The 121,450-nt window shown below is 60.6% G+C and overlaps 8 protein-coding genes across 10 annotated transcripts; 5 read left to right on the forward strand and 3 right to left on the reverse strand.

Annotated features, from left to right (window-relative positions):
* Positions 1-453: 453 nt before the first annotated feature.
* MUL1 (mitochondrial E3 ubiquitin protein ligase 1) lies at positions 454-3,341 on the reverse strand. The gene is made up of 4 exons (XM_087755318.1): positions 3,182-3,341; positions 2,996-3,083; positions 2,600-2,720; positions 454-1,798 (listed from the first exon to the last, which is right to left on the reverse strand). The coding sequence occupies exons 1-4, from the start codon at positions 3,299-3,301 to the stop codon at positions 1,069-1,071; spliced, it is 1,059 nt and encodes a 352-aa protein (XP_087611444.1). The 5' UTR covers positions 3,302-3,341; the 3' UTR covers positions 454-1,068.
* Positions 3,342-4,165: 824 nt separating this feature from the next.
* Positions 4,166-5,741, reverse strand: FAM43B (family with sequence similarity 43 member B). Its single transcript, XM_009463430.2, has one exon. It carries the CDS (start codon positions 5,279-5,281, stop codon positions 4,391-4,393), a length of 891 nt encoding a protein of 296 aa, XP_009461705.1. The 5' UTR covers positions 5,282-5,741; the 3' UTR covers positions 4,166-4,390.
* A 2,209-nt stretch (positions 5,742-7,950) lies between these two features.
* CDA (cytidine deaminase) lies at positions 7,951-10,545 on the forward strand. Its single transcript, XM_009463429.2, has 4 exons — positions 7,951-8,311; positions 8,633-8,744; positions 8,994-9,051; positions 9,702-10,545. Exons 1-4 carry the CDS (start codon positions 8,137-8,139, stop codon positions 9,813-9,815), a joined length of 459 nt encoding a protein of 152 aa, XP_009461704.2. The 5' UTR covers positions 7,951-8,136; the 3' UTR covers positions 9,816-10,545.
* A 996-nt stretch (positions 10,546-11,541) lies between these two features.
* PINK1 (PTEN induced kinase 1) lies at positions 11,542-22,786 on the forward strand. Its single transcript, XM_087755048.1, has 8 exons — positions 11,542-11,857; positions 13,820-14,131; positions 15,123-15,226; positions 17,217-17,399; positions 18,306-18,469; positions 19,668-19,795; positions 20,920-21,156; positions 21,542-22,786. The coding sequence occupies exons 1-8, from the start codon at positions 11,561-11,563 to the stop codon at positions 21,800-21,802; spliced, it is 1,686 nt and encodes a 561-aa protein (XP_087611174.1). The 5' UTR covers positions 11,542-11,560; the 3' UTR covers positions 21,803-22,786.
* A 121-nt stretch (positions 22,787-22,907) lies between these two features.
* On the forward strand, positions 22,908-27,481 carry AGMAT (agmatinase (putative)). The gene is made up of 7 exons (XM_009463380.2): positions 22,908-24,769; positions 24,915-25,117; positions 25,885-25,933; positions 26,045-26,240; positions 26,587-26,766; positions 27,030-27,114; positions 27,236-27,481. Exons 1-7 carry the CDS (start codon positions 24,411-24,413, stop codon positions 27,307-27,309), a joined length of 1,146 nt encoding a protein of 381 aa, XP_009461655.1. The 5' UTR covers positions 22,908-24,410; the 3' UTR covers positions 27,310-27,481.
* Positions 27,482-27,914: 433 nt separating this feature from the next.
* On the reverse strand, positions 27,915-41,437 carry DNAJC16 (DnaJ heat shock protein family (Hsp40) member C16). Of its 2 annotated transcripts, none has more exons than XM_087755047.1 (14): positions 41,136-41,437; positions 40,167-40,233; positions 38,876-39,206; positions 37,844-38,028; positions 36,393-36,497; positions 35,633-35,791; positions 35,125-35,255; positions 34,698-34,881; positions 34,333-34,515; positions 34,000-34,076; positions 32,736-32,816; positions 32,534-32,632; positions 31,914-32,081; positions 27,915-31,516 (listed from the first exon to the last, which is right to left on the reverse strand). In XM_087755047.1, exons 1-14 carry the CDS (start codon positions 41,435-41,437, stop codon positions 31,120-31,122), a joined length of 2,469 nt encoding a protein of 822 aa, XP_087611173.1. In that variant the 3' UTR covers positions 27,915-31,119. The 2 variants fall into 2 exon arrangements, with proteins under 2 accessions (XP_087611173.1, XP_009461702.2); XM_009463427.2 differs by having other exon boundaries at positions 31,914-32,084; positions 41,136-41,304.
* CASP9 (caspase 9) lies at positions 41,346-49,074 on the forward strand. Of its 2 annotated transcripts, XM_087755049.1 has the most exons (10): positions 41,346-41,624; positions 42,525-42,744; positions 43,273-43,353; positions 43,552-43,583; positions 44,529-44,705; positions 45,454-45,543; positions 46,194-46,341; positions 46,886-47,065; positions 47,259-47,368; positions 48,516-49,074. In XM_087755049.1, the coding sequence occupies exons 1-10, from the start codon at positions 41,493-41,495 to the stop codon at positions 48,606-48,608; spliced, it is 1,263 nt and encodes a 420-aa protein (XP_087611175.1). In that variant the 5' UTR covers positions 41,346-41,492; the 3' UTR covers positions 48,609-49,074. The 2 variants fall into 2 exon arrangements, with proteins under 2 accessions (XP_087611175.1, XP_087611177.1); XM_087755051.1 differs by lacking the exons at positions 43,552-43,583; positions 46,194-46,341.
* Positions 49,075-95,521: 46,447 nt separating this feature from the next.
* On the forward strand, positions 95,522-98,144 carry LOC148056013 (uncharacterized). Its single transcript, XM_087755347.1, has 2 exons — positions 95,522-95,603; positions 96,227-98,144. The coding sequence occupies exon 2, from the start codon at positions 96,431-96,433 to the stop codon at positions 97,346-97,348; it is 918 nt and encodes a 305-aa protein (XP_087611473.1). The 5' UTR covers positions 95,522-95,603; positions 96,227-96,430; the 3' UTR covers positions 97,349-98,144.
* Positions 98,145-121,450: the final 23,306 nt, after the last annotated feature.

A 121,450-nucleotide genomic window follows, 5' to 3' on the forward strand; every position in this document is an offset into this window, starting at 1 on the left:
CGGGGGCTGCTTCAGTCCCGGGGTTTTCGCCCGTTCCTGCTCCGGGCTGCCAAACCAGGGGCTCCCCCGCCCCGCCCCGCCCCGCCATTTCTCTAATTGAAACTCGGTGCCCTCCACAGCAAATGTTAATTGAAGCCTGGCTTTGGGGTCGTTAACCCTCTCGGGTGCAGTTACCCCACGTGATTTATGGCAAAACGGGGGAGTCGGGGAAGGGAATTTTCCTTTTCTGTGTGAAAGTTCGGGGTTTTGGTTCCGCCTGCGTGACAGACATGGGGACAGCGGCGTCCGCCGCGGCCGGCGTCAGATTCAGCGCAGAGGGATGGGATCCCACCCCCGTCACCCCAGCCCCGGTCACCGCGCGGGGGGATTTACGTTCCTCCGGTGTTCATCAGCGCAGAGGGGCAGGGGATTCCCTCACCCCCCTCAGGCTCACGTGACGATCCAAGAAAAACACGCTTTTCATCCTATTTTATTACTTTACATCCCGTCTTTCTATCCCAGCTCAAGCCAAGCGCAGAAATCAGCCGCAGCATTTTCACCTCCCTGTTTTCGCGTCCCGGCGCGTTACGGTCACAAACTGGTTTTGTGGATGATCACAAAATGATTTCTGAGCTCTCTGAAAGCCCACCCTGCTCCGTCGCTCCCTGAGCTAGGTGGCAGCATCGCCTGAATTCTGCAGCCTCTAAGAAGCCATAATCCATCTTTCCCCCCCCACCCCCGCGACGTTTTTACATGCCGGGTAAGGGACCGCAGGCTCGCTGAACCCTGACGCAAACCCCGAGAGTCCGACTCTCAACAGAAGAGCTTGAAACTGCGTCTCCCAGCTGAGCGTCGCGCCCTTTGCAAGGACTCCTCGTCTCCCGCCCCCAAAACCTCCAGAGCGTGATGTGAGCCCTGATCAGCTGGACCCTCGCCTTTTAAGACCCGGCTCTGCACCCCAGTTGAAGCACCCCGCTCACTCAAGCTCCCTCCCCTTCCCCCAAATCAACCGCCCGAGCAGCGAGGCGAGAAAACCCCTTTGCGAGAGGCGGCTTTAATGCCAAAAGCTCCTGCCCCGGCCACAGAAATTTAACTGTTGTACAAGGGAACCACCCTGGAGATGGCCTGCCTGCAGATCGGGCACCTTTTGGGCTCGGGGAGAGCCCGGTAGCACTCGCTGCAAGAGCAAACGTGCCCGCACTCCAGGAAGACGCAGGATTTGGTGTTGCTCAAGCAGATGACGCAGGCGTTTTTGAGCGTCTCTCCACTCTCCATGTTCATTTCGCGCATCAGGCGGCCCTGGGCCTGCCGGAATTCATCCTGCATTTGCTTGAGGTGCTGCCTCTCTCGGTGATGCCGGTATTGCTTCCGTAGGATGAAGAAGAGGACGGCGCAGGTGGCAAAACCGAAAACGACGGTGAGGATTTTCCAGAACCGGACGTTCAATTCTTGTTTCTGCAGCAAGGAGTCGAAATCCACGGCGCTCAGGTAGTAGGGCATGCCCTGCTTCGGGGGCTGCAGCTTGATCGTGGTGTTATCCAGCACCAGCTCTCCCACTCCCGTCAGTGCCGTGCCCACCTTCAGCATCTGCTCCGTCTCCTGAATGCCCTTCGGGCGCTCGCCGCTGATGTAGTGGCCGATGACGTCAGTAAAAGACTGGACGGAGGGATGAAACTTCTCGTACACCGTCTCCAGGCTGAGCTCGGCGGCCTCCAGCGGCTTCATCACCCTGACGGTGACGCCGGCGCCTTCCTCCTGAGGGACCAGCTCGAAGGGGGTGGTGTTGGTTCTCTGGTGGATGATCTTCTCGTAGTCGTTCCTGGGGAAGGAGAAGGGGAGAAAGCAAACGCAAGCATTAGCGCTTCCCCCGAGGCTGGCAGGGAAACACCGCGTGGGGCCGACCTGCCGTTTTTGGGTACGGCCAGCTGTCACCTGCCCTGCGCAAAGTTTATCTGGCTGGGATTCACCAGGGAGCGGCGTTTCGCCCCTCGTGGCACCGTCCGGGCGTGCACGAGGCCCTCTGCCTCGACTCTTCCCCAGTCCCCGCAGAAGTAGCGTGGGCTTCCACCCTCACCGGGAGAGCGCTTCGGCCCACCTAATTCCCCCCTCGTCTCCCCGTGGTGTTCCCGGCTGCCAGGAGTAGCGCTGCCTGGCACACAGGCAAGTTTGATAAGCGCTATCCGATTAGCCGAGGCTCAAAGAGCGTCACTGTGCTCTCGTTTCAGCAGCTCTCGTGGGCCAGGCCACTCTCGGGACCATCCTCTGGTCCCCTGGCTGCGGGAATTGCCCGAATCCAAAAGAATTTTTGTTTTGAAGGCGTCGTTTTGCTCAGGAAATACTGTCCTGTGGCCACCTCCGTAACAACAATGTGGGGCTGCCGATAAACGCCCTGTCCATGCTGGGTGACTCTACGTCCTCATCATCTATAGCCCCTGTACGAACTCTGAAAGGCTACAGCCCTGCAAACAGCCCAACGTGCCCCGTTTCAGCAGCTGTGGGGTCCGGGTCTGGGGCACCCTGGTCACTTTGGCCATGCCTGAAGTCACTTTGGCACATCAGGCCCGCCGAGGGCACCTCACCCGGTCTGACAGCCGGCCGTTTGTGGGCACCGGGCACGTACCAGAGGTGGGTTGTTCGGTTCCACACCATCTTATGCTCCTGCAGCGTCAGCCTCTGAACGACGCCCTTGCAGTTCTCCACAAACTGGCTGCTCAGGGTCTCCTTAACGGACCGCACCACGCCTGAAAGACAAATCCAAAGTGTGCACAAGGGGCTCGTGAATTTTCTGCTCCATTTCTTATCGCGTGCAGCGAGTATGAGTGGGATCTGAACGAGACAGGGGGGCTGAAGAGCTGAGAGCTCGTGTTTGGGGCCGCCAGGATAGGCAGTGGCCGCCTGCCAGCGGGGAGATGTGATGGGAGCAGCACCGCGGGGCTGGGGCTGGAGCCCGCCCGGCGAGGGGGCAGCTGGGGTGGGGATGCGGCCCCATCGCCCCCGCTTCGGGCCCCGCCACTACCTTCGATGACCGCGTAGGGGACGCAGCGCCCCGGCGCCTCCAGCAGCACCGCCCGCAGCTCCCCGTCCAGCCGGACCCTCCTGGCGCCCTGCGGGGAAGAAACGGAGGCCGCGGCTCAGCCGGCGGGACCAGGCCGCGGGCCATACCCGGGCCCGTCCGCGTCTCCCCGCTGCCCTTCGCACCCACCTCGAGGCCGCGGGCGACGCGGGCCTTCTGCCGGTAGACGGAGTAGAGCAGCGCGGTGAGGGCAGCGCTGGCGGCCAGCAGCACGGCCTGCGCGGCCGAGGGCCGCCCGCCGCCCTCCATCGCCGCCGCCGCCGCTGACGCGCCGTTACCGCGGCAACCATCCGCCGGCGCCGGGTGATGACGTACGCCGCGACGCTCTAGCGCGGGCGCCACCGCCACCATAGAGATTCGGTCCTCCAGGGCCGCCGTTGCGGGAGGGGCCCAACGCGGGACGAAGGGCCCTGAGCCCCCCGCCAAGGCCTTGCTGGGGGGGCCCGAATCCCGGCCCCACAGGGCCTGGGAGGGGGGTAAAGCCCAGCCCCGGGGTCTGGGGGGGCAGGACAGGGTCGCGCCCCCTCAGCAGGGTGCGGGGCAGCGGCACCCCGGCACCCCCCCCCCCCCCCCGGCGAGGAAAGGGCCCGGCCCTGCACGCAGCCCCCAGACCCATTTTGTGGGGTCCTTCTCCCCGCGCAGGGCCGCGGCCAGGCTGGCAGCTCCTGTGCTGGGGAGGGGGGGACAAGACCCGGCTCCCCCCGCTATTCCCTTATTCTGGGAAAGCAGCAAAAGAGGGGGGGGAGAGTAATTTTGGGGAAATTATTGATGTTCAGGGCCTTGGCGCTGCTTTTGGGGTGGGCAGTGGGGGATGCAGGCAAGCCCCGCTCTCTGCTGGGGGGTCTGAGGGGCCAAACCCCCATCGCAGCCTCCCCGCTGCCCCCCCCCAGCTCTATATTTAAAAAATCGAGTTGCCATGGCTACGCGGAGCCGCGCTTGGTGCCGTAGGGAGGGCGCAGAAAGCAACGGGGACCCCACGGCCCCCCTGCCCCAGGCCTGGCTTCCCTTTCCAGGGGTAAATCCGGTATAAACCCCCCCAAACTGCCTCGGTGCTGAGCTTAACTCTTCCTCTCCCATTTGCCAGGGCTCGGTCCAGGCGAGACACAGGCGCCGTTACGCTGCAGAAAACACACATTAACTTTATTATGGCTGCCGCAGAGGAGGCACGAGAGCGGGTTCGTGTGCAGGGGCTGGGGGTGCAAACCCACCCCCCCAGGGGTCTTCCTTGGAAACGAAGCCGCCGTCTCATCCAGGTTCGTCCCCGAGGAGGGTCCGACTTCAGCTTGGGGCACAGGGAGGGCACCTCGTCCCCGAAACGGGGTGACCCGCCATTGCTGCTCAGCACGCCGGGGGCCGGGGGCCACGCAGGCTGCAGCCCCGCATCTCCCTGGCCAGCCGCAGCACGGCAGTGGGACCGCTGTCCCCCCGGGGTGCCCCGGTACTGAAGGCCTCCTCCTCCTCCTCCTCCAGGATGGAGCTGAGGCGGGGAGCGCAGCGGGCCCTCTCAGCGGGCGGGCGGTAGGGACACTTGGCGTTGAGCAGCCGGCGGAGGGGCACCAAGGGGACGATGGCGTCGCCCAGGAGCTGCTGCTGGACGTGGCGGAAATCGTTCTGCCTTTTGAGGCGCTTGAACTCGTTGAAGGCGGAGGCAGAGGTCTGGTAGAGGAGCAGGGCCATGGCGCGCGCCTTGTCAGCTTTGGAGACCAGGACGGCGTGGCAGCGCAGCACCACCGCCTTGTTCTTCACCTGGTGCCGGTAAACCCAGGCGAAAACCTTGGGGTGCCGGCGGTCGGCGGCACAGTAGGTGATGCGGTGCAGGAGGTACGCGTGGCCCGGCCGGCGGGCTCCCTTCTCGCAGGGGGTCATACGGATGCCTTGGGGTCCCAACGTCAGCTTCATCTTGGCCCCGCCGGCCCCCGCGTCGCTCTTAGCCCAGATCTTGCCCACCGCCTCCTCCGTGCAGCCCTCGCCCTTGGCGTGCAGGGTGACGGCGTTGCCCAGGTACCGCACCGTGTACGTCGGGTCCTCCTTGTTCAGCTCCACTTTCTGGCGTTTGCCACGGAAGACGCTGCCCAGCCGCTCGAGCGGGCAGTCGGGCAGGAGGTCGGGGCAGGAGCGCAGGAAGCCGGCCAGCAACGCCGCGTAGCTCAGCCCCGGCCCCAGGCTCTTGCTTTTGCACTTACGTTCGTTTTCTACCAGCACGAACTTGCTCCGGCGCCAGGGCAGCATCTCTGCTCCGCCGAGGGGCCCCCCCGGCCGCCCCGCACGCCTCCGCTAATCCCGGCCCTGCCGCGACGGCCCCCGCCGACCCCCTTGCGAGCAGAAGGACCCCCGCCCCGGACCCCAAAGCTGGCTGGGGGGTGTCCCCACACCCCCCCGCCCAGGGGGGGATGCCCCTACCCCGGCGTGGCGGGATGCAGCTGCTGTATCCGATACCGTCTGCCCACGGAGGATGCGGAGATGCTTGGCCGAGGAACCGCTGCGCTCCGGCTGCCGCCTGCGCCTGCTGCGGGGAGCGGTGGCGGCGGCTGCGGGGATGCAGCTCTCCGTGGGCTGCTCCACCTCCCCGCAACGCCGCGTCGCCCCGGCCCTGAGCACGCGGGGAGCCGCCGGCGGACGCCCCCCGCCGCCGTGCACGCCGCCGGACGCGCGCTCACTTCGTGCTCGGGCAGGGAAATAAAGATGCTGATAAAATAAAGACACACCATGTAGCGGCCAGACCCCCAGCACCAAAGCCCACCCGCGTAGGGAGAAATTAGGGCAGGATCCAGGGGGATGATTTTTGGGAGGGTTGGGCATCAGCTCCTGACCCTGGCACGAGAAAAGAGGATTTTTTCCCCCAAACCTGAGCGTTGCGTGAGGGGGTGTGCCTGGGTTTGCAGATCCTGCAGGTCTGCTGGCATTTTTTGCTTCAGAACCCCCATTTTTCCCCATTATTTCCAGCCAGGTCCTCCCTCTTGGGCTGAGCTTTTGGCTTTTAACCTGTTGCTTTTAACTCTGGCCGAGGCCCTGGGATGGCTTCTCTCCGGGGAAAACGAAATGCCATTTCTGAGCAGCACAGCCTGGGGGGGATTTTGGGGGAGCGCTGTGGGATGCCTGCAAGATTTTAGCCCTGCAGTGGAGCCTGAGGCTGTTCAGGATTTAGCTCCTTCGGCTCAAACCCTAATTTCCACATTTTTTTACCACCTGGGGCTTCTCGTTGGCGCAGCAGGGAGAGCCCCGGGCTCGGGGACCCACAAAGATGCTCTGGCTGCCTTGGGATTAAAAAATGGGGAGGAGAAAGGGGTCAAATAACAGTGTGTACCCTCAGTTTTAGTCCTTTCGGGGAGCAAAACCCGAGCGGGGTGCTGCAGGGAGTGGGAAGCCATTTCCCGGCAGCTTCCCAGCTTTTCTATGGTTCGAGCGAAGCAACTGCAACCTTAAAATAGCTGCTTCGCAGGCAGGCAGCACCGCTGCTGCGGCCTCGGCAGCCTCCTAAGCTTTTGCAGCCAAAATAATAAAAAAATGCATGCGTTTGTGAGGTTTTTGGCTTTTCTGCTGCAGCTCGGGGTGTGTGGTTTGCTCCCGGCATGAGGATGGTTTCGGGGAGGTGGCTGGCCTCTCTCTCTCGTTATTTCTGTTCTCGCCCTCATCGACAGAGGTGAGGACTCTTTATTTAATTGCTCAGGGTTCATATCGACAGGGCAGGTTTAAACCCTCCCCGAAAGCTCATTTATTTATAGAACCCACATTATTTAGGAGGGGGGGTCCCCCAGCTCCAGTCTGCTCCCCCGATGCCTCCCACCAGCTGCTCTGGGGCTGGTTTTCCTTTTCTCTCCCAGGTTTTGGGGGGATCATGCCATGTAATGGGGTGGGGGGCACAGGAGCATCTGCGGCTCCTTTTAGATGGAAAAACAACCAGGATTTGCACTTTGAAAGCTGAAAAAAGGGCTGTGAGCTGATTCAGGGCTGCCAATCCCTCCTCTAGCTGCCTATTGCCTTCACTGACTGCCCTTGCAAGTTACTAACTGTCATCATTAGGTTCCAGGGTGAACAAGCGCCTGCACAGTGCAAGGAAGGTGGGTCGCCCCGTTATCCCCTGGGACAATACTGATCTCAGCGTCCTGGCTTTGATTTCTTGGGGTGCCTATGGTCCTCTCGCTGCCCCACGCTCCATTTTCAGCTCCCGGTGTTTATACTATGCCAGAGCCTGCTGCCAATTCGGGTGCCGTGTCCCAGCCTGTCGTGGCTCGTCAGCAGCGACGCAGCACCAAGGTTTGCTGACAAAACCGGCGGGTAAGGTCAAAATCCTCCCAAAATCCAGCAAACTGGACAAAAATCCCAGAGAGGAATCAATGGGCGCTGTGACACCCGTCCTTGCAGCCAGAAAATGGGGCATTAAGCTCCTCCAGCACGGGGAAAAAAAAGAGAGGTCTTTAATTAAAGAGCAATTTGCCGATCAGCCCGGCATCCTGGGAGCGCTTTACCTCGTGTGGGCTGATTCCCACGGAAGCACTAGCCAAACCGAATTTGGGCTCGAGCAGCACAAGGGCATCCCAAAACGGGCTTTTATCGCTTCTGTCTTCAGCCAGCTTTCCCTGCTGCCTGGCAGTTAAAAGACCTGGGAAAATGTGAGATAGATAGATAGATAGATAGATAGATAGATAGATAGATAGATAGATAGATATTATTTTTTATGTTTTCAATCAAATTAATTTATTTCTTTTGATCTCACTGATCAGGAGCTGTTGTTCCTCCCCTCCAGGAATGATTTAATGACATTTTCCCGTGGAGCCGCATAACCAGTTTTCAACTGGGGAGGAAAAAAACTACCCAGGCGGCGGTGGAAAAAAATGCTCTGCCGGGACAGAGAAAGGAGGAGGGGAAAAAAAAAATGGAGAAATTGGAAAAAATGAGACAGCGGGCAGGGAGGGGACGCGGGACCCCTCGAGCCTGATGCTTTGGGGGTCAGGGCTGCCCGCAGGGATGCTTCCCGGGGTTCGGCTGCGCGCCGGGGCGTTATCCCGGTGGGGCCGGCCGGCCTATTTTCCAGGCAAGGAAATATTTAACCGTGGCGTCAGCAGGCAGGGCAGGCGGGTGCAGGCATGGAGGGTGGCAAGCAGCGCCCGGCCCCCGCTGCCCCCCCGGGCCGGCCCCAGGGCGAGCGCCTGCAGCTCCTGCTGCGTCGCAGCCAGGAGGCCAAAAACTGCGCCTATTGCCCCTACAGCCGCTTCCCGGTGGGTGCCGCACTGCTCACCGCTGGCGGGGAGATCTTCTCCGGTAAGCCGGGGCCATGCGACCCCCCCCTTGGGTTTTGGGGTCCCCCCCTGCAACCCTTTAGCCACGCATGGGGGTGCAGCGGGGTCGGCACAGGGTGCTGGTCCCCCCCTGCCCCGGCTGCTTCTTGGCAGCCGCCACCCCAGAGCGAGCCAAAGATCGTGGCAGATGGGAAAATACGGGAAATAAATAGGGGAAGCGGGGAATGCGTTGGCGAGAGTGCACGGAAAATGGCTTTTCTTTGCAAATTCCCCCCCAAAATCACCCGGAGGGAAGCTGGCAGTGTTTGGGGTGGCTGAGTGGGTGCTGGGGGCTTCCCCGCAGGGTGCAACGTGGAGAACGCCTGCTACAGCCTGGGGGTGTGTGCCGAGCGCACCGCCATCCAGAAAGCCATCTCCGAGGGGCACACCAGCTTCAGGGCCATGGCCATCGCCAGGTAAGGGCGCGCCGAAGCTGGCACGGCAAGGGACGGGATGAGGGGCCAGCGGGAAAACCCCCGGTGTGCCTGAGGGGCAGCTTCTGCTGCAGCAGCCGGAGTGTTTTGGGGAGGAGGCAGGTTTTTGCATGTTTTTTTGGAGGAATTGGGGGGAAAATCTGCTGTGGCTCGGTATTTATTGGTGCATGAAGGTCTTCTGCAGGTGTTCCCCCGTGCAAGACTGAGCTCTGTGCCCTTCTCCTTTGGCAGTGACATGGGGGACCACTTCATCACGCCCTGCGGCGCCTGCAGACAAGTGATGAGAGAGGTGACAGCTCGTGTGGGGGTCCTGCGTCTCCTGACCCCCGGCATCACCCCCTGGCCCCCAGCATCTCCCCCCAAATCACCCAGAGGTGCAAATGGGGGGGTTGTAACCCCCAGCTCCCAGCCCCAGGCTCCTCAAATTGCACTATCCGCTGGGAAAGGGGTATTCCTCCCTGTGCCCGGTGGTAACTCATTAACTCGCCCTCCCCAGGGGGTTTTATTCCTCCAGGAGCTGCCGGGTGCAGAGTTCGGCCCCGGAGCTGTCACTCTGGCTCTGCCAAGCTTGAAACCAGGGGTTTTCCTGCAAAAGCCGAGCTCCCCACGGAGCCTGTCCCGCTCTCGCCTCCCTCCTCCCCGCGGGCACCCCGGCACCCACAGCCTGTTTTTGGGTGGTTAATGGGTCGCGGGGCTTGGCTCGAAGGCAGGATTTGACAGGTTCAGAGGCACCCGGGCTCACCCTGGGAGTGGCAAAAACGCAGGATCTGAGCCCAAAATACACCCCGGGGCAGGTGATGCTGAAAAGCTGCCCCAAAATACATGCAATAGAGGGGGATGCTCCCTGTAAACCTGGCAAAAAAAAAAGGATTATTTGAGTAATTTGAGGAAGAAGTGCGGGCTTTGCATCAGGCACTTCTCTCCCCTCTTCTCCTCCAGTTCGGCACGGACTGGGACATCTACCTGACCAAAGCAGATGGCAGTTATATCGTCAAGAAGCTGGAGGAGCTGCTGCCGCTCTCCTTCGGCCCCGAGGACCTGAAGAAGGTGTGAGCAGCGCAGCCGCCACCGGCCTTTGCCCTTTGGCAGCAGGGGAGGATGGTCTTCCTCAGTTTCCCCAGTGTGTAAGCGGCTTTTGGGGGACGATGCAATGGGAAATGCATTTATAGTGTTAAGTTACCCATTCCTCTCACTCATCTTCTGATTCAGTGCTGATTCACAGATGCTGGCCCCACCTTGCCCTGGGGAAATGGCGAAATCAAATCATAGAAATTCCCTGTTATTAGAAAAAAAAGTGTCCAGATATTGCTGTAGTCTAGGGGGAAGTTCACAGGCGGAGAAAGGTTTGATGCACGGCTCAAGCTTGGGCTTGTTGGTACAGAAACCTCTCACGAATAATTCAGAATGATTGCTTGAGAAAATGCTGAATTCTTCAGCTCTAAATGAGAAGCAAAAAGGAAAGGCTCTATCAACCACAGCAGTTACTAATAAGCCAATTCAGATTAGGCGATTTGCTGGAACTGGACGGTTCCAGCACGCTGAGCGTGTCCTTTGCTCGTTTCTCTCTGGCTTGTTTTCTTTGCTTTTATTCCATGTGTGGGGATGAAGAGGGAGAGGATTTTTGAGAGCTTATGGAGAGTTTTCTGTCTCCAGAGTAATGCTGTTTGCTGATTGTAATATTAATTTAATTATGCACAATGGTTATGTTTCCTAACCAGCGCTGGGCCGGGCATTCCTGCCTATGCCCAGGAGAAATAAAAGCAGTCCTGGTTTCTCTCCTGCAGTTGCAGCAAATGATGAATCAGAGGGAAGTGGGGCTGCCCCACTGCCAGTCAGGGCAGCAGGGTGCTGGCGGCATGGGCAGGACACGACCAGGGCAGTGCTGCCCACGCCACCAGCACCCTCCTGCCCTCCCTGGCCTGCCCAGCTGCGTCCCGGGCTCTGCCCCACGCCCTGCCGTGCATCGGGCCGTGCACAAGCCGTGCCCAGGGCAGGGCTCTGCTGGTGCCAGGCTCTGTGCCCTGCTCCGTGCCCTGCCATGCCCGTGGCACACCCAGCTCTGTGCCCTGCATTGCACAGGGCTGTACCTTCGCTGCACTCTGCACCGTGCCCTGCTGCGCATCGGACTGTGCCTTGGCCGTGCACAAGCCATGCCCAGGGCATTGCCTTGCTGCTGCCCTGCTCCACGCCCTGTCGTGCACCAGGCTGTGCACTGGGCCATGCCCTGGCCATGCTCTGCCGTGCACCAGGCCGTGCCCAGCAGTGTCCCGGGCTCTGCCCTGCACTGCACCGGGCTGCGCCCTGCTCCGTGCCCTGCTGCGCACTGGGCTCTGCACAAGCCGTGCCCAGGGCACTGCCGTGCCGCTGCCCTGCTCCACGCCCTGCTGTGCACCGGGCTGTGCACCAGGCCGTGCCCTGGCCATGCTCTGCTGTGCACCGGGCTGCACACCGGGCCGTGCCCTGGCCATGCCCTGCTGTGCCCCAGGCTGCACACCGGGCCGTGCCCTGGCCATGCCCTGCTGTGCCCCAGGCTGCACACAGGGCCGTGCCCTGGCCATGCCCAGGGCAGTGCCCTGCTGCTGCTGCTGCCCTGCTCCGTGCCCTGCCGTGCACCGGGCCGTGCCCTGGCCATGCCGAGGGCAGGGCGCTGCCGCCCCTGCCCCGCTCCGCGCCCCGCCGTGCCCGGGCCGTTCCCGCCCCGTCGTTACGCGGCGGGGGGGGGGGAAAACGTGACGTTACGCCGCGCGCGGGTGACGCCCGGCCGCGGCCCCGCCCCCGGCGCGCGGGCAGGGGCGGCCATGTCGCTGCTGCGGCTGCTGCTGGTCCGGGCCCTGCGCCTGCCGCCGCGCTGCCGCCCGCCCCGCGGCCCCCGGCCCGACCCCCGGCCCGCCCCGCCGCCCCCGCCGTGGCGGCCCTGGCTCTCCTGGCTGCCCGCCGCCCGCCGGCTCCTCCTGCGCGGCCCGGCCGGCGGGTTGGCGGCGGTGGCGCGGCGGGGAGGCGGCGGGGCCTGCCTGGCGCTGGCGCTGGCGCTGGGGCTGGTGGAGCCGCGCCTGGAGGAGCAGCGACGGGCCGAGGCGGCGTGCCGGCACATCCAGGTGCGGCGTCCCCTGGGGGGGCTGCTGCGGGACCCCCGGGCCCGGGCCGCCCTCCGGGGGGCCCCTCGGACACCCTCCGTGGCGGGGACGGGGCGGGGCTGGCTGTGGGGAGCCCCTCAGACACCCCCAGAAGGGCGTAGGGGGTCCTTGCCGTTGGGAGCCCCTCAGACACCCTCTGTGAAGGGGACAAGGGGGGTCCTTGCTGTGGGGACCCCCCCAGACACAGCTCATGAAGGGGACGGGGGGGTCCTTCCTGTGGGGAGCCCCTCAGACGCCCCTCATGAAGGGGACGGGGGATCCTTGCTGTATGGAACCACTCAAGACACCCCCCGTGAAGGGGACGGGGAGGGGGCCTGGCTGTGGGGAGCCCCTCAGGCACGCCCCCCATGAAGGGCACAGGGGGGTCCTTGCTGTGGGGAGCCCCTCGGATGCCCCTCATGAAGGGGAGGGTGGGGTCCTTTTTCTGGGGAGCCCCTTAGACACTCCCCAGAAGGGCACGGGGGGTCCTTGCTGATGGGAGCCCCTCAGACACCCCCCCCGAAGGGGACAGGGAGGGGGCCTGGCTGTGGGGAGCCCTTCAGACACTCCCCAGAAGGGCACATGGCAGTCCTTGCTGTGGGAAGCCCCTCAGACACCCTCCGTGAAGGGGTCAGGGGGAATCCTTGCTGTGGGGAGCCCCCCAGACACTCCCCAGAATGGCATGGGGGGTCCTTGCTGTGGGGAGCCCCTCGGATACACCTCCCCATCTCCCCCCAAGGAAAATGGGGGGCACTGCTACAAGCAGCCCTCAGGCACATCCCCAAAGGGGGGGACTGCTGTGGGCAGCCCCACAGGCACCTCTTCCTCCCCAAAAATAGGGTTCTGGGGAAGCCTCTCAGGTCAGCAGCCCCTCACCAGCCTAAAGCAGGGCCCCAGGGGGGTCCTCACTGTGGGGAGCCCTTCAGTCCTTGTTCCCCCCACAAAGGGAGGGGGCTGGGGCCCTGGTGATGGGGGTCTCGTGTCCCAGGAGGCCGGTGTCAAGGCCCCGGGTCTGTCCCCTCTCCCTGAGACAGACGGGGACCCCGTGAGGCTGAGCCAGGCCATGCTGGCAGGGCACTGGGGACGGACAGTGATGAACATATTTCATGGGTAAAAATAGACCTTTGGTGCTCAGAGCCAGCTGTCACCTGCCCCGCTAACCGGCAGACAAACACATTGCCTTTCCCTGAAGTTTCTCAGGATGCTTTCTCTCCCCTGACAATGCTGGGTAGTTAAATTTGCTGCCTTCCCCCTTCTGCCGTCCCTGACTCTGTGTCCCTTTGCCACTGGGGCAGCCACCGGCACGTCCGGGTGACAGCTGTGGTCCCACTAGACCTGTAGGGTCACGAATGCTGTGGTTAAACTCCAGAACAGCCCTCCTGTGCTTGGTTTTCTCACGTCTCTTTCGATTTCCTCCCCCAGCTTTCTCCCATCACGGATTCACTCTTCCTCGAGCTAACCAACCCTCGTACTCAGCTGCCACAAAAGCTCAGGGCATTGTTTTTCCATCTGTTGTTGCTCTTAATTGGATTTTCTTTTAAATGCTATTTGCCTGGTTTATTTATGGAGGGGGAGAAAAGTGTAACAGTGCATCTCTTTCTAGAAGTATTGAGTTAGACTTGTCTTCACAAAACATATTTATGTTCTGGATTAGCAAGTGACTCCCCCTCCCCATTCCTCTACAGCACCCTCGGAAAGGGCACCTGTGGTAAAGACTGTTTTCAGGGTAATCTCTTTCAGACAAAAATATACAGCCTGCAAATTATTTTCCCTATGGTTACAGTGATTTGAGCGGTAATAGTTAGAGCCTGATTGTGGCTTTCAGGTTGGACTAACCCAATGGGACACGTAATACCGCTTAAACAGTAAGGGAGTTCTCCTTCACTGGGAAGTCTTGAATAACTGAGCGGGTTTTATATCGTTGTCTTTTCTTATTCCTTTCAGACAGTGTTTGTCGGAAAGAACAAGCCGCAGAAAGATCCCCTGAGCTCCTTCCGCTGGCAGGGCTTCAAGCTGGAAGAATATCTCATTGGCCAACCCATCGGGAAGGGCTGCAGCGCTGCCGTGTACGAAGCAGCTATTCCTTTCTCTCGCGATCGTCAGGGCCGTGCAGAGAGCAGCCGTCTCGCAGGGCAGGGGCCAGCCGTGCAGCGGGATCGTGGCTCAGCTTCGCAGGCGGCTGAAGAGGAGCCCGTAGAGAAACATCAACCGAAAGAGGCTTTTCCATTAGCTATCAAAATGATGTGGAACATTTCGGTAAGGAGTCGGTTCTCAACCTCCTTGTCTGTCACTGGGAAAGTCTGGCTGAAATGTTTAATGCTTAAGTGCTGAAAGCGCTAATTATGTAGCGCATGATGAGCGTGTCAAAACAAAGCTGTCAATATGTGACACTGGAGACGTCGATTGTTAGTGAGCAGTCCCAGAGCAAGGTAATTAGCATTCATCATTCCTCTGGAATCGGCATTGAGAGTTGGTGGTGGAGTTGGTGGTTATGGAGGTGATATTTCTGGGAAAAAAGCTTTTCTGAAGCGGGCTGTAATGGCAAGGCGGAAGAAATGGCGAGCCACTGCTGCCAGTGCTTTAGGAATCGGTGTCCTTGGGGGTGTCGGGATAGAAACAGATTTTCTTCTGCAAAGTGCGGCCGAGGTGCGAGTCAGTGGTCGCAGGGGTGGGGCAGTAACCTGCCTGCTGGCTCCCCACGCCGGGAAGTGAATCGGCGCGCTCTGCACTAGTGTTTCCCAGCCCGGGTGACTCTGTGATGATCCACCCCTTCAATGTGGCTATTCCACATTTAAAAAAATCCACGTGGCTTTTCCCATTGAAGAGGTTTTGTGGCACTTGATGTGACAAGTGGATATTGTAAGAGAGTATTCCGAAATGCTGACATCTGAAACCCCTCGGGCTCCAGAAATACCTTGGCATTTAGCTGTGGGCTTTTCCAGTCAGGTTTTGAAGTTGAAAGCGAGTGTTAATGTATAGCTCAGAGCGCTAACAGTCAAGGATGCATTTGAAGAAACAAATGGATTTCTTTCTGCAAGTAAAGGCCTTGCCATGTCCCTTGGTAAATTCTTTAAGTAGTTAATTGCCTTCCCCGATTTTCAAAGTGGAGAAGGGAGTCCCTTTGATCTTGTCGCAGTAGTTCTAACTGTAGATACAGTGCCAGCATCAGGATTATCTGCTTTCGGTCTGTATTGAGGCTGGATGATTTTTGAGCTTAAATCAATGTGGTGTGTAATTGCTGTTGCAGGCTGGTTCGTCGAGTGAAGCCATCCTCGACGCTATGGGCCGAGAGCTCGTTCCAGCCACGGGGATTGCCTTAGCCGGAGAATATGGAGCCGTCTCCGGCCGCAGGTACGGTCACGATGGAAATGGCGGTGGTTCTCAAATGGTGACACGCTAATTTTATCCATCAATTACTTTTGCAGCGGATCTGTACTGTTAAGAAGATGGCCGGAGGTTTCTGTAATAATTCCTGAAAGTTGATAAAACAAAGCTTTGGGATTATTAATGGCTCAGGAGGCGCGTGCGTATGTTTTGTCTAAACGAGGGTGCCTTCGGAAGTGCCGCACACCTCAAACATCACGCAGGGATGGGCTGCTGGCTGCCTTGGGGGTTTTTCTCTGGTGTGTTTTTTTCTAGCACGGTTGGGAAACCGCATAGCAATACCGCTGTTCAAAGAGTGATTTAACAAAGCCCCGTTTACTCTGAGGAGCTGATTGTGGCACGGCTTGTTGGCATGCAGGGCACACCGACAGCTAAACTGTGCCGGCTTGGATGGCGTAGTCCAGAAGGGTGTCGGAAGGGTACGCCAATAATTGGGGACCAGGCGGGGTCCTGCCAGTGGTCCGATGGCTGACTGTGGCCAGGCACGTCTGTGCCCCGTGTCTTAGTTTCCCCATGTGTAAAATGCTTTGATATCTGCAGATACTGGTAGAGGCTAGGAGGAGCTAATGAAAAACCATTTAAATGTGTGTCATGGTGCTTTTTAGTCACAGAAATAACACGCGTACAATCGGTAACAATTTGACTGTATTGAACGTCAAACAAATTAACTGTAATACAGTTTGACTATTATTTTAGAACTGGTTTGGTTGTAAAACGGGTGCTGGGCAGGGAGGTGGAAACTGTTCTAGTGCAGGGAAACTGGCGAGAAAGAAAATGGAAAATGACTCGCTTCCCGCGCTTTCACTCGAGTGAGCAGTGAGCAAACAGCATGAGGGTGGAAAATTGCATGGAAACTTTTAAATTGTCTCGAGTTAGCTATCTTGTTGTTAAAAAATGTGTCTTTTTGTTCGATTCGAAACAATGGAGTCCGCGGTCCAGATTGTCTGATTTAAATTTCAAATACATCTCAGCTGGCCATACAAATGAATAATGAATGCTGTGTGGTATGTCGCTAGCTGAGACTGCAACAGAGCAGCCAAAGGGATGTTTGACATTCAGGGGATGAGAGGGGAGAGGGATCTGTTTTGCAGATACAGATAGATAGCCTGCTTTTCATTGTAGTGAGTGCTTCCTGCCTGTGCCATAAAATAGAGGGTCTAAATTGATATGCCTGGTGTGAAGCTGACCTTTATTTTATGTCTAACAAAGTAATTGTGTTTGGGTTTTTTCTCTCTGAAGCTGCTGTCGTAGTTCTTTTTGAACCGAGAAGCAGCCTGTGAGTAGCTCTGCCTTTGTTAGCAGCATGGAAGGGCTAGTAGGGTTTGAATAAAATTACAGGCTGCATGTTAAACGTAAGGGTTTCCAGCAAAGCTTTGTTTGCAGCGCAGGTAAAGCACCAGTATTTCCTGTTCGGCCATTGTATACAGGGAAATCCAGTTACAACGCAGTCCTTCGAGCAGCCACAGGTGAAGTCTTGGTCTGTGTACCCTCCGCTGGTGTATCAGCAGACGGCACTGCCTTGGTGATGCTTCAGAAAGCGCCAGGGTAGATTTTAAACTCCGGCGAAAGTGCTGGGACCTGCCTGCTGCTGCGGTGGATCTGCTCAGGCTGCGGGTGCTCTGCATCAACGTGGGAAGCGCTGGGCTGAGGCGCCGGTTAGGAAGCTGGCCGTGACGGCAGGGAGGTTGCTGTCACTCTTCTTTCTGACCAAATGGTTTCCAGGATGTGAACGTTTCAATATTTGCTTAACGCGCAGTCCTGTAATCTGCAGCGGGCAGCCTTAATGCTCTCTCTAATAAGGGTTTTGCTGCAGAATAAACGTGTTTGCACACTGCTTTGGAACCCTTTGGTGGGGAGGATGGGCTGTATCAATGAAAAGTAATTCCAGGTGTGTCTGTGATAAACCAGAACTGACCAGGAGAGCGATGTAATCTGTGGTATCTATACATTTGCACAGAAAACCCATCCTCGGGAGGAAGAAGTTGCAGCCTCATCCGAATATAATCCAGGTGATCCGAGCATTCACATCCTCTGTCCCTTTGCTGCCCGGAGCCTTTGCAGACTATCCCGACGTTCTTCCGTTAAGCCTGAATCCCAGAGGGATCGGTCACAGCCGCACGCTCTTCTTGGTGATGAAGAAGTAGGTAGAGAGAAGCTTGTTAACACGACTCAGGCTTTTCATGAGACTGCCCGGCGGGGCTGTGTATTCTGCTGCTACACAGGTCCTTGCAAAGATTTGGCCTGGGCTGCTGCCAAAAAGCAGAGTACGCTCTTGGAAACGCCTCCTAAGACCTGTTCCAAGTCCTTGAGATTTTAAGTCTAGTTTGACAATGAAGACAAGCCATTCTTTTTAATAATTACCCCAAATTAAAGTAAGAACTGTGGAGCTTGTCCCCATTTGTCTGCCCTTCTATGTCTGATCTTCACCCTTAGTCTGAACACGCCGCCAGAGACGGAGTAGAATCGGTAATGAGATTTATTAGTGCTCAGCGTCTCTGGCTTTCTCGGTTGGGTTTTGGTTTTGAATGGGTATTGCGGTGGCACTGACATGAAAGCACCTTCTGTTTCCCACTCTTCTGTTCTGCCTGCGTCTGGAGAAGTGCTCTGTCCTCTCTGTATTTCATGAATATGTTCTTTCTCCTGATGAGTACATCTCCTCATTTTGCTCATATGATCTGCATTATTAATCTGCCTCCTCTTTCATGCGAAATACAGCACCGCTACATAAAAACCTGTAAGAATGACCACTGTGTACCTGGAGCCTCTCACTGTGCTGTTTAAGAGGCTTCTTTTATTCACAGTTGTTGAACTCGGGCGAGAGCGCTGAAAACTCAGTGGTGGGTGGTGTTGCAAAACAGAGGATTTGAGAACAGCAAAGAGGGGCGCGGTGTCAGGTTGAGGCTGGGAGGTGGGAAGGTGTCGCGGAGGTCAGGAGGAATTTGGCACATACGAGTGCGTGGTATGCCCAGCCAGCCAGCACTGAGGTTGAACCGCAACCAATAAGCTTCCAGGATGCTAATTTAGAGGTTTTCCTTGTTCTGACTAGTTATCCGTGCACCCTGCGGCAGTATCTGAGGGAGAGCAGTCCAGATGTTTGTCTCTCCACGATGATGATTTTACAGCTTTTGGAAGGCGTGGACCATCTTGTCCGACACGGAATAGCACACAGAGACCTGAAGTCTGACAACATCCTGGTTGAATTTGATTCCGGTATGTAGATCGCTGAGTATAAATGCCAATTAAATCACGCGCAGAAGTGATGCAGTCGTGTAGGTTATCTGGGGAAGTCCTACCCAGGCAAGCGTTTGGGGGAAAAATGAGCATCAAACCCTGTGAAGAATCTCAGGTTTAGTTTTTAGCTTACTGCTTGCTGTCACTGCAGCACTGGGGAAGTCATTTATCCTGTCTGCGCCTCGGGTTTTGGATCATTAAAATGGACTTGAAAGGAGCGTCGTGCTGTAATCAGACGGAGAGACGCGGAGTATTGCTAAGGTGATGCGTTGCACGAGCACAGCGAGTGTTGGCCGGAGCAGATGGGCCTATAATAATGCCACAGTGATGATGCTGGGGGTGCCTTTGCTTCAGGCTCTCGCCTCTGTCATTTCTCAGTAGCCAGATAGCACAGGGGGGTTCTTAAAATCCCACCTCACGGTCAGGTTAACAGTGCTGCACCCTGGGATGATGAAACATCGGTTGGAAGGCAAGGGAACCGACGGTGTTAAAGCAAAAAGCAGCGTTTTCATCATCTTATTCTCCTGTCAGCCTCTCTAACTGAGATTTTAATTACCTGAGCTCTTTTTCAGCGTGACTGAGATTCGAATGGGCAGGAAACAATAGCAGGCAGCCAGAGCTGTGTAATTAAATGTCTTGGTACAGCAGCCACGGAAGGTTTTCAGCAATACTAATGCCATCCTTCTTTTCTTGAAGGAAAAGCTGCTCTGGAGCTATGCTGAATGCAGTTACGAGTGATGTAAAGCATCGATTTTTCCGTATTGGAGTCTGGGGAAGTAATGCAAAGTTTCTCCAGCCTTTTGCTGTAGCTAAGTGTATATCTATATGTTGATAGCTTTTCTATAGATAAAAACAAAGGAAAAAAAGGAATGTATTCCTCCATCACAGATGAGTCTCTCACCTTATGTGTCTTCAGTTTTATGGTATCTGTGACATTTTGAGACACGCGTTCCACGGGGAGCAGTAGTATCCTCTAAAGAGGAAAGTCTTAATAAAACTGATATTTCACCCAATAATCCAGAGGAGCAGCAGGAAAACAGCGTGTGGTTGTGCTGATTCCTGGGGGTTTTGAGATTGTTCCTGAAGACTGTCCCTGGTGTCCACGTGATGTGGTGTCTAATACAGCCACGTACTCCCTAACTCAATGCTAACTCTGCTAACCCCGTGTCGTTTGCAGCTGGCTGCCCCTGGCTGGTGATCACGGACTTCGGCTGCTGTTTGGCAGATGAAAACGTCGGCTTGAGGCTGCCTTTCACCAGCTCTTACGTGGATCGGGGTGGCAACGGCTGTCTTATGGCACCCGAGGTAAATCCCCCTGTAGTAATGGTTTGGATTGCTGGTTGTCTGCTTGTCCTGCTGTCGGGACTAAGAGTTTCTGCCCCAGCCGTGGTGCAGGCTGTGATAGGAACTTGAAAAAGGGGGGGATTAGGTCTAGAAGCAGTGGGGGGCATGCGTGCACATCACCTTGCTGTCATTTGTCCCTGAGCCTTCCCCCACGCGCACACACCGATACTTGCTTATGCGACCTCCGCTGGCGTGTGTTCGCAGCAATACCTGCTGAAAGCCTCTGCGATCTGATGGCTCGTTTTTATACCCGTTCCTGCTTACTGACATAACTCGGTCATGCAAGACAGTACCCGTAGCTGGTTACTGCGTAACTAACCTCACCCTATGCTCTGTCATGGAGAGCTGTGTCCCGTAAAGCAGCGTAGGTGGTCTGTGTCCTAACTTGAGTTATGCTTGCTAAACATCTCTGTATTAATTAAAAAGTCCTCTTTGGACCTGGGCTCAGCAGTTGTTGAACAGACACCTTGAGTGCTAAAAGGTGAAACGTAATCAGTCGGTGTTATGAGACAGAATTGACCTTCCCCACAAAAGGTGTGCTCTTCAGTCTCTTCTCAGGCCCCTTTCTGTGTAGCTATTAAAGAAGTTCATGCAGCAGCCCTTGTGTTGCGACAGTAGTTTTTGGATGAAGTTCAAGGTGATTGTGAAACGATTTACAGTTCCTTTGTATTTCTCTGATGATAACCGTAATAAAAGCGAAGACACCCTCGACTGTCTGCTTGACCTGGGGCGCCTTGCCTTGCATTGCTGAAGTGGCGGTGCAGTATCGGATGGTCATCTGCATGTCCCCTGTCTACCTAAAATCCCAGAGTGCAGTAGCCCTCAGGACTCTGAATGCTGGTCAGGGGCAACAACTAAAGCCTAGGCGCAACGACCAAACTCCTCCCGGTGTCCTGGTGGGCTGAGCAGTGTCTAGAGCATGCCAATAGGGAATATTTACACTAGAGATTTAGATGAAACCTAGCTTTGGTTTCAGTCTCTCTCAGTTTATTACAGCAGAAATGCTGACTCGACCCTTGAAAATTAGTTTTAGCACTGAGCCCACACTAGAGCTGTTTATTTGAACGTCCCCATCTCTGCGGCAGGTGATCACAGCGTCACCAGGTCCGGGCACGGTGATCAACTACAGTAAAGCCGACGCTTGGGCTGTTGGAGCAATCGCCTATGAAATCCTTGGCTTGGCCAATCCTTTCTACGGCCATGGGGACTCGACTCTGGAAAGCCGAAGTTACCGTGAAGACCAGCTGCCAAGCCTGCCCCATCATGTGCCCCTGGAGGTGAAGCAAGTGATAAAGATGCTACTCCAGAGGGATCCCAACAAGGTAAGAAACGGTTGCCTTGAAGAAGTCATCTAACCGGCCTTTGGGAGCGGTGGTTGTAGATCGTTTCTCCTTGCAGGGCTCCGGGTGCAGGGCCGTAATCCAGGTATCATCGCAGTCTAGATAACGATCAAAGACAAACAAAAGGTCTTTGCTGAAGTACAGTGCGGCCTCTCCCACACGGCGCTGAATAGTTTCAGGGATTTCAGTGGACGTTTGCATCAGGGACTGGACCTTGAATTGGGGGGTTACGTGCGGTTGCCTGATAATAAAGAGTCACAAAGAGGTTTTTAATTCACAGGGACTGTATGGTGCTATAGAGGAGGCCTGGGGGATGTGACAGGATTGCAGCAGCATCAGCTAATCTTCCCTCTCCCTCCTTTTGCAGAGATTGTCTGCTAGAGTTGCTGCTAACGTGCTTCACCTAAGCCTCTGGGGTGAAAGCGTTCTAGCGTCCAAGACCCTGAAACCCGACCAGATGATCGCCTGGCTTCTCTGCCAGTCTGCGGCTGCTTTGCTCACGGACAGACTGGTGGATAAAAGCCGGGTAGAAACCAAAATGAAGATGTGCTTTTTGGCAAACCTCGAGTATGAAGACCTCTGGGCCGCAATATTCCTGGTGCTGGCCTGGAGAAGCCGGTCTGGGTGAGGAGTACCATCTGGGACACGACCGTGCGATAGATAAATGGCACTTTCTAAAGGCACATAGGAATCTGTCTTTTCTGTCTGCCTGGAATCCTGTAGCGCTTTAGGGAACAAAACTGCAGGCCTGTGTTTAAGAGGTTGAGTTTCTCTCTAGCAAGTGTTAGTACACACTGCTTTTCTCTCCCTGCTAGAGGAAATGCCCTTGCTTCGTTACTCTCTTGGTGAGGGTTCGCGGACCTTGCAGGTGTCCTGAGGTACGTGGCTGGTTTTGCTCACGTTTGGGAATGCACAATTGACTTCTAAGTTGTGTGTTGAATGAAGCAAGTTCCCTTTCAGAAGGGGGGGTGTGTGGGAGGAGGCACTGTCTAGCTGCTCTTTACACGGAAGCATCACGGATTTAAACAGTACACCGAGAAAGCTGAGCTGACAAAGGGATGTGCAGTCTTTCTTTTCTTAGGGAAACCGGTGGTGGTCTCAAGATGATATTCCTCTGCAGCCACAGACATATCTTGCTATAGCAAATGACAGCCTAAAAGCCTCCCTCGTGAGGTGCTGACTGGTAAGGTGAGCGTCAGGAGCTGCTCGCTTCTTACGATAATGCACCATTACATATCTAGCTAGTTGTGCGCAAGTGCAACGAACCCAAAACCCGCTTATATTTGGTTCTTGACTTGTATTTGTGCAGTTGAGCAGCAGGCCAAGTCAAACTGTGTCCGGTTCGGGATAATACCGCAAACGAAATAGTGCTGAGCAGCAGCGCCCGCTTAAGGAGTTTAGTGGGATGCTCTTCTGTTTTACCTACCTGTTTGTTCTGTTTAACAATGAAGTAATATCCTTTGGTCGGGGAGGATAGGAGAGGTCGATGTTTGAACAACAACAGTCGTGTTTATGAAAACATCATTCGATTTCATGTCTGTAACTGTGTTTAGAGGAACTTGGGGAGAAAGTTATTTACACTTGTTGCACAATAAATTGAAGATTAAGCTCTGCTGCTGAGTGGGTTTTCTAAATCTGGTTCATCTCCGTTCGTGGGATCCGGCCATTAGGCTGTGGAGGCCGAGGGGACAACGTAGCCCTGGTTCAGTGGTGTCTTAAAAGATCATTGGGCTCTTTCCAGCGCCGTCTCTGGAACACGTTATTTGATTCCACCAAGTGGAGTTTCCCGAAGAGGAACGGACCTTGGCTCCTGAACGTCCCCGTTTCGTACTCGCCTGACCGGTAAATCACTGGCTGCTCCTGCAACTTCCAGGCCGATGACATCGTGTGTCAAGTGGCTGACATCCCTGAGCAAATCATCACGCAGTATCGTGCCATCAAGGTCTCGCACGCTGAAACGGCGTCTAGTTCGGCAGCAGTGCAGAGCTACCTGCCGGGGAGCAGCCCTGCTCGTTTTGCCTGTGAGCACAGCACGCTGCTGGGGCTGTAAGGAAGGCTCGGCACAGAGCCTGGGGAATCACAGAAAATGAGCTCTTGGGGCAAAAAGTTGCAGAAAAAGGACTTTTTAATCTTGGTCTCGCCCTAACGGAAGCTGCTGCTGCTTTTTCTTAGATACTGAGTTCTTGCAGCGCATTTTTAGCTGAGATGGCTGCCTTGAATTTGTGTGCGCGCTCTCCCGTGAGCTCTGTGCCCCTGTATCTAGCAGCGAGGCCGGTTCCCCGGACGCTGTCTCTGGAGCTTTTTGAAGAGTAAATACTGTTGCTTTTTTGGTAGATCTCCGCTCTGACCTCTCTTTCTGTTGCTCTGCTGTTTCTCTGAGCCAGCGAGAGCTGGTTAGCTCAGCAAGGCGCAGCTCTGCGTGTTGACATGCCGAGTCTTTCCTTGTCCCTGCAGTACCGGGCATGGAATACACACGTATTCCATATCCAAACCAACTGTGTGGAGAGCAGGCTTTCTGCTGTGGACATACTCTGGTTTTTTTCCCTTGATTTTCCTCCCGGGTCCAATCGCTACGTGAGTGGGGAGCAGAATTGGGAGCCGGAGCCATCTGATTTCAAGCGTGTCGTTATTAGGCCAGCCAGGGTTTGATCTGTGTTGGTTAACCCCAGACACTGGAAACTTGCTTCCCCTGGAAGTCATCTCATTTCATCTCTCTGTCCTCAAAAATGGCTGAAAAAGCTTGTCCTGCAGCACCGCCTCTGGGTCTTAAATCCTTATTATTGCTTCTCCTTTGTTTGCATTTTGTCTGTCTCTGGTTTTGCTGAGGTTAGACCTTTTTTTGTGTTCTTTCACTGCCTGCCTTTCGTTAATGAGACGTTTTTATGGTTCTTCAGCATTCCGGGTGCTTTTGTAAAGTGCAGTTTAAAAGTATACGCTGTTAATGCAACAAATGCTGCCTTTCTGCAAATGTCTGAGGGGACCAAAACTGGAACGTTTCCCAGTTTTTGTTTATTCCCGGTGTTTGCCAGGAAGCAAACTGTGCCGTGGGGAAAGGGGGCAGGCGGGAGAGAGCAGCAGGGTGTCTGGCCGCACTTTGAACCCCGGGGAGGGCAGAGGGATGGCGGAGGCAGCTGGCGCTCTGCCCGGCTGCGTCACTCCAGCCGAGGCGGGACAGCCTCCGCGGCACCCTTCCCTCCTCTCGATGTGGGGCAGAGGGTCGGAGCCCGTGGGGCAGAATGAGGCGCCTGCTCTGGGCTGGCTGCAGCCAGCTGCTGCCCCGGGAAGCCGGGCTCCGCGCTCGCAAGCTGTCTGCGGCTGCTGCGGCGGCCACCCCGTGGCCCCCGGCTCTTCTGGCCCCCTCTGGCTCCTCGCCCAGTGCGTCCGGGGGGCTCCTCCAGCACCCGGCCCCAGGGCGCGGGGCCCCTCGCCGCTGGGGCTCGCAGTTCAACGTGCCCCCCAGCGCCCAGTTCGTGGCCCGGCCCGTGGGGGTCTGCTCCATGATGAAACTGCCTGTTCAGGCGTCGGCAGAAGGACTGGACGCAGCTTTCGTCGGCGTCCCTCTAGACACAGGCACGTCCAACCGGCCGGGAGCCAGGTAAGGGCTAGCCATAGTGCCAGGGAGGCCGGTGCTTTGCTCTGGCCAGCCGGCATGGCTCTCCTCCCACGGGAGGAGCGCTGGATGAGCGGTGCTGGCATCGGGAACCGCCCAGCAGCTTTCCCTGGCCACGCTCTCTCCCCAGGTTTGGTCCGCGCCAGATCCGGGCCGAGTCGGTGATGGTGAGGAGGTACAACGCCAGCACCGGGGCAGCGCCTTTCGACTCCCTGCAGGTAGCTGACATCGGGGACGTGAACGTGAACCTCTACAACCTGCCCGACAGCTGCCGCCTCATCCGCGAGTCCTACCAGAAGATAGTGGCCTCCGGCTGCGTGCCCCTCACCTTGGGTAAGGACCTGCGTCTCCCTGCCCTGCCGCCGCGTCCCTGCTCATCCAAACTCCCTCTCCTCCTCCCTGAACACGGTAGAAGGTGAGCGATGCATCTGTCCCCTGCACGAGGTGTTGCACTATATCACGGGTAAATTTACAGGCTGAAATTGCTGCCATCAATGATGCCTCTTGCGTTGTGTCAAAAATGAGGATGGGTCAGCCGAGAGACTGTTCCAGTGCTCCCTAGCAAGCGCAGCCTGAAGCTTGACTGTAAATACAATCAGGGATGTACTTTTTGTGTCCTGCTGAGCAGGACCCAGAGCAAAAGCACAGTTTGTGTCCCTCTGGAAAGCTTCAAGCTTGAGCGAGCGCCCGACAGCGTGCTGCTTTGCACGAGGCGCGATATGGAGGCGCGTTCAAGTTTCCAGCCGTCGCAGCTTGGCATCGCTAAATGAAGCGAGTGTATAGAGTAATGAGGGGCAAGTTACCAGTTACGGCGTCCTCAGAAGTGACTCAAGCGCCTATTTATAAGCTCGGTCAAGGGTCCTGCTCCACAGGCTGCCCCTGCCAGCAGTCGTGCGTCGCCGGTCCTCCCAAGGAGGGAAGAGGAGCGAGGAAACAACCTGCACCTGGGAGCCTCAGGTTTTCCTTTGGGAATGAAGCCCTGGGGTGTCTAAACAAGTGCAGGATAAATGCAAGGGGGGCAAAAATCACCCGGGAACAAACGTAACGAGCGCTGAGCACCTCTGGCAGTGTGTTACACCCTCTTCCCTGTCCTGTTGCAGGTGGAGATCACACCATAACGTACCCCATCCTGCAGGCCATGGCAGAAAAGTAAGTTTCTGACCTGGAGATGTAGAATAAGGACCTGGGAAGGAGCCTTGGGAAGGCTGGACAAGGCTGTGCACGGGATGGGGACTAACGTGGCCACCCTGTCTCGCCTAGGCATGGTCCCGTGGGACTGGTGCACGTGGACGCTCACACCGACACCGGCGACAGGGCCCTGGGGGAGAAGATCTACCACGGGACCCCATTCCGGCGCTGTGTGGAGGAAAGGCTGCTGGACTGCAGCCGTGTGGTCCAGATCGGCATCCGCGGCTCCTCCTATGACCCCGATCCTTACAAGTACTGCCGGGACCAGGTAAGCTCAGCTGCAGGTGTGCACCGAGCGCTGCTTCCTTTCCCTGCCATTAATATTCCTTTGTGGTTAATATTCCCTTAGCTTCAGCAGGAAAAGCAGTCTCTCTCCTGCATCTTGTCCCACGTCTGCGGCTTAGCCCACAGCACAAGCGCTCCCGGCGCACGGAGCCGTTAGCTGAGCGGAGAATAAGAAAGTGGGGGTGAGCGGAGGGTGCTTCGAGGCGCACCTCTGCAGCTTGGCCCTAGGATGAGGATTTATCCCGGCAGAAATCCCCGGTGGGGCAGGGAACGGCTCCGCTTTGCCTGCCTTGCCCTGAGCGGGCGCCTGCGTGTCCGTGTGCCCGCAGGGTTTCCGAGTGTTCCCGGCTGAAGAGTGCTGGAGCAAATCCCTGGTGCCGCTGATGGGAGAGGTGAGGAAGCAGATGGGGGACAAGCCGGTGTACATCAGTTTCGATATCGATGGACTAGATCCCGCGTACGCTCCGGGCACCGGGACGCCGGAGATAGCCGGGCTCACGCCTGCGCAGGTAAGGGGGACGTGGCTTCATTTCCCAGTGGGAAGGGGATGCTTTTGCTCCCATTAAAGGAGGTCGTGCCACCAGCGCAGCAAAGCAAAGGGTTAGGGAGACCAGGGAGGGTTTCCTAGAGATAATGGGGAAAGGAAAGGTTAAACTGATGTGATTTGGTCTGTACAGGCTGGGTTTCCTTAGCTGCATGAGGGGAAAGCAGAGCCCTGACCAGTCTGCTAGGTCAGATGTGTTTCTCGATCCCAAATCTGTTTTCTTCCTAGGCTTTGGAGATCATTCGTGGCTGCAAAGGACTGAACGTAGTGGGATGTGACCTTGTCGAAGTCGCACCGATGTACGACATCTCCGGTGAGTCTAAAGACGAGCGAGAGTAAGCCGTGTGCCTGGCAGAGGCGGCTGACCGCCGTGGGTGAAGGAGGTTGGGCGTTCATGGCGTGGTTTTTTTCCCCCCCTTTTTGTTTTTTCTTAGGTAACACAGCCCTCCTGGGGGCAAACCTGCTGTTTGAGATGCTGTGCGTTCTCCCCGGAGTGAAGACAATGTGAGGGCAGCTCCTGCCTGCCCCAGGGGCGACGCAGCTCCAGCCTCGGCCGAGGCTTTCCGTCTCCTGTTCCCCTCGACCGCCTGCAGCAACCGCAGGCCTTGCAGTAAGGAATAAATGCCATTTACCACTAGAAGAGGTAATTTCAAGCTGATAAAGTGGAGGCAGCAAATGGGTTTGAACAGCCTGTTTACTGGTGTCCGTAGCTTTTGAGCTTGCCTGGGAAAAGATGAGGCTAATGGTGCTGCGCCTCTGCTCTCCCAGCTGGAATTACTCACCTGGCTCAGAGGGGCTCGTGGCAAAGCTGGCGCTGGTAAAAGGTTTCTCCCATTAAGTCACAGCAGCAGGACAAGGAATGGAGAGGAAGGGAGGGGGCCAAAGGCGGCCTGGGGCTCGCTCTGAGAGCTCGGGGGTATTTGAAATTCCTGCTGGGGATAAGCAGGCATCTCCTGGGGCAGGAGGGGATTTATTGCCCCTGGGATTTCTGAGCTGACGCGGAGGTGTGGTCGGTTTGTACACGGAAACACAGAGCCACCTCGTCACACGTTAAAATAGTTTATTTTGGTTGCGAATCTGTAATTGTCTTAAAACAAAATGACATCAGTGCCTGTTCACAAATACAAAAAAAAAAAAAAAAACAAAAACAAACCAAAAATAAAAAAAGACAAGTTTGCCAAATAAGTTAATTCCCCGCCCCCCCAGTATCAAAAGTGCAAAATATGGACCTAGTTTTCAGTCCTACTTCTCAGGCTGCGTTAGTGTCCGAGTTCCTGGCAGGCTTTCGGTGAAGGGCAGAGCGGAAGCCGGTGGCCGCGGACAGCTGCTGCCCACCGCGCTCGGTACGGGGAGGAGTTTCGGTACAACCTTTAGACTGGGGGCCTGCGTCCCTTTGCTTCGGCTTCTGAGCGGCGCGCGATCGCTCGGATTTCACTAGAACAGTGCGCTAAGCCTGGGTTGCCTCAGTCTTTGGATTACCAACCACCACGTGTGTAAGTGAATCGTTTTGCTGATGATACGGTACGGTACGGGTCGAGCGCCGCTGGAGGCGGCAGGTTAGAAAATTATCGGGGGGTGACGGCTAGTGACTGCGAGAGGGCGGACAGACCGCAGGCGTAAGCAGCCTCCGACCACGCTCTTCTACAAGAAAGCAAGCAGCCAGTGCTCCCCGATGGACACTAAAGCTAACTGAATGAGGGGTTTAGAACAGTTTGGCGTTTGCTTCAGCCTGTGAAAGAAGTTTTTCTGTAAAACAGCAACACAAGCCGAGCTAAAACCTGGTTTAAAAGCAGCGAAGGGCAGAGTTACAGCTCAACAGGAGCTGTGCTCCCGTCCAGCCACAGCCGGCAAGGGTGGACTGCTGCAAGCACTCTTTAAACAAAGCTCAGTCTAACAGGGGAAGTTACCTGTGCTAAAAAGAACATTTAAAAAAGGATTCTAGCGGGTGTGCAGCACACGAGCTGTACTTTGAAGGCCATAAGGCCTTCTCTTACTTGGGGCAGGGCTGAATTCCCTCGCTGTAGCACAACTAGGCACTTTTTTAATGCGTCAAGGATTTTCTTCTGGTTTCTGACTAGCTGAAGAGACAGCAGAGACCCAGAGAGTATTCTTTTCTGCTTTTGCAAACATTTAAGAAGTTACGCGGAGCTTTCCTCCGGGCTACAACCTTATTCTAGCCACGTCCTGCACGGCAAGCCGCGGAAAAAGCACGCGAGTGCTACGGCGATGGCTCCAGCCAAATGAAAATGAAGTCTAGCAGCGTCGGGCCAGCGTTGCCTTCCCCCTCCCGCTCTATTTCAGCGGTATGTACGCGCCTCGGAGCTCTTTGGCAGGGAGAAGACCTTGCCTTCCTTCCTTCCCTCTACTCTAGTGCCTCACTCATGCAGCAGCACAAGCTCAGAGTCCGCTGAGCTACAATTGAGTAACCTCACATAGGGTCAGTTGGTAGCATCGTAGCCTTTATTTGGAAGTACATTATACACGGTGTGCGAGATACCTGTGGGGGTCGAAGCACGCCAGTCTGCTCCCAGGGCAGGGAGGAAGGCAGCAAGCCAAGGGTTTGCAAGCAAACTAGGTCGTGTAGGCAGTAAAAGGACTCAAGCATTCCCAGATTTTGTATGGGGTCAGCAGCTAGCCCAGAGATTGGCATAGTTATTCCTACTAACTGGCTGCTCTGCTAAGATGGTAACTAAGGCGGCAAGGGCTGAGCGAGCTTTTAATTAGTGCCACGTGCTCGACCAAGTGCTCTACCGTCAGGTTCAGAGCTCTACGGCAAAGCCGCCCCGCTCAGCGCCCTGTGCTTCGGCTTGGGTCCCGCGCAGAGCGGCGGGAGGAGGCCCGGCAAGTACCAGCCCGGGCAACGGCGTCTGCCCCGGAGCAGTGAAAAGGAAGCGCGGGCGCTGCAGGATTTCAGTCCCGGCCGCGAAGAGAAACGCTGCTGCTTTGCTTTATCGCTTGAGGAGTGGAAAGCGGCCGCGTGTCTGCCGCTCGCCTTCCCTCCGCCTTACCAAGGGCCACCCATTCCCCCCACAGCGCTGAAAGCGGCTGTTGGAGCACTGCTAGAGCAAAGCATAAACCAAACTCTGTGCTTTAGGACTGTTCTAGCTTCACGCAGACCTATGAGTTCAAACAGACAAAAAAAACCCAATGCAAACAAACGAAAAACCAAGGCAGCAGCCTGCATGTTGAGAAACAAAGGTTTGTGGCAAGAAGGAAACGGGCGAGAGGCTGAAACCAAGCATCTTGAACCCACGCCTAAACCAAAAGGAGTTTCACATGTAAGCGATGGTCTGATGATACAGCACTTCTGGGGCAACATTTCAAGAATACAATCATCGAAGAATTAGGTTCCTTGATACAAAGAAAGGTTGGTTTGTACTACAGATGTAAGGGTGTTGGAAAGGAGCCTGGACCGACTCCCTAGCAGCTAGGTAGAGTTTCTTGTACACATCTACTGGCTCATAGCAGCTCACGCCTACAATCTGAGGACACAGTTAAAGTTATGGCTCTAGGATACATCGTCTAAAATCGACAGAAGCAGAAAGGCATCTGGAAAATCAATGTGACATTTAAATGGCTCAACACACCTTTACAGCGTTTACGGCCGTGCAAAACCCCTTCCCTCCCCGGTTACGGTTTAGCCGGTGAAGCTGCACGTGGAACTATGACACGAGGAGCACGAAACATGCAGATCGCCTACTAGCCCGCACCACAGGTGAGTCCCAGCTACAGGTTTGCTACGAGGGAGACGCTCCCGCCCATACTCTAGATCACTTACCCCGGGGAAAGCCGATAAGTACGACCGCCTGGTGGGAGGAGGCCTTTCGGAAGGGCAGGGCCTGGGAGGGTCTGCAGGGTCTTGCCAGTGTTACACCATGCACCACGGGCTAAGCACACGGGGAAGGGGAGAGAGAACCACGACCCGACCTGCGTCACCGGCCGCGTTCGGTCCGGACCCGGTCACCGCGGCAGAGAAGTCACGGGTTTTTCTTCAATCGAGGTAAAACGAGAGATGGAACGGGGGCGACTCGGGAAGCAGATGCGGCAGGACAAGAAGAGAAAAAAAAAAAAAACAGACTTCTTGGCTCTTCGGTAGTACAGCATCCGAACGCACGAAGGAGTCGGTGGAGGGAATTTCAGTGCGCTTGGCTGCGCTCCCGGGCTCCGGACACGGGGAGATATTTTCTAGTCGCCGGCCCTAGGAGAGTTCATCTAAAACCTAAGGTCCATTTGTCACGCTTGTTGGTGTATTCCTGGAAAGAGCTGTCCCTTGTCGTCTTCATAAAAAGTTTGTCCGTTAGAATCTCTTTAAAATCCCTCAGTCTAGTGCGGGCCACGAGGGGATATAGAACCTCTGTAAGGAACCCTCTAGGAGGCGTTCCATCCAAAAGGACAATTTGTGTAATTTGTTTTTAATGGATCTAGAGCCCGGGCTGCAGGAGGATTTCCCTCTGGCTTCCGTGTGTAGCGAGGAATCGTAATCCTCACACAATCCCGGGGTTCCCCCCTCATCCCCTGATCTGTGAGGCTTAAAGAGGCAGAAGTATTTCTTGTGGCCGTTCAGAGCCAGGACATAGCCCGTGTAGTCACGCTCGAGGAAATGCTTGTCGTACTGGTTCGGGATGGGGGCCGCATCCTGCGCAAACTCTAACAGGTACTCCAGCCACTCTCGGTGCTTGTCCAGGCTGAGGAAGGAGAAATGAAGAGAGCTGCTCCTGGGGGAAGAGCAGAGGAGAAGCAGGATTAGCACGTCTCCCGAGTCAGGCCGGATTCCTGCCGGACAGGTAAGCACTGGTAATCAAGGGCAGGCGCAGAGCTGTGTGGCCACAGCTCCCTTTTTAACCCAGTTCAGTGCAGGTGACAATTCCCTAGCGTGCAGCACTGTCGTGCTCTCTGTTTGTTGAACTGCGGGTACAGCCACAGCAGCAGCAGCGCCACTGAGTATGGCCGGGAAAGGCCGCTTGGCTTTCGGCGGCTCGTTGCAGCTGCTTTGCTTGCCAGAAGCGTTCCCTCCTGGCAATCGAGCCAACACCACTCCTACCTTGTCATCACAGCGGCATTACACAAGTTGTTAAAAGAGGAAGAGAAACCCGGGAGAGGGCCCCAGCCTACCCTGTGAAGGTGTAGACTTCCAGGGCAAACTTCTGGAGGAGGAGAGTTTTGGTTGAGTTGGACAGGATCAAGACCACGTTCATGTGTCCCGGCCTCAGGCGTACCAAGTTGCTGTTATAGTTGATGTCCGTTAGCTCAGTCACCTCGACGAAGCCCTTTTTGGGAATCCTGCTGCAACGAAACGGGAAACGAGTGAAAGGGGAGCATGGGACCGGGAGCGACTGAGGATGGAGAAACCTTGAATTTGTTCCCCGCCTCCTTACGCTGTGCCCTGTAGCTGGAGCCAGTTTAATCAGTGCAACGGCCAGACTTGGATCTTTCTCAACAAGTCAGTCAGGCCTTTACCTTTCCCCCGAGGATGTTGTCTGGGCAAAACTCGGTGGGAATCACCTAATAATTAAGTTTGCGCGCCCCTGTCCCTGCTGGCCCGGGTCCTGGCTAGGCACTGCTCCTACATGCCTCGCTGTGCCCGCCCCGCCCCGCGCAATGACTGCGCTACGTCTGCGCCATCCTGGCACTTCTCTGCCGTCCACCTGATGCTCTCTGCGCGCTCTCTCTGCGCAACGCTCCCCAAGCAATGCTTCGTCAGAAACCATTTCTGGAGAAATTAGAGAGGGAACCTGTTACTCTCTTTGCTGAAGCTCGCGTCGTTCTTCTCGGTCTTTGCGGTGGTTTCTTCTTTCTCAGAGGGAGGAGAGTCCCTTGTATCGCTCGAATCGCTGCAAAGGAAGATTATCTCTTGTGTGTTTAAGGCACCAGATTGGATTGAGGTGCTACTGGCTGGACCATAAGATCCCCTAAGACGTTTTGGCGTGCACTCACCTGAAAGCCTGAACAATAACGGTGCCAAAGAGAATGAAGAGCGCAGAGAAGAGCAGGGACAGCAGCGGCATCATTTCTCGCCTGAGGGGAAGATTTGCAAACAGCAATCAGTCTGCAAGTTGCACAGTTTCTGTTCGAATTTCGGTTCCTGTCTGCCTCAAGTAAGACCGTGCAGTTTCCCCAGAAACTCGGCTCGTTTCCTTGGGTCCTAAAGATGATCAAGATTTTGAGCACTGTCCTGCTCCCACCCAAAAGGAAGAGAACAAAAATGGATCCATTTTAGAGTCATAGAATCGTTAAGGTTGGAAAAGACCCTTAAGATCATCGAGTCCAACCGTTAACCCAGCACTGCCAAGCCCACTGCTAAACCATGTCCTCAAGCACCACATCTGCCTGTCTTTTCAATACCTCCAGGGATGGGGACTCAGCCCCTGCCCTGGGCAGCCTGGGCCAGGGCCTGACAGCCCTTTCGGTGAAGAAGTTTTTCCCAATATGCAACCCAAACCTGCCCTGGCGCAGCTTGAGGCCGTTTCCCCTTGTCCTATCCCTTGTTACTGGGGAGAAGAGACCGACCCCCCCCCGGCTCCAGCCTCCTTTCAGGCAGTTGCAGAGAGCGATGAGGGCTCCCCTCAGCCTCCTCTTCTCCAGGCTGAGCCCCCCCAGCTCCCCCAGCCGCTCCTCCCCAGCCTTGGGCTCCAGCCCCTGCCCCAGCCTCGCTGCCCTGCTCTGGCCACGCTCCAGTCCCTCCATGGCCGCCTTGGGGTGAGGGGCCCAGCGCTGAGCACAGCATTCGAGGGGCGGCCTCCCCAGTGCCCAGTACAGGGGCACCATCACCTCCCTGCTCCTACTGGCCACACTGTTCCTGATACAAGCCGGGTTGCCACTGGCCTTCTTGGCCACCTGAGCACACTGCTGGCTCATGTTCAGCCAGCTGTCAACCAACCCCCCCAGGTCCTTTTCAGCCTTCCTTTTTTTTATTTTAAAATAAGGTGACAGGGAAGTGGTGAAAACCAACAATGGATGTGTGTTTTCAGAACTGTAATGTCCCCACTGAGCCTCAAGGCCGAAGTACCCGGTACTTGAGGCAGAAGCTAACGTCGCTGCGGTGTCAGCGCTCTTCACCTAAATCTCCAGCGAATACAGGCACCTATGTGTTTTGGTACGTTCTCCATTCCTGTTAGTAAGAACCCGGTTCTACTACGTATCTGAGCAAGATAACAGCAATCCTGCTCCCTGTCGAGACTTGTTAACACCCCATCCGTACCAGTTACTATGAAACAAACTGTCCCAGCAGTCCGAGATATAGTCCAGCATGGAGTAGAGCCATCGGATAAGGAACATCTGTTTAAAGAGAAAAAAGAAAAAAGCCAATGACAAACCCACTATCCAGGACCCTGATAGGACTCCCTCCTCTTAACCAGACCCCTGGGCCGAATCAGCTTTGGAGCATGCCACGAGCTCCCTTCCGTGAGCGAGTAAACCTTTAAGAGTCTTGCCTTGGTATTTTAAAATATAACTAATGTCTGCAAATGACCGCAACGGGACTGGCCTAACAGGTAACACGGTGGTTAGGCAGCTGGATAGGCCATGCACTTACGGGAGCAAGTTCGTCATTCAAGTCTGCCAGGACGGTCTCTGAAGAGAGAAGGCCAGGGTCTGTCCTCAGCTGCTCCAGGAGATCCAGGAGGATGAAGTTGTCTTCTTTGCTGCCTTGCCAGGCCTCCTCCAAGGTTTTATAGGCGATCTTCCCTGCGTTATTGCGTCTCTCCAAAATGACCACCTGGATGAGCCAATAACATGGCAGATGTCAGAGAAGAAGGTACTTTTTACTAGACAGAGGTTATGCTTCAAATCACTGCCCAGAATTAGGTGTCAGATCAAGGTATAGCATCCTACGTGAAGTGATGTGAATTAGAATGACAGATGAAAAGATGAAGGGGGGGGGAAAAAGGAAACCCTCACAGCTGATTTTCCCCGATACTTCTCCTCATCCATCAGCAAGGCGTCCGCGAATTCTGGCTGCCGATCGTTATAGATGTGCACAAACTTCAGCGTGTCTTTTGTGTTGGCCACAGCAAAAGTCAAAAAAGCCTCGTAAGCCTCGGCAAACTTATCGCCTTCTCCAGTAAGTAAGACCACGCAGTGCCTAGGCAACACAACGAGATGGAGGATTAAGAGCCATTCTGGATGCGAGAGGAAACGACCACCCCCTTTCCCCTAGCCAGAATGATCCTGGAGAGCCAGAAACCTATCAGACAATGCAGATGCCCAGCATGATCTGATGCAGTCATTTCCCTTCTCCCTCAGAATCAAACACACGGTGGCTTTAGGAGCAGCCCCAGAGCCTCGGGGAACAAAACGTGGGGACGTGTCACCCGCGGAGCCTTACTTTCGCTGACGGTGAGACTTCTTCACGGGACACAGCTCCTGGAACAGCCTCTGGTTGGTGAGTCTGGCCACCATGAGGAACTTATTCTGGGAAAGGAAGTCGTCGATGAGCTGCTTCTTCATATCTCGTGCCTGGTGAGGACAAAGAAAGCGGAGGTCAGAACTGAGCAGGATGAGGAGAGTAAAGCTGTTGCAACAGACTTCTCCTCTGCAGCCTGGGGAAGGCTGCCAGCCATCACAGTCCTCGCTGAAATCACCCGAGAGGTTTTGAGGCCCCGAGATGGAGAAGCTACCTGCAGCCACCCTCCTCAAAAGGTCCGATGCCGTAGCTGAAGCCTCCCGAGCCTCTTCCCTCCTAATGCTCGCCCTCTGCTGAAGCCTGAGTTTCTGCTGAGAACGAATGCTCTTTACTCTGAAACGCGCCACCAACCGACCCCTTGTCGCAAGCTTGGTCAGAAAAACCCAGTGTCTGTTTCACATAAGCCCTCGGAGAGGGCTTTGAGCAATACCTGCACAACATCAGCGGGCCTGTCGATGTGCTCCTTGAAGATCATCATGGTGGGAGTGTAGACGTTGATGTTGTACTGACTGGACAACTCTTCAGCGCCTCGGAGTCCGACGTACACATAACCAAAGGACAAGTAATCTCGGTACGCAAAGGCAGTCAGCTGGAGGGGAAGAAAGCACCAGCACGTGTTTACATTAGAGAGCAAACAACATTTTCTCCCCCGAGTGCCTGTGGTGACCTTGCCTCGAGAACACCTCCTGCTGTTTAAAAGTCATTGGGCGTGCGCTGCCAGAGGTAAAAGCCCTTCCTCTCCCTTGCCGAACTGCAGTTTGCATTCTCTTAGTCATCATACAGGGAGCCCCCGTGGATCCACAGCTTCATTTTCCAACCTGACATTCTGCACGGTAGCAGGGGTTTCTTAGGAAATGGGCTTTTGGGTAACCCAAATTAGACGTGCCGCAAAATTCTCTCGTTACCAATAAAGATTAGTATGTGCCTCTGTTGCTGCTCCCTCGGAAACCCACCCGCACCTTTGCGTTCACTAAGGGTACATCCGTGGCAGGCCAGAGAACCAATCCCCTAATGAAGTCGGTCATCTGGCCGTGCCGTTTTCAACCAAGACAAATCGACTTGTTCTCTCAGAACCGGTCAGTAGTATTTAGAGGTGTCGACCCACCTCTGCTCACAGCAATATCGCCTTTTCTGTTGGAACAACTGGATTTATTAGCAAGTCAACAATGCAGCGACAGAAATCCCATTACCTTGTATAATAATGGCACAATTGGCATGTGATCAAATAGAAGGACGTGGGGCTTGTTTTCTTTCTTCCAGTTGGAGAGAAAGCGGATGTAGTTTTTATCTGTAATCTGTAAATAGAATCAGCACATTAGTTTAACCTCAGAGCCGTTAGACACATGCAGTGCTGTATGACCAGGTGCCTGAATGAGAACCGACTCTGGAAAAGCTGCCCAGGTGTTACAGAGAGCAGACTGTGGGTTGGTCTTTCCAATGGGTATGCCTGATCTGTGCTTTCTTGACGCAGGAAATTAATCAAAACCATCAGTCTCGATCCCCACCAGCCCTCTTAGTTATTGCATCCTCTGTCGATGCTGTTTCCAGTCAATGCTGGTGCCACTTTCAGTCTCGCAACTGTTCATTGGGGTTGTATGCTTTTTATCTAGTGGGAAGCCAAGGGTTAACAGGCACCTGTGAGCTCCATCAAACCTGCTCTGTTTCAGCTGAGGCACCTCTTTGACCTAGAGGAAGGAGATAAAAGGGAGATCACAGCTCATTTAGGGGCCTGGAGGGAGAGGAGAGCTGACTGTTAGCTCTGTTTTTGAGAAAAGCCTGGCTGCAGGAGGTGAAACAGCTGCTTTAGCTGTGGAAGGGGACAGCGGACCCTGCTTTTGGGGCATGAACTCAAACTCCCGGAAGACAGCAGGTCAAGAGTCCATTGGGAATGGTGGCCCTCACTGAAGACCTGGAGGGAAAACAAGGTGAGCTGAACAAGGCTCCGGGCGGAGGACAGGCAGGTGAGAGCGCTGCGGGGGCTGACTTGGCTACATGGCACTGAAAGGGGAGGTGGGTGCTTTAGGACTCTACCAAAAATAACCGAGCAAGGCCAAAATGCAGGAATTTTTTATCTAGTAGGAGGTTTTACCTATAACTTTGAAAGGGCTCATGCTGCTGGCTCCAGTTTCAAAGGTCTGAATCAAAACTGGACGGAACGAATAACGGGTCTCTCTGTGGGTGAGTTTTAGCAGACAATGCCTACATGAAGTTAGCGAGTGGTTCTTAATTTGCTGGATGAATCCCTGAGAAAGGAGAAGGGAAGTGAAATCCTGCAGGCACAGATTCCTAACCTAGGGGTAGCTTTCGCACAGCTCTGGCAGCTGTGGGGTATTAGAGCTGGGAGAGCAGCAGGCAGGCAAAGCTGCTGGTGTAACTGCGTCGTAGCGGGATTAGCCCTTTCACAAGGAGAAGCGTTATGGAGCCGCCTCGCGCGATGGCTTCCGACAGCTCCGGGGTTTGCAGCTGTAATTACAGCTCTCAAACCGCTTCGCTTCACCAGCCTCGGTCGGATCTTCTCGCGTTCGTGACACAGATCAGCTGGGGGGCTGAATTAAACAGATTAGCCACCGAAACGGCTAAGGAGAGATGAATATCCAGGCAGACATGAGAAGCAGCACATGACACTCTTACTAGAGCGTACCTTTTCAACGAGATTCCCCGGCAGAAGGTTCTCCACAAATTGCCGCAGGTTTTCTCGAATGACGGCATTGTGGAAGAAGGTGATTTTCCCGTTAATGAGCCCTAGTAGGGACGGCGTGCTGTGCGCACCTAGGTGATGGGCGAGGCGCCTTTCGTACCCCGCGTGAACGACTCCGATTCCCACTCCTGAAAAAGGAGAGCGGGTTCACGTGAAAGATCACAGATGATCCAAAACGCATAGTAGAAAATCAAGGTTGAAGACCTGTTCCCTTCCCCAGCATCCTGCTCGGGGCTTAATCACACAATACTCCCTCCTAACTCTGTACTTTCCTCCTCTTCCAGTCTCCTGAAAATTGTATTTAAAACTCATAGCTTTATCTAGGGGGAGAGAGAGAACACACTGTCTTCTTTTGTCCTGTCCACCGGTATTTCCTGTGCAACATTAAAACCTCAAGGAGAAAAATCTTAGTTAGCCTTTGCCTCCTGCCGTCTGTCAAGTTTGTGTTTTTCTGGAAGCGCACGCAGACAACATCTGCAGGGCAAACGAGGAAGCTGGGGCTTCATGGAGGGGCGAGTACAAAATACCTCCTTGGCTTCCAAATGTGTTCAGTGAGTCTCAAAACTTCACTGTATGGTAGCGGCCCTCAAGTCGAGGGTGTGTTCTGCAGGGATGTTTGCTTATCAAAGCCATCCAAGTGCAGGATGAAGAGGAACGTGGCACTTACGCTGGTGGCCTAAACTCGTGGTGGTGCCATTGGCCACGCCATTGTTTATCATCATCGGCGTTGCACTAAGCCACTAGCTGTATGGTCAGGAGAAAAGGCAGCTTGCCCTTGTGATCTACGGGACTAGTTTTTTCCTCATTTCTAACACGTAGCCTCATCGATTATGGGGTTAGTAATATTTGGGAAAGCATTAGGATAAATCCCTGAGGAAATCTACAGGTTAAACTCAGTCCTCCAAAGCCAAAGGCGATCGCCGCAGCCTCGCAGAGCGAGGGACGCGCGTGTAGCCTGAACGGCCTCATCCTTACCCAGCGCCTCCAATTCCTGAGCGACTTCCTTCCACACGGGCTCGATGTGGATGCAGCTGAAACACCAGTCCGAGGTTATTTTAATGAGGTAAGGTTTCTTGAAACTCTCTGGCACGATTTCGTTGATGTAGTGGGAAAAATGGAGCAAATACTTCTCGTCGGAGGTGTCGCGCCTCTCCGAATTAAAGGGGAAATGGAAGAAGGACTCATCAAAATAGAAGCCTTCATGGAAGTGGTGGAACTGGCGGTGCTGGTGCTGAGAGTAGCCCTGGCTTTCCCCGGCATCTCCGTAGCGATCAAAGTTTGCTCTCTTTTCCTCGTTGGAGAGAATCTGGGAAGGAGATGATAGAAGAACGGTTGCCTGAAACTGTGAGGGCAAACTGCCCTGACGATAATCCCTTAGCAAGTAACTGCAACCGCGTAAGGACGGGCTACGAGGGAACATGCGGCCTTTGCTGTGCGTTGGAGGGATAAATATTCTGGAAAAGGGAACTATCGCATCGCCTCCAGGCTCGCTGTGGTAAATAAGGGTAAAAAAAGCCAAAGCCCAAAGAAAAGGAGCCTGTAAATCAAGACTGCTGTACCCATTTCTGATGCCAATTGCTCCTTGAGCCTGAACGTCGTGCCCACTGAGCATTAATGCTCTTTTTCTGGAGCGGCTTTTGCTGGCATCTGCTTGAACATTGAGGGTTTTCTCAGTGCATCGGAAAGCACCAAAAGTTTTACTGAGCAGCCAGAAGCCCCACAGAGAAACTGCGTTTTTCAGCTGGGAGATGAGGATTCACTTTATTTCCATGAGCTCAGCTTGCTTGCCATGGAAGGACTGGGTCAGCCGCCGCAAACTGGGGCAGCCGATTTCGCGAGCCGTGCCAGAGCAATGTGCGAATAACTACTTATGCAAAGAATAATCTGAAGTGACTCAAGGCGTGCAGTGATTAACGTGGCTTACATCGCCTCCAAAATCCTTATTATGTACGTGTGACACGGACAAGACAGCCGCCCGGCTGTGTGGGGCTCGGCGAATACCCGCTCCTTCCTCGTTTGAGCCTTTTTAGCGAGAACAAGGGCAGACCCATAGCAAAATATTTGCAACAGAAGCCACGCTGGTATCATCCAGCAGCTCTCTGTTGAGAAAGCAGAGGAAACTTTTCTGGTCGGTAGCATCCACCTCCACAGGGTTGAGCACCTTTCCCGTGTAGACGTGCGCAAAAAAAGCACAAAGCTGCATATGGAAAAATAAGGTCGCTTAACTTTTAACGACAGCAGAAGTTTAGCAAGAAGAGCGTGTTACCTCATAGGCCTTGCTAATCTGGATGAATTTGTCTTCTGCTCCCGGGTCCTTGTTTTTGTCCGGGTGCCTGTGGGGCAGAACCAGAGGAAAAGGGGGTCAGCAGTTCCCTGGGGGGGCACGGCAAGTGGTCGGCCTCCGTTCAGAGGCGAGCGGGACATGGACGGTTAGGGTGCACGGCAGCATTCCTTGAGGCTGAGATCAGATTTTACGCCCGGCGTGTGCTCTCCCACCCCAAACCCCATCCCAGAATGCGGCATCGGGACGCGGGCCGTGTGCCTGTAGACCTGTCCCTCCAGCCGATCTGACGGCCCGAGCCCAGGACGAGGGAGCGTGTATCTTTCCTACCCACTACAGCGATCCGTCCCTCAGCTGCTGCCCTACATATCTACCGGGTTCCTCCCATCAAATACCTCCCGTCACAGCCCTCGGGGACATCTCAGGCAAAACTATGCAGGCTCTAAAAGCTCCGGGTGAGGCTATTCTCTGAGGCAACACTCCTCAGCACACACCGCTGAAGCGAGGGGCACGGCGTTTGCGGATCCAACGCGTTTCCCCTCGGCACAGGGCTTGAGTTGCCCTTGGACATGGATGTACCAAACCGAGACCTGGATGCCGGCATATTAAACGTTCCTAGTTGAGTCGGGGAGAACTTTTCCCCACCGTAGCCAGACTCCGGGAGGGTTTTACAGCATGGATTGCTGGCATGAAGGTGCCTGCGAGGTTTCAGGATGGCCCTTGGCCTGTGAGGGAGACCCGGAGCTCGTTTCTGAGCACCTGCTGGGCCTCGCCTGGCGCGGACAGCCAGGCACGGGGGTTAATGCCACCGCCCAGCAGCGTTACCCTGCCTCGCAGCACAGCGGCCTAGCTCGGCCAACCGAGAGGACGCGAAACGAGACCGTCTGCCCGTGTGTCCGTCCCAGAGAGATCAGAGCCCGGGGGAAGGCCGGGGCGGAGGGGGCTGGCACGTACCATTCGCGGGCGAGCCGCTTGTAGGCCTTCTTGATGTCGGCCTGGCTGGAGCTCCGGCCGACCCCCAGGACGCGGTACGGGTCGAAATCCCCCGCCGCGGCCTGCGCTCCCAGGGCCGCCAGCAGCAGGGCGGCGGTCCAGGCCAGGCCCGCCCGCCCCAGCTCCATGGCTCCGGCGGAGGCTCGGCGCGGGACGGGACGGGACGGACCCCGGCGCTGAGGGGAGGCGGCGGGGGCCGCGGACGGGCCGCCCTCACCCACCCTGCGCCGCCGCTTCCGGCGCGCCCGCCCCGCCGTCACCATAGAGACGGCGCCGCTTCCGGTCAGCGAGGCGGGCGGCTAGAGCGGCGGCGGCGCCATGGAGGAGGCGCAGCGGCGGGCCCTGAGGCGCGGGCGGGCGCGGCTGGTGGCGGCGCTGAGGGTGTCCCCGCTCTGGGACCCGCTGGAGGAGCGAGGCCTCTTCACCCGGCCCATGGTGGAGGAGCTGCAGGTGGGATGGGGTGTCCCCCCCCTCAGGACTGGGGACAGCCCCGGGGGGCGGCCCCTCTGTCCCCGCCTCAGTCCCGGGGACGGGCCCGAGGAAGGGCCCTGTGTCCCCTCAGCCACGGTGACAGGGCTGGGGGGTGGCCCCCGTGTTCACTCAGGCCCGACGGAAGCTCCCGTGTCCCCTCAGGCCAGTGGCAGCCCCAAGGGAGGCCCCTGTGTCCCCTGAGCCCAGTGACAGCCCCACGGGAGGCCCCTGTGTCCTCCCCTGAGCCCAGTGACAGCCCCAAGGGAGGCCCCTGTGTCCCCTGAGCCCAGTGAGAGGCCCAAGGGAGGACCCCGTGTCCCCTCATTCTGGTGACAGGCCTGGAGGGTTGCCCTTGTCCCTTCCCACCCCAAGCTCCACCCCCATCTCCTTGTCCCTTCTTGTCCCCTGCCCCAGCTGGTGCCAGGTACAGGGGTTTCTCCTTGCGGCCCCATCCCAACCTGGTGAGAGGCTTAAGCAGCCCCCGTTTCCGCTCTCTGTTACTGGTGACAGCCCTGGGGGTGTTTTACCTTGTCCCACGCACCGGTGACAAGTTGGGGAATGCCTGTTTGTCCCCTGGGGCCAGGCTGGGGGTGCTCCCTCCTCCCTCTCTCTCCAAGCCCTGCGGTGGGCTGCAGCTGCCTGTCTCAGCGGCAGCAGCAGGGCTTTGTGGCTGGAGGGGGGTCTGGGCTGGGTTTTGGGTGGCTGCTGGGGATCTCTGTGACTGTGTCCGCTGGGTCTTGGTCTCATTCACCCTGCGTAAAGGTGCTCGGTGCAGATCCCCGCGTTTCCCCTCTCTGGGTGCCGGTTGGAAGGGCTGGCTGGGCAGAGTGCCTCGGCTCGAAGTGAACATGCATTGTCCTGGGCTTTCCTCCTCTGCAGAGTGCCGGCAGCCGAGGAGAGCAAGCCCGGCAACTGGTCATCGACCTGGAGACACGAGGAAGACAGGCTTTTCCTATATTCCTCTCGATCCTGCGGGACACCGGGCAGGGCGACCTTGCGGACATGCTGATCGAGGAGTGCGAAAGCCTGCCGGCGCCGCTGCAGCTGGTAGACCTGAGGCCCGTTGAGCTGGACTTACGTGGAGAAAAGCACAATAAAAGCAAGTGTTAATGGCATGATTATTTTCTGGGCAAACAGCAGTGTGGGGAGTGGCAGCTGGGATCCCTCTTGGTGTGGGTCATAGTCTGTGAAGTTCTGGTTTTTATTATCCTGGAGCATGGCTTGTAGAGGTGACTCCGCAGAGCTGTTGGAAGAATGTCAGGCTTTCCAGTAGCAGACGCTTTTAAGCTCCAGCTGTGTGCCCATGGTGTTAGGAGCTTTGTTCTCTGTGTTTTTGCATGCAGCCTCCGTGGTACATCGGTGAAAAGTGATTTTGTCGTGTCCTTGCCACCTTGCGCTCTGCTGAATCTGCATGCAGATACAGCTCGTGCAGTCGTAAGGAGAAACTTTAGTCTGTCAAGCCCTGAAAAGGGGAAAAAGGTCGCGATGTTGTATCTCAGCCTCACAGCAGGGTCGCTGCGACAGGTGGCTGTGGGTTCAGGTCCCTCTGGGGACCCTGGGTTGGTTACTTGTAGCATGAAATCAGAAAGGGGAGAAGGTAAGACGTGACTGTCCCTTGTCGTTACAGACGTGAACTTTCCTGAACGTTTGTCCATCCCAGTCCAAGCGGAGAGTGAAAGACTTCGAACGCCTCCCGTGCCAGCCCAGGGTAAGCCACGTCCCAGAGAGATGGGGTGCCGAATGTTCGTTCGCAGCGTGCGGCGGGGTGGGAAGAGGGAATTCGTACGTGTGGCTGATGTGCCGCAGGCAACAGGGCGGGATTGACCTTAATTCCAGAAGGAACGGATATAACATCTCATCGTGGAGCGCAGAGAGCTAAATACCGTGTCTCTGTTGTGTGTCGTAGGTTCAGCTGTTGACAAGAGGACCCATGATCTGGTTAGTATTTGGTTAGGCCAAACGTGTTCCCTGTGAAGCAAAGGCTTGTGGGTGGCTACTGGGAAATAGCCCTGGGACAGCCAGGCTTTGCTTCTTGTTATTGGAGCAATCGCTCCGTGGCTGACGCCGGTCTAATGGGGCTGATAAGCTCGGAGGAGGTCAGTCGTTAGCCAGCTCCCCCTTAGGACTGCCCTGGCTGTAGCACAAATAACATCGTGTAGAGCTACAGGCTGTGCTTAAACAGTTTCCAGCAAGGCAATTGGTAATTTCCTAAGGCACCAGCTTGTGTGTTGCCTGCGAAGCAGTGTTTAGACTTCGTAATTGTAGCGTTGAGGAACAGAAGCCAGGAAAACAATTAGGAACGCGTGTGGCGCGCTTTGGCGCGTCGGGAGACGCGCAGGGAAGCGAGCGTTGTGAATACGGCAGCGGGTGTGCCTGGAGTTGCCTTCCGACAGCCTGCGGGTATCTGACGCGGAGCGTGTAGTTTGGCTGCCTGCGCGCGAGGCTTGTATCGATGCAGGTGTTTGGGTAGCTCTCGTAAAATTCCTGCAGTGCCGTCATCGACGGTAAAGCTGAGTCTCCAGGAGATTTATCTACCTGTTCTCTTGGCTCCTTGTGCGGGCTCTCGTGGTGAGGTTTGACAGCAATGCCTAAAAAAACTCGTGGAAACTTCAACTTGCCATTGGAGACACTGCAGGTAAAGAAGCAGCCGGTTCTCCGCAAAGGCAGTCCCCGATTTGGCAGGTTGCATTGTGTTCCCTGACTGCTGATAACAACGTGCGTGTGGAGAACAGAGGCTTCTGCGTCCCTAGGCCTGGAGAAATGAAAAAGCTGTGAAATGAGCTACTTTAAGGACTTTGGTTCCTCATTGGTGTTGCATCCCGCTGGATTAGCCAGCGAGCGCTCCAAATAAGAGGGTGTTTAATTGCGACCTGTGCCTGCCAGGTTTACGAGCTGAAAGCGGATCCGTGTGGACACTGCCTGATCCTCAACAACGTCAACTTCAGTACAGACTCAAATCTGTCGCATCGAGTCGGCTCCGACGTGGACTGCGAGAAGCTGGAGAAGCGCTTCAAGGCCTTGGGCTTCAACGTCCTGACTTGGCGGGATCTCAAAGCTCAGGTGAGGCCGGCCACGTCCAGCTAACGCGAGGGATGAGAGGCGAGCCCCCGGAAGCGATGGGAGCGCGTTACGGGACGTAACCCCGTGTTGGCAGCACGCCGAAAGCCCCAGCCTGCGCTGCACAAAGAAATAATCAACCCGACATCCTCTTGTTTTGTTGTCATGCTGCAATTGCAGAAGGAGAAAGGACTTGGCACGCTTTCACCCTTCTGCCTGCACTTTGATTCCTGGTTGTGATTTGTAGGGAAATTGGCGAGGCTGTGTTTCTGTGCTCGCTCTGACAGCCTCTGCGTTGCGTGCAGCCAGCGGCGTGATTTGCCTGTCTGTACAGGCCTCAGCTGTTACTCGAAGCGGCGAGGGGAGCTCAGTCATCCCGAGCGGCCGCTGAAAAGTAAACCGAGGTTCTCTGCTCACCCACTGGCCCCTAATCAGCAGCAGCGCATTTCAGTGGATAAACCTCCTGGAAGGTTTATGGTTTACGTTGCTGCGTTGTAAAGAACGCAGCGAGGAGAGAAATCTCTGTAATTAAAGTGGCCGATGTTAAATAAGGGCAGAACTGCAGAAATACTCACTGTCTGCTGATGGGTTTTGCCACCTGTACGTGGGGCGCGTGTTATCCTGCAGCAGAAAGATTGACTGGATCCTTCTGAGCGGTGCAGCTGTGATAGACTGATGAGAGCAGGGCCCGGCAGTAATCTGTGGCTGAGGTACCATTTGGAAAACTCTTACCGTGACGTTTTCTATGTAGGACATGATTTCAGAGCTGCAGAAGCTGGCGCAGCAGGACCACGGGGCCTTGGACTGCTGCGTCGTGGTGATCCTTTCCCATGGTTGTCAGGTGGGTTGGTGGCACCTCTCCCTTTCCTCGTTAGACAGGTTGCCCGCAGGGGAAGGGGTTAATTCCCTGCGCTACGGGCTCACGCAGAGTGGGAGGGAAACGGTCTGGTACTTTGCAGTTACGCTCTCTCCAGTGTAGCCTGGGCCGGTGTGGCCTCTGGGCCAGTGTTCTCCATGTCGGAAGTTGGGGTGTATAATTCAGAACCGAATAGTGGGCAGAGAGCGGAGGGAGGCAGCGCTAACGCTCACACTGTGCTCGTTTAGTCCTTCCTGTTTCTCCAGCTCTGACCGGGGAGATGCTATTAGTCGTAAAGCCTGTTTATCGCAAGGCCTCGAAGGAGGAGGAGAGGAGAGCAGTTGTTAGGAAAACAGTGTGTATTGTGTGCCTGCTGTCCCAGAGGATGAACCCTGTCGCTGGAGGAGGCGGGACAGGAGTTGGATAATACGGGGAGTCGGAGTGCTGGGTTTTAGTGTGTTTCAAACGACTCCCGGGCGTTCCCTCGCCCTGGCGCGGCGCACACATTTGCACAAATGTGAGGAAGCGAGATTTGTTCTGGTAACTTTAGGCTGCAAAGCATCCGATCGGGAACGGGCTCCCTCGGAACCAGCCTCACCTTCCGCATTACTAGCTCCCGGATTTTCCTCTTGCAGACGAGCCATATTCAGTTTCCCGGAGGCATTTACGGAACGGATGGAAAAGCCATTCCAATAGAAAAGATTGTGAACTATTTCAATGGGTCCAATTGCCCGAGTTTGAGAGGAAAACCCAAACTGTTCTTCATCCAGGCCTGTGGTGGAGGTGAATCTTTGTTTTAGCTCCCGAAGCGAATCAGCTGTTGGGTGTAAGCAGGCTTCGGAGATGCGGTTAGGCTTCAGCTTCTCGTTCCCTTTTTGTTTGTCGCCTGCTTCTCCAGCTGTCTTCTTTTACTCTCGGCCACACGTTCTTACTGCTAGCATGGGTCGAGTCTGAGGGCTCGGACAGGAGCCTCTCGTAGGAGGGCAGTGCCGATTTGCCTGGGCTGGCACGGTTTTACTGCACGGTAGGGAGATACGGGACAGAAGGAGGGGAGGAATTGGCAGCGCACGGCCAGGCAGCGCACGCCGGCCAGCTGCTCCAGGTCTTCAGCCACGAGGTTGGTGGGGAAGCATGGACTGAGGGCATTCACGTGAATCGCCTGATGGCTCCAACTCAACCAGCGCAGCTGAAGAGCCAAAAAGCTTTGTTTCCTTGGAGGGCCTTTAATTTTTTTTTTTCCCCCATCTTTTCTTCATGAAGGGTGTACAACTGTTGAATGCTTGGGTACGATAATTTTTGAGGATTGTCTTCTTGCCGCTTGTTGCAGAACAAAAAGATCGAGGCTTTGTAGTGGACTGCGATTCACCCAGCGACGAAGCTCCTGGAGGTTCTTTAGAATCGGATGCGACTCCTTTCCAGACTCCGACAGGTAACGTGGACGAGCCGGACGCTGTAGCCAGTTTGCCCACGCCCAGCGACATCTTGGTCTGCTACTCAACTTTCCCAGGTGAGGCAGCCCGTGCGAATCCTTCGCCGGGTACAGGGGAAGTAGCAAAAAAGTCGGAGCTTCGTGGCCAAAGCCGGGGGCAGTTAGGGGCAACCGGCTCTGTCAGAGACGGCACCCCGGGAGCGGCAGTAACTTGGGGAGAGGAGAACGTAAGACTGGCTTTAGCAGTGATGTTCTCATTCTTTCTTTGAAGGTTTTGTCTCCTGGAGGGAGGTGTCGAGGGGCTCGTGGTACGTGGAGATGCTGGACAGCGTGCTGGAGCAATATGCCCATTCGGAAGACCTGCTGAACATGTTACTGCGGGTAAATGTCTTTTTTTTTCCTGCTTTTTGTAGTCACGATGAAGGAAATAGAGCTGCAAGCAGTCAGGGCATGGAGGCCTACACTTAAAAAAGGAATGACGATATTGAGCATTCAGTTTATGGATTGGCTCGTTGGCGGTACTGTGGAGAGGTCTAATTAGGAAGCGTCTGGCCTCCATCTGCCAAAAATCACCTCGAGGTCTCTCTAGCGAGAAGTAATCCTGAAACTACAGGCTTTAATCTTTGCCAAGGAAGCTGCTAAATATTGCCTAGCTTGTCCCATCCTGGGAAGTCCCTGGCGGGACTCGGGGCACCATCGTGAGCGTGCCGCCATGTGTCTGGGCAGATTGCACTCTTGAGGAAGACCCGCTGGGTCTCTCGTGCCTGGAGATCTCCACAGGCGCTCGCTCTCTTTGGGTTTTGTGTCTTCTGGAGCTCCTGTGACACCGTGGTAAGTCTTGAGGAGCATCTCGCCCTCGGGGAGGTGACGCCAGATGTTTGCGTTCACGTGTCCTGGTGAGCGAGGAGCGCAACGTGCTGGGAATGCGGAACCGGTGTGGCTAATAAATGGTTTCCCTTGTGTGCCGTGTTGACTAGAGAAGATTGCCGAAGCGTGGGAGAAGCGTAGGTGCTTCCAGACACTTTTACTGTTCTCCGTGAGGAGGAGAAAAGTCTCCTGTGGAGGCGGCGGGAGAGAGGAGACATACTTTTTTGGTTTTTTTTTTGTCGTTTTCCTGACGTCCTGGCGCTTCTTCAGCACACGGCGGCGCGGCAGCTATTGATTTCAAGAGAGTAGCGCGAGACCCTGTCTCCGCTGGCTGGCCTTCAGTGCAAGGAGAGTGACCTTGGGGAAACAACGGGCATGTCTGGAAGAAAACGGGTGGAAAGGGAATTTGCTTTTAAGTGAACACCTGGTGGGAAAGAGGGAGTTGTGGCTCATGCCGAGAAGCACCCGCCGCAGGCAGTGGTGGCTGGTACGGCCGGGGTTTCTTGTTCCCTCAAGTCACCTTTGTTTTTGCTGGTGCCTGCTCTCCCATCCCACGGTCCCGTTCCCCGTCCTTATTGCCGTGCTTCCTGCGTGAGATCACACCCCGACGCGCCAGTTGGAAAAGCGTCCCGCTCCTCAACCCCTCTCCTTCTGTTCTCAGGTGGGAAACGCCGTCTCCACCAAGGGGAGGTACAAGCAGATGCCGGGCTGTTTCAACTTTCTCCGTAAAAAATTCTTTTTCAAGTGCAAATGACGTGTGGGCTCTGAGGTCCCCGCCAAGTGTGAGTCGCCTCCCCGCAACCGGATGAAATCTGCGCCCGCTGTGACTCGGCGTCGATGCTCCCGGTGGCTTACGTCTGTCTTGTCGAGATGTTTGTCTTGAGAAATGTAATCTGTGGATGCTGTCCTTGCTGTGAAATAGAGATAAGATGGAGACTGGGGCTGTGCTGAGGAGAAACGTTAGGGACAGAGCAGGGATGGGTGAAGCAAGCCCCGTTGCCGGGGTACGTGCCGGCCCGGAGCCTCTGTGCTCGCGGAGGAGAGCACCTCGCTTGCCGCGACGGGGCCACGCTCGGCCTCAAAGAATCGTCTTTTGGTGATCACGACGTGTGTGTCCTTTGCTGCCTGGATAACTAACTGAATCGAGGTCTGGTGCTTAAGTGGAATGGAATGATTTTTGCAATTGATATTTCTTGTTTTCAATAAAATGCAACGAAAAAGGAAAAATCTTTTGCGTTGTATTCCCTCATCTGTTCCGTCTCGTGAATGCCATTTCAGCATCTCCCAAAGGCTTCTCTGAAATGGGAAGAGCAAGAAAAACCTTGCTCGAGGAATTTTTTAGCCTCCCGCTGTCACTGGTAGCGTTTGCGATGCGGCTGTGCCAGCGTACGGAGAAGGCAGCTCGCGTCCTTTTGAGGAGTCGGTCGGACGCCAAACAGGCGTTACAGTGGCAAACCGACGAGGATTCCTTCGAATATCAGAGCTGAGTTAAAGCACTCGCTCTGATGAGCTGCTGGGGTAGCTGCGGTGACAGTTTTGGGTCAGAAACCCTGGATGCATGTGGGATTTTGGGGGGAAAGCATCCTTGGAGACCGAGGAGCTGCCCTCAGGAGGCACAGCTCGCAGTGCAGAGCCTGGACAGGGTGGAGAGCCGCGTGTGCCCCTCTTCATGGCAGGGGTGCGTTTTATGCTCTCGGGGGGAAACCAGGCAAGGGTTTTGGCACTGCAAAGGCAGATCGTGCTGTGCCCCTTTGCCTCTGCGCTGCTGCGGGGGTGAGGAATGCTCGTGGGTGGGATGCTTGGGGATTCGCAGGGAGCCCGGGGATCTCTGCTCTGCCTTTGCAGTCGCTAGGTATTTCCACGCTCCTTTTGTTGGGAGCATTTCAGGTGCTTTGAGGCAGTTCAGCACTGCCAGCAGAGCAATTCTCGGCCCGGGGTTTGGATGTAACTATTTTTTAAAGGGTGCTGGGGCTTGAGCAATGGCAAAAGGAGCTGAAAACTTGCAAGAAGTGAAAATGCTCCCAAATTGCACTCCCTGCTTTGTGAAAGGACCCACCGGGGCTGCTGTGAGGGGCAGGGGCTCGGCGGAGTGAAGCCAGACGGGAGGGACATCGCTGGGAGACCCTAAAGCCGTGCAGCCCTGAGGCAGGTTGTGCTTCGCCCAAGAAATCGGGAACAGGAGATGAGCAGGACCTTCCCCAGCCGGCGCAGGGGTGAGGGATGTGTGGCTTCCGCAACAGGGGAGGTCGGGACCGGGGGGTGAAGGGGTGGCTGGGGGTGAGGAGCAGCCAGCGGGGAGTGGGACAGCTCTGGGGAGGAGGGCAGGGAGGGAACTGCCTGGCCCCAGGTGGGGGGAATTGGGAAGGGGGCTCAGGTTGAGCCAATTAGGGTGGTGCTGGGGGCTGAAAGGCCAGGGCCAGGGCCAGGGTGAGAAGGGCATGAGCCAGAGAGGATCTGGTCCTTGCTCAGAGCCTGCAGCTGCCAGAGTTGCCGAGAGTGCCGGAGCTGGAGCGCCACATCCTTCGTGGTAAAGCTGGGTGGCTCAGATGGGAGCTGCCGCTGCCATCGCCTGCGCTGCTGGGGTAAGTGGAGCTCTGTTTCTAAGTACTGCTTGATTGCAGCATCCTGTCAGAGATCTGCCCTGCTACAAGATCCTGCTATGAAAGGAGAAGGAAACTGGGAAGAAAAGATGACAATCATGGATTTTATTAAAAAGGAAATAAGCAAGGTATATGGAAACTGATTTTTAAGATGGAAAAGTAGAAATGCAGCAAAGAGGAACAGAAGAAAGTGGCAACAATACAGATCTTGGGTACTGTGGGTCTCCATGCTCACCTTGTCCCCACAGCCAGTGCTTGGACAGCAGAGGAGCAATCCCGAGGTCCTGTAGCCCCATTCGTTCCAGGTGAGAGTGGGATTTGATGTATCTTTCATCCCCGTCCCGCCGTGGCCCTGAGCTCTGTGTCCCCCGGCAGGAGGGCTGGCGGTGGTGGCCACGGCCGCGGCGGGCTGCCGGGAGCAGCCCGGGGTCGGGGCTGGCGTGGGACCGGCGCCGCCTTTCCCGGGGGGCTCGGCCCGGGGCGGCCGCGGGTCCCTGCCGGCGGGGGCCCGCCTCGGGTGCCCGTCCTCGGTGCCGTGGGGTGCGGGCTCCCGGCCACCGCCCCGGTCGCGGCATCGTCTTGGGTGCTGCTGGCGCCCGCTGTTCCCGGGAAAGCCTTGGCGTGTGCGTGGGGCTGCGTGGCTGTGGGGCTGTGGTGCCGTGAGGTGCGAGCGTGAGTGTTTGTGGGGGGCTTTTTGTTTGCCTTCTGTTGTTGTTTTAGCTTGTTGTGTTTATGGTTTGGAGCTGCAGCCGTTCCTTTTGGTTTTTTTCCCTTTTGAGTTTGGCTTTCCCGGGGGCGGCGGGTGCCGCAGGGCGGCGTCGGGGGCCCCGTGCCCCTGCGGGGCCGGGGGCGAGCGCCCAGGGGGGTGCGGCCGCTTCTGCCGGAGGGAGCCGGGGCCGCCCCGAGCCCCCCGGGGCCGGGGGGTGCTGGCCCTGTGCCGGAGCCGGCCCCGGGCTGGGCACCGCGACCCCGCGGCCAGGGGTGGAGGGTGGGGGGTCCAGCCGGAGCCGGGATGCGGCTGCCCTGGCTCTGGCCTTGCCGTGGGGCTTTGTGAAGAGCTCAGTGCCACGACGGTGCCTGGGCCCCTTTTTCCCCGGGCCCCTTCTTCCGCGGGCCCCTTCCGTGTCCCCTCAGGGCGTTGGGCTGCTGGTGCTCCCTGTCGCAGCCCCGTCCCCGGTGCCGGGGGCACTGGGCTGCCTGGGTGCGGTGGGGTCAGGGTGCCGCGGTGCTTTGCGGGGGCCCCCGTGTTGGGGCTGCTCCCGTCTCCCCAGCTCCCGTTCTCCTTTGCGCCCCTGCGCTCTCCTCCCTTGCGTTTTCCTCCCCCCCCCATCGCCGTGCTCCCGCCCTGGGGGTGGCGGGAGTGGGGTGAGGCAGGGTCTGCCCAGCTGGGGTGGGGGCCCTGGGGGCTGTTGTTGGGGCTGGGCTCTGGCACGAGGTGCCTCTCAGCTTCTCTTCCTCTTCCCTTCCCTTTCCCGAGGCCTCTGGAACCCCCCGTGGAGCGGTGGCCTGTGCCCGACGGCGGACGGGAGCCCGGGGGCAGGTGCCCGTGAGCGGGCTGGGCAGAGGTAAGGGGGCCGGGGGTGGCGGGCCGGGGCCGGGGCGGGAGGTGCCCGGGGGGCGTTGGGTCCCGGCCGCGTTCACCGACGTCCTTGCCTGCCCCTCTGCTTTGGGGCGGCCTTCCCGTTGCAGGGCCGGCTGCCTCCATCCTTTGCTTCACCTGGAGCCGGCGCTTGGCCAGCGGTGGAGCATTTCCCAGGTCCTGCGGCCACGTCCGTTGTAGGTGAGAGTGGGATTTGGCGTGTCTTTCGTCCCCGTCCCAGTCCCCGTCCCCGTCCCGCCGTGGCCCTGAGCTCTGTGTCCCCCGGCAGGAGGGCTGGCGGTGGTGGCCACGGCCGCGGCGGGCTGCCGGGAGCAGCCCGGGGTCGGGGCTGGCGTGGGACCGGCGCCGCCTTTCCCGGGGGCTCGGCCCGGGGCGGCCGCGGGTCCCTGCCGGCGGGGGCCCGCCTCGGGTGCCCGTCCTCGGTGCCGTGGGGTGCGGGCTCCCGGCCACCGCCCCGGTCGCGGCATCGTCTTGGGTGCTGCTGGCGCCCGCTGTTCCCGGGAAAGCCTTGGCGTGTGCGTGGGGCTGCGTGGCTGTGGGGCTGTGGTGCCGTGAGGTGCGAGCGTGAGTGTTTGTGGGGGGCTTTTTGTTTGCCTTCTGTTGTTGTTTTAGCTTGTTGTGTTTATGGTTTGGAGCTGCAGCCGTTCCTTTTGGTTTTTTTCCCTTTTGAGTTTGGCTTTCCCGGGGGCGGCGGGTGCCGCAGGGCGGCGTCGGGGGCCCCGTGCCCCTGCGGGGCCGGGGGCGAGCGCCCAGGGGGGTGCGGCCGCTTCTGCCGGAGGGAGCCGGGGCCGCCCCGAGCCCCCCGGGGCCGGGGGGTGCTGGCCCTGTGCCGGAGCCGGCCCCGGGCTGGGCACCGCGACCCCGCGGCCGGGGGTGGAGGGTGGGGGGTCCAGCCGGAGCCGGGATGCGGCTGCCCTGGCTCTGGCCTTGCCGTGGGGCTTTGTGAAGAGCTCCGTGCCACGACGGTGCCTGGGCCCCTTCTTCCCCGGGCCCCTTCTTCCCCGGGCCCCTTCCGTGTCCCCTCAGGGCGTTGGGCTGCTGGTGCTCCCTGTCGCAGCCCTGTCCCCGGTGCCGGGGGCACTGGGCTGCCTGGGTGTGGTGGGGTCAGGGTGCCGCGGTGCTTTGCGGGGGCCCCCGTGTTGGGGCTGCTCCCGTCTCCCCAGCTCCCGTTCTCCTTTGCGCCCCTGCGCTCTCCTCCCTTGCGTTTTCCTCCCCCCCCCATCGCCGTGCTCCCGCCCTGGGGGTGGCGGGAGTGGGGTGAGGCAGGGTCTGCCCAGCTGGGGTGGGGGCCCTGGGGGCTGTTGTTGGGGCTGGGCTCTGGCACGAGGTGCCTCTCAGCTTCTCTTCCTCTTCCCTTCCCTTTCCCGAGGCCTCTGGAGCCCCCCGTGGAGCGGTGGCCTGTGCCCGACGGCGGACGGGAGCCCGGGGGCAGGTGCCCGTGAGCGGGCTGGGCAGAGGTAAGGGGGCCGGGGGTGGCGGGCCGGGGCCGGGGCGGGAGGTGCCCGGGGGGCGTTGGGTCCCGGCCGCGTTCACCGACGTCCTTGCCTGCCCCTCTGCTTTGGGGCGGCCTTCCCGTTGCAGGGCCGGCTGCCTCCATCCTTTGCTTCACCTGGAGCCGGCGCTTGGCCAGCGGTGGAGCATTTCCCAGGTCCTGCGGCCACGTCCGTTGTAGGTGAGAGTGGGATTTGGCGTGTCTTTCGTCCCCGTCCCCGTCCCCGTCCCCGTCCCGCCGTGGCCCTGAGCTCTGTGTCCCCCGGCAGGAGGGCTGGCGGTGGTGGCCACGGCCGCGGCGGGCTGCCGGGAGCAGCCCGGGGTCGGGGCTGGCGTGGGACCGGCGCCGCCTTTCCCGGGGGGCTCGGCCCGGGGCGGCCGCGGGTCCCTGCCGGCGGGGGCCCGCCTCGGGTGCCCGTCCTCGGTGCCGTGGGGTGCGGGCTCCCGGCCACCGCCCCGGTCGCGGCATCGTCTTGGGTGCTGCTGGCGCCCGCTGTTCCCGGGAAAGCCTTGGCGTGTGCGTGGGGCTGCGTGGCTGTGGGGCTGTGGTGCCGTGAGGTGCGAGCGTGAGTGTTTGTGGGGGGCTTTTTGTTTGCCTTCTGTTGTTGTTTTAGCTTGTTGTGTTTATGGTTTGGAGCTGCAGCCGTTCCTTTTGGTTTTTTTCCCTTTTGAGTTTGGCTTTCCCGGGGGCGGCGGGTGCCGCAGGGCGGCGTCGGGGGCCCCGTGCCCCTGCGGGGCCGGGGGCGAGCGCCCAGGGGGGTGCGGCCGCTTCTGCCGGAGGGAGCCGGGGCCGCCCCGAGCCCCCCGGGGCCGGGGGGTGCTGGCCCTGTGCCGGAGCCGGCCCCGGGCTGGGCACCGCGACCCCGCGGCCGGGGGTGGAGGGTGGGGGGTCCAGCCGGAGCCGGGATGCGGCTGCCCTGGCTCTGGCCTTGCCGTGGGGCTTTGTGAAGAGCTCCGTGCCACGACGGTGCCTGGGCCCCTTCTTCCCCGGGCCCCTTCTTCCCCGGGCCCCTTCCGTGTCCCCTCAGGGCGTTGGGCTGCTGGTGCTCCCTGTCGCAGCCCTGTCCCCGGTGCCGGGGGCACTGGGCTGCCTGGGTGTGGTGGGGTCAGGGTGCCGCGGTGCTTTGCGGGGGCCCCCGTGTTGGGGCTGCTCCCGTCTCCCCAGCTCCCGTTCTCCTTTGCGCCCCTGCGCTCTCCTCCCTTGCGTTTTCCTCCCCCCCCATCGCCGTGCTCCCGCCCTGGGGGTGGCGGGAGTGGGGTGAGGCAGGGTCTGCCCAGCTGGGGTGGGGGCCCTGGGGGCTGTTGTTGGGGCTGGGCTCTGGCACGAGGTGCCTCTCAGCTTCTCTTCCTCTTCCCTTCCCTTTCCCGAGGCCTCTGGAACCCCCCGTGGAGCGGTGGCCTGTGCCCGACGGCGGACGGGAGCCCGGGGGCAGGTGCCCGTGAGCGGGCTGGGCAGAGGTAAGGGGGCCGGGGGTGGCGGGCCGGGGCCGGGGCGGGAGGTGCCCGGGGGGCGTTGGGTCCCGGCCGCGTTCACCGACGTCCTTGCCTGCCCCTCTGCTTTGGGGCGGCCTTCCCGTTGCAGGGCCGGCTGCCTCCATCCTTTGCTTCACCTGGAGCCGGCGCTTGGCCAGCGGTGGAGCATTTCCCAGGTCCTGCGGCCACGTCCGTTGTAGGTGAGAGTGGGATTTGGCGTGTCTTTCGTCCCCGTCCCAGTCCCCGTCCCCGTCCCGCCGTGGCCCTGAGCTCTGTGTCCCCCGGCAGGAGGGCTGGCGGTGGTGGCCACGGCCGCGGCGGGCTGCCGGGAGCAGCCCGGGGTCGGGGCTGGCGTGGGACTGGCGCCGCCTTTCCCGGGGGGCTCGGCCCGGGGCGGCCGCGGGTCCCTGCCGGCGGGGGCCCGCCTCGGGTGCCCGTCCTCGGTGCCGTGGGGTGCGGGCTCCCGGCCACCGCCCCGGTCGCGGCATCGTCTTGGGTGCTGCTGGCGCCCGCTGTTCCCGGGAAAGCCTTGGCGTGTGCGTGGGGCTGCGTGGCTGTGGGGCTGTGGTGCCGTGAGGTGCGAGCGTGAGTGTTTGTGGGGGGCTTTTTGTTTGCCTTCTGTTGTTGTTTTAGCTTGTTGTGTTTATGGTTTGGAGCTGCAGCCGTTCCTTTTGGTTTTTTTCCCTTTTGAGTTTGGCTTTCCCGGGGGCGGCGGGTGCCGCAGGGCGGCGTCGGGGGCCCCGTGCCCCTGCGGGGCCGGGGGCGAGCGCCCACGGGGGGGCGGCCGCGTCTGCCGGAGGGAGCCGGGGCCGCCCCGGGCCCCCCGGGGCCGGGGGGTGCTGGCCCTGTGCCGGAGCCGGCCCCGGGCTGGGCACCGCGACCCCGCGGCCGGGGGTGGAGGGTGGGGGGTCCAGCCGGAGCCGGGATGCGGCTGCCCTGGCTCTGGCCTTGCCGTGGGACTTTGTGAAGAGCTCAGTGCCACGACGGTGCCTGGGCCCCTTCTTCCCCGGGCCCCTTCTTCCCCGGGCCCCTTCCGTGTCCCCTCAGGGCGTTGGGCTGCTGGTGCTCCCTGTTGCAGCCCTGTCCCCGGTGCCGGGGGCACTGGGCTGCCTGGGTGCGGTGGGGTCAGGGTGCCGCGGTGCTTTGCGGGGGCCCCCAAGTTGGGGCTGCTCCCGTCTCCCCAGCTCCCGTTCTCCTTTGCGCCCCTGCGCTCTCCTCCCTTGCGTTTTCCTCCCCCCCCCATCGCCGTGCTCCCGCCCTGGGGGTGGCGGGAGTGGGGTGAGGCAGGGTCTGCCCAGCTGCGGTGGGGGCCCTGGGGGCTGTTGTTGGGGCTGGGCTCTGGCACGAGGTGCCTCTCAGCTTCTCTTCCTCTTCCCTTCCCTTTCCCGAGGCCTCTGGAGCTCCCCGTGGAGCGGTGGCCTGTGCCCGACGGCGGAGGGGAGCCCGGGGGCAGGTGCCCGTGAGCGGGCTGGGCAGAGGTAAGGGGGCCGGGGGTGGCGGGCCGGGGCCGGGGCGGGAGGTGCCCGGGGGGCGTTGGGTCCCGGCCGCGTTCACCGACGTCCTTGCCTGCCCCTCTGCTTTGGGGCGGCCTTCCCGTTGCAGGGCCGGCTGCCTCCATCCTTTGCTTCACCTGGAGCCGGCGCTTGGCCAGCGGTGGAGCATTTCCCAGGTCCTGCGGCCACGTCCGTTGTAGGTGAGAGTGGGATTTGGCGTGTCTTTCGTCCCCGTCCCAGTCCCCGTCCCCGTCCCGCCGTGGCCCTGAGCTCTGTGTCCCCCGGCAGGAGGGCTGGCGGTGGTGGCCACGGCCGCGGCGGGCTGCCGGGAGCAGCCCGGGGTCGGGGCTGGCGTGGGACCGGCGCCGCCTTTCCCAGGGGGTTCGGCCCGGGGCGGCCGCGGGTCCCTGCCGGCGGGGGCCCGCCTCGGGTGCCCGTCCTCGGTGCCGTGGGGTGCGGGCTCCCGGCCACCGCCCCGGTCGCGGCATCGTCTTGGGTGCTGCTGGCGCCCGCTGTTCCCGGGAAAGCCTTGGCGTGTGCGTGGGGCTGCGTGGCTGTGGGGCTGTGGTGCCGTGAGGTGCGAGCGTGAGTGTTTGTGGGGGGCTTTTTGTTTGCCTTCTGTTGTTGTTTTAGCTTGTTGTGTTTATGGTTTGGAGCTGCAGCCGTTCCTTTTGGTTTTTTCCCTTTTGAGTTTGGCTTTCCCGGGGCCGCGGGTGCCGCAGGGCGGCGTCGGGGGCCCCGTGCCCCTGCGGGGCCGGGGGCGAGCGCCCAGGGGGGTGCGGCCGCTTCTGCCGGAGGGAGCCGGGGCCGCCCCGAGCCCCCCGGGGCCGGGGGGTGCTGGCCCTGTGCCGGAGCCGGCCCCGGGCTGGGCACCGCGACCCCGCGGCCGGGGGTGGAGGGTGGGGGGTCCAGCCGGAGCCGGGATGCGGCTGCCCTGGCTCTGGCCTTGCCGTGGGACTTTGTGAAGAGCTCCGTGCCACGACGGTGCCTGGGCCCCTTCTTCCCCGGGCCCCTTCTTCCCCGGGCCCCTTCCGTGTCCCCTCAGGGCGTTGGGCTGCTGGTGCTCCCTGTCGCAGCCCTGTCCCCGGTGCCGGGGGCACTGGGCTGCCTGGGTGTGGTGGGGTCAGGGTGCCGCGGTGCTTTGCGGGGGCCCCCGTGTTGGGGCTGCTCCCGTCTCCCCAGCTCCCGTTCTCCTTTGCGCCCCTGCGCTCTCCTCCCTTGCGTTTTCCTCCCCCCCCCATCGCCGTGCTCCCGCCCTGGGGGTGGCGGGAGTGGGGTGAGGCAGGGTCTGCCCAGCTGCGGTGGGGGCCCTGGGGGCTGTTGTTGGGGCTGGGCTCTGGCACGAGGTGCCTCTCAGCTTCTCTTCCTCTTCCCTTCCCTTTCCCGAGGCCTCTGGAGCTCCCCGTGGAGCGGTGGCCTGTGCCCGACGGCGGAGGGGAGCCCGGGGGCAGGTGCCCGTGAGCGGGCTGGGCAGAGGTAAGGGGGCCGGGGGTGGCGGGCCGGGGCCGGGGCGGGAGGTGCCCGGGGGGCGTTGGGTCCCGGCCGCGTTCACCGACGTCCTTGCCTGCCCCTCTGCTTTGGGGCGGCCTTCCCGTTGCAGGGCCGGCTGCCTCCATCCTTTGCTTCACCTGGAGCCGGCGCTTGGCCAGCGGTGGAGCATTTCCCAGGTCCTGCGGCCACGTCCGTTGTAGGTGAGAGTGGGATTTGGCGTGTCTTTCGTCCCCGTCCCAGTCCCCGTCCCCGTCCCGCCGTGGCCCTGAGCTCTGTGTCCCCCGGCAGGAGGGCTGGCGGTGGTGGCCACGGCCGCGGCGGGCTGCCGGGAGCAGCCCGGGGTCGGGGCTGGCGTGGGACCGGCGCCGCCTTTCCCAGGGGGTTCGGCCCGGGGCGGCCGCGGGTCCCTGCCGGCGGGGGCCCGCCTCGGGTGCCCGTCCTCGGTGCCGTGGGGTGCGGGCTCCCGGCCACCGCCCCGGTCGCGGCATCGTCTTGGGTGCTGCTGGCGCCCGCTGTTCCCGGGAAAGCCTTGGCGTGTGCGTGGGGCTGCGTGGCTGTGGGGCTGTGGTGCCGTGAGGTGCGAGCGTGAGTGTTTGTGGGGGGCTTTTTGTTTGCCTTCTGTTGTTGTTTTAGCTTGTTGTGTTTATGGTTTGGAGCTGCAGCCGTTCCTTTTGGTTTTTTTCCCTTTTGAGTTTGGCTTTCCCGGGGGCGGCGGGTGCCGCAGGGCGGCGTCGGGGGCCCCGTGCCCCTGCGGGGCCGGGGGCGAGCGCCCAGGGGGTGCGGCCGCTTCTGCCGGGGGGAGCCGGGGCCGCCCCGGGCCCCCGGGGCCGGGGGGTGCTGGCCCTGTGCCGGAGCCGGCCCCGGGCTGGGCACCGCGACCCCGCGGCCGGGGGTGGAGGGTGGGGGGTCCAGCCGGAGCCGGGATGCGGCTGCCCTGGCTCTGGCCTTGCCGTGGGACTTTGTGAAGAGCTCCGTGCCACGACGGTGCCTGGGCCCCTTCTTCCCCGGGCCCCTTCTTCCCCGGGCCCCTTCCGTGTCCCCTCAGGGCGTTGGGCTGCTGGTGCTCCCTGTCGCAGCCCTGTCCCCGGTGCCGGGGGCACTGGGCTGCCTGGGTGTGGTGGGGTCAGGGTGCCGCGGTGCTTTGCGGGGGCCCCCGTGTTGGGGCTGCTCCCGTCTCCCCAGCTCCCGTTCTCCTTTGCGCCCCTGCGCTCTCCTCCCTTGCGTTTTCCTCCCCCCCCATCGCCGTGCTCCCGCCCTGGGGGTGGCGGGAGTGGGGTGAGGCAGGGTCTGCCCAGCTGGGGTGGGGGCCCTGGGGGCTGTTGTTGGGGCTGGGCTCTGGCACGAGGTGCCTCTCAGCTTCTCTTCCTCTTCCCTTCCCTTTCCCGAGGCCTCTGGAGCCCCCCGTGGAGCGGTGGCCTGTGCCCGACGGCGGAGGGGAGCCCGGGGGCAGGTGCCCGTGAGCGGGCTGGGCAGAGGTAAGGGGGCCGGGGGTGGCGGGCCGGGGCCGGGGCGGGAGGTGCCCGGGGGCGTTGGGTCCCGGCCGCGTTCACCGACGTCCTTGCCTGCCCCTCTGCTTTGGGGCGGCCTTCCCGTTGCAGGGCCGGCTGCCTCCATCCTTTGCTTCACCTGGAGCCGGCGCTTGGCCAGCGGTGGAGCATTTCCCAGGTCCTGCGGCCGCGTCCGTTGTAGGTGAGAGTGGGATTTGGCGTGTCTTTCGTCCCCGTCCCCGTCCCCGTCCCGCCGTGGCCCTGAGCTCTGTGTCCCCCGGCAGGAGGGCTGGCGGTGGTGGCCACGGCCGCGGCGGGCTGCCGGGAGCAGCCCGGGGTCGGGGCTGGCGTGGGACCGGCGCCGCCTTTCCCGGGGGGCTCGGCCCGGGGCGGCCGCGGGTCCCTGCCGGCGGGGGCCCGCCTCGGGTGCCCGTCCTCGGTGCCGTGGGGTGCGGGCTCCCGGCCACCGCCCCGGTCGCGGCATCGTCTTGGGTGCTGCTGGCGCCCGCTGTTCCCGGGAAAGCCTTGGCGTGTGCGTGGGGCTGCGTGGCTGTGGGGCTGTGGTGCCGTGAGGTGCGAGCGTGAGTGTTTGTGGGGGGCTTTTTGTTTGCCTTCTGTTGTTGTTTTAGCTTGTTGTGTTTATGGTTTGGAGCTGCAGCCGTTCCTTTTGGTTTTTTTCCCTTTTGAGTTTGGCTTTCCCGGGGGCGGCGGGTGCCGCAGGGCGGCGTCGGGGGCCCCGTGCCCCTGCGGGGCCGGGGGCGAGCGCCCAGGGGGGGGCGGCCGCTTCTGCCGGAGGGAGCCGGGGCCGCCCCGAGCCCCCCGGGGCCGGGGGGTGCTGGCCCTGTGCCGGAGCCGGCCCCGGGCTGGGCACCGCGACCCCGCGGCCGGGGGTGGAGGGTGGGGGGTCCAGCCGGAGCTGGGATGCGGCTGCCCTGGCTCTGGCCTTGCCGTGGGACTTTGTGAAGAGCTCCGTGCCACGACGGTGCCTGGGCCCCTTCTTCCCCGGGCCCCTTCTTCCCCGGGCCCCTTCCGTGTCCCCTCAGGGCGTTGGGCTGCTGGTGCTCCCTGTCGCAGCCCTGTCCCCGGTGCCGGGGGCACTGGGCTGCCTGGGTGCTGTGGGGTCAGGGTGCCGCGGTGCTTTGCGGGGGCCCCCGTGTTGGGGCTGCCCCCGTGTTGGGGCTGCTCCCGTCTCCCCAGCTCCCGTTCTCCTTTGCGCCCCTGCGCTCTCCTCCCTTGCGTTTTCCTCCCCCCCCCCCATCGCCGTGCTCCCGCCCTGGGGGTGGCGGGAGTGGGGTGAGGCAGGGTCTGCCCAGCTGGGGTGGGGGCCCTGGGGGCTGTTGTTGGGGCTGGGCTCTGGCACGAGGTGCCTCTCAGCTTCTCTTCCTCTTCCCTTCCCTTTCCCGAGGCCTCTGGAACCCCCCGTGGAGCGGTGGCCTGTGCCCGACGGCGGAGGGGAGCCCGGGGGCAGGTGCCCGTGAGCGGGCTGGGCAGAGGTAAGGGGGCCGGGGGTGGCGGGCCGGGGCCGGGGCGGGAGGTGCCCGGGGGGCGTTGGGTCCCGGCCGCGTTCACCGACGTCCTTGCCTGCCCCTCTGCTTTGGGGCGGCCTTCCCGTTGCAGGGCCGGCTGCCTCCATCCTTTGCTTCACCTGGAGCCGGCGCTTGGCCAGCGGTGGAGCATTTCCCAGGTCCTGCGGCCGCGTCCGTTGTAGGTGAGAGTGGGATTTGGCGTGTCTTTCGTCCCCGTCCCCGTCCCCGTCCCGCCGTGGCCCTGAGCTCTGTGTCCCCCGGCAGGAGGGCTGGCGGTGGTGGCCACGGCCGCGGCGGGCTGCCGGGAGCAGCCCGGGGTCGGGGCTGGCGTGGGACCGGCGCCGCCTTTCCCGGGGGGCTCGGCCCGGGGCGGCCGCGGGTCCCTGCCGGCGGGGGCCCGCCTCGGGTGCCCGTCCTCGGTGCCGTGGGGTGCGGGCTCCCGGCCACCGCCCCGGTCGCGGCATCGTCTTGGGTGCTGCTGGCGCCCGCTGTTCCCGGGAAAGCCTTGGCGTGTGCGTGGGGCTGCGTGGCTGTGGGGCTGTGGTGCCGTGAGGTGCGAGCGTGAGTGTTTGTGGGGGGCTTTTTGTTTGCCTTCTGTTGTTGTTTTAGCTTGTTGTGTTTATGGTTTGGAGCTGCAGCCGTTCCTTTTGGTTTTTTTCCCTTTTGAGTTTGGCTTTCCCGGGGGCGGCGGGTGCCGCAGGGCGGCGTCGGGGGCCCCGTGCCCCTGCGGGGCCGGGGGCGAGCGCCCAGGGGGGTGCGGCCGCTTCTGCCGGAGGGAGCCGGGGCCGCCCCGAGCCCCCCGGGGCCGGGGGGTGCTGGCCCTGTGCCGGAGCCGGCCCCGGGCTGGGCACCGCGACCCCGCGGCCGGGGGTGGAGGGTGGGGGGTCCAGCCGGAGCCGGGATGCGGCTGCCCTGGCTCTGGCCTTGCCGTGGGACTTTGTGAAGAGCTCCGTGCCACGACGGTGCCTGGGCCCCTTCTTCCCCGGGCCCCTTCTTCCCCGGGCCCCTTCCGTGTCCCCTCAGGGCGTTGGGCTGCTGGTGCTCCCTGTCGCAGCCCTGTCCCCGGTGCCGGGGGCACTGGGCTGCCTGGGTGCTGTGGGGTCAGGGTGCCGCGGTGCTTTGCGGGGGCCCCCGTGTTGGGGCTGCCCCCGTGTTGGGGCTGCTCCCGTCTCCCCAGCTCCCGTTCTCCTTTGCGCCCCTGCGCTCTCCTCCCTTGCGTTTTCCTCCCCCCCCATCGCCGTGCTCCCGCCCTGGGGGTGGCGGGAGTGGGGTGAGGCAGGGTCTGCCCAGCTGCGGTGGGGGCCCTGGGGGCTGTTGTTGGGGCTGGGCTCTGGCACGAGGTGCCTCTCAGCTTCTCTTCCTCTTCCCTTCCCTTTCCCGAGGCCTCTGGAACCCCCCGTGGAGCGGTGGCCTGTGCCCGACGGCGGAGGGGAGCCCGGGGGCAGGTGCCCGTGAGCGGGCTGGGCAGAGGTAAGGGGGCCGGGGGTGGCGGGCCGGGGCCGGGGCGGGAGGTGCCCGGGGGCGTTGGGTCCCGGCCGCGTTCACCGACGTCCTTGCCTGCCCCTCTGCTTTGGGGCGGCCTTCCCGTTGCAGGGCCGGCTGCCTCCATCCTTTGCTTCACCTGGAGCCGGCGCTTGGCCAGCGGTGGAGCATTTCCCAGGTCCTGCGGCCGCGTCCGTTGTAGGTGAGAGTGGGATTTGGCGTGTCTTTCGTCCCCGTCCCCGTCCCCGTCCCGCCGTGGCCCTGAGCTCTGTGTCCCCCGGCAGGAGGGCTGGCGGTGGTGGCCACGGCCGCGGCGGGCTGCCGGGAGCAGCCCGGGGTCGGGGCTGGCGTGGGACCGGCGCCGCCTTTCCCGGGGGGCTCGGCCCGGGGCGGCCGCGGGTCCCTGCCGGCGGGGGCCCGCCTCGGGTGCCCGTCCTCGGTGCCGTGGGGTGCGGGCTCCCGGCCACCGCCCCGGTCGCGGCATCGTCTTGGGTGCTGCTGGCGCCCGCTGTTCCCGGGAAAGCCTTGGCGTGTGCGTGGGGCTGCGTGGCTGTGGGGCTGTGGTGCCGTGAGGTGCGAGCGTGAGTGTTTGTGGGGGGCTTTTTGTTTGCCTTCTGTTGTTGTTTTAGCTTGTTGTGTTTATGGTTTGGAGCTGCAGCCGTTCCTTTTGGTTTTTTTCCCTTTTGAGTTTGGCTTTCCCGGGGGCGGCGGGTGCCGCAGGGCGGCGTCGGGGGCCCCGTGCCCCTGCGGGGCCGGGGGCGAGCGCCCAGGGGGGTGCGGCCGCTTCTGCCGGAGGGAGCCGGGGCCGCCCCGAGCCCCCCGGGGCCGGGGGGTGCTGGCCCTGTGCCGGAGCCGGCCCCGGGCTGGGCACCGCGACCCCGCGGCCGGGGGTGGAGGGTGGGGGGTCCAGCCGGAGCCGGGATGCGGCTGCCCTGGCTCTGGCCTTGCCGTGGGACTTTGTGAAGAGCTCCGTGCCACGACGGTGCCTGGGCCCCTTCTTCCCCGGGCCCCTTCTTCCCCGGGCCCCTTCCGTGTCCCCTCAGGGCGTTGGGCTGCTGGTGCTCCCTGTCGCAGCCCTGTCCCCGGTGCCGGGGGCACTGGGCTGCCTGGGTGCGGTGGGGTCAGGGTGCCGCGGTGCTTTGCGGGGGCCCCCGTGTTGGGGCTGCTCCCGTCTCCCCAGCTCCCGTTCTCCTTTGCGCCCCTGCACTCTCCTCCCTTGCGTTTTCCTCCCCCCCATCGCCGTGCTCCCGCCCTGGGGGTGGCGGGAGTGGGGTGAGGCAGGGTCTGCCCAGCTGGGGTGGGGGCCCTGGGGGCTGTTGTTGGGGCTGGGCTCTGGCACGAGGTGCCTCTCAGCTTCTCTTCCTCTTCCCTTCCCTTTCCCGAGGCCTCTGGAGCCCCCCGTGGAGCGGTGGCCTGTGCCCGACGGCGGAGGGGAGCCCGGGGGCAGGTGCCCGTGAGCGGGCTGGGCAGAGGTAAGGGGGCCGGGGGTGGCGGGCCGGGGCCGGGGCGGGAGGTGCCCGGGGGGCGTTGGGTCCCGGCCGCGTTCACCGACGTCCTTGCCTGCCCCTCTGCTTTGGGGCGGCCTTCCCGTTGCAGGGCCGGCTGCCTCCATCCTTTGCTTCACCTGGAGCCGGCGCTTGGCCAGCGGTGGAGCATTTCCCAGGTCCTGCGGCCGCGTCCGTTGTAGGTGAGAGTGGGATTTGGCGTGTCTTTCGTCCCCGTCCCCGTCCCGCCGTGGCCCTGAGCTCTGTGTCCCCCGGCAGGAGGGCTGGCGGTGGTGGCCACGGCCGCGGCGGGCTGCCGGGAGCAGCCCGGGGTCGGGGCTGGCGTGGGACCGGCGCCGCCTTTCCCGGGGGGCTCGGCCCGGGGCGGCCGCGGGTCCCTGCCGGCGGGGGCCCGCCTCGGGTGCCCGTCCTCGGTGCCGTGGGGTGCGGGCTCCCGGCCACCGCCCCGGTCGCGGCATCGTCTTGGGTGCTGCTGGCGCCCGCTGTTCCCGGGAAAGCCTTGGCGTGTGCGTGGGGCTGCGTGGCTGTGGGGCTGTGGTGCCGTGAGGTGCGAGCGTGAGTGTTTGTGGGGGGCTTTTTGTTTGCCTTCTGTTGTTGTTTTAGCTTGTTGTGTTTATGGTTTGGAGCTGCAGCCGTTCCTTTTGGTTTTTTTCCCTTTTGAGTTTGGCTTTCCCGGGGGCGGCGGGTGCCGCAGGGCGGCGTCGGGGGCCCCGTGCCCCTGCGGGGCCGGGGGCGAGCGCCCAGGGGGGTGCGGCCGCTTCTGCCGGAGGGAGCCGGGGCCGCCCCGAGCCCCCCGGGGCCGGGGGGTGCTGGCCCTGTGCCGGAGCCGGCCCCGGGCTGGGCACCGCGACCCCGCGGCCGGGGGTGGAGGGTGGGGGGTCCAGCCGGAGCCGGGATGCGGCTGCCCTGGCTCTGGCCTTGCCGTGGGACTTTGTGAAGAGCTCCGTGCCACGACGGTGCCTGGGCCCCTTCTTCCCCGGGCCCCTTCTTCCCCGGGCCCCTTCCGTGTCCCCTCAGGGCGTTGGGCTGCTGGTGCTCCCTGTCGCAGCCCTGTCCCCGGTGCCGGGGGCACTGGGCTGCCTGGGTGCTGTGGGGTCAGGGTGCCGCGGTGCTTTGCGGGGGCCCCCGTGTTGGGGCTGCCCCCGTCTCCCCAGCTCCCGTTCTCCTTTGCGCCCCTGCGCTCTCCTCCCTTGCGTTTTCCTCCCCCCCCCCCATCGCCGTGCTCCCGCCCTGGGGGTGGCGGGAGTGGGGTGAGGCAGGGTCTGCCCAGCTGGGGTGGGGGCCCTGGGGGCTGTTGTTGGGGCTGGGCTCTGGCACGAGGTGCCTCTCAGCTTCTCTTCCTCTTCCCTTCCCTTTCCCGAGGCCTCTGGAGCCCCCCGTGGAGCGGTGGCCTGTGCCCGACGGCGGAGGGGAGCCCGGGGGCAGGTGCCCGTGAGCGGGCTGGGCAGAGGTAAGGGGGCCGGGGGTGGCGGGCCGGGGCCGGGGCGGGAGGTGCCCGGGGGGCGTTGGGTCCCGGCCGCGTTCACCGACGTCCTTGCCTGCCCCTCTGCTTTGGGGCGGCCTTCCCGTTGCAGGGCCGGCTGCCTCCATCCTTTGCTTCACCTGGAGCCGGCGCTTGGCCAGCGGTGGAGCATTTCCCAGGTCCTGCGGCCGCGTCCGTTGTAGGTGAGAGTGGGATTTGGCGTGTCTTTCGTCCCCGTCCCCGTCCCCGTCCCGCCGTGGCCCTGAGCTCTGTGTCCCCCGGCAGGAGGGCTGGCGGTGGTGGCCACGGCCGCGGCGGGCTGCCGGGAGCAGCCCGGGGTCGGGGCTGGCGTGGGACCGGCGCCGCCTTTCCCGGGGGGCTCGGCCCGGGGCGGCCGCGGGTCCCTGCCGGCGGGGGCCCGCCTCGGGTGCCCGTCCTCGGTGCCGTGGGGTGCGGGCTCCCGGCCACCGCCCCGGTCGCGGCATCGTCTTGGGTGCTGCTGGCGCCCGCTGTTCCCGGGAAAGCCTTGGCGTGTGCGTGGGGCTGCGTGGCTGTGGGGCTGTGGTGCCGTGAGGTGCGAGCGTGAGTGTTTGTGGGGGGCTTTTTGTTTGCCTTCTGTTGTTGTTTTAGCTTGTTGTGTTTATGGTTTGGAGCTGCAGCCGTTCCTTTTGGTTTTTTTCCCTTTTGAGTTTGGCTTTCCCGGGGGCGGCGGGTGCCGCAGGGCGGCGTCGGGGGCCCCGTGCCCCTGCGGGGCCGGGGGCGAGCGCCCAGGGGGGTGCGGCCGCTTCTGCCGGAGGGAGCCGGGGCCGCCCCGAGCCCCCCGGGGCCGGGGGGTGCTGGCCCTGTGCCGGAGCCGGCCCCGGGCTGGGCACCGCGACCCCGCGGCCGGGGGTGGAGGGTGGGGGGTCCAGCCGGAGCTGGGATGCGGCTGCCCTGGCTCTGGCCTTGCCGTGGGACTTTGTGAAGAGCTCCGTGCCACGACGGTGCCTGGGCCCCTTCTTCCCCGGGCCCCTTCTTCCCCGGGCCCCTTCCGTGTCCCCTCAGGGCGTTGGGCTGCTGGTGCTCCCTGTCGCAGCCCTGTCCCCGGTGCCGGGGGCACTGGGCTGCCTGGGTGCGGTGGGGTCAGGGTGCCGCGGTGCTTTGCGGGGGCCCCCGTGTTGGGGCTGCTCCCGTCTCCCCAGCTCCCGTTCTCCTTTGCGCCCCTGCGCTCTCCTCCCTTGCGTTTTCCTCCCCCCCATCGCCGTGCTCCCGCCCTGGGGGTGGCGGGAGTGGGGTGAGGCAGGGTCTGCCCAGCTGGGGTGGGGGCCCTGGGGGCTGTTGTTGGGGCTGGGCTCTGGCACGAGGTGCCTCTCAGCTTCTCTTCCTCTTCCCTTCCCTTTCCCGAGGCCTCTGGAGCCCCCCGTGGAGCGGTGGCCTGTGCCCGACGGCGGAGGGGAGCCCGGGGGCAGGTGCCCGTGAGCGGGCTGGGCAGAGGTAAGGGGGCCGGGGGTGGCGGGCCGGGGCCGGGGCGGGAGGTGCCCGGGGGGCGTTGGGTCCCGGCCGCGTTCACCGACGTCCTTGCCTGCCCCTCTGCTTTGGGGCGGCCTTCCCGTTGCAGGGCCGGCTGCCTCCATCCTTTGCTTCACCTGGAGCCGGCGCTTGGCCAGCGGTGGAGCATTTCCCAGGTCCTGCGGCTGCGTCCGTTGTAGGTGAGAGTGGGATTTGGCGTGTCTTTCGTCCCCGTCCCCGTCCCCGTCCCCGTCCCGCCGTGGCCCTGAGCTCTGTGTCCCCCGGCAGGAGGGCTGGCGGTGGTGGCCACGGCCGCGGCGGGCTGCCGGGAGCAGCCCGGGGTCGGGGCTGGCGTGGGACCGGCGCCGCCTTTCCCGGGGGGCTCGGCCCGGGGCGGCCGCGGGTCCCTGCCGGCGGGGGCCCGCCTCGGGTGCCCGTCCTCGGTGCCGTGGGGTGCGGGCTCCCGGCCACCGCCCCGGTCGCGGCATCGTCTTGGGTGCTGCTGGCGCCCGCTGTTCCCGGGAAAGCCTTGGCGTGTGCGTGGGGCTGCGTGGCTGTGGGGCTGTGGTGCCGTGAGGTGCGAGCGTGAGTGTTTGTGGGGGGCTTTTTGTTTGCCTTCTGTTGTTGTTTTAGCTTGTTGTGTTTATGGTTTGGAGCTGCAGCCGTTCCTTTTGGTTTTTTTCCCTTTTGAGTTTGGCTTTCCCGGGGGCGGCGGGTGCCGCAGGGCGGCGTCGGGGGCCCCGTGCCCCTGCGGGGCCGGGGGCGAGCGCCCAGGGGGGTGCGGCCGCTTCTGCCGGAGGGAGCCGGGGCCGCCCCGAGCCCCCCGGGGCCGGGGGGTGCTGGCCCTGTGCCGGAGCCGGCCCCGGGCTGGGCACCGCGACCCCGCGGCCGGGGGTGGAGGGTGGGGGGTCCAGCCGGAGCCGGGATGCGGCTGCCCTGGCTCTGGCCTTGCCGTGGGACTTTGTGAAGAGCTCCGTGCCACGACGGTGCCTGGGCCCCTTCTTCCCCGGGCCCCTTCTTCCCCGGGCCCCTTCCGTGTCCCCTCAGGGCGTTGGGCTGCTGGTGCTCCCTGTCGCAGCCCTGTCCCCGGTGCCGGGGGCACTGGGCTGCCTGGGTGCTGTGGGGTCAGGGTGCCGCGGTGCTTTGCGGGGGCCCCCGTGTTGGGGCTGCCCCCGTGTTGGGGCTGCTCCCGTCTCCCCAGCTCCCGTTCTCCTTTGCGCCCCTGCGCTCTCCTCCCTTGCGTTTTCCTCCCCCCCCATCGCCGTGCTCCCGCCCTGGGGGTGGCGGGAGTGGGGTGAGGCAGGGTCTGCCCAGCTGGGGTGGGGGCCCTGGGGGCTGTTGTTGGGGCTGGGCTCTGGCACGAGGTGCCTCTCAGCTTCTCTTCCTCTTCCCTTCCCTTTCCCGAGGCCTCTGGAGCCCCCCGTGGAGCGGTGGCCTGTGCCCGACGGCGGAGGGGAGCCCGGGGGCAGGTGCCCGTGAGCGGGCTGGGCAGAGGTAAGGGGGCCGGGGGTGGCGGGCCGGGGCCGGGGCGGGAGGTGCCCGGGGGGCGTTGGGTCCCGGCCGCGTTCACCGACGTCCTTGCCTGCCCCTCTGCTTTGGGGCGGCCTTCCCGTTGCAGGGCCGGCTGCCTCCATCCTTTGCTTCACCTGGAGCCGGCGCTTGGCCAGCGGTGGAGCATTTCCCAGGTCCTGCGGCCGCGTCCGTTGTAGGTGAGAGTGGGATTTGGCGTGTCTTTCGTCCCCGTCCCCGTCCCCGTCCCGCCGTGGCCCTGAGCTCTGTGTCCCCCGGCAGGAGGGCTGGCGGTGGTGGCCACGGCCGCGGCGGGCTGCCGGGAGCAGCCCGGGGTCGGGGCTGGCGTGGGACCGGCGCCGCCTTTCCCGGGGGGCTCGGCCCGGGGCGGCCGCGGGTCCCTGCCGGCGGGGGCCCGCCTCGGGTGCCCGTCCTCGGTGCCGTGGGGTGCGGGCTCCCGGCCACCGCCCCGGTCGCGGCATCGTCTTGGGTGCTGCTGGCGCCCGCTGTTCCCGGGAAAGCCTTGGCGTGTGCGTGGGGCTGCGTGGCTGTGGGGCTGTGGTGCCGTGAGGTGCGAGCGTGAGTGTTTGTGGGGGGCTTTTTGTTTGCCTTCTGTTGTTGTTTTAGCTTGTTGTGTTTATGGTTTGGAGCTGCAGCCGTTCCTTTTGGTTTTTTTCCCTTTTGAGTTTGGCTTTCCCGGGGGCGGCGGGTGCCGCAGGGCGGCGTCGGGGGCCCCGTGCCCCTGCGGGGCCGGGGGCGAGCGCCCAGGGGGGTGCGGCCGCTTCTGCCGGAGGGAGCCGGGGCCGCCCCGAGCCCCCCGGGGCCGGGGGGTGCTGGCCCTGTGCCGGAGCCGGCCCCGGGCTGGGCACCGCGACCCCGCGGCCGGGGGTGGAGGGTGGGGGGTCCAGCCGGAGCCGGGATGCGGCTGCCCTGGCTCTGGCCTTGCCGTGGGACTTTGTGAAGAGCTCCGTGCCACGACGGTGCCTGGGCCCCTTCTTCCCCGGGCCCCTTCTTCCCCGGGCCCCTTCCGTGTCCCCTCAGGGCGTTGGGCTGCTGGTGCTCCCTGTCGCAGCCCTGTCCCCGGTGCCGGGGGCACTGGGCTGCCTGGGTGCTGTGGGGTCAGGGTGCCGCGGTGCTTTGCGGGGGCCCCCGTGTTGGGGCTGCCCCCGTGTTGGGGCTGCTCCCGTCTCCCCAGCTCCCGTTCTCCTTTGCGCCCCTGCGCTCTCCTCCCTTGCGTTTTCCTCCCCCCCCCCCATCGCCGTGCTCCCGCCCTGGGGGTGGCGGGAGTGGGGTGAGGCAGGGTCTGCCCAGCTGGGGTGGGGGCCCTGGGGGCTGTTGTTGGGGCTGGGCTCTGGCACGAGGTGCCTCTCAGCTTCTCTTCCTCTTCCCTTCCCTTTCCCGAGGCCTCTGGAGCCCCCCGTGGAGCGGTGGCCTGTGCCCGACGGCGGAGGGGAGCCCGGGGGCAGGTGCCCGTGAGCGGGCTGGGCAGAGGTAAGGGGGCCGGGGGTGGCGGGCCGGGGCCGGGGCGGGAGGTGCCCGGGGGGCGTTGGGTCCCGGCCGCGTTCACCGACGTCCTTGCCTGCCCCTCTGCTTTGGGGCGGCCTTCCCGTTGCAGGGCCGGCTGCCTCCATCCTTTGCTTCACCTGGAGCCGGCGCTTGGCCAGCGGTGGAGCATTTCCCAGGTCCTGCGGCCGCGTCCGTTGTAGGTGAGAGTGGGATTTGGCGTGTCTTTCGTCCCCGTCCCCGTCCCCGTCCCGCCGTGGCCCTGAGCTCTGTGTCCCCCGGCAGGAGGGCTGGCGGTGGTGGCCACGGCCGCGGCGGGCTGCCGGGAGCAGCCCGGGGTCGGGGCTGGCGTGGGACCGGCGCCGCCTTTCCCGGGGGGCTCGGCCCGGGGCGGCCGCGGGTCCCTGCCGGCGGGGGCCCGCCTCGGGTGCCCGTCCTCGGTGCCGTGGGGTGCGGGCTCCCGGCCACCGCCCCGGTCGCGGCATCGTCTTGGGTGCTGCTGGCGCCCGCTGTTCCCGGGAAAGCCTTGGCGTGTGCGTGGGGCTGCGTGGCTGTGGGGCTGTGGTGCCGTGAGGTGCGAGCGTGAGTGTTTGTGGGGGGCTTTTTGTTTGCCTTCTGTTGTTGTTTTAGCTTGTTGTGTTTATGGTTTGGAGCTGCAGCCGTTCCTTTTGGTTTTTTTCCCTTTTGAGTTTGGCTTTCCCGGGGGCGGCGGGTGCCGCAGGGCGGCGTCGGGGGCCCCGTGCCCCTGCGGGGCCGGGGGCGGGCGCCCAGGGGGTGCGGCCGCATCTGGCGGAGGGGGCCGGGCCCGCCCGGAGCCCCCGGGGGCCGGGGGGTGCTGGCCCTGTGCCGGAGCCGGCCCCGGGCTGGGCACCGCGACCCCGCGGCCGGGGGTGGAGGGTGGGGGGTCCAGCCGGAGCCGGGATGCGGCTGCCCTGGCTCTGGCCTTGCCGTGGGACTTTGTGAAGAGCTCCGTGCCACGACGGTGCCTGGGCCCCTTCTTCCCCGGGCCCCTTCTTCCCCGGGCCCCTTCCGTGTCCCCTCAGGGCGTTGGGCTGCTGGTGCTCCCTGTCGCAGCCCTGTCCCCGGTGCCGGGGGCACTGGGCTGCCTGGGTGCGGTGGGGTCAGGGTGCCGCGGTGCTTTGCGGGGGCCCCCGTGTTGGGGCTGCCCCCGTGTTGGGGCTGCTCCCGTCTCCCCAGCTCCCGTTCTCCTTTGCGCCCCTGCGCTCTCCTCCCTTGCGTTTTCCTCCCCCCCCCCCATCGCCGTGCTCCCGCCCTGGGGGTGGCGGGAGTGGGGTGAGGCAGGGTCTGCCCAGCTGGGGTGGGGGCCCTGGGGGCTGTTGTTGGGGCTGGGCTCTGGCACGAGGTGCCTCTCAGCTTCTCTTCCTCTTCCCTTCCCTTTCCCGAGGCCTCTGGAGCCCCCCGTGGAGCGGTGGCCTGTGCCCGACGGCGGAGGGGAGCCCGGGGGCAGGTGCCCGTGAGCGGGCTGGGCAGAGGTAAGGGGGCCGGGGGTGGCGGGCCGGGGCCGGGGCGGGAGGTGCCCGGGGGCGTTGGGTCCCGGCCGCGTTCACCGACGTCCTTGCCTGCCCCTCTGCTTTGGGGCAGCCTTCCCGTTGCAGGGCCGGCTGCCTCCATCCTTTGCTTCACCTGGAGCCGGCGCTTGGCCAGCGGTGGAGCATTTCCCAGGTCCTGCGGCTGCGTCCGTTGTAGGTGAGAGTGGGATTTGGCGTGTCTTTCGTCCCCGTCCCCGTCCCCGTCCCCGTCCCGCCGTGGCCCTGAGCTCTGTGTCCCCCGGCAGGAGGGCTGGCGGTGGTGGCCACGGCCGCGGCGGGCTGCCGGGAGCAGCCCGGGGTCGGGGCTGGCGTGGGACCGGCGCCGCCTTTCCCGGGGGGCTCGGCCCGGGGCGGCCGCGGGTCCCTGCCGGCGGGGGCCCGCCTCGGGTGCCCGTCCTCGGTGCCGTGGGGTGCGGGCTCCCGGCCACCGCCCCGGTCGCGGCATCGTCTTGGGTGCTGCTGGCGCCCGCTGTTCCCGGGAAAGCCTTGGCGTGTGCGTGGGGCTGCGTGGCTGTGGGGCTGTGGTGCCGTGAGGTGCGAGCGTGAGTGTTTGTGGGGGGCTTTTTGTTTGCCTTCTGTTGTTGTTTTAGCTTGTTGTGTTTATGGTTTGGAGCTGCAGCCGTTCCTTTTGGTTTTTTTCCCTTTTGAGTTTGGCTTTCCCGGGGGCGGCGGGTGCCGCAGGGCGGCGTCGGGGGCCCCGTGCCCCTGCGGGGCCGGGGGCGAGCGCCCAGGGGGGTGCGGCCGCTTCTGCCGGAGGGAGCCGGGGCCGCCCCGAGCCCCCCGGGGCCGGGGGGTGCTGGCCCTGTGCCGGAGCCGGCCCCGGGCTGGGCACCGCGACCCCGCGGCCGGGGGTGGAGGGTGGGGGGTCCAGCCGGAGCCGGGATGCGGCTGCCCTGGCTCTGGCCTTGCCGTGGGACTTTGTGAAGAGCTCCGTGCCACGACGGTGCCTGGGCCCCTTCTTCCCCGGGCCCCTTCTTCCCCGGGCCCCTTCCGTGTCCCCTCAGGGCGTTGGGCTGCTGGTGCTCCCTGTCGCAGCCCTGTCCCCGGTGCCGGGGGCACTGGGCTGCCTGGGTGCGGTGGGGTCAGGGTGCCGCGGTGCTTTGCGGGGGCCCCCGTGTTGGGGCTGCTCCCGTCTCCCCAGCTCCCGTTCTCCTTTGCGCCCCTGCGCTCTCCTCCCTTGCGTTTTCCTCCCCCCCATCGCCGTGCTCCCGCCCTGGGGGTGGCGGGAGTGGGGTGAGGCAGGGTCTGCCCAGCTGGGGTGGGGGCCCTGGGGGCTGTTGTTGGGGCTGGGCTCTGGCACGAGGTGCCTCTCAGCTTCTCTTCCTCTTCCCTTCCCTTTCCCGAGGCCTCTGGAGCCCCCCGTGGAGCGGTGGCCTGTGCCCGACGGCGGAGGGGAGCCCGGGGGCAGGTGCCCGTGAGCGGGCTGGGCAGAGGTAAGGGGGCCGGGGGTGGCGGGCCGGGGCCGGGGCGGGAGGTGCCCGGGGGGCGTTGGGTCCCGGCCGCGTTCACCGACGTCCTTGCCTGCCCCTCTGCTTTGGGGCGGCCTTCCCGTTGCAGGGCCGGCTGCCTCCATCCTTTGCTTCACCTGGAGCCGGCGCTTGGCCAGCGGTGGAGCATTTCCCAGGTCCTGCGGCCGCGTCCGTTGTAGGTGAGAGTGGGATTTGGCGTGTCTTTCGTCCCCGTCCCCGTCCCCGTCCCGCCGTGGCCCTGAGCTCTGTGTCCCCCGGCAGGAGGGCTGGCGGTGGTGGCCACGGCCGCGGCGGGCTGCCGGGAGCAGCCCGGGGTCGGGGCTGGCGTGGGACCGGCGCCGCCTTTCCCGGGGGGCTCGGCCCGGGGCGGCCGCGGGTCCCTGCCGGCGGGGGCCCGCCTCGGGTGCCCGTCCTCGGTGCCGTGGGGTGCGGGCTCCCGGCCACCGCCCCGGTCGCGGCATCGTCTTGGGTGCTGCTGGCGCCCGCTGTTCCCGGGAAAGCCTTGGCGTGTGCGTGGGGCTGCGTGGCTGTGGGGCTGTGGTGCCGTGAGGTGCGAGCGTGAGTGTTTGTGGGGGGCTTTTTGTTTGCCTTCTGTTGTTGTTTTAGCTTGTTGTGTTTATGGTTTGGAGCTGCAGCCGTTCCTTTTGGTTTTTTTCCCTTTTGAGTTTGGCTTTCCCGGGGGCGGCGGGTGCCGCAGGGCGGCGTCGGGGGCCCCGTGCCCCTGCGGGGCCGGGGGCGAGCGCCCAGGGGGGTGCGGCCGCTTCTGCCGGAGGGAGCCGGGGCCGCCCCGAGCCCCCCGGGGCCGGGGGGTGCTGGCCCTGTGCCGGAGCCGGCCCCGGGCTGGGCACCGCGACCCCGCGGCCGGGGGTGGAGGGTGGGGGGTCCAGCCGGAGCCGGGATGCGGCTGCCCTGGCTCTGGCCTTGCCGTGGGACTTTGTGAAGAGCTCCGTGCCACGACGGTGCCTGGGCCCCTTCTTCCCCGGGCCCCTTCTTCCCCGGGCCCCTTCCGTGTCCCCTCAGGGCGTTGGGCTGCTGGTGCTCCCTGTCGCAGCCCTGTCCCCGGTGCCGGGGGCACTGGGCTGCCTGGGTGCGGTGGGGTCAGGGTGCCGCGGTGCTTTGCGGGGGCCCCCGTGTTGGGGCTGCTCCCGTCTCCCCAGCTCCCGTTCTCCTTTGCGCCCCTGCGCTCTCCTCCCTTGCGTTTTCCTCCCCCCATCGCCGTGCTCCCGCCCTGGGGGTGGCGGGAGTGGGGTGAGGCAGGGTCTGCCCAGCTGGGGTGGGGGCCCTGGGGGCTGTTGTTGGGGCTGGGCTCTGGCACGAGGTGCCTCTCAGCTTCTCTTCCTCTTCCCTTCCCTTTCCCGAGGCCTCTGGAGCCCCCCGTGGAGCGGTGGCCTGTGCCCGACGGCGGAGGGGAGCCCGGGGGCAGGTGCCCGTGAGCGGGCTGGGCAGAGGTAAGGGGGCCGGGGGTGGCGGGCCGGGGCCGGGGCGGGAGGTGCCCGGGGGGCGTTGGGTCCCGGCCGCGTTCACCGACGTCCTTGCCTGCCCCTCTGCTTTGGGGCGGCCTTCCCGTTGCAGGGCCGGCTGCCTCCATCCTTTGCTTCACCTGGAGCCGGCGCTTGGCCAGCGGTGGAGCATTTCCCAGGTCCTGCGGCCGCGTCCGTTGTAGGTGAGAGTGGGATTTGGCGTGTCTTTCGTCCCCGTCCCCGTCCCCGTCCCGCCGTGGCCCTGAGCTCTGTGTCCCCCGGCAGGAGGGCTGGCGGTGGTGGCCACGGCCGCGGCGGGCTGCCGGGAGCAGCCCGGGGTCGGGGCTGGCGTGGGACCGGCGCCGCCTTTCCCGGGGGGCTCGGCCCGGGGCGGCCGCGGGTCCCTGCCGGCGGGGGCCCGCCTCGGGTGCCCGTCCTCGGTGCCGTGGGGTGCGGGCTCCCGGCCACCGCCCCGGTCGCGGCATCGTCTTGGGTGCTGCTGGCGCCCGCTGTTCCCGGGAAAGCCTTGGCGTGTGCGTGGGGCTGCGTGGCTGTGGGGCTGTGGTGCCGTGAGGTGCGAGCGTGAGTGTTTGTGGGGGGCTTTTTGTTTGCCTTCTGTTGTTGTTTTAGCTTGTTGTGTTTATGGTTTGGAGCTGCAGCCGTTCCTTTTGGTTTTTTTCCCTTTTGAGTTTGGCTTTCCCGGGGGCGGCGGGTGCCGCAGGGCGGCGTCGGGGGCCCCGTGCCCCTGCGGGGCCGGGGGCGAGCGCCCAGGGGGTGCGGCCGCTTCTGCCGGAGGGAGCCGGGGCCGCCCCGAGCCCCCGGGGCCGGGGGGTGCTGGCCCTGTGCCGGAGCCGGCCCCGGGCTGGGCACCGCGACCCCGCGGCCGGGGGTGGAGGGTGGGGGGTCCAGCCGGAGCCGGGATGCGGCTGCCCTGGCTCTGGCCTTGCCGTGGGACTTTGTGAAGAGCTCCGTGCCACGACGGTGCCTGGGCCCCTTCTTCCCCGGGCCCCTTCTTCCCCGGGCCCCTTCCGTGTCCCCTCAGGGCGTTGGGCTGCTGGTGCTCCCTGTCGCAGCCCTGTCCCCGGTGCCGGGGGCACTGGGCTGCCTGGGTGCGGTGGGGTCAGGGTGCCGCGGTGCTTTGCGGGGGCCCCCGTGTTGGGGCTGCTCCCGTCTCCCCAGCTCCCGTTCTCCTTTGCGCCCCTGCGCTCTCCTCCCTTGCGTTTTCCTCCCCCCCATCGCCGTGCTCCCGCCCTGGGGGTGGCGGGAGTGGGGTGAGGCAGGGTCTGCCCAGCTGGGGTGGGGGCCCTGGGGGCTGTTGTTGGGGCTGGGCTCTGGCACGAGGTGCCTCTCAGCTTCTCTTCCTCTTCCCTTCCCTTTCCCGAGGCCTCTGGAGCCCCCCGTGGAGCGGTGGCCTGTGCCCGACGGCGGAGGGGAGCCCGGGGGCAGGTGCCCGTGAGCGGGCTGGGCAGAGGTAAGGGGGCCGGGGGTGGCGGGCCGGGGCCGGGGCGGGAGGTGCCCGGGGGGCGTTGGGTCCCGGCCGCGTTCACCGACGTCCTTGCCTGCCCCTCTGCTTTGGGGCGGCCTTCCCGTTGCAGGGCCGGCTGCCTCCATCCTTTGCTTCACCTGGAGCCGGCGCTTGGCCAGCGGTGGAGCATTTCCCAGGTCCTGCGGCCGCGTCCGTTGTAGGTGAGAGTGGGATTTGGCGTGTCTTTCGTCCCCGTCCCCGTCCCCGTCCCGCCGTGGCCCTGAGCTCTGTGTCCCCCGGCAGGAGGGCTGGCGGTGGTGGCCACGGCCGCGGCGGGCTGCCGGGAGCAGCCCGGGGTCGGGGCTGGCGTGGGACCGGCGCCGCCTTTCCCGGGGGGCTCGGCCCGGGGCGGCCGCGGGTCCCTGCCGGCGGGGGCCCGCCTCGGGTGCCCGTCCTCGGTGCCGTGGGGTGCGGGCTCCCGGCCACCGCCCCGGTCGCGGCATCGTCTTGGGTGCTGCTGGCGCCCGCTGTTCCCGGGAAAGCCTTGGCGTGTGCGTGGGGCTGCGTGGCTGTGGGGCTGTGGTGCCGTGAGGTGCGAGCGTGAGTGTTTGTGGGGGGCTTTTTGTTTGCCTTCTGTTGTTGTTTTAGCTTGTTGTGTTTATGGTTTGGAGCTGCAGCCGTTCCTTTTGGTTTTTTTCCCTTTTGAGTTTGGCTTTCCCGGGGGCGGCGGGTGCCGCAGGGCGGCGTCGGGGGCCCCGTGCCCCTGCGGGGCCGGGGGCGAGCGCCCAGGGGGGTGCGGCCGCTTCTGCCGGAGGGAGCCGGGGCCGCCCCGAGCCCCCCGGGGCCGGGGGGTGCTGGCCCTGTGCCGGAGCCGGCCCCGGGCTGGGCACCGCGACCCCGCGGCCGGGGGTGGAGGGTGGGGGGTCCAGCCGGAGCCGGGATGCGGCTGCCCTGGCTCTGGCCTTGCCGTGGGACTTTGTGAAGAGCTCCGTGCCACGACGGTGCCTGGGCCCCTTCTTCCCCGGGCCCCTTCTTCCCCGGGCCCCTTCCGTGTCCCCTCAGGGCGTTGGGCTGCTGGTGCTCCCTGTCGCAGCCCTGTCCCCGGTGCCGGGGGCACTGGGCTGCCTGGGTGCGGTGGGGTCAGGGTGCCGCGGTGCTTTGCGGGGGCCCCCGTGTTGGGGCTGCTCCCGTCTCCCCAGCTCCCGTTCTCCTTTGCGCCCCTGCACTCTCCTCCCTTGCGTTTTCCTCCCCCCCCATCGCCGTGCTCCCGCCCTGGGGGTGGCGGGAGTGGGGTGAGGCAGGGTCTGCCCAGCTGGGGTGGGGGCCCTGGGGGCTGTTGTTGGGGCTGGGCTCTGGCACGAGGTGCCTCTCAGCTTCTCTTCCTCTTCCCTTCCCTTTCCCGAGGCCTCTGGAGCCCCCCGTGGAGCGGTGGCCTGTGCCCGACGGCGGAGGGGAGCCCGGGGGCAGGTGCCCGTGAGCGGGCTGGGCAGAGGTAAGGGGGCCGGGGGTGGCGGGCCGGGGCCGGGGCGGGAGGTGCCCGGGGGGCGTTGGGTCCCGGCCGCGTTCACCGACGTCCTTGCCTGCCCCTCTGCTTTGGGGCGGCCTTCCCGTTGCAGGGCCGGCTGCCTCCATCCTTTGCTTCACCTGGAGCCGGCGCTTGGCCAGCGGTGGAGCATTTCCCAGGTCCTGCGGCCGCGTCCGTTGTAGGTGAGAGTGGGATTTGGCGTGTCTTTCGTCCCCGTCCCCGTCCCCGTCCCGCCGTGGCCCTGAGCTCTGTGTCCCCCGGCAGGAGGGCTGGCGGTGGTGGCCACGGCCGCGGCGGGCTGCCGGGAGCAGCCCGGGGTCGGGGCTGGCGTGGGACCGGCGCCGCCTTTCCCGGGGGGCTCGGCCCGGGGCGGCCGCGGGTCCCTGCCGGCGGGGGCCCGCCTCGGGTGCCCGTCCTCGGTGCCGTGGGGTGCGGGCTCCCGGCCACCGCCCCGGTCGCGGCATCGTCTTGGGTGCTGCTGGCGCCCGCTGTTCCCGGGAAAGCCTTGGCGTGTGCGTGGGGCTGCGTGGCTGTGGGGCTGTGGTGCCGTGAGGTGCGAGCGTGAGTGTTTGTGGGGGGCTTTTTGTTTGCCTTCTGTTGTTGTTTTAGCTTGTTGTGTTTATGGTTTGGAGCTGCAGCCGTTCCTTTTGGTTTTTTTCCCTTTTGAGTTTGGCTTTCCCGGGGGCGGCGGGTGCCGCAGGGCGGCGTCGGGGGCCCCGTGCCCCTGCGGGGCCGGGGGCGAGCGCCCAGGGGGGTGCGGCCGCTTCTGCCGGAGGGAGCCGGGGCCGCCCCGAGCCCCCCGGGGCCGGGGGGTGCTGGCCCTGTGCCGGAGCCGGCCCCGGGCTGGGCACCGCGACCCCGCGGCCGGGGGTGGAGGGTGGGGGGTCCAGCCGGAGCCGGGATGCGGCTGCCCTGGCTCTGGCCTTGCCGTGGGACTTTGTGAAGAGCTCCGTGCCACGACGGTGCCTGGGCCCCTTCTTCCCCGGGCCCCTTCTTCCCCGGGCCCCTTCCGTGTCCCCTCAGGGCGTTGGGCTGCTGGTGCTCCCTGTCGCAGCCCTGTCCCCGGTGCCGGGGGCACTGGGCTGCCTGGGTGCGGTGGGGTCAGGGTGCCGCGGTGCTTTGCGGGGGCCCCCGTGTTGGGGCTGCTCCCGTCTCCCCAGCTCCCGTTCTCCTTTGCGCCCCTGCACTCTCCTCCCTTGCGTTTTCCTCCCCCCCCATCGCCGTGCTCCCGCCCTGGGGGTGGCGGGAGTGGGGTGAGGCAGGGTCTGCCCAGCTGGGGTGGGGGCCCTGGGGGCTGTTGTTGGGGCTGGGCTCTGGCACGAGGTGCCTCTCAGCTTCTCTTCCTCTTCCCTTCCCTTTCCCGAGGCCTCTGGAGCCCCCCGTGGAGCGGTGGCCTGTGCCCGACGGCGGAGGGGAGCCCGGGGGCAGGTGCCCGTGAGCGGGCTGGGCAGAGGTAAGGGGGCCGGGGGTGGCGGGCCGGGGCCGGGGCGGGAGGTGCCCGGGGGGCGTTGGGTCCCGGCCGCGTTCACCGACGTCCTTGCCTGCCCCTCTGCTTTGGGGCGGCCTTCCCGTTGCAGGGCCGGCTGCCTCCTTCCTTTGCTTCACCTGGAGCCGGCGCTTGGCCAGCGGTGGAGCATTTCCCAGGTCCTGCGGCCATGTCTGTTGTAGGTGAGAGTGGGATTTGGCGTGTCTTTCGTCCCCGTCCCCGTCCCCGTCCCCGTCCCGCCGTGGCCCTGAGCTCTGTGTCCCCCGGCAGGAGGGCTGGCGGTGGTGGCCACGGCCGCGGCGGGCTGCCGGGAGCAGCCCGGGGTCGGGGCTGGCGTGGGACCGGCGCCGCCTTTCCCAGGGGGTTCGGCCCGGGGCGGCCGCGGGTCCCTGCCGGCGGGGGCCCGCCTCGGGTGCCCGTCCTCGGTGCCGTGGGGTGCGGGCTCCCGGCCACCGCCCCGGTCGCGGCATCGTCTTGGGTGCTGCTGGCGCCCGCTGTTCCCGGGAAAGCCTTGGCGTGTGCGTGGGGCTGCGTGGCTGTGGGGCTGTGGTGCCGTGAGGTGCGAGCGTGAGTGTTTGTGGGGGGCTTTTTGTTTGCCTTCTGTTGTTGTTTTAGCTTGTTGTGTTTATGGTTTGGAGCTGCAGCCGTTCCTTTTGGTTTTTTTCCCTTTTGAGTTTGGCTTTCCCGGGGGCGGCGGGTGCCGCAGGGCGGCGTCGGGGGCCCCGTGCCCCTGCGGGGCCGGGGGCGAGCGCCCAGGGGGTGCGGCCGCTTCTGCCGGAGGGAGCCGGGGCCGCCCCGAGCCCCCGGGGCCGGGGGGTGCTGGCCCTGTGCCGGAGCCGGCCCCGGGCTGGGCACCGCGACCCCGCGGCCGGGGGTGGAGGGTGGGGGGTCCAGCCGGAGCCGGGATGCGGCTGCCCTGGCTCTGGCCTTGCCGTGGGACTTTGTGAAGAGCTCCGTGCCACGACGGTGCCTGGGCCCCTTCTTCCCCGGGCCCCTTCTTCCCCGGGCCCCTTCCGTGTCCCCTCAGGGCGTTGGGCTGCTGGTGCTCCCTGTCGCAGCCCTGTCCCCGGTGCCGGGGGCACTGGGCTGCCTGGGTGCGGTGGGGTCAGGGTGCCGCGGTGCTTTGCGGGGGCCCCCGTGTTGGGGCTGCTCCCGTCTCCCCAGCTCCCGTTCTCCTTTGCGCCCCTGCGCTCTCCTCCCTTGCGTTTTCCTCCCCCCCCCCCCATCGCCGTGCTCCCGCCCTGGGGGTGGCGGGAGTGGGGTGAGGCAGGGTCTGCCCAGCTGGGGTGGGGGCCCTGGGGGCTGTTGTTGGGGCTGGGCTCTGGCACGAGGTGCCTCTCAGCTTCTCTTCCTCTTCCCTTCCCTTTCCCGAGGCCTCTGGAGCCCCCCGTGGAGCGGTGGCCTGTGCCCGACGGCGGAGGGGAGCCCGGGGGCAGGTGCCCGTGAGCGGGCTGGGCAGAGGTAAGGGGGCCGGGGGTGGCGGGCCGGGGCCGGGGCGGGAGGTGCCCGGGGGGCGTTGGGTCCCGGCCGCGTTCACCGACGTCCTTGCCTGCCCCTCTGCTTTGGGGCGGCCTTCCCGTTGCAGGGCCGGCTGCCTCCATCCTTTGCTTCACCTGGAGCCGGCGCTTGGCCAGCGGTGGAGCATTTCCCAGGTCCTGCGGCTGCGTCCGTTGTAGGTGAGAGTGGGATTTGGCGTGTCTTTCGTCCCCGTCCCCGTCCCCGTCCCCGTCCCGCCGTGGCCCTGAGCTCTGTGTCCCCCGGCAGGAGGGCTGGCGGTGGTGGCCACGGCCGCGGCGGGCTGCCGGGAGCAGCCCGGGGTCGGGGCTGGCGTGGGACCGGCGCCGCCTTTCCCGGGGGGCTCGGCCCGGGGCGGCCGCGGGTCCCTGCCGGCGGGGGCCCGCCTCGGGTGCCCGTCCTCGGTGCCGTGGGGTGCGGGCTCCCGGCCACCGCCCCGGTCGCGGCATCGTCTTGGGTGCTGCTGGCGCCCGCTGTTCCCGGGAAAGCCTTGGCGTGTGCGTGGGGCTGCGTGGCTGTGGGGCTGTGGTGCCGTGAGGTGCGAGCGTGAGTGTTTGTGGGGGGCTTTTTGTTTGCCTTCTGTTGTTGTTTTAGCTTGTTGTGTTTATGGTTTGGAGCTGCAGCCGTTCCTTTTGGTTTTTTTCCCTTTTGAGTTTGGCTTTCCCGGGGGCGGCGGGTGCCGCAGGGCGGCGTCGGGGGCCCCGTGCCCCTGCGGGGCCGGGGGCGAGCGCCCAGGGGGGTGCGGCCGCTTCTGCCGGAGGGAGCCGGGGCCGCCCCGAGCCCCCCGGGGCCGGGGGGTGCTGGCCCTGTGCCGGAGCCGGCCCCGGGCTGGGCACCGCGACCCCGCGGCCGGGGGTGGAGGGTGGGGGGTCCAGCCGGAGCCGGGATGCGGCTGCCCTGGCTCTGGCCTTGCCGTGGGACTTTGTGAAGAGCTCCGTGCCACGACGGTGCCTGGGCCCCTTCTTCCCCGGGCCCCTTCTTCCCCGGGCCCCTTCCGTGTCCCCTCAGGGCGTTGGGCTGCTGGTGCTCCCTGTCGCAGCCCTGTCCCCGGTGCCGGGGGCACTGGGCTGCCTGGGTGCGGTGGGGTCAGGGTGCCGCGGTGCTTTGCGGGGGCCCCCGTGTTGGGGCTGCTCCCGTCTCCCCAGCTCCCGTTCTCCTTTGCGCCCCTGCGCTCTCCTCCCTTGCGTTTTCCTCCCCCCCCCATCGCCGTGCTCCCGCCCTGGGGGTGGCGGGAGTGGGGTGAGGCAGGGTCTGCCCAGCTGGGGTGGGGGCCCTGGGGGCTGTTGTTGGGGCTGGGCTCTGGCACGAGGTGCCTCTCAGCTTCTCTTCCTCTTCCCTTCCCTTTCCCGAGGCCTCTGGAGCCCCCCGTGGAGCGGTGGCCTGTGCCCGACGGCGGAGGGGAGCCCGGGGGCAGGTGCCCGTGAGCGGGCTGGGCAGAGGTAAGGGGGCCGGGGGTGGCGGGCCGGGGCCGGGGCGGGAGGGGCCCCGGGGGCGTTGGGTCCCGGCCGCGTTCACCGACGTCCTTGCCTGCCCCTCTGCTTTGGGGCGGCCTTCCCGTTGCAGGGCCGGCTGCCTCCATCCTTTGCTTCACCTGGAGCCGGCGCTTGGCCAGCGGTGGAGCATTTCCCAGGTCCTGCGGCCGCGTCCGTTGTAGGTGAGAGTGGGATTTGGCGTGTCTTTCGTCCCCGTCCCCGTCCCCGTCCCGCCGTGGCCCTGAGCTCTGTGTCCCCCGGCAGGAGGGCTGGCGGTGGTGGCCACGGCCGCGGCGGGCTGCCGGGAGCAGCCCGGGGTCGGGGCTGGCGTGGGACCGGCGCCGCCTTTCCCGGGGGGCTCGGCCCGGGGCGGCCGCGGGTCCCTGCCGGCGGGGGCCCGCCTCGGGTGCCCGTCCTCGGTGCCGTGGGGTGCGGGCTCCCGGCCACCGCCCCGGTCGCGGCATCGTCTTGGGTGCTGCTGGCGCCCGCTGTTCCCGGGAAAGCCTTGGCGTGTGCGTGGGGCTGCGTGGCTGTGGGGCTGTGGTGCCGTGAGGTGCGAGCGTGAGTGTTTGTGGGGGGCTTTTTGTTTGCCTTCTGTTGTTGTTTTAGCTTGTTGTGTTTATGGTTTGGAGCTGCAGCCGTTCCTTTTGGTTTTTTTCCCTTTTGAGTTTGGCTTTCCCGGGGGCGGCGGGTGCCGCAGGGCGGCGTCGGGGGCCCCGTGCCCCTGCGGGGCCGGGGGCGAGCGCCCAGGGGGGTGCGGCCGCTTCTGCCGGAGGGAGCCGGGGCCGCCCCGAGCCCCCCGGGGCCGGGGGGTGCTGGCCCTGTGCCGGAGCCGGCCCCGGGCTGGGCACCGCGACCCCGCGGCCGGGGGTGGAGGGTGGGGGGTCCAGCCGGAGCCGGGATGCGGCTGCCCTGGCTCTGGCCTTGCCGTGGGACTTTGTGAAGAGCTCCGTGCCACGACGGTGCCTGGGCCCCTTCTTCCCCGGGCCCCTTCTTCCCCGGGCCCCTTCCGTGTCCCCTCAGGGCGTTGGGCTGCTGGTGCTCCCTGTCGCAGCCCTGTCCCCGGTGCCGGGGGCACTGGGCTGCCTGGGTGCGGTGGGGTCAGGGTGCCGCGGTGCTTTGCGGGGGCCCCCGTGTTGGGGCTGCCCCCGTGTTGGGGCTGCTCCCGTCTCCCCAGCTCCCGTTCTCCTTTGCGCCCCTGCACTCTCCTCCCTTGCGTTTTCCTCCCCCCCCCCATCGCCGTGCTCCCGCCCTGGGGGTGGCGGGAGTGGGGTGAGGCAGGGTCTGCCCAGCTGGGGTGGGGGCCCTGGGGGCTGTTGTTGGGGCTGGGCTCTGGCACGAGGTGCCTCTCAGCTTCTCTTCCTCTTCCCTTCCCTTTCCCGAGGCCTCTGGAGCCCCCCGTGGAGCGGTGGCCTGTGCCCGACGGCGGAGGGGAGCCCGGGGGCAGGTGCCCGTGAGCGGGCTGGGCAGAGGTAAGGGGGCCGGGGGTGGCGGGCCGGGGCCGGGGCGGGAGGTGCCCGGGGGCGTTGGGTCCCGGCCGCGTTCACCGACGTCCTTGCCTGCCCCTCTGCTTTGGGGCGGCCTTCCCGTTGCAGGGCCGGCTGCCTCCATCCTTTGCTTCACCTGGAGCCGGCGCTTGGCCAGCGGTGGAGCATTTCCCAGGTCCTGCGGCCACGTCCGTTGTAGGTGAGAGTGGGATTTGGCGTGTCTTTCGTCCCCGTCCCCGTCCCCGTCCCGCCGTGGCCCTGAGCTCTGTGTCCCCCGGCAGGAGGGCTGGCGGTGGTGGCCACGGCCGCGGCGGGCTGCCGGGAGCAGCCCGGGGTCGGGGCTGGCGTGGGACCGGCGCCGCCTTTCCCGGGGGGCTCGGCCCGGGGCGGCCGCGGGTCCCTGCCGGCGGGGGCCCGCCTCGGGTGCCCGTCCTCGGTGCCGTGGGGTGCGGGCTCCCGGCCACCGCCCCGGTCGCGGCATCGTCTTGGGTGCTGCTGGCGCCCGCTGTTCCCGGGAAAGCCTTGGCGTGTGCGTGGGGCTGCGTGGCTGTGGGGCTGTGGTGCCGTGAGGTGCGAGCGTGAGTGTTTGTGGGGGGCTTTTTGTTTGCCTTCTGTTGTTGTTTTAGCTTGTTGTGTTTATGGTTTGGAGCTGCAGCCGTTCCTTTTGGTTTTTTTCCCTTTTGAGTTTGGCTTTCCCGGGGGCGGCGGGTGCCGCAGGGCGGCGTCGGGGGCCCCGTGCCCCTGCGGGGCCGGGGGCGAGCGCCCAGGGGGGTGCGGCCGCTTCTGCCGGAGGGAGCCGGGGCCGCCCCGAGCCCCCCGGGGCCGGGGGGTGCTGGCCCTGTGCCGGAGCCGGCCCCGGGCTGGGCACCGCGACCCCGCGGCCGGGGGTGGAGGGTGGGGGGTCCAGCCGGAGCCGGGATGCGGCTGCCCTGGCTCTGGCCTTGCCGTGGGACTTTGTGAAGAGCTCCGTGCCACGACGGTGCCTGGGCCCCTTCTTCCCCGGGCCCCTTCTTCCCCGGGCCCCTTCCGTGTCCCCTCAGGGCGTTGGGCTGCTGGTGCTCCCTGTCGCAGCCCTGTCCCCGGTGCCGGGGGCACTGGGCTGCCTGGGTGCGGTGGGGTCAGGGTGCCGCGGTGCTTTGCGGGGGCCCCCGTGTTGGGGCTGCTCCCGTCTCCCCAGCTCCCGTTCTCCTTTGCGCCCCTGCGCTCTCCTCCCTTGCGTTTTCCTCCCCCCCCATCGCCGTGCTCCCGCCCTGGGGGTGGCGGGAGTGGGGTGAGGCAGGGTCTGCCCAGCTGGGGTGGGGGCCCTGGGGGCTGTTGTTGGGGCTGGGCTCTGGCACGAGGTGCCTCTCAGCTTCTCTTCCTCTTCCCTTCCCTTTCCCGAGGCCTCTGGAGCCCCCCGTGGAGCGGTGGCCTGTGCCCGACGGCGGAGGGGAGCCCGGGGGCAGGTGCCCGTGAGCGGGCTGGGCAGAGGTAAGGGGGCCGGGGGTGGCGGGCCGGGGCCGGGGCGGGAGGTGCCCGGGGGGCGTTGGGTCCCGGCCGCGTTCACCGACGTCCTTGCCTGCCCCTCTGCTTTGGGGCAGCCTTCCCGTTGCAGGGCCGGCTGCCTCCATCCTTTGCTTCACCTGGAGCCGGCGCTTGGCCAGCGGTGGAGCATTTCCCAGGTCCTGCGGCCATGTCTGTTGTAGGTGAGAGTGGGATTTGGCGTGTCTTTCGTCCCCGTCCCCGTCCCCGTCCCCGTCCCGCCGTGGCCCTGAGCTCTGTGTCCCCCGGCAGGAGGGCTGGCGGTGGTGGCCACGGCCGCGGCGGGCTGCCGGGAGCAGCCCGGGGTCGGGGCTGGCGTGGGACCGGCGCCGCCTTTCCCGGGGGGCTCGGCCCGGGGCGGCCGCGGGTCCCTGCCGGCGGGGGCCCGCCTCGGGTGCCCGTCCTCGGTGCCGTGGGGTGCGGGCTCCCGGCCACCGCCCCGGTCGCGGCATCGTCTTGGGTGCTGCTGGCGCCCGCTGTTCCCGGGAAAGCCTTGGCGTGTGCGTGGGGCTGCGTGGCTGTGGGGCTGTGGTGCCGTGAGGTGCGAGCGTGAGTGTTTGTGGGGGGCTTTTTGTTTGCCTTCTGTTGTTGTTTTAGCTTGTTGTGTTTATGGTTTGGAGCTGCAGCCGTTCCTTTTGGTTTTTTTCCCTTTTGAGTTTGGCTTTCCCGGGGGCGGCGGGTGCCGCAGGGCGGCGTCGGGGGCCCCGTGCCCCTGCGGGGCCGGGGGCGAGCGCCCAGGGGGTGCGGCCGCTTCTGCCGGAGGGAGCCGGGGCCGCCCCGAGCCCCCGGGGCCGGGGGGTGCTGGCCCTGTGCCGGAGCCGGCCCCGGGCTGGGCACCGCGACCCCGCGGCCGGGGGTGGAGGGTGGGGGGTCCAGCCGGAGCCGGGATGCGGCTGCCCTGGCTCTGGCCTTGCCGTGGGACTTTGTGAAGAGCTCCGTGCCACGACGGTGCCTGGGCCCCTTCTTCCCCGGGCCCCTTCTTCCCCGGGCCCCTTCCGTGTCCCCTCAGGGCGTTGGGCTGCTGGTGCTCCCTGTCGCAGCCCTGTCCCCGGTGCCGGGGGCACTGGGCTGCCTGGGTGCGGTGGGGTCAGGGTGCCGCGGTGCTTTGCGGGGGCCCCCGTGTTGGGGCTGCTCCCGTCTCCCCAGCTCCCGTTCTCCTTTGCGCCCCTGCGCTCTCCTCCCTTGCGTTTTCCTCCCCCCCCATCGCCGTGCTCCCGCCCTGGGGGTGGCGGGAGTGGGGTGAGGCAGGGTCTGCCCAGCTGGGGTGGGGGCCCTGGGGGCTGTTGTTGGGGCTGGGCTCTGGCACGAGGTGCCTCTCAGCTTCTCTTCCTCTTCCCTTCCCTTTCCCGAGGCCTCTGGAGCCCCCCGTGGAGCGGTGGCCTGTGCCCGACGGCGGAGGGGAGCCCGGGGGCAGGTGCCCGTGAGCGGGCTGGGCAGAGGTAAGGGGGCCGGGGGTGGCGGGCCGGGGCCGGGGCGGGAGGTGCCCGGGGGCGTTGGGTCCCGGCCGCGTTCACCGACGTCCTTGCCTGCCCCTCTGCTTTGGGGCAGCCTTCCCGTTGCAGGGCCGGCTGCCTCCATCCTTTGCTTCACCTGGAGCCGGCGCTTGGCCAGCGGTGGAGCATTTCCCAGGTCCTGCGGCTGCGTCCGTTGTAGGTGAGAGTGGGATTTGGCGTGTCTTTCGTCCCCGTCCCCGTCCCCGTCCCCGTCCCGCCGTGGCCCTGAGCTCTGTGTCCCCCGGCAGGAGGGCTGGCGGTGGTGGCCACGGCCGCGGCGGGCTGCCGGGAGCAGCCCGGGGTCGGGGCTGGCGTGGGACCGGCGCCGCCTTTCCCGGGGGGCTCGGCCCGGGGCGGCCGCGGGTCCCTGCCGGCGGGGGCCCGCCTCGGGTGCCCGTCCTCGGTGCCGTGGGGTGCGGGCTCCCGGCCACCGCCCCGGTCGCGGCATCGTCTTGGGTGCTGCTGGCGCCCGCTGTTCCCGGGAAAGCCTTGGCGTGTGCGTGGGGCTGCGTGGCTGTGGGGCTGTGGTGCCGTGAGGTGCGAGCGTGAGTGTTTGTGGGGGGCTTTTTGTTTGCCTTCTGTTGTTGTTTTAGCTTGTTGTGTTTATGGTTTGGAGCTGCAGCCGTTCCTTTTGGTTTTTTTCCCTTTTGAGTTTGGCTTTCCCGGGGCGGCGGGTGCCGCAGGGCGGCGTCGGGGGCCCCGTGCCCCTGCGGGGCCGGGGGCGAGCGCCCAGGGGGGTGCGGCCGCTTCTGCCGGAGGGAGCCGGGGCCGCCCCGAGCCCCCCGGGGCCGGGGGGTGCTGGCCCTGTGCCGGAGCCGGCCCCGGGCTGGGCACCGCGACCCCGCGGCCGGGGGTGGAGGGTGGGGGGTCCAGCCGGAGCCGGGATGCGGCTGCCCTGGCTCTGGCCTTGCCGTGGGGCTTTGTGAAGAGCTCCGTGCCACGACGGTGCCTGGGCCCCTTCTTCCCCGGGCCCCTTCTTCCCCGGGCCCCTTCCGTGTCCCCTCAGGGCGTTGGGCTGCTGGTGGTCTGTGTTTTGTTGTGTCCGTTTTTGTGTAGAGGTGAGGGGTGTCTTGGTTTTGCTGGGGGTTGTGATGTGTCAGGTGGAGCGGGTGTGCGTTTGTAAAGTTCCCTGTGTGGAAGTTGTTCTTGGGGTTTTTCTCTGTGTTTCGCAGGATTGGTGCAGCGGGCTTGTGGTGTCTCCTGGGTTGTGTAGGTTGGGTTGGGGAATCGTGGGTGGGATGTGTTTGTGGGTTGAGTTGGTTGGGTGTCTTGTTCTTGGTTTTCTTTTGGTGTCGTGGAGTTTGGTGGCTTGTGCATTAGGTGGGGTGTTGTCGGTGGCCGTGAGCGCCGGTGTGGATGGCGTGATTCGGAAGCCCTTGGCAGGAGAGGGCAGGGGGTGTGTGTTGGGGTGGGCTGGTTGTGCGGCTTTAGGGCTGGATCGGGGATGGTGTTTGCGGTGCGCTGGTGCTGCAAGCGGTTGTTTTGACGTGGTGGTAGCGGTGGTGCCTCAGCAGAGTCCTGGGCATGGGTGGGTGGTGTCAGTTGTGGCTGTGGTGTGGTGCTTGTCTGCGCCTTGTGTCTTGTGGGCCCTGGGGTGGCGTCTGTGGCCTGGTGAGTGTTGTGGTGGGGGGGTTGTTCCTGTGTCTTGGGTTGTACTCAAGGTCTCGTTGGTAGGAGGCGGTTCCTCATCTCTGCTTTGCTGTTGGGTGAATGCAGTCTGTGTTGTGCTCGTGTGTTTTGGGGGGGGGTGGGGGGTGGGGTGGGGGGGGGTAGGTGCGGGGGTGAGGGGGTGTGTGGGTGGGGGTCTGTATGTGTGGGTGGGTGATGTGGGGGTGTGCCTGGGGTGCGGTGGGTTTCTTTTTGTTGGTGTTTGTCGTTGTTGTGTGGATGGTTAGTTGTTGCAGGTGTTGGCGTTTGCTGTGGTTTGTTTGTGTTGGGGTGAAGTCGGGTTGTTGTGGGTGGAGTGGGTGCTTGTTTGCAGTGCAGAGGCAGCGTGGTGGTGGGTGTCAGCGGAGCAGGGGCCGGTGGTGGGCCGCCGGCTGTCTGGCAGGGCCCGGCCTGGGTGTGGCCGTTGCCGCCCAGAAGGCGTGCAAGTCGGGGACGAGGGCTCGGGGGCGTTTGTGGCGGCTGTGCCCCTTGGCCCCGTGTCCTGGGCACGGTTCTCGTCCTCTGCTGGTGCTTTTGTCATGCTGGTCATCTCTTTGTGCACTTGTTGCCTGCCTGACTTTGCGTTTCTTCCCAAGTGCTTATTTTTTTCCTTTGTTGTCTGCTAGCGTTGTCTTCTTCCCTTGCGTTTTTTTCATCTGTGTCCCAGTCCCGTTTGCCTCCTGCTGTCAGTTCCCTGTCTGAGTTTTCAGTGTGTGACCCCGTCATTCTCCTCGGTATCCTATCTGTTGTGCCGCCGGCCTTTGTCTTGTCCCTTCTGTTCCTGCCTCCCCTTGTCTTTTCTGTCCGCTACGTTTCTGGTGTATTTGCTTTCTGTGCCCCTGTCCGTGGTTGCTGTTTCTGTACCTGTGGTTTCTCTTTTGCCTGCTCGGTCTTCGTCTGCTTGCTGCTTTCCGTCCCGTTTTTGTCCTTTCGTACTGTTGTCATTGCTTCTGCCTCTGTTGACGTCCCCGTCGTGTCCCCGGGGTGAGGGCTTTGGGCTGTTTTCTGCAGTTGTTGCTGTTCCGGTCAGGCAGGCCGTTCGTGGCGTTCGGGTTTAGGTGCGAGAGCAGGGGCGGGGGGGCGACGAGGGCTGGAGGGGCCCGGGGGGTCCTGCGTTGTTCAGGTTGAGTCTTCTGCACGTGCTGACCGTCTTTCCCTCTGTTTTGGGGGCTGGGGGGTCGGGGCTCCGGTTGGGCAAGGGCTTGGCGGGGGGGCGGGGGGCCTCTGGGGCCGGGGGGGGCGCGGGGGGTCGGCAGGGGCGTTGGGTACCCGGTGTAGTGACTGCGTGTCCGGTGCCTTCTGTCTTTCTGCCGGAGGCGGAGCGTTGTCCTGTCGGAGAGTCGTGTCGTGGCCTGCGCTGGAGCGGCCGTGGCTGTCCGTGTCCTGGTGAGCGTCGGCCCCATGGGGTGCGCCGACGGTTCCTGCGGCGTCCCTGGGGTCCGGGCGGGGTGGGGGGTGCGTGCGACGCCCCGGGGTGCGAGGCGGCGTCCACGTGCGATGGCCATGCAGTCCTTGGTTTTGCGTAGGACGGGTTCCGTGAGGGCTGTGGCGGTTTCAGGCCCGGCAGCTACTTAGCAGCATGCGGCCCCTCCTGGGTCTCCTGCAGCGGGTGCGGGAGAGAATCGGAAGGGTCAAAGGCAGAGAAGGGGTGGGTCGAGATGAAGGGGAAAGACCGTCGCCGTGCACGGTTCTGGCTTGCCCTATGTCAACTAAGCAAAGGGTCTCCTCTATTTTGAGGAGTCAAAAGGCAGGGATTCGTTTCGTCTTTCCCGTGGGCAGGCAGGCCTGCCGGCATCGTGAGCGCCGCAGGGCTCTGTTACGCGGCAGGGTGACTTGGGCGGACAGGGTCTGTCCGCCCGTGCAGCGCCCCCTGCCCTTTGTTTTTCCCACCGCTTCTCTACCGAGCGTGACGTTGTCTGGTATGGCCTAGCTGTTCGATTGGGTCACCGCCCCCACCCCCCCCCAGAGCGGGCAGCGACCCGTCCCCGCCCCGCGCGCACCCGGCAGAGCGCGTGAGGCCCCAGAGGCCTCGAGCAGTGCGAGTGCCCGTTGGAGCGCCTATATCGTGCTATGCGATTGCTCCTTGTCCGCGATACTGTCAGGCTTTGCTCCTTGCTAGCGGTCTCATCCTCAACGGAAAACCCAGCGCGGTATTGCCTAGCAAGAGGTCCGCGAGCTCTTCCCTGGAGGGAGACCTCTCCCCCTTTCCTCCTTTTGACTCGGATCAAGGGAGAGAAAGGGGTGAGCTGTCACGATGCGGTTTTGCGCGTAGGTGAGCGGGGGCCGGCAGGCCGCGTCATCGGTGCGGAGTTCAGCCGTGCGTTTGGGCGTATCCCGCCGTACGTGAGGCGCTGTCCCTTGCCGTGCGGTGCTGCAGGGAAAGACAGAAGGGCACGGGCGCGCCGTCGGCCGGCGGGTCGGCCCGAAAGGGTCCGAGGAGCGGGCTCGCGGCGGGGTGGGGAGGAGTCGCTCGCGGGCGTTCGCAGGGACGCGTCTCGGGGCCGTGGCTCCGACCGGAGTCCTTCCTCCCAGTCCTTCAGAAACACGTGCAAGAGGCGTTTGAGCGTGCTGGTGACGTGAGGCCGGGAGGAGCAGCTGACCTTCCGTAGGGCCGAGAGGCCCTACGGAGCGATCGGGAGACACTGGAGCGGCGGGCGATCGGGCACGGCCCGAAGGTTAAACCGGGGCGCCGGCCGCATATCGCGCCAGGGGCGCGCGAACCGTGGAGCGTGCAGAGAGCGTGGGGAGCCGGGCGCTGGGCAGCAGCCCCGAGGAGCGGGATCCGGGGGCCCCGGTCCGCGGCCAGCGGACCGGGAGGCGACCGTGTGCTCCGGCGAGGAGGAGGGCCAGCCGTCACGCGGGGCGCGCTGCCCGCCGCTCGAGGCGGGCGCTCGCTGCGCTGCGCTCGGCGCCGGCGCGGCCTCGCCTCGAGGGCCGTGTGCCATTTTGGCACAGGGCCACCCAAAAGGCTCCGACGGTACTGGCAAGCATCCCGGGGAGGGCCACGAAGACGGCGAAGGGTTTAGAGGGACAGCTGCGTGCGGCGTGCCTGAAGCGTTTCGGTCCCTTCGGCCCGGAGAAGAGGTGACCGCGGGGAGAGCTCTTCTCCCGAGGACGGCGTCGATGGCGAGGAGGAGGAGGAGGAGGAGGAGGAGGAGGAGGAGGAGGAGGAGGGCCAGGGGCCGGTCTGCTGTCTGCGATGAGCAGCGCCACGAGGCGAGGGCACGGCGGGAAGCTGAGCCGGGGGCGTTGCAGGTCAGAGAGGAGCAGGAGGCTCTTGCCTCGGCGGGCGCCGGAGCGCCGGAGCGGCCTTCCCGGAGAGGCGGTCCCGGCGTCGAGCGCGAGGGGGTTCCGGGAGCCTTGGGCAGATGGTGTCCCATGTCCGGCGTGCACGGGGGCGTCGTCTTAGGCGGGGACAGGCCTCGGAGGCGAGGCTCCTTGCGGGCTCCTGCTGTCGGGGGACGTGGCGCGACGCTTGGCAGGCGGGGCGCGTGCCGGGGCCCTGGCGGGGGTCGAGAGGAGGGGGCGGTCCGGTTCCCGAGGGTCTCGGTTTCGTGGGCGCCGTTTCGCACTAGGGGCCGTGCGTGGCGCGGGGCCGTCTGGGGCGTAGCGCGAGCCCGGGCGGGCGGGGCCGTTCTCCGTGTCGGCGGGTTTGGGCAGCAGGCGCGCCGCGGGGCCGCCGGCGCCGCGGAGCGGTCGGCGCCGCCGTGGCGGGGGGGCGCCCGGTGCTTGCGCGCGGGGGCGAGGCGGCCGTGCGGTGGGGCGTGCCCCGCGTCCCCCGTCGGGGCGTGGGCCCGTATCCGCTGCCGCCCGGGCTCGCGTCGGGGAGCCGGTCCCTCGCGTCGCCGTCCCGGCTCGTGTTTTGGGGAGCATCTGTGGGGATTGCGGTCTGTGTCGGAGGGCCGCTGGCCGCGTTGTGGCCCCGGACTGGCCGCGTCTGTTGTGGGCGAGGCGGCGTCGGGCGAGGCCGTCGGCGGGCGAGGCGACTCCCGGGCGGGACGGGAGCCGTGCTTGTGGGAGCGTGAGGGCGGAGGGGCGCCAGAGTCGGCGGCCGGGGCGCTGGGGGGCCCCGGTCGGGCGAGAGGAGAGGCTCCGAGCGCCTTTTGTTGCGGGCCCCCGCCATCCCTGGAGGCGGGTCCCCGGGCGGGGGCGGGGGCGGAGCGACTCCTTTGAGCACGGGGGCGGTAGCCCCCGGCTCTGCGGCCCCGCTGTTGCCCGTGCGTGGCGGGGTGAGTCTCGCCGGGCGACGGGCAGGCGTGCAGCGGCACGGCTCCTTATCTCGGTCTCTGTCCGTGGTTGCAGGTGGCGAGCGTCCGGCCTCGGGTCCGCCGGCCCGTGCGGGCGCCGTGACGGGAGGACGGCCGTCGTCCAGGCGGAGCGGGAGCGTCGCCGTCCTCGTGTCGGAGCGCGGGTCGGCGCAAGGCGGCCGCCTCGGTCTCGTCCTCTGCCGCGGCGGCGGCGGCGGCGGCGGCGCGGGGCGGCCGGCGTGCGCGGCGAGGGCCGCGGCTGCAGCGGCAGGGCCCAGCCGGGGCGGCAGGTTCTCCCCGGCGCCGTGGAGGTTGCGGGCCGGAGCGCCGGGTGGCAGGCGCGTCGTGGCCTCGGCCGGGCGGCCCCGGCGCCGGGTTCGGCGTCGCTCCGCGTCCGTGGCTGCCAGGCCTGCGCCGCAGCGGCGTGACCCGTTGCGCCCGGGAGGCGGCCGCAGGGACCTGGCCGTGGGTTGTTGCGGGAGCTGCGGCCGGAAGGGGGGCCGAGGAGGTCGGTGGCGACGCGCGTGGCTGGTGGTCAGGGAGCGGGGCGGGAGCGGGTGGGTCTGCAGCCCGGAGACGGAGCGTCGGCCTGCCCGCGGGTGGCCGTCGGGTGTTTGGGAGGAGGCCGGGCCGGGCGGGGGGCAGGGGCGGCCGGCGCAGGGATGGCCCGCCAGAGCGCCCCCTCGGTAGCCTGGCAGAGGTGCTGTCCTCAACGCCCGCGAGGCCAAGTCGTGCGTTCGAGCTCGGCCCCGGGGGTCTCGGGCTCTCGGGGCGTCGCGCTCGCTTCGCCCGTCGACGTGCCCGTGCCCGTGCGCTTCCGGGAGCGGCTGGAGGAGCGGCGGGAAGGTCGGGCCCGGGCTCCGGGATCGGGTCGGCACGGGGGACTCGGCCCGGGGAGGACGGGGGCGCGGGGGCAGCCAGGGACGGAGCGGCGGCGGCAGCGCGTCCGCAGCGCCGGCCAAGAGGGGCAAGGACCGTGTCGCGCTGGCGCCGGGTTTGTGCCGAAGCGAGGGTTCCTCGGCGAGCGTTGCGAAGATGCGGCGGTCTTCCTGGGCAGGCCTCTGGAGGCGCGTCGTCGAGAGAGGAGCGAGCACGCCGAGCGGTCGGTCGCGTTGTCGTCCGCGCAGTAGCCCGCAGCCTCTCAGGCGACGGGGCTTTTGCCGCACCCGTCGCCTCGGTATTTCGTGCTCCGCAGACGCGTACGGAGGCCGTAGTCGCGACGCTGTCGGAGCCCTCGGAGCGGCCCCAGAGAGCGAGCGAGCCCCAGAAATCCTCCCTTCCACCCCGGGCGGCGCCAAAGGCGCCCGGCCTGGTAGTGCTGCGTGGAGTCGCGCAGTGCCCTTGCAGGGAGGCGGGCGCCAGCTCCCTCCCTGCTCTTTGTGGTTTTCCGTGGGCACGTGCGGCGCGTGGGGCGCAGCGTCCGGGAACGGTCGTCTCGGGGTAGCGGGCCGGGTCGTCTCCGGGGTGAAGCAGGTCCGCCGTCGGCACGGCCCGGGCCGTGGCGTGCCCCACGGGGCCGAGGCGGCGGTCGTAGAGTCCGGCGGGGTCGTCGGCGGAGGGCGGCGCGGAGAGGAGGGCGCGTCGACGAGGCGCCGCGTCGCAGGGGCGCCCGGGGGAAGAGCCGCGGGCGGCGGCCGGGGAAGTGCGGCGGCGCGGTCGCGACGGCGCCGAGCGGGATGGAGGCCTTGGAGCCTGCCGGGAGCGAGGCTGTCGCTTCCTGGAGGCGGGAGCCGAGAGCGGCGAGGGGTGCGACGGGCAGCCGTCGCGGCGCTTCCGGGTGCGCGTCCCGCTTGGCCCTTGCGGCGGCGGGTCGGAGCGGGCGTGGCGGGACCGTGCCTTCCCCCTTCCCCCCCCCCCCCCCCCCCGGGCCGCGTGACGGCGGCGCGGCCGCGCGACGGTGCGCGGTCCTCCCGTGTCACCCGGCTGGCGCGCTGCGGTTCTTTGCAGGGGAGCCTCTGACTCGGCGAGGGCCGTGTGGCCGGCCGGCTGGGCGAGGGAGGTGGCTGGGGGCCGCCGCCTCGCCGGGGCGGCCCCTCTCCCCGGCCGTCACCCCGGCCGGCTAAGCAGGCGCCGCGCCAGGCCGCTCCGGAAGGTGCCGCGCAGGGAAGGTGCGGGCGCTGCTGCGGGAGGACGCTGGCCGGTCGGGTGCGCGGGGGTGGGAGCTGCTGGCCCGGAGCCCCCCGGGACGTCCGCTGGGGTGGAGGCGTTCTCGGTGACGACGGTGCGGTCCGGCTTTGGTGGGCGAGAGTCCCCAGGTGAGAGGGCGGGGCCTCGCGCCCCGTGCGGCCCGGTTCCCCGAGCGGCAGGTGTGGCGGAGGCCCCTGCGTCCTTTAGGGCTGTCCCTGGAGGTCCGAAGGTGCCCCGGCAGCGGCTCCCAGTGGGCAGAGGCAGTCCTGTGTGCCAGCTCCCGGCGCCGCCTGCGGCGGGAGCAGAGGGGCCGCCGTGCGGGTCGGGGCCCCGCCGGGTGGCCAGAGTCCGCCCGCCCGCCTGCCCTGTAGCGGGGCGTCCTGCGTGTTGCGGGGGCTGGGAGTTTCGGTCTCGGGTCACGAAGGAAGCGCGTTCCCTTGAGGGGCAGGCAGGCCATTCCGCTGCGGCCGCACAAGCGGGGCAGGTGTGCCCCTCGCCCCGAAGCAGCACTTTTTTTTTTTCCTCCCTAGTACGAGCAGGCCCGAGGAGAGCCTCTGCACCTGCCCGCCTCAGGCTCCCCGTAACCCAAGAGCGCCGTACCGCGAAGGGAGCGCAGGATCCATCCAGAGTACCCGGGGGTCTAGCCCGGAGCCAAGGAAGTCGTGGAAGTGAGTGAGCGAGTGGCAAGGACCGAGCAGTCCGGACGGAAACGGCCACAACGGTTGCGGCCGTCTGTGGGGTACGCTGAGAAGTGCCCGTCAAGCACCAGGGTGGCGTCGCACGTCCTGCCTCCTCCGGAACCTGCGGGGGTGCCGCGTGGGGGGGGAGCGGCCCGGGGGCCGCGCTCCTCCCGCCGCGTCGGGTCTGGAGCGGCCGCGCGGCGGCCCGGGCTCCAGGGGCGGCCGTGACAGGGAGCCGTTGGCAAGGCCCGAAAGTAAGTCAGTCAGTCAGTGGCGAGCAAGGGGGGGGGGGGGGGGGGGCGTTGCGCAGAAGCCCAGCGGGGCCAGCCGCGGCCAGTCGCGCGGGCCTTCTGGCCGGCGCGAGCCCGATGCGGAGCTCCCGGGAGAAGGTGTCTGAAGGAGAGGGTGCGGAGCGCCCGAGGGCTGTGCGCCCTAGGAGGAGGAGTCGGCGTGCCGTCCCGCAAGCGGTGCCAAGCGGCCTTACCGGGGTCGCAGGTGAGTCTCGGGCAGAGCCCCGCCGGTCGGGAAGCGGCGCGCTGGAGCCGGGGCGCCGGGGCGCGCCGGCGGCGGCGGCGGCGGCGGCGGCCGGGGACGCCGCCGCGGAGCCGACGGCGCGGGGTGCGCGGGGTGCGCGGGGGCCCGGCGCAGCGGGACGGGAGTCCGCGCGGGAGCGGGGGCGTCCGGGCGCCGAGGTGCCCGCGGGGGTGGCGCGGCGGCCGCGGCGCTGCCCTGGCGCCGGGGGCGGCGGGGCCGCGGGCGCGCAGGCTCCGGGGGCTTTGAATGGCGCGCGGCCGGGCGGGGCCGGGGGGGCGCAGCTGGCAGCCATCGGCCCGCCCCGCCCCGCCCCGCCGGGGGAGGAGGAGGAGGAGGAGGAGCGGGAGGAGGCGGGGGCGGGCGGCGGTTGTCGGTTGCAGGGGCCGGGGGCGCGGCGCGGGGCGCGCGGGGAGCGGCCGGTCGCCCCTGTCGCCGCCGCGGCGCCTCTCGGGGGCGGCGGCCAGGGGTGACAGTATCCCAAAGGAAAGAAGAAGAAGAAGAAGAAGACCCGCCACCCCCCCCCCTGCTCCCTAAGACCTCTTTCTTTCTGTAAGGTGACAATACTGTATTTTCTGCTCCAAAAGGCAGCACATTGGAGGTGTCAGACTTCTGAAGTCGAAGAAGGCACTGGAAGAAGAAAGAAGAAGAAGAAGAAGGAGTTGAGGTGCTATCCGCCCAAAAACATCAGCTTCTTCTCCTTGCGTTTTCCTGCCGCCTTCTTCTTCATCTGGAGGATTGCTAATGGTGGTGAAGTGCAAGTGCAAGCTGTTAATTGTTGCCCGTCCCTGATGGCACAGACAGAGTTAATTGCCGAGGTTGGTGCCGAGGCAGGTGAGAAGGGGTCACAAACAGGGGAAAAGAAGTGCTGTAGCCAGAGAGAAGCGGAGAATGCTGAGCGAAGCCATCCTCCAAACCGTTGTCCACAAAGGAAACAGAGGTGCCTTCTGATCGCCTGTACTGTGCCAACCAGGATGCCCTTTATGTGGAGAAGACAGGCAGGCGCTGCGGTAGGTCTCGGGACTGCTGCGCGGCCGCCAAGGGAAGGTCAGGTGCTGGTGGATGGGGGTCGGCCGGAGCGCACGGCGCCTTTGGAAGCGGTGCTGCAGTACTCGCCCTGTTCCCCTTCGCCCGGAACGCCGCGGAGGGACGCTGCCCGGGGAAACCCCGGTCGGCCACGGCTCTCGAGAGCGACGGCCGCAACAGGCCTCCGCTCTTTTTCATCTGTAGGCGTCGCTCGCCGGCCGACAAGCGCATCTGGCCGCTCCTCCAGCAGCGGGACGTGCCTTTCCGACGCGCGCAAGCCGACACGCGTCGCGGGGGTTCTTTTGAGGCGCCGTCGCGGACTGACGGTAGGGAACAGGGTCCGGAGCAGCTGTCGGGCAGGGGACCCTGCCCGACACACGGGTATGCTGTCCAGGTGGAGTCGAGGACCGGGAGCGGTCAGAGTCTCCCGGGCGTGGGCCGACGCGGGAAGGCGCGGTGGCCGCTGTCGCGTCCCGCTGCGTGGCGGACGAGGCGCCCGTGACATCCTCCCCGCGCGTGCGTCGTCAACGCGCCGTAGGAGACGGCCGTGGATGCGAAGGTCGGACCGCAGCCTCTGCGCTGGGAAGAGGCAGACGTTGCGCTACCAACCGTGGGCCCTCGCCATCTCGGGTACTGGCAACCGCAGCCCTTGGCCGGGACTGTGGGACACGGCCTTGCGGTAGTGCATTTCTCGAGACGCGGTCAAAAGGCTTGGCGACGTCGGCGGAAAACTCTGTCTCTCCTCTCGTGTCCTGCCGTCTCGACGCGAGTGGTTTGTTTAGAAGCGGCTGTCTCGGGAAAGCCTAAGCGGCGTGCGCCACTCGCCTGGAGGAAGACGCCGACGCGGCGCCGCGGCCGGGGTGCGGGGTTTACCGCCGTCGACACGGGGCGAGGCCTTTGTCCAGTCCCGGCAGTCACGCTCCGGGACTGCCGCAGAGCGCCTCCGCCTTGGCACGGGAACCCTGGCGCGTGACGGGACCACGGACGGGCGTGGGATGCGGTGTCACCAAAGTGCCAGTGCCGACGAGGGGACAGCGGTCTGCTGTCCTTCGGTATCCTCCGGACGGGCTCCTCGTGTGAGCTCCTCCTGCTAGGGTAGCCCTAGGGGTTCCCCTCCTAGGGGGAGTCGTGGGGAGTAGGCGTCTCTGGCCTCGCGCTGCCGGGTGACGGACCGGCACGGCACGGCAAGACGCAGCATCGCCAGCAGCGACTCGGCGGGCAGCGACGAGGAGAGCCCGACGCTAGTCACGGCCCCGGCCTCTGGGGGGGCAACAGAGAGAGTGCGAAAGAAGTCTCTCCCGGAAGGGAGAGGTCCGCAGCCGGAACGCTGTTGCCGACGGCCCTGTTTCTGCGACCAAGACCGACTGTTGCACTAGGGAAGGTGCTGAGGAACGTGCCCACGTGCTAAGCCGTAGTGGATCTCGAGAGCTGGGTACAGCCGAGAGCTCTCGGAGGTGACAAGGAACAAGCATGTGTCTGCAGGACAACTTGGCTAGAAACCTGTGAGAGTAAAGGACTCTAAAAAGTGGTTTACTTACAGTAAACCACTTTAGTAAAGTAAAGTAGCCAAAGGTAAACTTTTTGCTTTGCTTTTACTTTAGTAAAGTGCAGTACTGCACTTTAAAAAGTGGTTTACTGTAAGTAAACCACTTTTCTTTACAGTAAACTTTTTGCTTTACTTTACCTTTGGCTACTTTTGCTTTACTTTACTAAAGTAAAAGCAAAGTCCTTTAAAGAAAAGTAAAGCAAAAGTAGCCAAAGGTAAAGTAAAGTCCTTTAAAGAAAAGTAAAGCAAAAGTAGCCAAAGGTAAAGTAAAGTGGTTTACTGTAAGTAAACCACTTGTTAAAGTGCAGTACTGCACTTTAGAGTCCTTTTAAGTGGTTTAGTACAGAAAATTACTCTTTAAAGGACTTTACTAAAGTAAAAGCAAAGCAAAAAGTTTACTGTAAAGAAAGTAAAGGACTCTTTCTTTTTCTTTTTGCTTTTCAAGTAAAAGTGGTTTAAAAAGTAAAAGTAAAAGAAAAAGAAAAGGACTTTACTTTTACTTTAAAGAACGTAAAGTCCTTTTACTGTAAAAGTAAAAGAAAAGTCAAGTAAAGTAAAAGTAAAGAAAAGCAAAAAGTACTGTAAGTAAGTACTGCACTTTATTTTTCTTTTAAAGGACTCTACTTTTACTTTACTGTTTAAAGTAGACAAAAGTTTAAAGTAAACCACTTGTACCTTTCTTTTTAAACTACCTTTAAAGTAAAGTGCAGTACTTACTTACAGTACTTTTTGCTTTTCTTTACTTTTACTTTACTTTACGTTCTTTAAAGTAAAAGTAAAGTGGTTTACTGTACTAAAAGGTAAACTTTACTGTTTAAAGTAGACAAAAGTTTAAAGTGGTTTAGAGTCCTTTATTTTACTTTAGTAAAGTGGTTTAAAGTACAGTACTGTAACTTTACCTTTTAAGGTACAGTAATTTACCTTTGGCTACTTTACCTTTAAACAGTAAAGTGGTTTAAAGAAAAGCAGTGGTTTAAAGCAAAAGTACAGTACTGTACTGTAAAGTAAAGAAAAAGTTTAAAAGTGGTTTACTTTTACTTTAAACCACTTTTTACTTTTTGCTTTTCTTTAAAGTACTGCACTTTTCTTTTAAACCACTGTAAAAGTACTTTAAAGTACTTTTAAGTCCTTTAGTAAAGTAAAGTGGTTTTAAGTCAAGTGGTTTACTGTAACTTTAATTTAAAGCAAAAGTAAACAGTAAAGTAAAAGTAGCCAAAGGTAAAGTGGTTTACTGTAACTTTACTTTCTGAAAGTACTGCACTTTACAGTACTTTTACTTTACTTGTCTACTTAAAGTAAAACTTACTTTTTACTTTTCTTTAGTACTTACTTTACTTTTACTTTACTTTACTGTTACTGTACTTACTTCTTTATGTACTTTAAAGTACTGTACTTTAAAGTAAAGTAAACTTTACTTTACAGTACTGCACTTTTACTTGAAAAGTACAGTACTTTACTAAAGTAAACCACTTTTCAAATAAAAGAAAAGCAAAAAGTACTGTAAAGAAAAGCAAAAAGCAAAAAGTACTTTTACTTTTTTTTCTTTACTTTTACTTACTTTCCTAAAGTAAAAGTACTTTTTGCTTTTTGCTTTTCTTTACAGTACTTTTTGCTTTTCTTTTATTTGAAAAGTGGTTTACTTTTCAAGTAAAAGTACAGTACTTTACTTTACTGTACTGAAAAGTAAAGTACTTTAGTAAAGTAAAAGTAAAGTAAAGCAAAAAGTAAAGTACTGTACTTACTTCTTTAGTAAAGTAAAAGTAAAGTCAGACAAGTAAAAGTAACTGTACTGTAAAGTACTGTACTTTAAAGTACTGTACTGAAAAGAAAAGTAAAAGTACTGTACTTTACAGTATAGTAATGTACTTTACTGTTAAAGTACTTTTCTTTTCAGTACAGTACTTTACTTAATGTACATAAAGTGCAGTACTGAAAAGAAAGTGCAGTACTTTACTTTCTGAAAGTAAAGAAAAGTACTGCACTTTACTTTTTACTGAAGTACATTACTGTTAAAGTGCAGTACATTACAGTACAGTACTTTTACTTTTACTTGTCTGACTTTTAAAGTACTGCACTTTCTTTTCAGTACTGCACTTTAAGTACTGCACTTAAAGAAGTAAGTAAAGTAAAGCAAAAAGTAAAGTAGACAAGTACTTTAGTAAAGTAAAGTACTGTACTGTAAAGTGCAGTACTTAAAGTGCAGTACTTTACTTTCAGAAAGTAAAGTACTTTCTTTTCAGTACTGCACTTTACTTTTACTTTTACTTAAGTACTTTTTTACTTTAAAAGTAAAAGTACTGCACTTTACTTTCTGAAAGTAAAGTACTTTAACAGTACTGTACTTTAAAAGTAAAAGTAAAGAAAAGTCAGACTAGTAAAGTACTTTACTAAAGTAAAAGAAAAAGTACTGCACTTTCAGAAAGTAAAGTACTTTACTTACTTCTTTAGTACAGTAATTTAACTGTACTGTAAAGTAAAAAAGTAGACAAGTACTTTAGTAAAGAAAAGTACTGCACTTTTTCTTTTACTTTTACTTTAGTAAAGAAAAGTACTGCACTTTTTCTTTTACTTTTACTTTAGTAAAGAAAAGTACTGCACTTTTAGTAAAGTACTGCACTTTAGTAAAGTAGACAAGTACTTTAGTAAAGTACTGCACTGTAACAGTAAAGTACTGCACTTTCTTTTCAGTACTGCACTTAAAGTGCAGTACTTTTCTTTACAGTACAGTACTTTACTGTTACAGTGCAGTACTTTCAGAAAGTAAAGTAAAAGTGCAGTACTTAAAGAAGTAAGTACTGTACTTTCAGAAAGTAACAGTAAAGTACTTTAACAGTACTTTACAGTACAGTACTTTTACCTGTACAGTAAAAAGTAAAGTACTTTACTAAAGTAGACAAGTACTTTAAAAGTAAAGTACTGCACTTTTACTTTTACTTGTCTGACTTTACTGTTAAAGTACTTTACAGTAAAGTGCAGTACTTTACTGTTAAAGAAAAGTAAAGTGCAGTACTTAAAGTACTGCACTTTTACTTTACTTTTTACTGTAAAGTACTTTACAGTACAGTACTGTAAAGTGCAGTACTTTTCTTTAACAGTAAAGTACTTTTAAAGTAAAAGTACTTTAAAAGTAAAGTAAAAGTACAGTAACAGTAAAGTAAAAGTACAGTAACAGTAAAGTAACAGTAAAGTAATTGAAGTACAGTACTGTACTTCAATTACTTTTACAGTACTGTACTTTTACTTTCTTAAAGTAAAGTAAAAAGTAAAATAAAAGTACTTTTACTTTTACTTTTACTTTACTTTTAAACTACTTTATGTACTGCACTTTACAAGTAAAAGTAAAGCAAAAAATAAAGAAAAGTACTGCACTTTAAAGAAAAGTAAAGGTAAACCACTTTACTAAAAGTACTGCACTTTACTTTTCTTTTCTTTTACTTTTACTTTTAAAGTGGTTTACCTTTAAAGTAACAGTACTTTTACTTTACTTTTTGCTTTTCTTTAAAGAAAAGTGCAGTACTTTAAAAGTACTTTTACTTTTTACTTTTACTTTACTTTAAGGTAAAGAAAAGTACTTTACAGTACTGTAAAAGTACTTTACTTTCTGAAAGTACAGTACTGTACTGTAAAGTGCAGTACTTTTACTTTTAAAGTACAGGTAAAAGTAAAAGTACTTTTCTTTAAAAGTAAAAGTAAACTACTTTACTAATATACTTTACTGTAAAGTGCAGTACTTTTAAAGAAGTAAGTACTGTACTTTCAGAAAGTAACAGTAAAGTGCAGTACTTTACTTTTACTTTTCTTTTCAGTACAGTACTTTACTTTCTGAAAGTAAAGTACTTTACTTACTTCTTTAAGTGCAGTACTTTACTTTCGGAAAGTACAGTACTTACTTCTTTACAGTAGTAAAGTAAAAGTAAAGTACAAGTAAAAGTAAAAGTAAAAAGTAGTTTAAAGTACAGTACTGCACTTAACAGTAAAAGTAAAGTAAAACTTTACTTTTACTGTAAAAGTAAAGTACTTTAAAGTACTTTACCAGTAAAGTACTTAAATAAAGTAAAAGAAGTAAGTTTAAAGTACTTTTCTTTAAAAGTACTTTACCTTTACTTTAACAGTAAACTTACTTCTTTTTCTTTTACTTGTCTGACTTTTACTTTTCTTTTCAGTAAAGTACTTTTACTAAGTCAGACAAGTAAAAGTACTTTCTTTTACTTTAAAGTACTTTTCTTTAAAAGTGCAGTACTTTTGTTTAACAGTAAAGTACGTAAAGTAAAAGAAAGTACTTTTACTTGTCTGACTTAGTAAAAGTACCTTACTGAAAAGAAAAGTAAAAGTCAGACAAGTAAAAGAAAAAGAAGTAAGTTTACTGTTAAAGTAAAGGTAAAGTACTTTAAAACTTTCTTTTACTTGTCTGACTTTACTGTTAAACAAAAGTACTGCACTTTTAAAGAAAAGTACTTTAAAGTACGTAAAGTCAGACAAGTAAAAGAAAGTTTTAAAGTACTTTACCTTTACTTTAACAGTAAACTTACTTCTTTTTCTTTTACTTGTCTGACTTTTACTTGTCTGACTTAGTAAAAGTACTTTACTGAAAAGAAAAGTAAAAGTACTTTCTTTTACTTTACGTACTTTACTGTTAAACAAAAGTACTGCACTTTTACTTTAAACTACTTTTACTTTTACTTTAAGTACTTTACTGGTAAAGTACTTTAAACTACTTTAAAATAAAGTAAAAGAAGTAAGTTTAAACTACTTTTTACTTTTACTTTTACTTGTACTTTACTTTTACTTTACTACTGTAAAGAAGTAAGTACTGTACTTTCCGAAAGTAAAGTACTGCACTTAAAGAAGTAAGTAAAGTACTTTTCTTTAAAAGTAAAAGTAAAAGAAAAGAAAAGTACTTTAAAGAAAAGTAAAAAGTACTTTAAAGAAAAGTACTGCACTTTAAAGAAAAGTAAAAAGTACTTTTACTTTTCTTTAAAGTGCAGTACTTTTCTTTACTTTAAAGTACTTTTAAAAGTAAAAGTAAAAGTACTTTAAAAGAAGTAAGTAAAGTACTTTACTTTACTTTTACTTTAAAGAAAACTACTTTAAAGTAAAGTAAAGAAAAGTTAAAGTACTTTTACTTTACTTTAAAGTGCAGTACTTTTCTTTAAAGTACTTTTTACTTTTCTTTAAAGTGCAGTACTTTACAAGTAAAAGAAAGTAGTTTACAGTAAAGTACTTTTACTTTACTTTAAAGTAAAGTAAAAGTAAGTACTTTACAAGTACTTTACTTACTTTAAAGTAAAAGTACTTTTACTTTATTTACTTTACTTTTACTTTTCTTTAAAGAAAAGTAAAAGTAAAACTAAAAGTACTTTTACTTGTCTGACTTTTCTTTAAACTTTTAAACTACTTTACTTACTACTTTTACTTTAAAAGTAAAAGTAAAGTATAAAGTACTTACTGTAAACTAAAGTAAAGTTTAAAGTACTTTTAAGTAAAGAAAAGTCAGACAAGTAAAAGAAAGTACTTTTCTTTAAAGTAAAGTTTAAAAGTAAAAGTAAAAGTACTTTTACTTTTAAGTAAAGTAAAAGTGCAGTACTTTTACTTTTTACTTACAGTAAAGTACTTTTCTTTACTGTAAAAGTAAAGTACTTTTTACTGTAAAGTATAAAGTACTTTTACAGTACTGTAAAGTAAAAGTACTTTCTTTTACTTGTCTGACTTTAAAACTTACTTCTTTTAAGAAAAGTAAAAAGTACTTTTAAGTACTTTTAAACTTTAAAAGTAAAGTAGTTTACTTGTAAAAAGTAAAGTAAAAGAAAAGTAAAGTACTTTTTACTGTAAAGTATAAAGTACTTTACAGTACTGTAAAAGAAAAGTACTTTTCTTTACTGTTTACTTTTAAAGTAAAAGTACTTTACTTTTAAACTTTACTTTTTACAAGTAAACTACTTTACTTACTTCTTTTAAAGAAAAGTAAAAGTACTTTAAAAGTAAAGTAAAAGTAAAAGTAAAAAGTAAGTTAAAAGAAGTAAGTAAAGTACTTTAAAGTACTTTAAAAGTAAAGTACTTTTCTTTAAACTTTTAAAGTAATTTAAAGTAAAGTAAAGTACTTTAAACTACTTTTCTTTTACTTTAAAGTACTTAAAAGTACAAGTTTAAAAGTTTAAAAGTAAAAGTAGTTTACTGTAAGTAAGTACAGTACTTAAAGTACTTTTACTTTTACTTTACTTACTTCTTTTAAAGAAAAGTAAAAGTACTTTAAAAGTAAAGTACTTTAAAAGTACTTTAAAGTACTTTTACTTAAGTAAAGGTAAAGTAAACTTACTTCACTTTTACTTTAAAGGTAAAGTAAAAGTAAAGTACTTAACTTTAAAGTAAAGGAAAAGTTACTTTAGTTTACAGTACAGTACTGTACTTTAAAAGTTACTTTACTTTTCTTTACTGTCAAAGTACTTTCCTTAAACTACTTTAAAGTACAGTACTTTAAAGAAAAGTAAAAAGTAAAGTAACTTTTACTTTGAACTTACTTCTTTTTACTTTTCTTTAAAGTGCAGTACTTTAAAGTAAAAGTAAAGTACTTTAAAGTGCAGTACTTTTACTTTAAAGTACAAGTTTAAAAGTTTAAAAGTGCAGTACTGTACTGTACTTTTAAAGTACTTTACAGTACAGTAAACCACTTTACCTTTAAAGTAAAAGTGAAGTAAGTTTACTTTACTGTAAAAGTAAAAGCAAAGTACTTTTACTTATTTTCTTTTAAGTAATTACTTTAAGTACTTTACTTTTACTTTAAAGTTAAGTACTTTACCTTTACTTAAGTAAAAGTAAAAGAAAAGTAAAGTAATTTACTGTAAGAGAACTTTAAAGTAAAAAGTAAAAAGTAAAAGTAAAAGTAAAAGTAAAGTACAGTACTTGTAAAGTACTTTTTACTTTAAAAGTAAAGTACTTCACTTACTTAAGGTAAAAAGTAAAGTAAGACAAGTAGTTTGCTTTTACTTGCTTTTACTTAAGCACAAAGTACTTTGTGCTTAAGTAAAAGCAAGTAAAAGCAAAGTAAAAAGTACTGTACTTAACTTTTACTTTTTACTGAAAGTTAGGCAAAAAGTAGTTTTACTTTTTTCTTTAAGAAAGTAAAAGTAAATTACTTACACTTTTAAGTAAAGTACTTTAACTACTTTACTTTACTGTAAAGTAAACCAGTTTTAAGTCCTTTAAAGTAAAGTAGTTAAAGTAGTTAAAGTAAAGTACAGTAAGTACTGTACTTAAAGTAAAGCAAAAGTACTTAAAGGTAAAAGTAAAAGAAAAGAAGTTAGGGTAGTTTAAGTAAAAGTACTTTACTTTTTACTGTAAAACTACTTTAAATAAAGTAAACGAAAAGTAAAGCAAAAGTAAAAAGTGGTTTACTATACTTTACTTTCTTTTACTTTACTTTACTTTTACTTTACTGTACTAAAGTAGTTAAAGTAAAGTAGACAAGTAATTAAAGTAAAAAAGAAAGAACTTTTAAAGTCCTTTCTTTCTTTACTTTACTTTTACTTTTTGCTTTACAGTAAACTACTTTCAAGTGGTTTACTTTACCTTAAGGTAAAAACTAAAACTGTCTACACTACTTTACTTTATTTTGCTTTACTGTACTGTACTTGAAGAAAGTAGCTTTCTTTTACTTTTCTTTAAAGTAAAACCACTTTTCTTAAAGTAGTTAAAGTAAACTAAAGTGCAGTACTGTACTTTAAAGTAAAGAAAAAGTACTTTTCTTTAAGTAAAGAAGTTAAAAGTTATTGTCTACTTTAAAAGTAAGGGTAAAAGAAAACTACTTTAAGTACTTGTCTACTTACTTTTTACTTTTCTTTTAAGTAAAGTAGTGTAGACAGTTTTAGTTTTTACCTTAAGGTAAAGTAAACCACTTGAAAGTAGTTTACTGTAAAGCAAAAAGTAAAAGAAAGCTACTTTCTTCAAGTACAGTACAGTAAAGCAAAATAAAGTAAAGTGGTTTACTTAAAAGTACTGTACTGTACTTTTCAAGTAAGGTAAAGAAAAGTAGTTAAAAGTAAAGTAAAAACTCCTTTACTGAAAAAGTACAGTAAAGAAAAGAAAAGTAAAGTAAAGTAAAGTAAAAGTAGAAGTGCAGTACTTTTTACTTTTACTTAGGTAAGTAAAAGTGGTTTACTTTTTACTTTTAAGTGGTTTACTGTAAAGAACTTTTCTTTAAACTACTTTACTTGTCTTTCTTTACAGTAAAGAAAGTAAACTAAAGTACAGTACAGTACTTTACTTTAGTTACTTACTTTTTCTTTACTTTAAGAAGTACAGTACTTTACTGTAAAGTACAAGAAAAGAAAAGTAAAAGGTAAAGTGGTTTACAGTACAGTAAAAGTAAAGTACTGTACTGTACTTTCTTTACTGTAAAGAAAGACAAGTAAAGTAGTTTAAAGTAAACTAAAGAAAAGTTCTTTACAGTAAACCACTTAAAAGTAAAAAGTAAACCACTTTTACTTACCTAAGTAAAACTCCTTTACTGAAAAACTACTTTACTTTACTTTTCTTTACTTTTACTTACTACTTCTTTTCTTTACCTTAAAGTAAAAAGAAACTACTTGAAAGTAGTTACTTTACTGTAAAAGTAAGGTAAAGTACTTTCAAGTAGTTTAAGTGTAAGTACAGTACCTACTTTTTCTTTACTTACTTAAAGAAAAGAAGTTTACAGTAAAAGTAAATTACTTACAGTAAAAAGTACAGTACTGTACTGTAAAGAAAAGAAAAGAAAACTTTCTTTACAGTAAAGAAGTACTGTACTTTACTGTAAAAGTACAGTCCAGTACTGTAAAGTAAAAGAAAGTAGTTAAACTCCTTCACTTTACTTTACAGCAGGTTTCTGTTCTTACTTTTACCTTACTTAAGTAAAAAAGTACAGTACAAGTAAGCCCAGTAAAGTAAAAAAGTACTTAAAGTAAAGTAGTTTCACTTTTACTTTACTGTAAAGAAAAGTAATTTACAGTAAAGTAAAACTACTTTACTGTAAAGCAGTTTACAGTAAAGTTTTCTTTACAGTACTTTCTTTCTTTAAAGAAAGTACAGTACAAGTACTTTTACTTTTACTGTACTGTAAACCACTTTACCTTTTACTTTTCTTTTCTTGTACTTTACTTTTAGTTTACTTAAACTTACTTACAAGTCCTTTCTTTAACTACTGTAAAGTAAAAGTAAAGTCAGACAAGTAAAAGTGGTTTACAGTAAAGAAAAAGTACAGTAAAGAAAGTAGTTACTTTACTTTAGTTCCTTTACTTGTCTGACTTTACAGTACTTTACAGTACTTACTTACTTTTCTTTAAAAGTAGTTTACAGTAACATTACAGTGCTGTACTTAGTTAGGTAGACAAGTAACTACTTTACAGTACTGTAAACTGCTTTAGTTTCTTTTACTTGTCTACTTTCTTTTACTTTCTTTACTTGTCTGTACTTGTCTACTTACTTTACTGTAGTTCCTTTAAGTACAGTCTTTACTTTGACTTACTTACTTCTTGTACTTTCAAGTACATTACTGTACTTTACAGTACAGTACTTTTCTTTTCTTTTACTTTAAACTACTTGAAAGTAAAGTAGTTACTTGTCTACCTAACTAAGTACAGCACTGTAATGTTACTGTAAACTACTTTTAAAGAAAAGTAAGTAAGTACTGTAAAGTACTGTAAAGTACTTAGAAAACTTCTTTGACTTTTACTTTTACAGTACTGTAACCTACAGTAAAGAAAAAGTAAACTGCTTTAGTTTCTTTACTGTAAACTTCTTTACTTTTCTTTTACTTTACAGTACTGTACTTAGTAAAGTACTTACTTACTGTACTAAGTAAGTAACTAAAGTACAGTAAAGAAAAAGAAAACTTACTTAGAAAAGTACAGTAAACTGCTTTACTTTCAACTTCTTTAAAGAAGTTTACTGTACTTTTACTGTACTGTAAAGTAAAGCAGTTTTATTTTTTACTTTTCTTTTTCTTTAAGAAAAACTGCTTTACTTTTACTTTTACTTTACTTTCTTTCCTTCAACTTCTTTACTGTTACAGTACTTACTTAGTAAAGCAGTTTACTTTACTTTACAGTAAACTGCTTTACTTTTACTGTACTGTACTTTTGCTGTACAGTAGTTTCTAAAGTACTGTGCAGTTAAAGAAAAAGGAAACTGCTTTAAAGAAGTTGAAAGTATAGTAAAGTAAAGTAAGTACAGTAAAGAAAAAGAAAGTAGTTTACTTTACTTTAGTTTCTTTTACTTTGCTTTACACTATTTTCTTTTAAGTAAATTTAAAGTAAAAGTAATTTACTTACTTAGTAAAGTAAGAAAGAAAGTACTTGAAAGTAAAGTAAAGCAAAGTAAAAGTAAAAGTAATTTACTTACTTAGTACAGTACTTTTCTTAAAGAAAATAAACTACTGTAAAGTAAAGTAAAAGTAAAGACAGGAAACTAAAGAAAAAGAAACTCTCTACTACTTTACTTTACTAAGTACAGTACTTTTCTTTACTGTACAGTAAAAGTACAGTACTTTTTTACTTTACGTTTACAGTACTTGAAACTGTTATAAAGCAGTTTACAGTAGTTTACTTTACTGTACTGTAAAGTAAAAGTAAGTACAGTAGTTTTTACGTTACAGTACTTTTACTTTACAGTAAAAGTATAAGTATAAGTAAAAGTAAAGTAAGAAAGTACTTTAAGAAAGTACTTTACTTTAAAGAAAGTACTGTAAACTAAAGTAAGTTTTTCTTTCTTTCTTTACTTTTTCTTTACTTTACTGTAGTTGACTTTCTTTACCTTACTTACTTTAGAAACTGCTTTACTTTTTCTTTACTTTACTGTAGTTGACTTTCTTTACCTTACTTACTTTAGAAACTGCTTTACTTTTTCTTTTAAAAGTAACAGTACTGTCTTTTACTTTTTCTTTCTTTTTCTTGAAAGAATAGTACTGTAAACTAACTTTACTTGCAAGTAACAGTAATTTACTTGCTGTACTGTAACAGTAAGTTTGCCACGTACAACCTCTATCCTAGGATAGATCTTACGCCACGAAACCAAAACAAGTTCTGCCTTACTGTTGCCCTCAGTGGGCAAGCAAGACAGGACTGTAAAGGTGACCAACACCCACAGGAGGACCGGGTAATAGCTGTCCCCTCGGCTCCGGGAGAAACCCTCCCCACTTGTACAACCCTTGAGGTCACCGGGCACCTACCTCGGTAGAGAGCGCGAGGACCACACCTGCGTACGGGAGGAGGACGGGTTGTTGGCGCTGCGCTCGTCCAGCGCCTACCCCTGCGCCGCACTGTCCCGCCCTACGCACGCCGCGGCGCTCGGACGAACGTTGGCGGCGCCCGAGGTCCTCGCCTCCAGAGCGCGGCGTTCCCGCAGAACGCACCCGCCGCTCGCTGCCTTGGACCCGTGTCCGGACACGGGTCCGTAGGCTTGGGGCCTTGGCAAACCCGGCACAGGGTGCTCCCGTAAAGGTCCTGCCAGCAGAACGGCTAGGGTCCCGAACCGCCACGCCTCCGCGGCACGCGACGGGCCTTCCCGCGGGTCAGCGTTCGGTCCCGCTTCGTAGCGGCGGTGCCCGCTAGCACCGAGCCGTCCCTAAAAGACTGCGGCGGCGCTCCCGGGTATTCCCCACGTAGGTCTTCCTTACAGACGGCCCAGTGCGGTACTCTGGCCGCTCAAGGGGGATCCGGATCCCCCAAGAAGAGGGGGAGATGCGGCCGACTGTCGTGGCGCTCTGCGTCTGGGAAGGCCTCTGCCCCGCTTCGGAAGCCTCGCTGCCGGGTTTCGGCGCCTTTCAGGCTCTGCCGCTCGTCCTCGGGCGCAAAGACGGTGCTCGGAATCTGGGAAAGGCACCGAGGCAGTCGGCAAGCTCTTCCTCTCCATCCCGAGACGGTGACTCCGCACGCCTGACTGTCGGACACGCGGGTGTCCAGGGGAACGCCTGGCATTTCTTCCTCGGGCGGCTGACGCGGACTGCTGCGAGACAAACCTTGCATGCTCCTCGAAACCTCACTGCCAAGCTTTCACAGAACTCTCCCCCTCCCTTACAGAGCATTCGGAAGCAAGGTTCCCACCGCTGCGGAGGTCTGTCTTTTGGGTTACCGGCGTACCTGGAAAAAGCCCTGCAGGGGCAAACAAACACAGACGCCTCTACGTGTCTTAGTCCTGTCAGACTTACTTACTTACGAAAGGACTCAAAAGGACGGAATCTCTGCCTCGTTCCAAGGACCACAGGGTACACTCTGTAAAAACAGACCTGGGAGTACTGTAAAGGTCGACTGTTAGAAGTGGTTACAGAGGGCACCCTGTTAAAGGTCTCTGAACACGTGGTTAGGCTTTGTTTTGTAGGAACAGTTTTGGTAAAGGCGTTTTCCCCGAAGAACTCGGAGGAACGCCAGGGAGGATTGAAGGAACAAACACCTGCACGCCAGACGAAGGATGCGGTAGAGACCTTGACATCTTTTCACAGGCTACCCTGAAAAAGACATATTCCTTCCAGATTTTCAAAGGCTTCAGTACCTTTACCTGTTAGCGTTGCCCCAAAAGACTACACGGTACAAAGTACCTTTACCGGTACGAACAGGTCTTCCTGTAGCAGGTACAATGCCTACATCTGCAACTTAAAGCCAGAGAGGATGTAAGAGATTCCTTTATGTCTGTAAAAGTCTGACCACGTGGTTAGAACAGGGCTTTCCATTGCCAGGGTAGACTGCGAAAATGCCTACAAAACACCGGCAAACCACCAGAGGGACGCGTTACAGTCTCAACGGTTCTGCGATTGAAAGCAGTCTGTCTTACCGAAAACCATGCGCTCACCCAGAAGGTAGTGGCTTACTGCAGGCAAAACGCCGAGGCAACGGTCAGACCTTCCTCCAAAGGACGGGTTGGCAAGAGAGGATCTCCGACTTCACTTCTGCGGCTTCTCGTGGCAGGCGACGGTTGCGCTCGGGGTCCGACCCCCCCTCCTTCTGGTCTCCGCCGGCAATCCCGCCTGGGGCTAGCGGAGCCCACGCTGCAGGGGGGACCGGTGCCGGCAAGTCTCGCAAACCTCGAGGCCCTTTCCTTCCGAAAGCAAGGGTTCCGCTCCGGCACCAGCGCCGTGGCTGCGCCCAGTCCCTGCCATCTAGCCCGGCATTCCAACAAAGGCCTACCCCACAGTACTGCCCAGTCGACTCCTCCTACGACGACGCGCCTACAGAGGCCAACCGCTCCGGAGCGGGTTCCGCTCGGGCGCGGACACCAACCGCGCACGCGGACGGCTTCCGAGCCTCGCCGTCCTCCTGGCGAGCCTTTCTGTTTCCTCTCCTCTCCTCTCCACCACGTTAGGCTCCTCCCGGGACTTGTGCCGCGCCGCGACAGGTGCCTTGTTCACCGCGTAGCAAACCTCCTGCCACACGAGCGCCGTTGGCACACCTGCCGTGCAAGGTGCCGTGGGAAAACACCTCGGCACCAACGGCCAGCGGTAGCTTTCCGGCCAACTGTCAGGCTACAGACTTTCCATTGCTCGCACAAGGACAGACTGCAAACGCGCCTTTCTGTAGGAGACTAACTTACTGGAAAAAGCGAGCGGGCCTAGGCCCGCTCGCTTTTTCCAGTAAGTTAAAGTTAGTTACCTTCCGTTGGTCTCTCTCTCTCTCTCTCTCTCTCTCTCTCTCTCTCTCTCTCTCTCTCTTTGCATCCGCCTAGTCTTTGCAAGACTGCAGCGCAGTTCGCTGTCCTGTCACGCTTGCTTACAGACTCTCTGCCAAGCGAGCGTCGGGACGCGGCAGACAAGAGGCAGAGCTCGCTAACTACCTCGGTCGGGAAGCGGAGAGTCACCCCAGGTACTCGCTCCAAAGGCCCCCCGAGCAGTGCCCGCCGCCGCCTTCGCTGGGCCCTCGCTCCTTCCCGAGGCACGCGTCCTTTGGCCAGCACGCGTCGCGCTGCCACCGACACCGAGACCGCACGGTCACGTGCCTCCTCTCCTCCCCACAGCAGGCAGTGCCGGGGAGGAGGAGGAGGAGGAGGAGGCGGCGGCGGCACGTGACCGTCAGGTCCCGGTGCCGGTAACGCAGACCGCCAGGGCTGGCCAGCAGCCGCTCCTCCGCAAGGAGCGAGGGCCCGCGAAGGCGGCGGCGGGTACTCGCTCGGGGGGCCTTTCCCCACGTAACCCGTCCTCGCGGCTTCCGGTTACGCAGCCTTCGCGGTTCCCGAACGCCTCTCCACGCAGACGGTACGGTCTGAGAAGCCTGAGGGCCAGTACAAAAAGAGGGGCCTGCGTCCGGTTGCCTGCCTGTCAGGAGGACAGGGACGGACGCAGCCTACTGCGCAGCTCGACGCCGCTGAAAGCTCACGAGACGCTGACGGTCTCGTCCAGGTCCGGACGCTGGCGTAGGCTGCGTCCGTCCCTGTCCTCCTGACAGGCAGGCAACCGGACGCAGGCCCCTCTTTTTGTACTGGCCCTCAGGCTTCGCACACCCTACGGTACCGCCAAGCACCTCTCAACCCTCTCCACACACGGCTTCTCCCACCTCATCCGCTCCGCCTTCCCACAAGGCCCAAGGCGTCTCCCACGGCTCACGGTGCCTCCGCCACCCCCGCTGGCACAGCACAGCGCACCGCTCTCTCCGACCAACGACGACCAACCGCGCACACCCACGAGCCTCCTCCCGACCGCGCCGCCGCCTGCCAACTGCCTGCGCCGCCGCTCCGACGCTAGGCTGCAACTCCCCAGCGGACGCAGCAGCGGCAGCAGCGGCGGCGGCAGCGGGAGACTCGTTGCGCTCGGGGGGAGCACTCCAAAGAACAGGAAGGAGCTGCGGGCGGCGCCTCGAGGGCGAGGGCACGCCGCCACGCCGCCACCGCGTCTCCCTCGGGGCTGCCCTTCCCCGCGCCGCTCCTCGCGAGGTCGGCAGCCCTCCCCGAGGCGGGAGGCCTCGGAAAGGGCGCCTCCCCCACCGTGCGCTGCACGTCTCCCTGCCACGGCAGCCGGGCGGTTGGCCTCGGGCGCTGCGCGACCTTGCCGGCCTGCGGCGCCGCTGCCGCCTCCTCCGGCCTTCCAGGCGGCTCCAGAGGCGGGCCCTGGCCTACGCTCCGCGCCTCGGAGGCCGTCGCGTCGGCGCGGGACCCGACGCTCGACAGCCGCGCGCAGAGGCGGCGCGGGCCGCGGCCTGGCCGCGCCGCCGCCTTTGCCCTCACGGGCGCGGGAGGCACGGCGCCCCGCGCGCCACCGCGCCCTCGGTCCCTCGGCGCTCCGGCGGGCGGGGACCGCAAAAGACGCGCGGCCTTTCACGGCGCTCCGGCGAGGCCGACTCGACGAGGCTGTCGGAGAAAAGACCCGCACGCAGGACGCCGTCGCCTTGCCGAGTCCTTCCAAGGGAACGTTGACGCACGTAAGGCGAGGACTTTGGCGGGCTAGACCGAAACACCCGTAACGCTACGTCTAAAGTCACGGTGCGCTGCGGTCTGGCTGTTGCGTTCCGGACAAAAAAAGTCTTAGCACGCCTCCAACTGCACCCGACACGTTTCTTTTTTTTTTTCCCCACGCGCTGGCTGAGGTCCTACGCAAGACTTCTTTTGGGTGGTCAGGTTGTGAAAGACTCGGGTGGTCAAGCCACAGATGGCCCCTAAGGGTTAGAAGTGGCAGGAAACCTGCCAAAAAAAGTCTTTCCAAGAAAAACCCTTACAGCCTCACGCTGAAGTTCCATCTCGGCTGTACTCGCCCTTACAGCGCGAGGTCGTCCTTCCTATAAGGCGTCCTGCTACACCAGTACTCCCGAGAGTCGCAACCTCGCCCGCTCCCTCTTTGCCTCGGCCAGGCTCGTGACGTCCGCTTACAGACCCGCCTCCGACCTCCCGCGCGCTACGGGCTTCTCGCCCAAAGTCCGCACCTCCAAACGCCTCCGAGGACTAACGGCCTTCCCGGGGTGGCGGGTCCCGTCGTTTTCCCCAGCCTCCTCGGACCCACGGCCACGGTCCAGACTCCTCGCGACGCTGCTTGCGTGCGCGATCGCGCCGCGTCGCCGCCACGTCCGAGGCTCGCGGAGGTCCCGCGCTCCGGACTCGGACCGCTTCCGGACCTCACGCGAACAGCTTGCCGACTCCGTGGCGCCGCGCCGTGCGGCCTGGGCCCTGCCCTCGCCGTGCCTTCCTAGCGGCGCCGTCAGGACCGCAAAGGCTTTACGTACGCCCGACGCTACCGCGGCGACGCTTTCCACGCGAGAGCTACGTGGCCCGACGCTACCGGTACGGCGGTACGCTCCCGCGCCCGCACCTCAGCCAGCGTTGACCGTCACACTAAGACACCGGCTCGGTGCGCGTCTCCAAAGCGCTTCGGTACAGAGCGTGCGCCGCAGGCTGCTTTCCACGCTTTGCCGCCTCGGTCGCGCCACGAGGGAGGACTTCGACGCCTTCGGGCAAGCGTGACGGCGCCGTCCGCTGCAAACGACTTGGCGCGCCTCCGGGCTGCCTACGCGCCCCCTAGACCGCCGCTCTGCCACGCGACACGGGCGCGCTTGACACCTTCACGACCGTCGCGCTCGTATGCGCTTTGACGCGGTAGGCGCGCCTTTCCCTACGGAAACGCGGGCGGGCACCAAAGCCACCGCAAACGCGACGCCTTCCTCGGGCCCGCGGCGCGCATCGCGTTTCACCTGTCACGCGTGCCGTTGGAACGCGCCGTTACGCCTGCCCCGGCCCCGACCCGGCCCGTAAGCCTCTTAGGCGACAACGCGCAGCCTCACGCTCGCCCTTCCAAGGCCCCCCGCGAGCGTCCCTTTGACGGCGCCGCTCCACGGCCGCGTTGGACGCCTGCTCCAGTCTAGACAGCGGCTTACACAGAGGGCGACAAGACTCCCAGCTGCTCTCTCGGAAAGAGCCCCGCCGCCTCGACGCGCTTCTTTTGGGCTCCGACGAGTCCGCCGCCGCGGCACGCGTTCAGCGTCGCCTCTGCCGCGGCCGCGACTTCAGTCGAACGCCGCAAACCTTACGAGCGCCCGTTTTTACTAACGCGCTGCCAAGAGCGGCAGCACGAGCCCGCGCAGCTTCCCAGCTAACAGTCCGCCTACGCCTGGGGGGGTTTACGCATATCTTTCTTGCTAGCTTCCGCACTGGGAGGCTTCCCGCTCTCAACTGTCTAACCATACCTTACAAACTGCACAGCGCTTTGCACTTTCCGTTGCCACCCGGGAAGCGGTCCCGTAGGGTCCGCGAGTTCCCCGGTGGAAGCGTCGTACCGTTGCGAGCGTTTCCGCTTCTGCGCGGCACACGGCGCAGGGTAACCGTGCGGGCCTTGGGAAAAGGGGCGCCGGCACGGAAGGCACGGGGTAAGGCAGCTACTGACGGGTGAAGGGGCCTGGCTGGGTTCCCGGACGAGGGTACCTGTGTACCTGCCTGTAGCCTGTGGAACTGAAAGTTCGCCGAAGGCTAAAGCGTTTCACCGTTTCAGTTTCAGTGCTAAGTTCCGCTTCCACAGGCTACAGTCACTGGAAACCCTCGTCCGGGAACCCAGCCAGTACCCTTCACCCGTCAGTAGCTGCCTTACCCCGTGCCTTCCGTGCCGGCGCCCCTTTTCCCAAGGCCCGCACGGTTACCCTGCGCCGTGTGCCGCGCAGAAGCGGAAACGCTCGCAACGGTACGACGCTTCCACCGGGGAACTCGCGGACCCTACGGGACCGCTTCCCGGGTGGCAACGGAAAGTGCCGACTCCGGACACCGACCCTTTCCGGCTCCAAAACTCCACAGGTTACAGGCCGACCGGCTGACTGCAGCGCGCGGCAAACACGTTAGGCGTTGGGCCGCGTAGGGAAACCGCTCGGAGAAAGGCAGAGGTTCCGTCCGTTACGAGGCCCCTTCTGCCGGCACTGCCGGCACAGCTCGCGCTCCAGACCTGCTACAACCTACGCTTTCCAAGGGTTACAGTCGGTCGCTGTCCGCCTACGTGGAGCAGCCGACAAGGCAGAGTTTACACTTCTCAACCCACGCTCGCGCTGGAAGCCCTCGGGTAACGCTTCCAAAGGCGGCGACCCGCTTCTCCCTCGCCCCCCTTACAGTACCCTGACGACAAACCCTCTTACCCCTTCTCACAAACCTTTTTAGGCGCTCCTACGCAGTAACCGCTCAGCGCCTCCTTTTACACGCTTCACCTTGGACGCGACCCCCGCCTGGTACGCAGCTTTACACCTATAACCCCGTCATTGTCATTGCACGGGCATCGTTGCAACGGCAATACTTTGCAAACCGAAGCGCGTGTTCCTGTTAGAGCACAGCACAAACGCTTGGCCCTACACGGCAGCTCACGGACCAGGCTACGGCACCGATCCCAAACCTCACTCTTGGCCCTAAACCTGTTCTTCACCACCTTTTCCAAGCACGGCGATCACCTCGCTACCGGGACGAGCCGCAGAACGGTATCCAAAGTATAGCCTTCCGTTGCCTTCCCTTTACGCCTTCCTTTTAGGAGCCTAAGCTGTTGCAGACTTTGAGCGTACGCCTACCCACGCGGGAGGCGTTAGACCCCCCCCCCCCCCCCCCCCCCGCGTCAGGCGTGGGCTCCAGACCGGCAGGGCCGTGGCCCCTTTGCGGAGGTGACTGTCTCCCCCCCCCCCTCAGCCTCGACCGACGCGGCGGGCGGGGAGGCCGCCACCGTTTGCGGGGCCACGCTCTCGCCGCGAGCCCCCGCGTCGCGCATCCCGGCGCGGCCCACGGGAACGCCTACCGTGTCTGGCACGGGCTGCGGCGTCACAGGCGTGTTGGTAACACGTTGGAGCCTTTCCTTTACAAACGTGCCTGTACCGGCGCTCCCCGTGCTACTGCATTTCCCTCGGGACCCTTTCCAGACACAGAAGGCGTTCCCGTGGGCCACCTCGCGAATCCGCGATGCGGGGGCTCGCCGCGAGACCGTGGCCCCGCAAACGGTGGCGGCCTCCCCGCCCGCCGCGTCGGTCGAGGCTGGGGGGGGGGCGGTCGCCTCTCCAAAGGGGCCACGGCCCTGCCCGTCTAGAGCCCACGCCTGACGCCGGGGGGGGGCTAACGCCTCCCGGGGGGGGGGGGGGGGGGGGGATGGTGTCGGCGTACGCTCTGTTAAACTTCTAAGCGTTGCTCTCAACCCGCCTAACCTCCACCTTAATCTCACACTTTACAACACGGTTCGCTGCTTTCCCTTGACAGCTTCTTATCCCTGGACCTGTCACTCCCCTGAACTGTACTGCTTTTCTACGGAGAGAGGTCAACATCCCTGCACACGGTCCAAACACAGACATCCGCTGCATCACCTCAACCAAGACCCTTCACAGCTTTTCGCCTCCGGAGTTTTCCCCGTACACCTCCCAGTACGGCTTCAGCGGTATACACTGACGCTTCTCAGGTAGCCTTGCTGTTGGGTTTTTTTGGGGTTTTTCTTTTTTTTGGTTTCAAAACCTGTTTCACCCTACACCTTCACACGTGACACTGCACAGCTTACGCTTCAAGTTCGCAAACAGCTTTACAGTACACTTACTCCGTACCTACAAAAATAGTTTCCCTTTCCATTTCTACCTTCACCACGGTGAACTTGTGTTTCCCACAACGAGACTTTTCCAGTTCATCTGCTTTGAGACAAACAACGCCTTTGTCTGCAACGGTAGCCCCCCATATACAACCTCCACGCTTGACCTGTAAAGGCAAACCCGTTTCCCACCACTCTGACCGCTCCAACAAGCGCTGTCGAGGAGGTGCGCTGCTGGCAACTTTTTATCGCTCTTACAAGGTACAAACCTCAGACCGTTCACACCTTCCTGCAGTCTTTTACCCTTTTGTCGCCTGAAGGAATAAAACCAAAAAAACCCCTAAACGTCAGCGCTAAACGACCTCCTACCTTGGGTAAGGGTTTCCATGGTAAACCTCTGGCAAAGTTTAAACGTTACAGACTGCCGCGTAATCCACGAGTTACAAAGGTACCTAACGTTCCAGGTGACGGTTCACCTTTTCCCTTCAGCCTTACCTTCGCATTTCCTTACAGACCCCATAACCTGTTGGGCACTTTGGCTGTGAAAACTCGCAACCTCCACTGTCTTTTTAGGTAACTCTCAGAGCTCTGAGATTTTCCTGAAGTGTCACAAGTAAGTGGCTGTGAAAACTGCCAACCTCCACTGTCATCTCTACAACAATCTATAGGGAACCTTTAGGGTGAACCTCGAGCTCCGACAGTCCCAATACGCTCTACAAGCCTGCGAGTCCCGTTTCGCGGCACGACGTACAGCTCCTTTCAGCGCGGCACCGCTCCCGGTCCCGGCGTGACTCTCGGGACGCAGGAGAGCGCGACGGGGCGGGGACGGCCCCGCCCGGCGGCTGCCGCGAAGGCCTCCCGCAGGCCGCCCAGGGCCGGAGGCGCCAGCCGCCCCCGCGCCGCCCGGGCCCGCGGGCTCTCCCCGTCGTCGGGCGCCGGCGCGCAGGGGTCCGGGGCTCCTCCGGCGGGGTCTGTCTCTCTGTTTCTGGGTTTTTTCGTTTGCTTGTTGGCTTGTGGTTTTGGGGTTTTCTTTTCCCCTGTCGGGTTGGCGTGCTGGCAGGGAGCAGCCCCTCGCCCTGGGCCCCCGCTACAGATCGTGGCGCAGAGCCACCCGAGGCAGGTTCTTCTACCGCTACAACTCACCTCTACCGCTGGCAGAGGTAACGCTGCAGTTCCAGGTACAGAACCTGCCGAGAGCCGCGACAGCCGCGACCCGTAGCGGGGGCCCAGGGCGAGGGGCTGCTCCCTGCCAGCACGCCAACCCGACAGGGGAAAAGAAAACCCCCAAACCACAAGCCAACAACCACACCAAAAAACCCAGAAACAGAGAGACAGACCCCGCCGGAGGAGGCCCGGACCCCTGCGCGCCGGCGCCCGACGACGGGGAGAGCCCGCGGGCCCGGGCGGCGCGGGGGCGGCTGGCGCCTCCGGCCCTGGGCGGCCTGCGGGAGGCCTTCGCGGCAGCCGCCGGGCGGGGCCGTCCCCGCCCCGTCGCGCTCTCCTGCGTCCCGAGAGTCACGCCGGGACCGGGAGCGGTGCCGCGCTGAAAGGAGCTGTACGTCGTGCCGCGAAACGGGACTCGCAGGGCTGTCGAGATTTCTCGGCACAACGTGCAGTCCCGAAACGGTACAACTCGACCGGAACCTTGGCATCTCCCTTTTTACCCTGCATTACTACGTTCCGGACACGGACCTTCCCAGTCACTGCAGCCTACGTTCCGTAGCCGTCGTTGCCACGTACCCCAGGTCCGTGCCCTCTTCCTCAAACAGCAGCTTTCGTTACTACCCCGCTAAACCTTACGCGCTACTCGGCCGCAACCCCGACACGGCGCCAAGACCTTCACGGATGGCCCGAGACAGGTTTACGAGAAAACTATCCAAAACCGCTATCAGCCGCGCGTTCCGCGGCGCCCTACCGGCACTTCCTAGGTAGCGACTACGAAACCTTGACAGCGCTCCCGTTCCACGGTCCTACCTTTGGTCGCGCTTGGCCTTCGGCATCCCAGAGGCTCTCTCGATAGCCTCGAGAACCTCATACTACTACGAGACCGACAGCGGGACCTCGCACGTGTCGCGTCCCTACGCGTCTTGCGCCTCGGCGACCGTACGCTACCGTCGCCCTGCTTTGGTCGTCCGTCGCCGACCTTCCCGTTCGCAGGCTTTGGTACGGGTACCGCGCGAAGACCTCGTACGGAACCCGGAACGCAAGCGCGATTTGCAGACTAGGCGATAGGGAAGCCACGAGAGCGTAAAAAAACCTACAAAAAACCACGGACGTCATACGCAGCGTTACACTGTACCCCAGACCTGCACGAAAACCATCGTTACGGCACGGTGACGTGAGGTTCTTCTAAGACGCGACCGCCAAGCGGCGGGGGAAAACCTTTTCGGTTACCGAAACACCTCTCTTCCGTTTCCTGCGGGCGGTCCCTTTCTGCAGATACGGGCCTCGAGGCCGCTCGCCTCCACCGTGACCTTCTCGCCGCTCCCGCCTACGCGTCCCGCAAATCCTCTCGAGGATTTGAGGCGCGGTCAGAGGCTCGCCGTGAAAAGGCGCGCGGCACCCCCGTTCCGGCCCGCTCTCCGCAAACCTCGCCTCGTCGCCGCGGCACGCCGCTCCAAAACCGCTCTTTGGCCTAGCTCCGGAAGCGCCGCGTCGGACCCCTCCCAACCTCGACTCCTTCTTACGCGCCCCGCAAAGGTTCACGTTTCGCACGATGCGCTGTTAGACCCGCAGAACGCGGCCGACCTCCGCTCGGTTCCTCCAGGAACTGCCCGCTGCTGCTACGCCCGTTACCGCGCCGTTTCTACGACCCTCCCGACAGCTTAACGACACCGCCTGTGCTTTGGAACCTTGCCTCGTTGCCTGCGGCCCTTCTGGGGTAAGGCGCAAGTTTGTCAGGTCACCTACGACGAGCGGAACCGTAGATACCCGCACTCTAAAGGGAAAACTCCTACGTAGATGCTCGCCCGCCTAGACGACGCCGCCGCAACCGCCCGGGTGACGCCTCTGCCCTATCGCGCCGTTCCTCGCTCCCTAGGCCTTCGGCCGCTTTCCCCTCTCGTAGCCCATCTTCTTTCCTTTCCGTCGACCTCGGAAAAGTTTCTTTACCCGGGCACGCCTCGCCCGTACGCTGCGTCGCTACCTTTTCCGTCTGACGCGCCGCACGCGTTACAAAGAAGGGGCGTCCGGCCTCCGGCCGGATGACGCGTCTCTTGCGCCGCTTCTCTACCCTGGTTATCCTACGGCCTTAGGCTTCAGGCGGGGCTGACGGCTACCCCGATAAACCTTTCCACAGACACGGCCTTCTTCAACGGTTCTTTCGGAGGCGCTCTGCCTACGCGCTCTCACCGCTTGGCTTTCACCTCCAGTCGGGGAGTTGACCTACGCTTCTTTCCCCCGATCGTTGACGCTCCGATACGCTCCCGGCATCCCCTTGGGATACCACGTGACTGCTTTAGGCTGCCGTTGCAAACCTCTCGTTCGTTACTTGACCCGCGTTTTTTTTCCCCTCGATGCTACGCAGGACTTCAGGCCTTTAGGAGCTTAAGCTGCGGGAGGCCTACGGTCTACAGACCGACCACAGCTTCAGTCCTCGATTCCTGCTAGAACGCATTTTCCTACATCCCAGGGCTCTTTCACCCAACACCGTTGCGACGTCTAGGGTAGCTGTGCGATGACGCCCTTGCAGCTAACCTTCACCCTCGCGCCACCTTGACGTTTCGTCGCTTGGGTTTCCCGTCCCAAAGCATTTCGTCTCTGTAGCACTCGACACGGGTT

The sequence above is a fragment of the Nipponia nippon genome, unplaced genomic scaffold, assembly GCF_047370975.1.
Source record: "Nipponia nippon isolate SJK-2023a ecotype South Korea unplaced genomic scaffold, ASM4737097v1 scaffold_19, whole genome shotgun sequence".
In the NCBI taxonomy this organism is placed as follows: Eukaryota; Metazoa; Chordata; class Aves; order Pelecaniformes; family Threskiornithidae; genus Nipponia; species Nipponia nippon.

What these genes read in the sequence shown, in the direction of transcription:
- PINK1 (XM_087755048.1), top strand. Translation starts at nt 11,561, where the DNA reads ATGTCGCTGCTGCGGCTGCTGCTGGTCCGGGCCCTGCGCCTGCCGCCG. An exon ending in CGGCGTGCCGGCACATCCAG is followed by an intron (nt 11,858 to 13,819) that starts GTGCGGCGTCCC and finishes TATTCCTTTCAG; the next exon opens with ACAGTGTTTGTCGGAAAGAA. An exon ending in AAATGATGTGGAACATTTCG is followed by an intron (nt 14,132 to 15,122) that starts GTAAGGAGTCGG and finishes TTGCTGTTGCAG; the next exon opens with GCTGGTTCGTCGAGTGAAGC.
- FAM43B (XM_009463430.2), bottom strand. Translation starts at nt 5,281, where the DNA reads ATGCTGCCCTGGCGCCGGAGCAAGTTCGTGCTGGTAGAAAACGAACGT.
- MUL1 (XM_087755318.1), bottom strand. Translation starts at nt 3,301, where the DNA reads ATGGAGGGCGGCGGGCGGCCCTCGGCCGCGCAGGCCGTGCTGCTGGCC. An exon ending in GCGTCGCCCGCGGCCTCGAG is followed by an intron (nt 3,084 to 3,181) that starts GTGGGTGCGAAG and finishes TCTTCCCCGCAG; the next exon opens with GGCGCCAGGAGGGTCCGGCT. An exon ending in CCCCTACGCGGTCATCGAAG is followed by an intron (nt 2,721 to 2,995) that starts GTAGTGGCGGGG and finishes TTTGTCTTTCAG; the next exon opens with GCGTGGTGCGGTCCGTTAAG.
- DNAJC16 (XM_087755047.1), bottom strand. Translation starts at nt 41,437, where the DNA reads ATGGTGACGGCGGGGCGGGCGCGCCGGAAGCGGCGGCGCAGGGTGGGT. An exon ending in GGCCCGCTGATGTTGTGCAG is followed by an intron (nt 35,256 to 35,632) that starts GTATTGCTCAAA and finishes TGTCCTCACCAG; the next exon opens with GCACGAGATATGAAGAAGCA. An exon ending in TGAATGACGAACTTGCTCCC is followed by an intron (nt 34,077 to 34,332) that starts GTAAGTGCATGG and finishes CTCTTTAAACAG; the next exon opens with ATGTTCCTTATCCGATGGCT.
- CDA (XM_009463429.2), top strand. Translation starts at nt 8,137, where the DNA reads ATGGAGGGTGGCAAGCAGCGCCCGGCCCCCGCTGCCCCCCCGGGCCGG. An exon ending in TGGCGGGGAGATCTTCTCCG is followed by an intron (nt 8,312 to 8,632) that starts GTAAGCCGGGGC and finishes GCTTCCCCGCAG; the next exon opens with GGTGCAACGTGGAGAACGCC. An exon ending in GCAGACAAGTGATGAGAGAG is followed by an intron (nt 9,052 to 9,701) that starts GTGACAGCTCGT and finishes CTTCTCCTCCAG; the next exon opens with TTCGGCACGGACTGGGACAT.
- CASP9 (XM_087755049.1), top strand. Translation starts at nt 41,493, where the DNA reads ATGGAGGAGGCGCAGCGGCGGGCCCTGAGGCGCGGGCGGGCGCGGCTG. An exon ending in ACAAGAGGACCCATGATCTG is followed by an intron (nt 43,584 to 44,528) that starts GTTAGTATTTGG and finishes TGTGCCTGCCAG; the next exon opens with GTTTACGAGCTGAAAGCGGA. An exon ending in CTGCTACTCAACTTTCCCAG is followed by an intron (nt 47,066 to 47,258) that starts GTGAGGCAGCCC and finishes CTTTCTTTGAAG; the next exon opens with GTTTTGTCTCCTGGAGGGAG.
- AGMAT (XM_009463380.2), top strand. Translation starts at nt 24,411, where the DNA reads ATGAGGCGCCTGCTCTGGGCTGGCTGCAGCCAGCTGCTGCCCCGGGAA. An exon ending in CTGCGTGCCCCTCACCTTGG is followed by an intron (nt 25,118 to 25,884) that starts GTAAGGACCTGC and finishes GTCCTGTTGCAG; the next exon opens with GTGGAGATCACACCATAACG. An exon ending in CCGGGCTCACGCCTGCGCAG is followed by an intron (nt 26,767 to 27,029) that starts GTAAGGGGGACG and finishes TTTTCTTCCTAG; the next exon opens with GCTTTGGAGATCATTCGTGG.
- LOC148056013 (XM_087755347.1), top strand. Translation starts at nt 96,431, where the DNA reads ATGGCACAGACAGAGTTAATTGCCGAGGTTGGTGCCGAGGCAGGTGAG.